We start from the raw sequence: 143,798 nt of genomic DNA on the forward strand, positions 1-143,798 counted from the left end.
AATATTGAACAAGGAGTCAGAAAGGTGTCTCAAGAACAATTAATGCCATTATACAAATCATTCCGCCAAGCACACAAAAGGAGGTTTGAATGTTCCTGGGAATGGTTGGATATTGTAGGCAGTGGATCCCAAGTTTTTCACTGATAGCCAAGCCATTGCAAAAGCTTACACACAAAGACGTGTCAGATCCTGTTGATGAGTTTGAGAAGTATCCGAGACAGAACAACAGGACTGCCCCCTCATGAAATAATTATAGGGAGGGCTATGAGATAGCCTACAGTCCCAGCAAATCAGCTTGAGAACATATCTGATGATTTAGTGCTGCACTATTGTAAAGGATTAGCTGACGTAATGCGTTCTGTGTCTCACCAGGTTGCAGAAATCGCCATTACTGTCCAACAGGAGCAATCACACAACGTGTGCCCAGGTGATTGGGTGCTTGTAAAAAAACACGTTTGAAAGACCTGTTTGGAACCTCATTGGCGTGGGCCATACCAAGTGATTCTTGTGACAACAACTGCAGTAAAATATGGTGGTCTACCTAATTGGGTGCATGCAGCACACACTTGTCGAGCCCCATGTCCACTTGAAAGTACAGAGTTGTTTGAAGGTGAACAAAGACAGCTTGAACAGACTGGGAATCAAGTAAAGTGGGCGTCAGCTACTGGGTCTTGTAACACTGTTGAAAATGAAAAAGAGTTAATCCCTGAAGAAGCTGAGCAAAGTAATGAGGCAAATATAACAGACAGTGTACCAGAAAAACAAGTGCCAAAAGGGGACCATTGGCCTGGAAGACCTGAACAGTTGATAGATACTTTGGTGAAAAGAATCTCAAATACTGTAGTAGAAGTCTCCAGTCAATTTTAACAAAGTGATACAGACAGAGAAGAAATTGCAGTACGCAGAACAAAAAGAGCACGAATGCCAAGCAAAAAGTACGCAGCACCTGAATGGAGATATTTGGCTGCCACTAGTGACTGGGAAAGAGAATTCATTGCGTTTTTGTTTCAAAGACAACTCATCATATGAGCCACCCTAAACGATCTGTCCATGAAAAAAGAGGGTGCTAAAAAAAAAAAAAGAGAGAGGAGGTTGAAGAAATAATGTTGTGACAAGACGCTGGAAAAGTGGTTGTTTGAATAAGTAAACTTTGCTAATCTAGTCTAATTGATATCTTTTTCAAAGAAAATGAATTGTTCCAAGGCTGACAATCCAAATAAGTTTGTTTCGTCTAGACAAAGGTGTTCAAGTATTTGTTTTACATGTATTTTTGTTTCAATACTTGTTTTGTTAGCGTCTATATTAATTGTGTCTCTTTTTGTTTATCCTGTTGAGTTTAATAATGGATATGCGAGCACAACTACTGAATTAACAAAAGTCCTTGGAGAAGATATAAATATTTAAAAAACTAACAGGAAATAATTTACACTAAGATAAATCAATTAATGTTTTTTCGTTAAATGTTTTTACTAAACGCTTGTATGAGTATGTTTATACTATGGATAAGATAAATTGTTATGTGTGTGCAATTACCAACGTCTGTGTCTGAAGGGGTGACTTATCATCATCGTCTTTTAACATATGGAATATCTTGTAGTGTAATAACCAGTTTATTCTATGGTAAGAAGCAGTTTCAATATTACTATTAAAAATTAGGACTTCGGGCCCAATTCCGATCTCATCCGGAAGGGCTCCGAATCTGTTTCAGGTTTGCCGAATTCGATCCACAGCCCTTGTTTCCGACCAACTCGTTCCCAGTCCCGAATGACCAAGTACGATGCCTGGAAACCGCTAGGGCTGACCGAAACGGTTCCGAAAGGCATTCGGACAGGATGAGCCTTGGCGTTTCAGCACAAGCAATGAAATTCGTTTTATTTATTTATTTATTTACATTACTCCGGTCGGCCGTGAGCCGAAGTTTACTACCCCCAACCCTGCATTTTCCCCCGCCCCATCAGCCCCGCGGCACTCCCTCCACGAGCCGCTACTGCATCCTTCATCCCAGGTCATCAGATTGGGCCCCTGCCCCGGCAGATGCGGAATACCTCCACTCCAGTCAGACTAAGAAAGAATTTGATATGGAGGTACGCATTAGATTGAGAGCTCGGTAAGGCTTGACGACATGTCGCAGGTCAGTCTGATGGGCAGAGTGAGCTTGTTTATTCACAATTGGATGCTATTGACACATGATGCTTGGGTCTTGGAGACAGTCCATGGTTTCAAATTAGAGTTTTATCAAATTCTGTTTCAGGACAAGGTCCCAGCTCAACTGTCTTTTTCCCATCATGACGCAGTATTTATTGATTCAGAGATAAAGGAGCTGCTTCAGGAAGGAGCTGCTGCTAGCTGCAATCCCCACCCTAACGACTTCTGCAGCAACATATTCTTAGTGCAAAAAAGGGAGGGGGAAACAAGTTAGTCCTAAATTTGAGAGATTTCAATCACTGGCTTGTCTACAGGCACTTCAAGATGGAGAGTATCTATTGGAAAGTGCCCCTTGTTGCATGGTTGCCTCCTAACATTTTGCCAGAAACCTGGTGCTAACTTGAGTGAGTGTGTGTGCTGGGACCCTGCTTACCAGACCCCAGCACCTGTGTTCTTTCCCAAACTGTACCTTTGTTTCCACAATTGGCAAACCTCTGGACCACATGTAAGTGCTTTGTAAAAGGTACCCTTGGTACCAATGGCCATGCGACCAGACTGGGCCTCTGAGGGATGCAGCATGTATTATGCCACCCTCAGAGACCCCTCACCTTAACACCCACATACTGCCATTGCAGGCTGCGTGTTTGGTGCAGACCAAACTGAAGAGTCGACATGACACACATCCCTGTGTGCCATGCTCACCAACACTGCTGTGTGGCATGGGTAATTTACCGCTCTACCATGCCTCACAGCCCTAAAGCAGGGTGCAGCATACCATAGGTGAGAGCATAGCTGCATGAGCAATATGCCCCTACAGAGTCTGTGCCATTCACAAGACATTGTAAGTGCGGTGAAGCCATTTTGAGTGCTTGGGCTGGGAGTTTGTCAACACAAACTCCACAACTCCATGATGGCTTTACTTTGTATCAAACTTCTCAGTGTAATAAACTCACACTGATGCCAGTGATGGATTTATTATAAAATGCACTAAGAGGGCATCTTAGAGATGCCCCCTGAAAAACGACTGACTCCTAGTGTTTTGGTTGACTGGTCCCTGCCGGTCAGCCATCACCAGACTGGTTTCTGACCTCATGCGGGTGAGAGCCTTTGTGCTCTCGGAGGTCATAAACAAAGTCTGCTCTGGGTGGAGGTGCTTCTCACTTCCCCCTAGCAGGAACAGCAACACTTGGCGGTGAGCCTCAAAGTCTATCACCTTGTGTTATGCTGATTTGGGCAGCTCCAACTAGTGGAGATGCATGCCCCCCTGTCCTTACCCCAATATTTGGTGGTAGGACAGGTAGGAGTGTCTACCTCTCCGTGGTATAGCCCTAGGGTCGCCAAGAGCTGAGGTGAACCCCTCTCTTGAAAATTCTCCATCTTGCATTGGAGAATTAGGCCCAATAGGAACAGGGATGTGCCCCTCTCCCCAAAGGGAGAGGGCACCCAAAGGATGTAGTCACCCTAGGGGAGAGTAGCCATTAGCTACCGGCCCGACCTCAGGAACGCTCTTAAATTTACTATTTCAGGGCTCCCCTGAACCTTGGTCCCCCTTCGACCCATGAAAAAGAAGGACCAAAGAGTCATGCAGCAGTGGAGAAGAAGACAACGACTGACTTGTCCCCAGCGCTACTGGCCTGTCTCCTCCTCCAGCAACCCAGCGCCAAGAAACCGCCATGGCCGGCAGCCAGCAACCTGTGCTGTCTTCAACAAAGACTCTTGTCTCCCACGGACACCGAATTTGTCCAGCAAGAAACCAACTAAAGGACTCCTGATCTAGGCAAATCCGCAACACGTGCACCACTCTGCACCCAACGTCTACGGGCCAAGTCCAGGTAGCTCACCTACTCAGTGAAGTCTCCCCGCTGATCCTGACCTGGGATCCAGTGTTGGACGACTTCTCCTGACCTCCCCCTCAACGCCTGCAGCCTCAACCTGAAGGGTCTCACTGACTGCGACTGGATCTGGTGAAAAGAAACCTGATGCCAAAAAACACTCCTCCACCCGCAGCCCCCAGGCCTAGGAGTGGCTAACCAATGGTGTCCCGGCATCCCCTCACTATCCAACTTACCTCTCCAGTCATGGGATTCCTTTGACCATCCTCCCGAATAGAGCCTGCAGCTGTTTTATTCAATCAACTATCTCCATTGGTTTCACCAGGCCCCCAATGCTTCCTTTGCACTCTTCACCCGGCCGGCTCTGTGCCTCTGGTGGTGCAGTTTCCATGCTATTTGGTGGCCCCTCCAGTGCTGTTCTTAACCCCCAGGGCCTGTGTCCCTGAACTGCAGGTACTTACCTGTAAACGGTGCCTCTTCGAGGTGCCCCAGCCTTAGTAGAATAACAGTGGGCCCAGTGTCCTCTGCACCCTGCCATCCCATTGCCGCTGGTGGTGCAGTACCATCCTTGGTCTGACCCTTGCCCAGTGTTGACTAGAACCCTTGGAGACTGAAACTCAAAACTGCTTACTTACCTGTAAGTTACTCACCTGCATTTGCTCCCATATGGTTGCATTGGTCTCTCACTGTATTGTACTAATTATGATCCTGAATACAATGTATCTTGTTCTGTACTTTCCATGCACATGTAAGGTATTGTTTGACGCTATACAAACCTCTTCTAGTAATCTGAAAGTATTGCATAAAAGTCTATTTACCTGTAACAGAGTCTAGTGAGTCCACAAAGGTATGGTAGAGGATAAAGTAGATAATACCTTACTCTCAATTTAGTGGTAACTGGGCTGAACAGTTAGGCTTATTAGAGGGTAATGTGAATGCATTTGGTGTACATACTCCTACAAGGCAGGAACACACACTCAATGACTAACTCCTGGCCAATGTTTGTAAAAATATTACTTTAGTCACTTTTATTTCTAGGAACACATGTTAAGTAATTGCAAAAATGAAAAGCTGCATCTGTATATGGTAGACCTGAGTCTAATTTCTCCCCAGGAATTGGGAAATAAGGCAGACCACTGGGTCAAGGCTATGGTGATGAAAACTTTCACTGGGGTGACCAAAAGAAAGGGGTTGGAAAACATCCCCAGGGAAAAGGGGGTGATCCCCCTAAGATAAAAACCAAGCGTCTTCTAAAGACCCCCAAAAACCTCCTCGGGAGGGTGGGCCCCAGAAGTCTTCCCAGCCCTGTAGTGGGTACATGGGTAACAATTTGTATCCCCTAAAGGCCTGTTGTCACACCTATGAGAAGGTTGGACACCTAACTGGAGATTCTGTCTGTCCGTACAAAAAAGCCCCTAGTCCACTTCCAGTTTTCACTGGTGTGGCAAATCTCTAGATGGGATCAGCAGTGTGCCCAGAGTATAAATCAGGGTTCACACTGAAGCTGTTCAAGTCTCTGGAGGGGAGGGAGAGTTGGTCACTTAAGCTGTCTGGCCCCCTAACATAAAAAAAGTACCTACAGTACCCCTTTGTTAATTGGACTAGAATAGAAGCCCTGAGGGATACAGGGGCCAGTGTCACTATGGTGAAAGATACACTGGTTTCCCCAGGACAATACCTGACTGGAAGAACCTATCCAGTCACCGACGCTGACAGTGTCACTACAGACTATTCCATGGCTATGGTGACATTAGACTGGAGGGGGGTTACTGGCCTGAAACAGGTTGTGGTCTCTCCAAAGCATCCAGCTGCCTGTCAGCCTGGAAATGACCTGGAGACCTCAGCATGGGCTGAAGCAGTGTGTGTAAAAACCAGGGCACATAGTCGAGCACAGGGTGAACAAGAAGTGTTGAAGCCTGAAAAGATAGTCCAAGCTTCCAAGAGGAAAGGTAAGAAGACTGGCTGATCAGCTTCTGAACAGCAAAAAGTTCAGGACCCTCTACTCGGGGAGAGGACTTGTCAACCCAAGGGGGAACTGAGCCCATGGAACCTAGACCTTATCAGGTTGAGCTCCTGGGCCTAGGGGTTCCCTCTTGGGTAAAGAAGTGCCTTGGACAGCAGGTCTGTCCCGCTCTTGAGAGACTGTGACAGCAAGATGCTGCGCAGGAAAAGGGTGAAGTCAGTGGCTCCCAAAGAACCTATTGGGAGGAGGGAATCCTGTATATTGAGGCTACAAACCTCAAACCCGGTACCACTAGGAGAGTGGTAGTGTCTCAGTTGTAAAGAGAGTTCCTACTCACATTGGCACATGACATCCCACCCAGCTGGGCATCTGGGCCAAACTAAAACTTGGGAAAGACTTGTCAGCCATTTCTACTGGCCCCAGATGTCCCTGAAAGTAAAGGAGTTTGTCAGCTCCTGTGTCACCTGTCAAGTCAGTGACAAAACAGGTAGACACCCAAAGCCCCCTTTAGTTCTACTACCAGTGGTTGGGGTTCCCTTTGAAAGGGTTGGTATGGACATAGTGGGTCCACTTGAGCCACTAATCGCATCAGGAAACAAATGTGTACTGATAGTAGGGGGTCATGCTACCAGGTATCCTGAGGCAATTCCCTTTAGAACTACTACAGTCCCTGCGCTTGCCAAAGCCCTCATTGGTATCTTTATCAGGGTAGGGTTTCCTAAGGAGGTGGTGTCAGACAGAGGTACCAACTTCATGTCTACATACCTGAAAGACATGTGGGATGAGTGTGGAGTGCACTACAAATTCACTACAACTTACCACCCACAAATCAATGGACTTATTGAAAGATTCAACAAGACATTGAAAGGCATGAACATGGGACTCCCTCAAAAATTATAAAGGAGTTGGGATGTTCTCTTGTCAAGCCTGCTTTTCGCTTAGAGGGAGGTGCCACAGAAGGGAGTAGGGTTTCCCCCTTTGAACTGCTGTTTGGGCATCCTGTGAGGGGACAACTTGCTCTAGTAAAAGAAGGTGGGAGAGGCATCTTCATTAACCTAAACAAGTTGTTGTGAACTTGTGAACTATGACCCAAGCCTACTTTCCAGGATGGCAGAGTACATGGAAAATGCATTCAAGAACCTTGAGGCCAGCCAACAGCTCCAGAAGTTGTGGTATGACCAAAACGCTGCACTGCTGGTGTTCCAACCAGGGCAGCAGGTGTGGAGTTTGGGTCCTGTGGCACCAAGAGCCCTCCAGGACAAGTGGAGTGGCCTTTATCCTATCCTTCAGAAGAAAGTGAGGTCACCTATTTGGTAGACCTGGGCACTAGCAGGCACCCCAAGAGGGTGATCCATGTAAACCACCCACATCTTTTCTCTGACAGGGCTGATGTGTCCATGCTTTTGGTCACTGATGAGTATCAGGATACAGAGAGTGAACCAAGAAGATGCCAAAGAAAGTGAACTGCACCGTTAGTTGTCAAAAGGCTTTTGACACCCTGAAAGAGGCATGTGCTCAGCACTTATTTTCAAAGCTCTGGACCTAGCCCATAGAGTATTTACTCCAGAGGGAGTCTCAACTTCCATTACTAGAAGGACTAAGTCGTTTACTAGGAATATTGATTATCTAACTTTTCCTTTTAATACGTTGTGCATTGTCAAGTGCCACAAAGTGTATGAGGACTGTACCATGTTATTAAAGGTTGATCCGAAGGGACAATTTTTAATTTAGGAGATGAGGATTATCCTTCTCTATTTTGGATAAACTATAGGATTAGCATGTATTTGCAATTAATGTTTACATGCTGAGTTATCACACTATTCTGAGAAAACTGATGCTAGTGTACATTAACCCATATGTTTTAATAATGGGGATTAAAGATATTACAATTTATCTGTTTATATTGTAGGATCAGACCAGATGCAAGAGTGAGGGCGTTCACGCTAGAGGTTTAAGATAATTTGCACTACAGGCAGATGTTTGTGGTTACGTTATCTGTCGGACGAGTTTTGCTGTGGGCGAGGCACTATAGGACCAGCAAAGAAGAAGTTCAGTTACTCGATTATGAAATATCTGATGGGCTGACAGTTTGTAAAGAAGAAAGTTGTCATATCTAGTTAGTTCTGCTTTCAATAACCTGTCACTCACATTTATTTGAAGAGTTTTGTATAGTGCTGGCTAGACCTGGAGGTATCAAAGCGCTTTACATGAGAACAAGTTGCACAAAGTTACATCAGTTACCATAGCATAAAATGAAAACATATATGAGTTAACTGGAGCATGAGAGAGGATGGGGGGTGAGGGTTCGAGAGGAGGGGTGTAGGAAAAAACAAACAAGGTCAGGTAGGGCTGGAAAGGGGAGTCTGCCACAGGATCACAGAGGGAGAAGGCGGGGGAGGGAAAGGAAACACAGCGGAGAGACGAGGAAAAACAATGTCCAATGTCCGACTGGGTAGGTGACGGCTAAGGGGGTGAAACCAAAGTCAATCTCCTCTATAGCTGCCAAAACAGCTCCATTGGGGATCGGCCATGTTGCCAAAGCACCGCGGTCTTTAAAACATAGAAGGTTTCCACCAGACGGCATTGTCATAGATCCATCAGCCGCACCAGTCCCGGTGTTATTGGGGAACGCCGCCCGCCTCTCCTCAGCTGGTCGAAGCTCACTCAGCACAAGGAGTATGCAGACTCCGGTTCCCATTTCAGGGATATGGCAAAAACTTTGCAGGCTAGACTAATAAGAAACTGGTAGTGTTGATGAAATAGTCCCCCAGATTGGAGTAATAGAGAAGTGAATTACCCGATTTCAATATTACCGCATTATCAGACGGCCATAACCCTGATTGAAAGTGCTAAGATCAGAGTTGTTATGTTGTGTGGACCACCCCATTGTGGAGCCACACAGGAGGGGGGATACACACTAGACCCCTGTGCATGTAAGTTTATTGTAACACCCGACCCGGAAGAAGAACAGTAAATAAAAGGGGCTTAGCGCCGGAAGCCCGGGTCTTTGGCCACAACACCAGCACGTGTGTGCGAGTGTTCATTTACATAGCTGCTGTACCACACGCTCATGACCTCGCGTGCTGCCACCTACCACAGAACGCAACAACTGGCGACGAGTGTGTCCGTCGATGGGTGAACCCCCGCGACTTGTGCTGTTCCCGGTGCCTCGTCTCCTCTTTCGGCGGAGCGCTGATCTGCGTTCGCTGGTGGCGGCTGCTATGCGGCGACGGCTGTGTCTTCCGGAGTCCCGCTGAGTCTGCGGTGACGTCCTGTATCTCCGCCTGCTGCTGGTAAGCGAAGTTGGTGTTTCCCCTGCACCGGCCTGCTACGCGCACTTGGGGAAAGGCGCGCATGCGCTGAAATCGTCAGCGCGTGCGATAAAAATCACCGCTGGGTGTCTCCCGACCTGCGGACCTGCTGCCTGCATTCCTCTGCCGGGGTGATAGCATCCCTGGTAGCGCTCCAAGCGCAGAAGCACTCCCAGCTGCTGTTGGGGTTTTGGACATTAAGTTTCTCCCCCAGCCCACGTGCAACCTGGCCCTCCCTGCAGCATAGCTGTGTGGCATGTTTTCCTAGGGGAGCCGGCACCAGTTTCTGCCATATGGTCATGTGGTTGCTCTATCATCACCGTTACCCCCCTGGCACTTGCAGTCTGGCAAAAGATTAACAGCACACAGTGGTTTCTGAACACAAAGTGTCTGCTGGGCTGTTTGCAGGGTTAGCCCATAGTGCAAGTCTTCCTGGATCTCTGGCTGGTGGTTTCTGTTTCTTTGGTATTCTGGATTGACGCTACTGCCAAACTCCACTGTACTGTATCACACCAGCTCATCACGGTTCACGCCATCACCTGCGCCTGTTGTGTTCGAGCGGACGCCTGTGGGAGCGGTCTGGCCTCTGTCGCGCAAGCAGTCTCCGGTCTTCTTTTCTTCTGCCAGTGTCTAGGATGGCGACTGTGCCCCCGGTTGAGGCTTTTGTGGTGGATGGACCGCCGTCGGCACAGGTGGCCAAATGGAAGTAATGGTTGGAACGTCTCGAGAACTATTTCGCCGCGGTGGGCCTCAAACCAGAAAGACAGCGCCCCATGCTCCTACATCTGGGCGGTCCTGCGATCCACAGGCTGGGGAAATCGGTGGTGGAAGCCGGTCCTCCTCACACCTATGCCACGCTCAAAGTCGCTTTAACTGCGCACTTCGAACCTCTGGCTAACCCAGACTACGAACGGTTTCTTCTGCGACAAGCGCGACAACTGCCAGAGGAATCAGTGGATACATTCTACGCTCGTCTGAAGGAATTGGCGAGCACATGCACTTTGCCGGATACAGATGACAAAATAAGGGCGCAATTCATCCAGGGGTGTTCATCCGCAAAGCTGAGGGAAACCGTACTTGAAACGCCTGGAATCTCCATGGCTGATATCCTCACCATGGGCCAATCCAAGGAACTGTCAAAGGTGCGTGCGGCGCACATGGAGGCGGCCTTCAACGACAAGTGAAAACGGAACCGGTTAATGCGGTGGTGGCCGAACCGTCAAAAAGACCGACTACAAAAAAAACGGAACGTGGTAAACCGTCACCAGGGGCGGCTCTAGGCTCATGGTGGCCCTGTGCAGGGAGCGCAGGTAGGGGGCCCCGGAAGAGGGGGTCCGGACGGGGCGGAGCTCAGGAAGGTGTTTTAATAAAACATCCAGAAAAGGCGTTAGATGACCAGTAACATGGTAACAGAAAAACAACGTTTACTTTTTGAGTGCTCATCACTTGGATACTTTGTTTTAGAATCTGGGTCTCTGGAGGGACCCCTTTCAACAAGAAAAACACGTTGCGCGTCCGTAAGAGAGTTCGGCCACAAAGTAGGATCCCTCCAATCACATAAATCATATTCAGAACACGGGTCTGTAACATGGTCTTGCTCTTTGGCTTCCTTTTCAATACCAGCATCATCCGTCTGTAAACTCTGAACCTCCTTCAGAATGCCAGATGTTGATGGACCGATGAATGATGTTTCAGTTTCTCTGTCTGAGGGTCTTTTGTAATAATCCTCATCCTGAGTTGGTAATTGCTGCATGTTTGTATCAATTTCAGAGTCACCTTGTTCATTTTCATTGGTCTGCTCATGAGTATCATTCTGCTCATGGATATCATCATTTTTTTGTTCTTCTTTATGGTCGTCAGCGCCTGTTTTACCTAGTGCATCAGCAGTACTCTGGCCAGAGGATTCTCCATCTTTAGGTTTCCCTTGGGTGATAAAGTTCAGGATTGCTCCTTCCTGTGACACTACGAAAGCCTGCTGAGCCACCTTTCTCTTTCGTTTCGAATAACCAGATTTGTGTACTCGAATTCTCTTCATTTTGCTTGCAATGCAGCGGGCGAGGCTAGCAGTGGGTAGGGAAAAAAAGAAGACAATCAGCAGTGGCGGCTGCTGAAAGATTTTGATGTGTCATTTTTATTTTCTTGCAAAAACAACAGTTGATGGACAGAATGCAGAACAATGTCATACATTCACCCCAGTACAGAGATCTGGGCCTAAATCCATCGTTTTTTTGCTCACCTCACCACCCCAGTTCAGACATGGCCATATGCAAATCAGCCTTGACCCTGTGCCTCATGGGAACAGTCCAGCCCGAACTGCCAAGCCATGTCTTCCCTGGACTACACAATGAAGGACCAGCATACCTTAATGAACGAGTGAATTTCCACCAACCTACCAGGAAAATATGTTCCAGAACCATCTCCCTAGCAGCCACCCAATGCAGCCGCTGATAAAACAGTGGAGGCCGCTACTTCTCCCACCTGGCAGTGAAGACCTGAAAACCCTCCCCCTGCACCTCAGAGCCTCACCATCGCTCCAGCAGTTCAGGAAGGACCACAAGACCTCGCTGTTCAACCAACAAGCAGCATGATCCAGCAGCATGAATCCCACACCGCCTCGAGACCCTTATGTGTGAAGCAGCTGAGCTTTACAAACCCTGACTGATTGATAGTAATTACCCTTCCCACTACATGTATGACACATTATGAGGACTAGCCACATATGGAAGGTTTATTTGAAGAGTGTTATAAAACTATAGGGTAGATCATGTGACTTGGCATACAAGGTCTGTTTTATCAGTCCACTGAGAACAGTAGAGCCTGGAGAATAGTTCATGATCTATTTGGGAAGTGACCTTAGCAGGAAGAGAGTAAGCTACCTTGAAATCATGGCACACAGAGACCTGTCTCAGTACGTCACTAACTGAACCTGAAGACAGCCTACAGGTAACCAAAGACTCGTCCACTTTACCACATTGTCAAAAGACAAAATACAATATATTTAATTAAGGTTTCTTGTATAGTGCCATATTCCAGCAACCAGTTCTGCTCGCTTTACAGAGCACCTATTAAACAAGGATTAATTACAGTGAGTCCTAAGGCTATGAAAAGGCACTAGAGGTTCACTGAAGCAAAATGAATGTGCAAGGAACATCCAGTCAGGAGACAACTTTCAAGCAGACGTACGAATCACTAGCACAGCGTACCAACGACCCCATGGGCCGTGGCATAAGCAAGGAAAATGGCCCCTTTGGCTGCTGCTCAGGAAGTAGAATATAGCAATTATCAGGGTTCAATGGGCCCCTGAGGGTTTTGGGTCTCAGTACCACTGTACTTGCTGAACCAATGGTAACTATGCCCCTAGTATGGACAGAGAAGGCTGCTTCACCAATTGCAAACTGAGGACTAGTTAAACTAGTTTTCTCTGCTAGTCACATGACAAGCACTGGAATGTAATTAAAGAAATGATCAAGAAGCCAGTCTCCTACCAAGGTCTCTGCAAAAGGGCATTAGATTGAGTTAACACGGGTAGGCACTGCCATCCTATTCCAGGCGTCCATCCATAGGTGCTTGCATTTCATGTCTGCCTCAACACCATATAAACAGACATATCCAAATGCCAAGTACATTCGAACACTCGATGTTTTAAAAGATTTGTGCAGGCAGATCCACTCATTAGATCACAAGTATCAGCTTCATACTCTGTTTTCATGATTGTTGATAAGTAATTGTAATCATTTTAATGAATCCTTAACATTACGTCTAACACCTCGTACCCTGCTCTCCTCTTCCCCCCAATACGACCGTGCCTCCCAAGTTACACCTCCAAAAGTCACCATGCCTCCCCTCAGCCACAAGTAAACACCGCCCCTGCACTCCTGACTCACATTTCCCTCAACATACAGCGCCGATCTGTACCACTCCCTACCCCTGGCGCACAGTGACCACCTCTCCGACCCGCGCCCTCTCAGAGATGAATCGTGAGAGAGAGGCTCTCTCTCACGATTCATCATGCCCTCCCTTCCCATGACCACCAGAATACCTCCAGCTCGCCACCTCACATGGCTTACCTCCACCCAGACCCAAAGCACACACCATCTACAATAACATCCTCACCCAACCTTCCCCACGCCCCCGGCTCCTCACCCCCACGGGCTGGGATACATTCCTATGCCTGATCTGCCCTCCTCCCCAGGGCTCCCCACACCCTCGTCCAAGGGCTCACCTTCCCTCGGATTCACTCTGCAGAGGCACACGCTGACCTCCTCACTCCCCCTCCCCATGCCCTGACCCTCGGGCTGCTCACCTCGCAGCTGGCACCAAAGGTTGCACACTGGCATGCTATCCTCTGCAAGGCGGCCTTTCTTGCCCAGGGTCTCTAGGCGCGCCGGTGCATGGCCTCGGCCGGTCTCGGTGCTGCTCGCTGCACGCCGGGCACGGGTGCTGCCACCCCTCCTGCTGCCAGTGATGCATGGTGCTTCTGTAACCCCTTCGCTGCAGGACTCGCGGGCACTGCGCATGCGCGCGCATGCGAGCCTCCGGAGGTGCCAGATCTGGACTATTAAAACAAGCTCGATTCTCCTGGAAAAAAAGTTCTAATCAAGCACAAGACCTACCAGAAGAGCCCGAAACAAGGCCGAGCCCACACAAAGACGAGACTGGGTTAGAAAGATAAAAGAGTATAAGAACAACCATTCAGCGTGCATCACATTAGATTTAGCACGCCTCAGTCGTTCATGCGCCAAATCCCTGCCAGGGGCCGCCACGAATATGTATTGTATCCGATTCCTCATGGTGGCCCCTGGGGTTTGGTGGCCCTGTGCAGGTGCACAGCTTGCACATGCCTAAGGCCGCCCCTGCCCTGACTGATTGATAGTAATTACCCTTCCCACTACATGGATGACACATTATGAGGACTAGCTACATATGGAAGGTTTATTTGAAGAGTGTTATAAAAGTATAGGGTAGATCATGTGACTTGGCATACAAGGTCTGTTTTATCAGTCCACTGAGAACAGTAGAGCCTGGAGAATAGTTCATGATCTATTTGGGAAGTGACCTTAGCAGGAAGAGAGTAAGCTACCTTGAAATCATGGCACACAGAGACCTGTCTCAGTACGTCACTAACTGAACCTGAAGACAGCCTACAGGTAACCAAAGACTCGTCCACTTTACCACATTGTCAAAAGACAAAATACAATATATTTAATTAAGGTTTCTTGTATAGTGCCATATTCCAGCAACCAGTTCTGCTCGCTTTACAGAGCACCTATTAAACAAGGATTAATTACAGTGAGTCCTAAGGCTATGAAAATGCACTAGAGGTTCACTGAAGCAAAATGAATGTGCAAGGAACATCCAGTCAGGAGACAACTTTCAAGCAGACGTACGAATCACTAGCACAGCGTACCAACGACCCCATGGGCCGTGGCATAAGCAAGGAAAATGGCCCCTTTGGCTGCTGCTCAGGAAGTAGAATATAGCAATTATCAGGGTTCAATGGGCCCCTGAGGGTTTTGGGTCTCAGTACCACTGTACTTGCTGAACCAATGGTAACTATGCCCCTAGTATGGACAGAGAAGGCTGCTTCACCAATTGCAAACTGAGGACTAGTTAAACTAGTTTTCTCTGCTAGTCACATGACAAGCACTGGAATGTAACTAAAGAAATGATCAAGAAGCCAGTCTCCTACCAAGGTCTCTGCAAAAGGGCATTAGATTGAGTTAACATGGGTAGGCACTGCCATCCTATTCCAGGCGTCCATCCATAGGTGCTTGAATTTCATGTCTGCCTCAACACCATATAAACAGACATATCCAAATGCCAAGTACATTCGAACACTCGATGTTTTAAAAGATTTGTGCAGGCAGATCCACTCATTAGATCACAAGTATCAGCTTCATACTCTGTTTTCATGATTGTTGATAAGTAATTGTAATCATTTTAATGAATCCTTAACATTACGTCTAACACCTCGTACCCTGCTCTCCTCTTCCCCCCAATACGACCGTGCCTCCCAAGTTACACCTCCAAAAGTCACCATGCCTCCCCTCAGCCACAAGTAAACACCGCCCCTGCACTCCTGACTCACATTTCCCTCAACATACAGCGCCGATCTGTACCACTCCCTACCCCTGGAGCACAGTGACCACCTCTCCGACCCGCGCCCTCTCAGAGATGAATCGTGAGAGAGAGGCTCTCTCTCACGATTCATCATGCCCTCCCTTCCCATGACCACCAGAATACCTCCAGCTCGCCACCTCACATGGCTTACCTCCACCCAGACCCAAAGCACACACCATCTACAATAACATCCTCACCCAACCTTCCCCACGCCCCCGGCTCCTCACCCCCACGGGCTGGGATACATTCCTATGCCTGATCTGCCCTCCTCCCCAGGGCTCCCCACACCCTCGTCCAATGGCTCACCTTCCCTCGGATTCACTCTGCAGTGGCACACGCTGACCTCCTCACTCCCCCTCCCCATGCCCTGAACCTCGGGCTGCTCACCTCGCAGCTGGCACCAAAGGTTGCACACTGGCATGCTATCCTCTGCAAGGCGGCCTTTCTTGCCCAGGGTCTCTAGGCGCGCCGGTGCATGGCCTCGGCCGGTCTCGGTGCTGCTCGCTGCACGCCGGGCACGGGTGCTGCCACCCCTCCTGCCGCCAGTGATGCATGGTGCTTCTGTAACCCCTTCGCTGCAGGACTCGCGGGCACTGCGCATGCGCGCGCATGCGAGCCTCCGGAGGTGCCAGATCTGGACTATTAAAACAAGCTCGATTCTCCTGGAAAAAAAGTTCTAAACAAGCACAAGACCTACCAGAAGAGCCCGAAACAAGGCCGACCCCACACAAAGACGAGACTGGGTTAGAAAGGAAAAGAGTATAAGAACAACCATTCAGCGTGCATCACATTAGATTTAGCACGCCTCAGTCGTTCATGCGGCAAATCCCTGCCAGGGGCCGCCACGAATATGTATTGTATCCGATTCCTCATGGTGGCCCCTGGGGTTTGGTGGCCCTGTGCAGGTGCACAGCTTGCACATGCCTAAGGCCGCCCCTGCCGTCACCTACAACTCGTTCCTGCTACATGTGTGGAAGCACATCCCCTCATCAAGGGCCATGCCCTGCTCAAGGGAAAAGATGTACGGCATGCCGCCGGCTAAACCATCTGGCGAAAGTGTGCCGCTCGGCTGGACGTCAACGACAACAGGGTCGACAGATCAATGCTGTGGACTCCCCACAGGTGGAGGAGGAGGACGACATGGATGATGATGATGCAGAAGGGGCGGTCCAAGTCATCCATGATCTGCAGCCCAACGGATGTCCAAGGCGGAGACTTCCGAAATGCAATATCAAGATTGCAGGGCATCCGACCCCGGCACTCATCTACACGGGGCGTCAATAAACATAATGGCCCAGTCCACGCTAAAGACAATCCCAATACAGCCAACCCTGAGGCCAACGACCATACAAGTGTTTGCTTATGGCTCCACCACGCCCCTCACGGTGGTAGGTGTCTTCACCACCGACATTTCCCATGGATCACACTCTCTTCGCACCAAGGTCTACATCACCCAGGAAGGGTCTGGAATGCTCCTAGGTTGTCGTACAGCGGAACATCTACAGCTGGTGGTCTTCGCTTTCGCTGTGCACTTGGAAGATGTAGAGTCCCTGGTGGAGGAGTTTCACTCATTATTTGATGGCATAGGGTGTCTTAAGGACCACATGGTACGACTCCATGTAGATCAATCGATACAGCCGGTTGCTCTCAAGCATCGGAGAGCAGCGTTCCACCTGAGGCCAAAGGTTGAGGAGGAGCTGAGGAAGCTGGAAGCTGCCGATATCATTGAGCGAGTAGAAGGTCCTACTCCATGGGTGTCTCCCATTGTGATAGCTCGGAAGCCAAAACAACCAGGCGAGGTCAGGATCTGCGTGGACATGCGCCTGCCCAATCATACCATAAAAAGAGAACGTCATCTAACACCCACGGTCGATGACATTGTCGCGGAAGTCAGTGGGTCACGCTGGTTTTCGAAGATGGATCTACGGGCGGGTTATCATCAACTCCTGTTAGATCCTGAGTCAAGAGCTATAACAACATTCTCCACCAATGTGGGCCTGCGCCGCTACAAACGTCTTAGCTTTGAGGTGTCCAGCGCGGCGGACGTTTTTCAAGACACCATCAGAGGAGTACTGTCTGGTCTCAGAGGGGTCAAAAAATGTCAGCGATTACAGCTTGGTACACGCACCCACCCTGGAGGAGCACATGGTTCGTCTTCGATGCGTCTTCCAGAGGTTACAAGACAGCGGTCTCACTCTACATTGCGAGAAATGCGAGTTTCTCAAAACGGAAGTAGCCTTCTTCGGATATCATTCCTCGCAACAAGGCGTTTCACCCGATCCAATGAAAGTCAGCGACATCCAGACCGCTCCAGCCCCAACCACAGTGACTGGTGTAAGAAGCTTCCTGGGCATGGTCACGTACTGTGGCCATTTCATCCGAAATCTAACAGGTCTAACCGCACCACTGCGAGAACTCACAAAGAACACCGCCACGTGGGAATGGGGTCCCGCGCAGGAAAAGGTGTTTCTGGACACCAAACACGCACTCTCAGCGGAGACTACGCTAGCATATTTTGATCCGGCCCGTGAATCAGAACTATCTGTGGATGCAAGCCCCATAGGACTGGGAGCTGTGCTGTCGCAGAAGCAACCGGACGGGGAGTGGGCCCCAGTAGCTTATGCTAGCAGGGCTTTGACCAACAAGGAGCAAAGATACTCCCATATTGAAAAAGAGGCGATAGCAATCCATTGGGAGTGTCGCCATTTCCATCTATACCTATATGGGCAACCCTTCACGGTCCATACAGACCACAAGCCATTGATTCCCCTCTTCATGGGCGTCTCGTCAAAACCTCCACCAAGGATCGCGAAATGGATCCTGAAACTTCAGGAATACCAGTTCAAAGTACTCTATCGCCCAGGGACACAAAACCCGCAGACTTTTTATCTAGACATGCCCGGCCAGTAACTCAAGAAGAGGAGAGTGAAGCGCAGGAGACTGAGGAGTACGTCAGACTTGTGGTGGAGCGATCTCGACCCCTCCCGATACGACTGAACGACATCATCGAGGCAACCAGGCAGGACGACTGCTGGGGGCTGGCAATTTCAGCGGTAGGGTCAGGAAGGTGGCATTTACTTAGTGAAAACTTGGCATACAAAACTGAAGAAGCCCAAACGGCGCTCAAGGCTCTCCACAATGCCCGCTCCGAGCTGGCCATATCCCCGGAAGGGTGTCTGATGAGAGTTACTCGTTTGGTCATCCCCAGGTCACTGCAACAGCGAGTAGTGGACTTGGCTCACATTGCTCACCAAGGAGTGGTAAAAACCAAATCACGTCTGCGTAGCAGGGTATGGTTTCCTGATCTGGACAATGTCGTGGAGAGGACTGTCCGATCATGCCCTCTCTGTCAGGCGGTTGGTCCAGCCGAACCACCTGCCCCAATTGTGACAGAAGACATACCCCCTCACCCTTGGCACAGGGCGAGCGCCGATTTTGGGAGCCTACCGGATGGCAGACACATGCTGGTTGTCATCGACGATTTTTCCTAATACCCCGAGGTTGCAGTGCTAGAGTCAATGACAGCAAGCCACACAATACCTTGTCTCGAAAAGATAATGGCCACCCATGGTTTGATCAAGGAACTACGCACAGACAATGGCCCCCCATTTTTCAGCCACGAATGCACTGAATACCTCCAGTCAAGAGGTGTTTGACACCAGAAGATTACACCCCGGTGGCCTCAGGCAAATGGGGAAGCTGAGCGTTTTATACGCACGCTAAACAAAGTCCTGAGAATAGCTGTGGCCCAAGAAAAAACATGGAATGTGCCTTATACACGTTTGTGAGAGAATATAGACTAACACCCCACTCGACGACCATGGTCAGCCCTGGGTCTCTATGCAACCAACGACTAATGGAGGACGTTTTTCCTCAGGTGACACCATCGTCTGCCCTACGTGATCAAGTTTCTGAACGACTTCGGAAGCGGCGCACCAAGAATGAGCAGGTCTCCCAACGGCGACATGCCAAGAGTCGGTCGTTGACAGCAGGCGACCTGGTGTTGGTGAAAAATCGACATCCACAAGGAAAGTTCTCACTCCCGTTCGAACTCGATCCATGGTTGGTCCAGATAGTAAAAGGGACAATGGTTACTGCAAAAAGGGGAGATGAGACGATTACCAGGAACATTTCACATTTCAAGAAGTATCAATGTCCAATGCCACCAAGTGTAGTGACATAGGAGGCAGGTGATGGCGATTTTATCAGTGAGAATCATGCCGAGGACGACCGGCTGCAAAATGGGCCGGACGCATCCCCACCTGGTGCACCTGCTGACCTCCCGCCAGGGACAGTCGGAGCTGGAGACCGCAGAGATGGCGATGTACGTCGAGGAGGACGAAGATGTCACCTCCGGGCCAATCCTGCGGTGTCGTCTCGACTGAGAGGTTTTGTTATGGACTAATGTGTTAGTTTCTCGAAAATGGGCTAAATGTCTCTCTCTATGTCTCTCTCTCTCTCTCTCTATCTCTCTCTTTCTCTCTCTCTCTCTCTTTTTGTCTCCATCAGTTTCGCCCGATCAGTTTTCATTTTGGTGTTTTCTTTATTTTGCATATTTTATGATAAAGGAGAAATGTTATGTTGTGTGGACCACACCATTGTGGAGCCACACAGGAGGGGGGATACACACTAGACCCCTGTGCATGTAAGTTTATGGTAACACCCGACCCGGAAGAAGAACAGTAAATTAAAGGGGCTTAGTGCCGGAAGCCCGGGTCTTTGGCCACAACACCAGAGCGTGTGTGCAAGTGGTCATTTACATAGCTTCTGCACCGCACGCTCATGACCTCGCGTGCTGACACCTACCACAGAACGCAACAAGAGTCACGGGCGCTATTTTAGGGACAGGCACTACTCTCATAATGATCACCGTGGAGAAGAAATCAGTCATTACAATGAAGCGCACCTTATTATCAGCAGTTCTCGCATCCGCAATAGTTAGTGACAGTCATGAAACAGTTACAGACGATTATATAATTCATGAAATACTCCAGGTTTTAAAACACAGGCGCTATATTAAGGACAGGCTCAGCACTTGTGATAAAGCGCGGTTTGGAGAGAATGGCTTAGCAATAGTTCACTCCTTATAAATAACAGTCACCGCATTAGAAATACTTGCTCAGGTTATAAGATTCCATTGAGCAGCCCCGCAGGGGAAGGTGAAGAGCTCCCTGAACTTCTTATATGGTCGCAGGGGCGGCTCTAGGCTCATGGTGGCCCTGTGCAGGGAGCGCAGGTAGGGGGCCCCGGAAGAGGGGGTCCGGGCGGGGCGGAGCTCAGGAAGGTGTTTTAATAAAACGTCCAGAAAAGGCGTTAGATGACCAGTAACATGGTAACAGAAAAACGTTTACTTTTTGAGTGCTCATCACTTGGATACTTTGTTTTAGAATCTAGGTCTCTGGAGGGACCCCTTTCAACAAGAAAAACACGTTGCGCGTCCGTAAGAGAGTTCGGCCACAAAGTAGGATCCCTCCAATCACATAAATCATATTCAGAACACGGGTCTGTAACATGGTCTTGCTCTTTGGCTTCCTTTTCAATACCAGCATCATCCGTCTGTAAACTCTGAACCTCCTTCAGAATGCCATATGTTGATGGACCGATGAATGATGTTTCAGTTTCTCTGTCTGAGGGTCTTTTGTAATAATCCTCATCCTGAGTTGGTAATTGCTGCATGTTTGTATCAATTTCAGAGTCACCTTGTTCATTTTCGTTGGTCTGCTCATGAGTATCATTCTGCTCATGGATATCATCATTTTTTTGTTCTTCTTTATGGTCGTCAGCGCCTGTTTTACCTAGTGCATCAGCAGTACTCTGGCCAGAGGATTCTCCATCTTTAGGTTTCCCTTGGGTGATAAAGTTCAGGATTGCTCCTTCCTGTGACACTACGAAAGCCTGCTGAGCCACCTTTCTCTTTCGTTTCGAATAACCAGATTTGTGTACTCGAATTCTCTTCATTTTGCTTGCAATGCAGCGTGCGAGGCTAGCAGTGGGTAGGGAAAAAAAGAAGACAATCAGCAGTGGCGGCTGCTGAAAGATTTTGATGTGTCATTTTTATTTTCTTGCAAAAACAACAGTTGATGGACAGAATGCAGAACAATGTCATACATTCACCCCAGTACAGAGATCTGGCCCTAAATCCATCGTTTTTTTGCTCACCACACCACCCCAGTTCAGACATGGCCATATGCAAATCAGCCTGGACCCTGTGCCTCATGGGAACAGTCCAGTCCGAACTGCCAAGCCATGTCTTCCCTGGACTACCCAATGAAGGACCAGCATACCTTAATGAACGAGTGAATTTCCACCAACCTACCAGGAAAATATGTTCCAGAACCATCTCCCTAGCAGCCACCCAATGCAGCCGCTGATAAAACAGTGGAGGCCGCTACTTCTCCCACCTGGCAGTGAAGACCTGAAAACCCTCCCCCTGCACCTCAGAGCCTCACCATCGCTCCAGCAGTTCAGGAAGGACCACAAGACCTCGCTGTTCAACCAACAAGCAGCATGATCCAGCAGCATGAATCCCACACCGCCTCGAGACCCTTATGTGTGAAGCAGCTGAGCTTTACAAACCCTGACCAGGGGTGGCTCTAGGCTCATGGTGGCCCTGTGCAGGGAGCGCAGGTAGGGGGCCCCGGAAGAGGGGGTCCGGACGGGGCGGAGCTCAGGAAGGTGTTTTAATAAAACATCCAGAAAAGGCGTTAGATGACCAGTAACATGGTAACAGAAAAACAACGTTTACTTTTTGAGTGCTCATCACTTGGATACTTTGTTTTAGAATCTGGGTCTCTGGAGGGACCCCTTTCAACAAGAAAAACACGTTGCGCGTCCGTAAGAGAGTTCGGCCACAAAGTAGGATCCCTCCAATCACATAAATCATATTCAGAACACGGGTCTGTAACATGGTCTTGCTCTTTGGCTTCCTTTTCAATACCAGCATCATCCGTCTGTAAACTCTGAACCTCCTTCAGAATGCCAGATGTTGATGGACCGATGAATGATGTTTCAGTTTCTCTGTCTGAGGGTCTTTTGTAATAATCCTCATCCTGAGTTGGTAATTGCTGCATGTTTGTATCAATTTCAGAGTCACCTTGTTCATTTTCATTGGTCTGCTCATGAGTATCATTCTGCTCATGGATATCATCATTTTTTTGTTCTTCTTTATGGTCGTCAGCGCCTGTTTTACCTAGTGCATCAGCAGTACTCTGGCCAGAGGATTCTCCATCTTTAGGTTTCCCTTGGGTGATAAAGTTCAGGATTGCTCCTTCCTGTGACACTACGAAAGCCTGCTGAGCCACCTTTCTCTTTCGTTTCAAATAACCAGATTTGTGTACTCGAATTCTCTTCATTTTGCTTGCAATGCAGCGGGCGAGGCTAGCAGTGGGTAGGGAAAAAAAGAAGACAATCAGCAGTGGCGGCTGCTGAAAGATTTTGATGTGTCATTTTTATTTTCTTGCAAAAACAACAGTTGATGGACAGAATGCAGAACAATGTCATACATTCACCCCAGTACAGAGATCTGGGCCTAAATCCATCGTTTTTTTGCTCACCTCACCACCCCAGTTCAGACATGGCCATATGCAAATCAGCCTTGACCCTGTGCCTCATGGGAACAGTCCAGCCCGAACTGCCAAGCCATGTCTTCCCTGGACTACACAATGAAGGACCAGCATACCTTAATGAACGAGTGAATTTCCACCAACCTACCAGGAAAATATGTTCCAGAACCATCTCCCTAGCAGCCACCCAATGCAGCCGCTGATAAAACAGTGGAGGCCGCTACTTCTCCCACCTGGCAGTGAAGACCTGAAAACCCTCCCCCTGCACCTCAGAGCCTCACCATCGCTCCAGCAGTTCAGGAAGGACCACAAGACCTCGCTGTTCAACCAACAAGCAGCATGATCCAGCAGCATGAATCCCACACCGCCTCGAGACCCTTATGTGTGAAGCAGCTGAGCTTTACAAACCCTGACTGATTGATAGTAATTACCCTTCCCACTACATGTATGACACATTATGAGGACTAGCCACATATGGAAGGTTTATTTGAAGAGTGTTATAAAACTATAGGGTAGATCATGTGACTTGGCATACAAGGTCTGTTTTATCAGTCCACTGAGAACAGTAGAGCCTGGAGAATAGTTCATGATCTATTTGGGAAGTGACCTTAGCAGGAAGAGAGTAAGCTACCTTGAAATCATGGCACACAGAGACCTGTCTCAGTACGTCACTAACTGAACCTGAAGACAGCCTACAGGTAACCAAAGACTCGTCCACTTTACCACATTGTCAAAAGACAAAATACAATATATTTAATTAAGGTTTCTTGTATAGTGCCATATTCCAGCAACCAGTTCTGCTCGCTTTACAGAGCACCTATTAAACAAGGATTAATTACAGTGAGTCCTAAGGCTATGAAAAGGCACTAGAGGTTCACTGAAGCAAAATGAATGTGCAAGGAACATCCAGTCAGGAGACAACTTTCAAGCAGACGTACGAATCACTAGCACAGCGTACCAACGACCCCATGGGCCGTGGCATAAGCAAGGAAAATGGCCCCTTTGGCTGCTGCTCAGGAAGTAGAATATAGCAATTATCAGGGTTCAATGGGCCCCTGAGGGTTTTGGGTCTCAGTACCACTGTACTTGCTGAACCAATGGTAACTATGCCCCTAGTATGGACAGAGAAGGCTGCTTCACCAATTGCAAACTGAGGACTAGTTAAACTAGTTTTCTCTGCTAGTCACATGACAAGCACTGGAATGTAACTAAAGAAATGATCAAGAAGCCAGTCTCCTACCAAGGTCTCTGCAAAAGGGCATTAGATTGAGTTAACATGGGTAGGCACTGCCATCCTATTCCAGGCGTCCATCCATAGGTGCTTGAATTTCATGTCTGCCTCAACACCATATAAACAGACATATCCAAATGCCAAGTACATTCGAACACTCGATGTTTTAAAAGATTTGTGCAGGCAGATCCACTCATTAGATCACAAGTATCAGCTTCATACTCTGTTTTCATGATTGTTGATAAGTAATTGTAATCATTTTAATGAATCCTTAACATTACGTCTAACACCTCGTACCCTGCTCTCCTCTTCCCCCCAATACGACCGTGCCTCCCAAGTTACACCTCCAAAAGTCACCATGCCTCCCCTCAGCCACAAGTAAACACCGCCCCTGCACTCCTGACTCACATTTCCCTCAACATACAGCGCCGATCTGTACCACTCCCTACCCCTGGAGCACAGTGACCACCTCTCCGACCCGCGCCCTCTCAGAGATGAATCGTGAGAGAGAGGCTCTCTCTCACGATTCATCATGCCCTCCCTTCCCATGACCACCAGAATACCTCCAGCTCGCCACCTCACATGGCTTACCTCCACCCAGACCCAAAGCACACACCATCTACAATAACATCCTCACCCAACCTTCCCCACGCCCCCGGCTCCTCACCCCCACGGGCTGGGATACATTCCTATGCCTGATCTGCCCTCCTCCCCAGGGCTCCCCACACCCTCGTCCAATGGCTCACCTTCCCTCGGATTCACTCTGCAGTGGCACACGCTGACCTCCTCACTCCCCCTCCCCATGCCCTGAACCTCGGGCTGCTCACCTCGCAGCTGGCACCAAAGGTTGCACACTGGCATGCTATCCTCTGCAAGGCGGCCTTTCTTGCCCAGGGTCTCTAGGCGCGCCGGTGCATGGCCTCGGCCGGTCTCGGTGCTGCTCGCTGCACGCCGGGCACGGGTGCTGCCACCCCTCCTGCCGCCAGTGATGCATGGTGCTTCTGTAACCCCTTCGCTGCAGGACTCGCGGGCACTGCGCATGCGCGCGCATGCGAGCCTCCGGAGGTGCCAGATCTGGACTATTAAAACAAGCTCGATTCTCCTGGAAAAAAAGTTCTAAACAAGCACAAGACCTACCAGAAGAGCCCGAAACAAGGCCGACCCCACACAAAGACGAGACTGGGTTAGAAAGGAAAAGAGTATAAGAACAACCATTCAGCGTGCATCACATTAGATTTAGCACGCCTCAGTCGTTCATGCGGCAAATCCCTGCCAGGGGCCGCCACGAATATGTATTGTATCCGATTCCTCATGGTGGCCCCTGGGGTTTGGTGGCCCTGTGCAGGTGCACAGCTTGCACATGCCTAAGGCCGCCCCTGCCAGAATGGACGCCTTCGCACATAAAATGGATGTGCATGACGAACGCATTACGGAGGCAGAGAGGCGAATATCTGATCATGATGACACTGCCGTCGCACATTCCACGCAGCTTTCAAGAATGGACGATGTCTTAAAAGTTATCGCTGCGATGAATGAGGAGTTAGAAGCCCGCAGCCGCCGCAACAACATTCGTGTGGTGGGTGTGCCGGAGTCCACCAACACGGGGCGCATGGAAGAGTATGTGGAAAAGATCCTCCTTGCATCTGTTGGGCCGGAGGCGTTCTCTAAGCAGTTCATTGTCGAGAGAGCGCACCGCTCTCTTGGACCACGGCCCAAACCCGGTGCCCCACCGCGGCCCATCATTGCGTGGCTCTTAAATTATCGAGATCGGGATGCGGCGTTGCGAGCTGCGCGCACGAACCAGACGCTCTCCTGTGATGGTGTCCGCTTCACCGTCTATCCGGACTTCACGCCTGTCGTTCAGGACCAACGGCGTAAATTCTTAGAGGTCAAGAAGAAGCTGCGTGCCCTGCAAATTGATTATGCGTTGCTATATCCGGCAAAACTGAGAGTCACCCACCAAGCTAAGCAACACTTCTTTACAAATCCGCAACAAGTGGAGGATTTTTTGAAGGGTCTAAAGACTAAGCGGGCTGAGCGCCACGTTGGGGAAGAGGAAGAGCTCGAGGATGGACACTAATCACTGGGACACGGCTTCCTGATGCGAGGACTCCGAGTTATGGCGCTGCGGCACTGTTGTTCATGCGGGAACCCACCAGGTGGACACATGGCGGTGATGGCGCCAGACTAAACGAACACATCATAAGTCGGATATAGGACAGTGGTTGGTAATGTACTCCAGGCACCACCCCCCCCTTTTTTCTTTCCTCCCTTAAATGTGGTGGGAGATGGGAGATGGAGGGTGGATACGGGCGCGCTCTGGAGGACTCCTGTGGGGTGTACCCCAGCGACTATGTTGACAATGCTGCTTTTGTTGAGCTGGATGTTGGGCATTCTGGGAGGGGGGTGGGGAAGGGGTACTGGCAAGTTGGGGATGCTTCAGTGGGTGGGGGGAGGGATGGGTGTTGTTACGAGGACTATGTTCTTCACTGTTACCTCCTTAATTTCCGGGGCCACTGTACCCGGGCAGGTAGATGTGCGTTGCTCGAGACTTATGTTGGGGGAACTGTTAGTTGTTGCTTACTGCGTCTGCGCTTGGATGAGGAGGATCATCGGTGGGGAGAGATGAGAGGGGGCAGGATCTAGGCCCAACCCGGGCCGCGTCTCTGGCCTTCTGGGGTTGGGAGATATGCCTGGAGGTGGCCCCGGGGGTAGTGGGCGCGGCCCCCTCTACTGAGCTGGATAGCGCTGCTCGTCTGTCTGTGCCAAGCGGATCTGCTGCTGAGATGATCATACGAAACAAGTTGGGGACGTTATGGTTGGGGGGGGGGGGAATGAGACGATTTAAAAATGTTTTTATGAAGTTGGGCGCGACTGCTACTACAGAGATGCTACTATCAGATTCTGTGAGACTGTATGTTGGAGAGGCGTGGGGAGGATTTCTTTTGATGCATGTCGTGCACGCCATTCACCACGTTAGTTCTGACAGGCATGTTTCTAAGGCGGAAGGACACACAGCACGTGGCTATTGTAGTGTATGGGTAGCACAGGTGTCGGGCATGAACACTCCGGTGAAAGATTTGGCAACTTCCTTGCTGTTGTACTGGGCCCCTTTCCACTTTCGCCATGGCTAGGGTAGACACTGATTTAAATATAATGACCTGGAATGTTAGAGGCCTGGGAGACCCGCGAAAAAGGAGACAGATCCTCTCTTATCTTGACCGCCATGCCATACACATAGCCTTTCTCCAGGAGACTCATTTTAGGCCGCAGGCTACTCACGCTTTTGCCACCAGGTGGGCAAAATATACAGTGTTTTCTTCCTACTCTTCATACTCTAGAGGAGTGGCAATACTGGTTAAAAACGGGACCCCCTTCGTTTTGGCCGGCACTCAGAGCGACGCCCGAGGACGGTATTGTTTGATGTGGGGTAGGCTAGGACATGTGGCAGTAACCCTGGTCTGCTGCTATGGCCCCAACATAGACGACCCGCATTTCTTTACAGAGCTCACTGCGGCCATCATAGGCGTGGGTCCGCAGCGCCTCATCTGGGGAGGGGATTTTAATACTACGCTAGATCCAACTAGGGACAGGTCGCACCCGGCCCCACACCACTATACCAAGGCCCAGGCGAACTTGCTAGAGACTATAACCGAGCATAACTTGATCGACACGTGGAGATCCCTCCATGCTGTGGATCGGGAGGGCACACATTTCACGGCGCAAGCACGATCCTGGGCCCGGCTTGTCTATGTTCTTATATCTCCTCACTTTTATACGGTGCTTGATCGCGCGCACCATCTCCCAAGAACGTACTCTGACCATTCGCCTGTATGTATCACACTACGGGCCGCGGACTTGGGCCCCCCCTTGACCGCCTGGCGCTTGTAGCCCACGATGCTGATCGATACGGTGTTTCAGGAGGAATTACGGGAAGAATGTCTGGATTTCTTTAAGCGCAACAAAGACTCCGTTAACGATGTAGAAACAATATGGGATGCATTTAAGGTGACTTTGAGGGGCATATGCATTGCCAAGGGGTCCGGTGTACTGAAGAGTATACTATCACGCTTGCGAACGCTGGAGACTGATCTTCGGGCGCTTGAGACATCATTGGCAAGCAACCCTAGCGACGGTACACTGGCGTGTATCCGCGAAAAAGTGACGGAATACTCTATCGAGGCAGCTAGGGAGGCGAAGTATAGGGGGAAGCACTGGATTGCCCGCCGCTATGGCGAGGGCGAACGGCCCGGGAAGGCCTTAGCGGCGACTATACGATTGACGCGGCCTCCTAACACTATCTTGGAAATTGAGGACATTGACGGCACAGTATATAGGGATACCGCGCAAATTCTTAATGCGTTCGTTACGCACTATCGGCAATTGTATACGTCGACTAGGTCCGGAGATCTCCAATTGCAAGACTACCTGGAGGAGGTGTCCCTTGGATGGCTCAGTGATGCGCATAGAGCATTTCTTAGCTCTCCTTTTGAGTTAGACGAGGTACGCGAGGCTATTATGCAAATGCGTTCAGGCAAGGCCACGGGCCTAGATGGCATACCGATAGAGTTCTATAAGACCTACATTGATTTTATGGCGCCGGTCCACCATGAGGTTTATGAGGATGCCCTTGAGGTGGGCCATCTGCCACCTTCCATGCGCATGGCCCTCATTACGTCCCTCCTTAAACCAGGGAAAGATGCAGATAGATGTGACTCTTATCGGCCTCTTTCATTGCTTAACTGCGATGTAAAAATACTTGCAAAGTTGATTGCTACCCGTATTAATCTGCTACTCCCTAACCTGATATTGCCCGACCAGGCTGGGTTTGTGCCCGGCAGGGCGACGTCCCACAACCTGTGCACTTTCTTCTCGATCCTCAACTCGGTACATGAGGACCTGCTAATGGCTGCTGTCTTCCTCGACGCCTCGAAAGCCTTTGATTCGTTAGAATGGGATTATGTATTTCAGGTGCTGGAACGAATGGGTTTTCCAGGCATTTTTATCTCTTGGATTAGACTGCTGTATACCAATCCTTGTGCCAAGGCGCTGATAAATGGCAAACTTTCCGCGGCGTTTCCCATCACCAGAGGCACTAGACAGGGTTGCCCCCTGTCGCCCCTACTTTTCGCGATAGCCATGGAGCCCCTTGCAGCCAAGTTACGCCAGCATCATAAAGACAAGGCGCTGAGATGTTTTCAGAGGCAGATATTGATATCTATGTATGCAGACGACATTACTTTGTATATACGGGACCCCCGGGATAACCTTGGGCCGATACTTAGGGAATTCATTCGATTTGGCATGCTCTCCGGCATTCAGATCAACTGGAGCAAATCCCGGGTTTTCCCTCTCACGACCTCTACTGTACGGTTTGACTTGGAGTACCCTCTTGCCTGGTGCGAAGGGGACTTTAAGTATTTAGGCATCCACATAGAAAGAGACAAGGAGGAACTAATACGGGCCAATTATGGCACAACGATGACTCGCATTACTGATTGCATAACTAGGTGGATTACGCTTCCCCTGTCAATGGCTGGACGTACGTCATTGATTAAAATGGTTATACTGCCTCAACTACTGTACCTATTCTTGAACATCCCCTTTTGCCCAGGTAGTTTCTTCTTTCGACGGCTACGATCGGAGCTCATTCGACTGGCTTGGGGCGGGAAGACACCCCGTCTAAAGTGGGAGGTCCTCACTAGGCCATATCATCAAGGCGGGTTTGGCGTCCCTGATTTTGAGTTGTACTTTCAGGCAGCGCAGGCACACTATGCCTATTTCTGGATACGGCAGCCTCGATATATGCCCCAACTAGCGGCTGAGCACTGGCTGGCGCAACCGGTCCCTATAGAAGGAGCCTTGTACACCCCAATGCGTGGGAAAGACATAGCGCCTACGACCGTGACGAGTACGGTGACTGCGTGGAATCGAATAGTGGACAAATTAGGGATGGCCATGCTGTACGCACCGCTTTTGCCCCTTGTTTACCATCCCAACATGCCGCTGTTGCAGGAAGCAGGGTTTCGGAAATTAGTACATAATATCCGCGTCACGACATGGGGGGACTTGTATCATGCTGGTAGATTCCGTTCTATGGAGCACCTATACGAGGCTATCCAACCCACTCCCCTTGACGTCTTTCTGTATCTTAGGCTCCGACAAGGGATTAGGGCACTAACGCCTGACTTTCCGCAGGAGCCACCGGAGGTGACACCACTACAGCGTATCCTCCATGATGAGACGCCCGTCAAGTTAGTCTCTAAACTTTATGGGTCAGTCCGCTCGCTTGTGGATGCTCCGCCGCTTGCGGCCCGGGCTAGATGGGACCTAGAATTGCAAGACCCACTGACGGACAAGCAATGGGAATTCTGCCTTCAGCAGACGGAGCGGATTTCCTCTAGTAGTCGGTTTAGAATAATACATTATAAGTACATCCACAGACTATATTACACTCCTGCCCGGCTGTACAAATATCGACTCCGTGAGGATGACAGATGCGACAGATGCCATGCGCCTGGGGCAGATTTTCTCCACCTGGCATGGGACTGTGCGGCGGTGCGCCAATATTGGGACCAAGTGTTCACAGCACTTTCGGAGATGATTAATTCAGTGGTGGAGCCCTCCCCGGTCCTTGCTCTCCTGGGATACGTAGAGCCCATACAAGCTGCACACCGCAAATTCCGTGCACTTGCCTTCTTACTTGCGAAAAGACGAGTTGCCTGTCGGTGGGGCAGAGGACGGGCCCCTAAATTTAAAGATTGGATGCGAGATCTTACTTACTGTCAAGAACAAATTAATACATATTCTGAACTCTTGCCAACTGCATCGCGACCGGCAGATGTTTGGGCTCCGCTGCACTGCTACCTGTTGAGGGGGGGTGCTCCTGGGGACGGTGGGTCGCCCTTATAACCAGGACCTAGAATTTCCTTTATGAAGTACTGATCCTTTATTTAGAGGAGAGTTGGCCATGGAGTGGGGCGCCAGGGCCGATGCGTGACGGGGAATTTCGCCCTTGCGAGCAGGGCATGCCGGACACCTGTTGTTGAGCCTTGGGGGGCCGGGTGGGGTGCTCCTCCGGGGACGAGGTGTAAAGCGGTAAGCGCTATAGTACTATTGGAATTAATGTCTAATCCTGCTAAGCTGACAGACTCGTGCTGTTCATGCCAGATATGTGTTATTTATTTCTCTGCCTTCTCTGGTATTGCTTCTGACTGTACTGTGTACCCATTGCTGCATCTTGGCTTATTGCTGTGTATACGCTCAAATAATTTCAAAATAAAAGTTTAAAAAAAAATAAAATATATATATATATTTAAACTGCCATGTCGACCTGACAAGTGAACCCACTTGCCAGGCCCTAACCTTCCCTTTTTCTGCATGTAAGGCACCCCTAAGGTAGGAGCCCCAGTAGGAAGGCCCTGTAACACTCAGGTTGCACCAGGCTCAGGAACCTTGGGCTCCCTACACATGAGACCATTCACCCAATAAATCAGGTGATCACCAGAGATGTCGCCAGCTGCCTGGGCCATGGTCTGCTGTTGTAGGATCATATAGGAAGGACATTCCCTCTGTACATTGCAGAATTTCTCCGTGGTGGGACCCCCTTCCTTCTGGTGGTTAGCCAGCTCAGGTAGGTTCCTCAGAGCAGCAACATACTCCTCTGTAGGCTATGGGGCATCCCCTTCAGGTTCAGCCTCCTCCCAAACCATGGGAGGTTCACAAGCGGGTTTCCCACGCCTTTTGCCTTTTTCCTTTTTAGCAGGCACCTGGGCCATTCTTCCAGGCTCCAGATCCTCCTGACTAGCCTCTCGGGCATCCGGAGGCCAAGTGGTCAGGCACACCCACTTAGACAACCCTAACATCTCCAAGTGGGACCTGAGCTCCACCTCTTTCCAGATGGAGTGCTCTAGGTCATTGCCAAGTAGACAATCCACAGGCATGGGTGGGCTCACAGCTTCATGGAACCTGAGAACACCCATACTCAAGGGAACCAGAGCCCCTGACTATTGATGGTGACTCATCACCTGTATTTCCGAGTGTTACTAGGCATGTGAGTTATCTGCATGTTCTCTCCATCACCCAGGGGCACTAGGGACACTGGGGTAACCTCTACACTGTCCCCCCTACCCTGGACAATCTCCTCCCCAAGCGCTACACTGGTGGGGCTGTGCCTGCTTGGGACACTTGGCATCCCCCTTGAAATGCCCTTCCTGTTGGCACTCATTGCACTTGGCGGGTGCCTTTCTTGAAGACTTACTGTCATGGAACCATCTCTTCTTTTTCTTACTTGGGGGTGGGAGTCATGACCCGTGGAACTAGTTTGGGGCCCTTTAGAGAACTCCTTATTTTTATGTTAGTCCTCCCCTCCTTCTTCTGATTGGGACCCTGCCTGCCCTCAGATACCTTCTTATTGACCTTCTTATTGACCCTGGTGCTGAACCAGCGATCTGGCTCTTTAGCAAGCTCCATGGGGTAGTGAGTTTACTATCAATCAAGTGTTGGTGCAGCTCTGGAAAACAATTACTGAACATGTGCTCTCTTGCAAACAGATCATACAGCCAATTGTAATCATTCACCTCACTGCCCTTTACCCAACCATTTAGTGCCTTGCAAAAGGAATCCACAAAATCCACCCAGGACTCCTAGGGCACCTTATGGTTGTCCCTGAATCTCCACCCATACTTGTCTGGGGTAAGGCCATATTTCCTGACAATAGTACTGTCTGATTGATTCGAGGAGTGCATGGGGAGTGACAGGGTGATTGCTGGACTGCATGGGTACTACCTGGGGAATTGAAGGACAGAATGTGTAGTTTGTAGGTGATTAGAGGACTGCATGGGTAGTGCACAGGGGATTGTAGCAGTGCATGTCTTAGTGTCAGGGTCATTACATGAGTACATGGGTACTGACTGGATGATGAGACTACTGCAAGGAAAGTGCATGGTGAATTTATAAGTGCTTGGGAATTGGCGGAGTGATTGAATGAGTACATAATACTGGCTATAACAAAACAAGACAAGAAAATACCTTAAGACAACAATCCACTGAATGTGCATTAAACATTCAAATTCACAGAGAAGTCTATAATCATTCATGTGTAGAAGTATGGATGAATGTAGGGTCAGTGATTCCCCCTTATGTCCATGTTGTTCATGTTGTGGAACTTGAGTCACAGGGTGCAAAATTACCGATTGCGCTCTGGGTGGCGCCGATACTACAACCGAGACACACCCATTTGTTACTTCCTTGTCCAGCCCAGAATGGAACCACGCCCAGAGCCCCGGGGTCATTGTTCACACCCCTATGCAGGCCAGCCCACTCCGCTTAAGCTTACAGGGGGGGAACGACAAAGCTACATGTCCCAGGTCTTCCCTGTAGTGATCTGCTGATCACAGGTATAGTTGTCAGCATGCCACAGGCACTCCCTCATGGCTGGTTTACACCCACACCACAGCCATCCAGCACTGGTGTCACAGGACATGTGCCCCTGCCAAAAAAAGGGCCGGGTGCACGTGCTCGAGGCCATTTCCACTCCCTATCTGGGTGTGTCTGCGTGGGTATTATTTATGCATGAGGGCCTAGGGACCTACCACATCACATTCCCTACTGCCAGAGGTGACATGATGGCGTCCGCACCACGATATTGAATCATACAGGGCCCATGACTTGAGGTGCACAGAGCTGGTGGCTGCCGAGGCACTTTGGCTGACACGGGCCTCCCGCCATGTGGCGATGACTTGACATGCACAGAGTTGGTGGCAGCCGAGGCACTTTGGCCGACACTGGCCTCCCGCCATGTGGTGATGACTTGAGGTGCACAGAGTTGGTGGCAGCCGGGGCATTTTGGCCGACACGGGCCTCCCGCCACGTGGCGATGACTTGAGTTGCACTGAGTTAGTGGCACCAGAGCTGAGCAGGTGTGCAGCCTACGGTGATGCGTAGGCCTCGATATGCCATCCTGGCAATCTAGACCCAATTTGAATTGTGAGCTCAGCTGGACCGCGTGTACACCAAAGGCAGCAGGGTGTACAGACATGACTCCTCGGCACGGTGCAGTAGGATGCGCTGGGGGCCTGTGCCGCGGAATCCAGCGACGGCTGAGGAGGTTGCTACGACACGTGGTGGGCCCTCTTGGAGACATGCCGGTGGCGGCAGGTGAGCATTGAGGTCTGCGTGCACAGGGTCGGGCAGTCATCGCTGGGCAGCGGACCGGTCTGGGGACCAGTGCTGGGGTGCTTGTGGAAGATGTAGGAATCATGCACACTGCCTGGGAAGTTTGCAACGGCATTTGTGTACAGGCCACGGTGGTTCAGTTTTGCCTGCACATTGTTGGAATGCGTGTAGTTTCTGTTGCGGTGATTGTGTGCAGTGTCGGCAGGGGGCACAAGTAGTACATGTGTGCAGTCAATTGCCCCCAACACGTGCGGGAAGCCTGCTATGGCGTGGTTACCTTGCTTGGTCTCCAGCTGTTCCTGCGCAGTGTGGGTGAAGTGAAGCTGCAGGGGTATCAAGCTGATACGAACCGTGATGCTTATAGATATGATAAATCCTGCATAATGAGACCGTAACAGAAGTTCGTGTGGTGATAACCTTCCTTTTCTTTCCTACGAAGGTTACAACCACACAAACTTCTGTTACGCTCTTTTTGTGCAGGATTGATCATACCTGTAAGCATTCCGGTTTGTCCAAGTGCAATAAATTGTACCAGATTACGTTTGTGACCATACGAATGCTTGACCTTTGTCAAGATTTATCCAACAGGTTTCTGAATACAGACTTTCGGAATATGGAATTGTATTGGGATTTCCAGGACGATCTGCAGTTATTTGGATCCACAAGTTGCCCTGATAATGTTCCCCGTTGGGAATGGCACTCGTTGTTTGATGTTTTCGTGTTGTTAATTTATGTTTTTGTAATAAAGTACTGTTTTCCACTACTGTTGACTACTGAACTTCATAACCTGGCGCACACCCATTTCAGAAACCACATTCTTGGATCTTGAGAACAGAGGCGCAAGGCAACGGCTGGGGTTAGGGTTGGTTTCGCAGGAATTCTACGAATTGGGAAGAGCGGGTGGTGCAGATACAGAGGCCCGCTGTTGGTTTTGTGGATATGCATCCAAGACATGTATGAGGAAGTTTAATAGGGCTGGCTGTGAGACTTCTCCGACTCTGGCAGTTGTTGGTTGGAAGGTGCCAGAGACGAACAGGTGCAGCACAGCCAGCAGCTTTGTCTGCAGAGGGATGTTGGTTGTCCACTGTGTTGGTACCGTCAGCCTGTGGGCTATGTGGCAGTGTGCACCAACTTGAGAATGAGACGATAATTCTTTCGCCACTTTGGCTGCGCTAAAGTGCAGATAACTCGGCGATAAGTCCCCACTGTTGGGTTATAGGGTGGCTCTAAAACGAGCCCATGTGCTTATTAGGAGTTTGTTGTAGCTACATGTGAATCACAAGAAAAGAGTTAAAAAAAGGTGAAAAAACAAGAAAAGTGGGCAGGGTACAAACACCCTGACCCCCTAGGCCTGCTCAGGGGATCCCACAAAGACCGCTAGGGTCAAAAACATCATTTGAGTTTTTTTTTTAAGCGGCTGGGTGCACGAATCCGGACGGAAAAAACCAAAAAACGATGGGGCGTATTCTCAATGACTTATCGCCGAGTTATCGGCACTTTAGCGCAGCAAAAGTAGCGAAAGAATTATCTTCCCATTCTCAACCTGGTGCAAACTGCCGATATCGCCAGTTTTCCAGCGATAGCTTCCAAAAAAACCATCACCACGGATGATGTGCAGAGTAGGCGTTCCCGTCCAAAAAACACGAAAAAACACCACTTCCCGATATTTTCAATGACTAGCTAAATCTGCAATGCGATCCAAAAACAGGCAATAAGACACGTTAGCAGTAGGAATTTAACACCTGCCTTTTACAGGTGTAAAGCAGGACGACTACCGACAGTATGAAAAGGAGCTCAGCCCAGAGCCACATCTGAAGAGCTACCGATCATGCAGCTGCGACACCCAACAGGGCCACAACACCCACCTCCACCACCCCCAAGACCCCCCCGACTACCACCGAGGTAGCGCAGAACAGGACAGCGGACGTTCTGAAAATGGCATGGCCCCTCAGCCACACAATAGCTGAATGTTGGGAGAGGTGGGAACCAAGTATGTGTGAAGGAGGCAAGTCACCCATGAATAAGAATGCACACAATGCCAATTGTAGCGGTGATGTGCTGGACAGACCTCACTATGCAGAGCACAGACCTCTCCATGTAGACATATACTGCTGGTGCTTGTAGTGTTGTGGACAGTGGACGCAACCATGTTACCTCAGGCAGTGGGGAAGATCTCGGTCATGTAGCTGTGTCATCCCCCCTGTAACTGTAAGCGGAGTGGGCTGGTCCGACGTACGCCACTCCAGCGTAAGAGTGTGAATAAATAGGCCGGGCTCTAGGTGTGGTTCACTTCCGGGAAGGCCAACGAGTCTGCTGGGGTGGCGGCCCTCACAGACATTGCTACCAGTGCAGCCCGCCGCGACCATGCATTCATCGCAGACTGCGCACCCACTGAGAGCCATAGGTGCCACTAACTCAGTGCAGCTCAAGTTACCGCCATGTGACCTTATTGAAGCAGAATTCATTAGGCAAAAGACATTGCTCCCAGTGTGGCCCACCCGGATCACGCATCATCGCTGGCTGCGCACATGATGAGTGTTTCAGGTGCCACTAACTGTGCTGCTCAAGTCAATGCCATGTAGCTGTGGGCCCTTGCTGACTGCTGCCTCCAGCCTACACTGCGGACAGCAGGGCTCACAATTCAGATCGAGTCGCGATTGCAGATGACGCAGTTCAGTAGGCAACAGACATTGCTACCAGTACGGGCCGCCTGGACCACGCATCATTGCTGGCTGCGCACACGCTGAGTGCTTCAGGTGCCACTAACTCAGTGCACCACAAGTCACCGCCACTGGGCCTTATTGAGGCAGAATTAATTAGGCAAAAGACATTGCTCCCAGTGCGTCCCACCCAGATCACGCATCATCGCTGGCTGCGCACACGCTGAGTGCTTCAGGTGCCATTAACTGTGCAGCTCAAGTCAATGCCACATGGCTGTGGGCCCTTGCTGACCGCTGCCTCCAGCCTACACTGTGGTCAGCAGGGCTCACAATTCAAATTCAGTCTTGATTAATTAATTTCAGAGTCCAGTAGGCAACAGACATTGCCTCCAGTGCGGCCCGCCCGGACCACGCATCATTGCTGGCTGCGCACACGATGAGTGCTTCAGGTGCCACTAACAGTGCAGCTCAAGTCAACGCCACGTAGCTTTGGGCCCTTGCTGACCGCTGCCTCCAGCCTACACTGCAGACAGCAGGGCTAACAATTCAGATCGAGTCGTGATTGCAGATGACGCAGTCCAGTAGGCAACAGACATTGCTACCAGTGCGGGCTGCACGGACTTCGCATCATCGCTTGCTGCACACACGCTGAGTACTTCAGGTGCTACTAACTCAGTGCACCACAAGTAACCGCCACGTGACCTTGTTGAGGCAGAATTTACTAGGCAAAAGACATTGCTCCCAGTGCGGCCCGCCCGAACCACGCATCATCGCTGGCTGCGCATATGCTGAAAGCTTCAGGTGCCACTAACTGTGCAGCTCAAGTCAACGCCACGTGGATGTGGGCCCTTGCTGACCTATGCTTTTTTCAGTGAATTTCTAAGGTTTTTTAAATGCTAATTTCTAACAACAAGATTATACTCAGAAGATCCAATATTTCGACAATGTATTCCATACATATTTCATCTTTTGTTCCATAAGCCTACACTGCGGTCAGCAATGCTCACAATTCAAATTCAGTCTTGATTCATTAATTGTAGAGTCCAGTAGGCAACAGACATTGCATCCAGTGCGGCCCGCTCGGACGACGCATCATCACTGGCTGCACACACACTGAATACTTCAGGTGCCACTAATTCTGTGCAGCTCAAGTCAACGCCACGTAGTTGTGGGCCCTTGCTGACCGCTGCCTCTGACCTGTTGAAGAACCGGGGTCTAACCCAGCGGCGTCAGGGACACGCCTAAGATCTTCGAGTTCACCTGTCTTGGTATACAGAGACACGGAATACTTCTGGATGGCATCAGAGACCAAGTTTATTAGACGTCTCCTTTTATACCAAATATTCACATTATAAATGTACACCCACTGCACAAAATTCTAGCTAATAAAGTACATTTTCAAACAAAGTGTCACATAACAAAAACTCAATTTACAGTATCCCAACCCAAAAGTTAATTATTAGGAATGTCCCAAATTCAATCTCCACAAGCCGGTCAAACCTATAATTGAAAGCATAACCCATGTAATAAAGAAACATAAAAAAAGAAACGGTAACAGATGCTGAACAAGATAAGGCATGTGCAAGGAAACTAAAAGTTAACGATGTCCTGAACATTGATTGGCAATCTCAGACAAAGATCGATCAGGGAAATTGGCTTTGCGGGGTCAGTTTCAGGTGCAGAGGTCTGTTTCTTACAGTTCATTTCAGAGTCAAAAAGAAACCTAGTTAATGTATACATGAACTAAGAAGGCCAGGCCACTTTATTCGCCAGGCTACCTTCACAGGCCTACGTGAGGGCAACACAAAATGGTGGCACAGAACAAAATGGAGTCAGACTCGAGAATTACAGAACCTCAGACCCTCCTTTTGCCATTACGTTGGTTACATTTGCCCGGAGGGGCGGCTCTTCAAGGCACGCTTGCGCAGTTTGCTAGCGCGTTTTATTTTCTACTTACTGTTTTTATTAAGTGTGTTTTTCGATGTCTCTCTATCTCTGCTGTTAGACAGGAGTTCCCCCTTACTCCATATAAAACTGGTGAATCACCGCTCTTTTAGCGGGTCCGGGCTCCCGGGTGGTTTGGCATAGTAGCGCTCCGACTTTGAGCGCCATTTTGGGATGGGCAGTGGCGCTCTGGCAGCGCCATCTTTAGCGTCCTTGTGGGGCAGGTAGGACCTCATCTGGAGGACCTATTTAAGGCGGTCCTCGTGTGTGCTCGCCCTCTTTGGTTACATTTGCCCGGAGGGGCGGCTCTTCAAGGCACGCTCGCGCAGTTTGCTAGCGCGTTTTATTTTCTACTTACTGTTTTTATTAAGTGTGTTTTTCGATGTCTCTCTATCTCTGCTGTTAGACAGGAGTTCCCCCTTACTCCATATAAAACTGGTGAATCACCGCTCTTTTAGCGGGTCCGGGCTCCCGGGTGGTTTGGCATAGTAGCGCTCCGACTTTGAGCGCCATTTTGGGATGGGCAGTGGCGCTCTGGCAGCGCCATCTTTAGCGTCCTTGTGGGGCAGGTAGGACCTCATCTGGAGGACCTATTTAAGGCGGTCCTCGTGTGTGCTCGCCCTCTTTGGTTACATTTGCCCGGAGGGGCGGCTCTTCAAGGCACGCTCGCGCAGTTTGCTAGCGCGTTTTATTTTCTACTTACTGTTTTTATTAAGTGTGTTTTTCGATGTCTCTCTATCTCTGCTGTTAGACAGGAGTTCCCCCTTACTCCATATAAAACTGGTGAATCACCGCTCTTTTAGCGGGTCCGGGCTCCCGGGTGGTTTGGCATAGTAGCGCTCCGACTTTGAGCGCCATTTTGGGATGGGCAGTGGGTGCTCTGGCAGCGCCATCTTTAGCGTCCTTGTGGGGCAGGTAGGACCTCATCTGGAGGACCTATTTAAACCACTCCTCTTAGCGCAGCGGGATCGCGCAGCGGGGTTGCCAGAGTCCTGCCCGTCTGCGTCCGTCAGCGTCTCGGAGGCGGCGGAGCGGCGACAGTGCCTGGCTGTAATTCTGTAATTCTCCTCTTTGGGTAAAATGGTTTGCTACACTGCTAGGGAACTACGTGCTTTGCAAAGCACTTCTTGTGCTTGCCGCTCCGTGTTCCCGGGCCGTTACAGGGGTAAACGGTTGTGCCCTGGCTGCGGTTGGTCGCCTGGTTATGCCCCGGTCGCTCCATTTCGGAGAGACGAGGTTTGTGTTAAACACCTCTGCTTGATGCTTAATACGAGATCGGTAGGTAAGCACGCCTTGGAGATCTTTGATCTCCTTGTCAGAGAAAATCCACTTTGTCTCCTGCTGACAGAAACTTGGTTGGGGGAGACGTCTAATCCGGACATCATGGCGGCATTTCCTTCAGATTATAAAATCTTTCGTCAAGATAGAGTGAAAGGCAGGGGAGGAGGGGTGGCGGTAGTAGTGAAAAAGTCAGCTACCTGCTCTATTTCTTCTTTGGATACCATTGCAGGAGCCGAATCCCTTGCCTTCACTATCAGATTGACCCCGCATCAAGCCTTGAAAGGGCTGTTGGTATATAGATCTCCCGGACCAGTGGGCTCTTTTTTTGACGATCTTCAGGGGGCCATATCTGGCATGGCTTTGAGTGCGCAGCACTGTCTTCTGGCGGGATATTTTAATTTTCATATGGATGCCGGCGATGATCCGGATGTGAAAAAACTGCTTGACGTTACGGCCCCTCTTGGTCTTGTCCCTTTTTTGGTTGGTTCCACACACGACAAGGGACATACTTTAGATCAGGTTTTTTCCTCGGTTCCTCTCGTCGACGTTGAGCTCCTTCCGGTGCTTTGGACTGACCACAGGCTGGTCAGATTCTGTGTATTGGGTAGTGAAAAGTTACCCAACAGTGCCCCTAGACAGCATGGCGCTGTGCGAAGGGCTCTGCATAGAGTCACGCCTGAGTTGCTGGCCCAGGCTGCTATGGACCATCCTTGCCCTCTTTCAGGGGATTTAGAGCAGGATGTGGAGTCCTTGCAGGGGTGGCTGTTGGAGAGGTTGAATGATCTGGCCCCCGTAATGGCCCCTCGGGAAAGGGCTAAGAGGGTTTCAGCTCCGTGGTTCACTGAGGCATTGTGTGCCACCCGTGCCCAGTGTAAGGTGGCTGAGAGGGCATGGCGCCTCCACTATGATCCGGAGGTCAGATTGGCTTGTAGGACAATGATCAAATCCTATCATCAGGATATTCTCCGGGAGAAAAGGGAATATCTGGCTAGGAGGATTGAGGCTGCCTCTAACTCTTGTAAAGAGATCTTTACTGTGGTGAGGGAGTTCACGGCGCCCAGATCCAACGTGTCCCACAGTGTTCCATCGGAGCTTTGGGTTTGTGATCTTGCTAAATTTTTCACGGATAAGATAAAGTCTATCCAGGAGGTCCGCGAAAGTGAGTTCTAGTCCGAAGGCCGGATTATCTTCCCCGTCCATGCAGGGTGCGGTTCTTGCTGAGTTTCCATCTGTCTCTGCCGATGTTTCCCTAGCTCTTCTGGCTAATTTTAAATCGGGCTCGCCATTGGATTCTTGTCCAGCCAAATTTTTGGCCAAGATGGCGTCCGTGGTTAACCCATTGGTCAATTCTTTGGTGAATCTGTCCTTGAGGGAGGGGAGGGTCCCGTTGCCCTGGAAAAGGGCTATGGTGATCCCCCTCCTCAAAAAGCCTGGGTTGGACTCTGAGGTTTTGGCCAACTATAGGCCGATTTCCCTTCTGCCGGCCTTGGCCAAGATCACGGAGAAGCATGTACATGGCGTTCTCTCTAGCTTTCTCGAATCCAATGACTTGTTTCACCCATCGCAGTCCGGCTTTCGCCCTAACTTAAGCACGGAGACGGCACTTCTGGAAGTGTCTGAGATCATCAGGGAGACACTGGATTCTGGAGGAAGGGCCATGCTTGTCATGCTGGATCTGTCGGCGGCCTTTGACACCGTCCCCCATGAGGTGCTCCTCTCCAGACTCTACGACATCGGTCTGAGGGGGTCGGTGTTCAAGTGGTTTACATCTTTTCTCGAGGGCCGCCGGCAAACGGTCTGGGCCTCTCCGAGCTCCGCCGAGATGCCGCCATTGGGAGTCGGTGTTTCACAGGGTTCTGTGTTGAGCCCGACTCTGTTCAACATCTTTATGACACCTCTGGCGGCACTGGTGGAGTCCTTTAGGGCCCAGTTCGTATCCTACGCGAATGATACTCAACTGCTCTTCACGTGTGGGAAAGATCAGGATTTTGATGGAGAGAACATCCGGGGTTGCCTGGAGATGGTCTTTAGCTGGTTCCAGCGTAACAGCCTTAAAGCAAACTCCAATAAATCGGAGGTGCTGTTCTTCAGCTGCTCTCTGGACCCCGATTGGTAGGCCTGGTGGCCATTAGGTATGTGTCCCCCCGCCCAGGCATCGCTTGTGGCAAAAAATCTGGGAGTGAAGGTTGACAATAATCTGTCGCTGAGATCACATATTCTTGGCCTGGTGGGCACCTGCTTTGGCATACTCAAGATGCTCCGGAAGTTCCTGCCTCTGCTTACAGAAGAGCATAGAAAGATCACTGTGCAAGCCTTAATAGGCTCCAGACTGGACTATGCGAACGTCCTCTATGTAGGTCTTCCGGAGTATCTTGTTCAGCGGCTGCAGGTTGTGCAGAACTCCGCGGCCCGTGCTATTTTTGGTCTCCATAGGCGTGCAAGAGCTTCGGTTCTGGTGCGATCGCTTCATTGGTTGCCCATCCGGAAGCGGATTATGTTTAAAGCACTGACCTTGGCGCATAAAGCGCTATTTGGCGCCGGAGCAAAGTACCTACAACGGAGACTGGCTTTCTACCGCCCAGCTAGATCTCTGCGGTCGGAATCTTTGTTCCTGGCTGTGGTTCCCCGAGTGAGGAAGGCTCGCACTGGGGGACGCTCTTTTAGTTTGAGGGCCCCTCAGTTGTGGAACTCCTTGCCTTTGGACCTACGGTCCTCCTCTACTCTCCTTCTGTTTAGGAAGAGCCTTAAGACTTGGCTTTTTAACCTTTAGGACGTTTCTTTTCTTTTGTTCGTTGTCTGTTTTATGATGTTATGTCTTATCGAGCTGCCCCGATAAAGCGCCGGGACACTCCTCTGGAGTAGCCGTGCGCTATAGAAATAAAGTTTTAACATAACATAACATAACATAACGTAGGCAATAACCTAAGACTCATGTTAATCTGAATCTAGGTCTATGTCGATATTCATTAGGTCATCAAGGTGTTGCTGTAGCATCATCTTATTATTCTCTACTTCTCTCGGGACAGGTCTCCGAACACACATAGTAGCACAAAGACTACAAATGGCGGGACCACACTGGATGCAAAGACAACAAGAGAAAAGGATGGTTAAAACCATACCAAGTAATGTCAAAATCTTCCATCCCCATTTGGACAGCAGTTCCCAAAACCATCCTGTCAATGACCAGTCTCCTTCGTCTACATGGATAGACTCAGAGATTTTATACAGCCTAGAGATGGCTTGGTACACTGTAGGGGCATTATCTGGTATGTAAACACAGCAACTGGATCCAATCAATTTACATACTCCTCCTCGATCTGCAAGTATGATGTCTAATAACATATGGTTCTGCAAAGTCATAAGATGGTCCGCTTGAAGCTCAGCTGTAACATTACTAAGAGCACCTGCTGTCTCATTAATAGTAGCTTCAACAACGCGGACAAGCTTTCGAATATGCCTACTATTGATCATAGTACGGGATTCCGCTTTGGGAACCGTGTGAAGAGGTAGTCCAGTCAGCGATAGATCCTGGATCACTTAAGAAGTCACTTCCTTGTCAGATGACATTGCGGATTTCATTGTGCGTTGTTGATTTTGGCAGTCCCGGTACATGCCTTGGACCGTTAATGTTTGGTGTTTGAGTTGTTCAGTCTATCGATGGAGACATTCCAACGCATTAATATGATGGAATAACTGAGATATTGATGTGGTTCCAGGAAATTTTCTCTTATATACCCTAGTCCTGATGAGGCCCCCAAGCAAGTTGGGCTGAAATGCGTCGACTTTTTGATTACAAAGAGCCCCGGATGAATTTGAATTATTGTCTAAATAAGACATATGTAGCACTAAGAAACTTTGTTTAGAGGTGTAATTTTCAATACCTCTCAGTACTACACAATGGGGCGACTTTGACCAATGGAATGTTCACGACAGAAGTGTCTACATCCATTATTTTCTTTAGGGCAATAAGGATTAGATTGAATTGTCTTTGAAAATTGTTTTTGCTTTTTTTATGTTTTGAGTAATACATTCATGTTCATTGTTGAATTATGTGTGTGCGAATCTTTATCTAAATATTGATAAAGGAAAATTATCTAATGACACTGTGTTCAGACAATGATATTAATACCAGATGATTTATTCATATATTTAATTAATTTACCGTGAAGGATAATTTGTGGTTTCCTTCATTCTGTGAAAGAATTATTATTTGATTGGTTCCTTCGCATCATCTTGTTTCTTGATTATACTATTGATCATAGGACCCCAAAAGGGCAAGAAGCCCTTGAAAAAATCTCCTACTTCATGTGCTGCGGTATCTTCCTTATTGAAGACACCTCTACCATATCTCGTTCTATGATAGTCTGAAGCAGTAGTGTATGTAGGGGGAAGTAGAAACACCACATAACACGTTCCTGAAAAATCAGGTGGCAACCATGTGTAGGCTCTGTCATGACAAACAAAATATGTGCCTTTAGCTGGCACAAACGGTGGAGAAGTCCGAGATGAATAGACATAGGTTTGAGCACACACACTCTTACCTAGCTGAGCTTTCGGGTTCCGACCATTACCTTGAAAACAAAAGTGGCCTCGGTGGGGTACAATCCAAATAGGGGGAGACCTTTTTCATCTCTCCTTCTCTGTCAAACTGGTACTATATCCAGTCACGTTCCAACCAACGTAAGCCTGCACCTCATCCTTAGGGATAGCATTATATGCATCAATATCTCGGATCATAGCTACTATTCCCCTTATTAAGGCACTATTGCCCGAGTTATCTTTAAGGGAACGTAAGGGGCGTATCTCATTTGCATAGATAAACATGGTCTGAAAAGCCCATACAGACCCATTAAAAGAAAAAGGCAAAAGCAAATATGGCATACCTTTATCTGTCGTATGAGGCATAAGACCACAAACCCAACAATTAGTGGTATTTACTACTAACTGATGCTGATGCAACAACTGTATAAACGAGTTGTTGACAAATTCTGATCTCCTTGTCTGTTCATGTTCAGGCAACGTATAAAACTGGTACAAAGAAACAGTAGTGAAAGAAAGCATAGGTTGGGAGGTGGGTGCAGATGTCTGTTGTGTAGCATAGACAGTCCAACCCACACAAGCTAATGTGATACTTAAAAACATCAAAAAGCACAATATTATAAAACATTTTCTATGTATCAATGTACAAAATCTTATCTTAAGATCTATTCTCTCAACATATCTTTCAGTTACAACAGACTCCATCCTCTAACGTGCTGCTCGCTGCAATTTTCCTTCTTCACTCAAGTGTGCGTCCAGGCGTCCTAGACATCCCTAGAACCGCAGACCTTTCGTCAATACGCGGGCCACCCCTTAAGTTCTTATACCGCGACCCTGCAGCTGAACCCGGATGGTGGTTCGAAAAAGAAAAAGAAAAATAGTCTCTTGTCTGAAAGAGTGTAATTCACAAAAAAATTCAAATTTTATTTGTCCTTTTTAGACCTTAAGTTGTAGCATTCTTTACCAGGCACAGTTTGATCCTGAAAGAGTGTCTCTGGGTGCGTAGTATCAAGTCTCAAACACGGCGGCCCAGCTTCTTGCAAGACTTTATCATCCGCACGTTCTGACTGAGTCCATTCCAGATGTGCATCGCTAAAAGGTACAAATCTCGGAACCCTTTCACTCTCGGAATCGACAACACCTTCCCGGACCCACTTATCGTACGGTAAGGGCAAAGGTATCTTCTTACAATTGGTACCATGTACCCAGTTTTTCTTGCCGAACACCTTAATAGCAGTCCGAGTTGATAACAGGACTTGGTATGGACCGGTCCATCTTGGTTCCAAGTTCTTTGACCTCTGGAAATTCTTGGTTAGAACCCAGTCACCAGGTTGAATCGTGTGGCCTGCGTCTACAGAAACTGAAGGCAAAGTGTCATGGACCTGTTGGTGAAGAACACGCAATTTAGCAGTCAAATCATGTAAGTAGTCAACCAACATAGGGTACTCGATATCACTGTACTTCTTAGGCCTCGGCACACCCCAGACATTCGCCGGGTGTCCAAAAACAATCTCGTATGGGCTAAGTCCCACGCGAGAATGTACTGTCGTTCTCGTGGACAAAAGTGCCAATGGTAAGGCATCGGGCCATGTAAGACCAGAGCTCGCTTGCACCTTGGCCAACTTCAGCTTCAGAGTGCCATTATAGCACTCGACCAGGCCTGCTGACTGGGGGTGATTCGCAGCGTGAAATTTCTGTTTAATACCCAGACCCGCACATACTTTCTTCATAATCTGACCCACGAATTCACTTCCATTATCACTCCATACCATCCTCGGCAAGCCATATCTGGGAAACAATTCTTTGAGCAAAACCTTGGCTGTGGACAAGGCAGTATTATCCTTTAGGGGGTAGGCCTCTATCCATCTGGAAAAGGCACAAACAACCACAAGGACATACTTCAAGTTATTGCATCTTTCCATATGAATATAGTCTATCTGCAGCACCTCAAACGGATACGTTGGAGGAGCAAAATGACCCGCTGGAGTTGGGGTTCCCTTTCCAGGATTATGCATCAAGCAAATCATGCAGTGTTTAACCAAATTCTCAGCACACTTAGGAATTCCACCATTCTGCCATACCGGAGCCAACAACTTACTTATCCCTTTTGAACTAATGTGAGCCAACCCATGAGCCATAGTAACCACCGGAAGCACATATGCATCCGGCAACAACCATCGCTGGTGCTCTGACAACTCAACCCAACAGCCTGTTGAATCCAACATTCCCGTACTCTCTCTCCACATACTCAATTCTTTCTCAGTAGCTTCTGCCTGAATCATCTTCACACTTTCTGTTGTATCTTCACACATTCCTCTCGTTTCTTCAACCACACCTTTCTCAACCAAATCATAGATAATCGCTAAAAGAGCTCTTTCGCCATCACTGGAAATTTTGTACTGGGGAATGCGAGGTAATTTAGCATTCAACTTAAGGGTAACAACGTAGGGTGGAATCTGCAAGAGACAAACATCATTGGGACCTGTAGCCCAAAGTGTATCAGGGAGAGAACGCAGTTCCAGTGGAAGGCGATCCTTAGACAGATACATCGGGGAAATCACTTTCTTACCCACCGTAAAATGTACTCCCGAAGGAGAACAATGTAATGTCGCATGCAATCTTTTCAACAAGTCCAAACCCAACAGATTCTCGCCACAGCCCGTCGTTAGAATAAGGGGAGCCTCCAATTCACAGGGACCAATAGAAAGGGGCAAAGGACAAGAAACCGGATTACGAACTGGGGCGCCAGAAAATCCTACTGAAACATTGGCCAAGCCAGACAAAGGTGCGCCGGGGAGTTTAGAGTGCATGATAGAACTCTTTGCTGCACCAGTATCCAAAAGAAAAGGTTCTGCCACACCTGATGTAATCACTTCAACATAAGGGCCACTCTGGTCTACTGGAACTGACACTACTCCCTCCCTTTGTCCATGGCTGTCCTAACTATCATTTAAACCAGCACTCTCACTTCCAACATAATAATCATCAGTGTAGTACTGAGCGGACTGGACGGTCGGAACATTCTGTTGGTCAAATTAATTCATAGAATTCTGAGGGGAAAAGGAACGTTCATTCTGGGGAAACGTACCACGTCCCCTACCCCTAGGTACTTGCTGGAAACCACCACGACCTCTCAGACCAGACATACCATTCGCACGCTGTAGCAAGATCGGGCAACTATTCTTGAAGTGACCTTCTTCTTTACAATAAGCACACTGTTAGACCTGGCATCTTTGGCGTGGTTACCCCTGACTTTTTGCCTCTACCTCCTGTATTTTTTGATGCTATGCTGGATTTCGTTTTTGCTGGTTTAGATGCTTTGGGCACTTTGCCACTGCTGATCAGTGTCAAAGTGCAAGTGCTCCCTTGGTAAATTATTGTGTTGATTGGTTATCCATGATTGGGATATTTGTTTCACCTGTTAGCCCCTAGTAAAGTGCACTGCGTGTGCCAGGGCTGGTGATTCAAATGCTACTAGTGGGCTGCAGCACTGATTGTGCCACCCACAGGAGTAGCGCTAAAATGATGTCTTAGGCCTGCTTGCAGTGCCTATGTGCAGTCCAGGACTGCCAGGTCGACCTGGCCAGTGCACCCACTGACCAGGCCTTATCCTTCCCTTTCTGTACATGTCAGGCATCCCTATGGTGGCCCTAGGTACCCCCCTGGGCTGGGTGCAGTGTATCTGAAAGGTAGGGCATGTACTGAGGTGTGTAACATGCCCTGGTAGTGAATTACAGCCATTTTCGTTTTTCACTGCTGAGAGGCTATCTTGCCCATAGGATAGAATGGGGAAGGCTGTTTACATGCCTATCTTCCCATAAGGGCAAGATAGAAAATCCAAGTTTGGTATCTCTGTGTTCAGAATTTAATTATACATCTTTTTAGCAAGATGGTTTTTAAATTCACTGTGTGAGAATAGCACTTTTTAGAAAGTAGCTATTCTCCTGTTTAACCTTCCTGTGTGCCTGTGTGCTGGTTGGCTGACTGGTGTCAGGTGATGTGCTAGGTGGCTCCAGGAGCCTGGATGAGTCAGCAGCAGGGTGAATAGGGAGATCTGCTTTAGATGGGTGGGAGGAGTAGTCCCTGGGTCTGAATAGGGCTGCCCCTGACAAACACAAAGCTGGCTCCACCCCCTGCTGGCCAGGCTGAGGACTCTGCCTCTGCTGGCACAAAGAAGGCTCCACCTCCTGCTGAGCGTCTAACGACCCTGCCCCTCACTCTGAAAGGAACCAGGTGCTCCAGAGCAGAGCACACCCAGGAACCGGTTTGAGCAGGGGAATCCCCCCACTGGAACAAAGAGAGACAAAGACTTGGAGGGGTATAAGAAGAGGACCCCAGACACCTAAAACTTTAGATCACTTTGGAACTAAGAAGAAACCTCTGCCAAGGAGAAAGCTGGAAGAAACTGAAGAGGAGAAGACTGCCTGCTTGCTGTTTTGCTTTGCTGCCAAGGAGAGGGGAAGGACTTTGCTGTGTCCCCTTCTTTTGATTCTGATCTCCAAGGGCCTGAGAAGAGCTGGCTCCCTGTTAAGAAGTCCCAGGAACAAAAGGACTTCACCACCAGCTCCCCTGGAACTCTGCTGAGAGAGTTCTGACCTGCCTTGGAGTGCTTGCCCAGTCTTGGGGCTTCAGGAGGTCGTTTTGCTGTGTTGAGGGAGCTGGGAAGCAGAAGCGTGAACAAGAAGTGACTGGTACCCAGCGCATCATCCGATTGCGTGTCGCAAGACGAGAGTGCGTGGAAAATTTCATCGCGGCACCATCGCAACACGCAGGGTCTCCGCATCGCCGAGTGCGTCGAGCATCGTCCCGAAGCGTGAAGCTTCCTGCCATTGCGAGGGTTGTCGCAGAACCAGTTTGCGGGCCGCACCACTGCCGGTGCGTGAAAAGTCTCCAATCGCTGCGTGCGTCGACGCAGAGTCCCGTTCCGTGGCGCATCGAGAGTTGCGGCGCCGGAAGGCAACGCTGCGCCACGCATCGCACCACATCGAAGAGTGTCGCATCGAACCTGTGCGTGAAGCTTCCCCCTAAGAAACCTACGCAACGAAAGCCAAAGGTATCGCATCCTCCCCCTACAGATCGGAGCCGGCGCATCCACCTCTGCTGCATGAAGCAGGGCTGCTGCAAAGCCTCCCCAGGATCTCAGGAGCATCGCATCGCCTTTGCCATCTTCCTTGTTATAGCTTTTGGGAACCTTATCGCAACTACAGGTACTGTTGGGCACGAGAGTGTCGCATTTTGTGCATTGAGAGTCGCACTGTGCAGGACACTGATTTTGACATCCTGGAGTACTTTCTGCAAACTCTTGAACTATCCTTAAAGTAACCTTTTTGAATTATATGTTGGTTTGTCTGTAATATTTGGTCTTGTGGAGTTTTTAGTAAAGATACATTATTTTTCTAAAACTGGTGTGGAGTAAATCTGTGGTGTTTTCACTGTGTTACTGTGAGTGTTGGTACAAATACTTTACACATTGCCTTTGATAGCCTGGACTGCTCAGGCCAAGCTACCTAGAGGGTGAGCAGGGGTTATCTTAACAGTGTATCCCCCTTTCCCTGACTAGAAGCAAGGGTCCCTACTTGGACAGTGGTACCTACCCTGCCAACTAGAGACCCCCAGATCTAACACACACTGATTAGGGCCTAGCGGGAGTCGCGAAGCAAAAGACTCAGGCTTCTGCAACAGTTTCTGAAACTGTGGGGGTTGCTGAAACTGGGAAGGTTGCTGAATCTGACGCTGATTAGGGCGAGGCGGATAAGCCTGCTGCAGAAGAACTTTCGTTTTTAATTCCCTAGTCTTCTTCTCTACTTTATCCTTCTCATCTTTATCTCTATTCTCATAGTATTGTGCAGTAGCCAATATCTGAGCCGAAGAAGAAACAGCCCATGAACTCCCAGAGTCCTTTAACTTATTAGAAAGTTCAGTAAATTAAAAACAAACTTATCTACAAACAACCTCTGACCACCTTCTGTACTCATATCCTGACCACTATCATCAAAGAATGTTTCCTCAAACCTAGTGAAGAAATCAGACACACTCTTGTCTTTCTTTGTTTGCATGCTGCTAACTTGTCCCAATTCACCCGCAGAGGAGGCATCATAGTTTTCAATAAATAAATAATCCTACCAGGTAGTTCTGCAACTAAGGGTTCAGGTTTGGCACCTCCTACCTGCTGACCATCTGCAGCAGTAATATTAACCCACGTATCACCTAACTCTGGCGCGTGATCCTCGTGACGGATCTTCGCCCACAAGGGTTGAGGAACTACATTACCCATCAACATATCTATGTCAGCTAAATTCATAACACACGCATCAACTGTCTGAGACAACTTCTTATAATAACCAGCAGGATTTTTACGGGGGTCAGGCAAAGTCTGCTTAAGAGCCAGGACCTCAGCTCTCTTCCAAGGGACATGCACCCACACTCGCTGAAAATGAGCCGGTGCAGCCGCAATACCATGAGCGGCATCAGCCACAACTGCCTCTCTCCATACAGGGGGAACCTCTGTCATAGGATACTGCTTCACTTTTCTCCTAATAGAAGGGTCAGGTTCGAACAATAACTGAGGTGGAAGTCTAGACCTAAAAGTGAGTAGTGTCTCTACCGCTTCCTCAACATCGGAACCCACTATCGTCCCTTTAGCAAATTCAGAACATTAAGCAATTCCAGTGGAATTGAACCCAACTCATTATCTTCCCACTCCTGACGAAGGAAGGTACACATGACATCAAAAACATACCTTTCTTTTGGTGCCTCCCACTGTAGGAAGATATCCATAACCACTTGTCGACTGTTCTTGGAGGTATTCGAAACCCATCTACGAGCAAGGAGATCTAACACTGCCCGCTCTTCGGGACCAGGGAGCCTACTACGTCTCTGCTTACGTTCAGAAACAGGGGTCATATTCAGTGACCCAAAGAAAGGAGACAAAAGACTAGTGACAGTCTCAGTCATTCGTTGCCAAGCAGAAGGAGAAGAAGTTGACATAAGGACAGGAGACAAAGTGTTTTGAGGTGACAGAGACGTAGGGACAGAAATAAGAGAAGTCGAAGATAAAGGAGTGTAAGGCAAAGGAGTTTGAGGCAAGGCTGGTGGCAAGGCTGGCGGCCCTGGAGGGGGCTGCGCCGGGGGAGGAAGAACCACCTGTGAAGCAACGGGTGGCTGAACAACAACAGGGGGTTGAACGACAACAAGAGGTGCAACAACTGGAGGTAACGGAGGTGCAGTAGCACCCTGCACATAAGGGGGTGGTAATCTCAGTAAATGTGACATCAAAGGACCCTTTTCAGGGTCTATAGTCACATTTGAAAGGGAAGGTGGCAAAGCCGGGTAACATTTGTCAATGGCCATGCAATGTTGTCTATCTAACACTTCAATCGCACGATCTTCTTCATCTTCCTTAAACTGCCTAGCAGCTTGATTTACCGATATATTCCTTTCCTTCCTATCTCTCTTAGCTTGCTTAATTTCTCGCTGTTTGGCTTCCTTACGCCAAAGGCGGAAAGAGTCAAACATCGCCGGCCGGGCTTTCTTCTTAAATAGCGCAACTTCTAGGTTATCTAAAACATCTGATTCAAAACTACCATGTTGGGGCCATCGTAAAACACCATATTTCCTTGTATAACGGACCCATGCTTCATTAAAGGTAATGGGACCTACACCATGCCTTGAATAGAGCTCATAAGTTGGAGTTCCAACCAGAGGTATCGGACACGAGTCCTCCAATCGGGAATCCCTATTACAACTACAACAAAACCATTTCCTAAATTTGCTAAAACCAGGCATCTTTTAGCTCACTAGTCTTGCTTCAAACTTCAAGGGGTTATCAAAAAATGATACACCCACAAATATACGAACCCCCCGGCTTCGACTATTGCAATGGCCGAATCAAAACCAAGAAACAAAACAAAGTCGTGGGAGCGACCCACTTATACTTAACCAAAATGTCTGTCACGCCACCAGAAGACCGTCTAACGTCTCGCCTTACAAATCATCACAAGAAGGTCCAAGACAGGGCGACAGTCAGGGCAGCAGTCCTTCACAGCCGTCGGAAAGGGGAAGCCTCGCAGAAAAAAACCTTCCGTCCACGTCGACATGCAGGGGTCGATGAAGTGGCGGCCGTCCTCCAGAATTTCCTCACGGGGCTCCTAACAATCTTCGGGCTTGGACCAGTACCGCTGAAGTCGCCCCACGTTGGGCGCCAGTTGAAGAACCGAGGTTTAACCCAGCGGCGTCAGGGACACGCCTAAGATTTTTGAGTTCACCTGTCTTGGTATACAGAGACACGGAATACTTCTGGATGGCATCAGAGACCAAGTTTATTAGCTGCAGCTAGTAACAGTGATCCTAGAAATACATCACGGTGTAAATTCTCAGGAGACTGCTCATTTTACTAAGGCGAGACGTCTCCTTTTATACCCAATATTCACATTATAAATGTACACCCACTGCACAAAATTCTAGCCAATAAAGTACATTTTCAAACAAAGTGTCACATAACAAAAACTCAATTTACAGTATCCCAACCCAAAAGTTAATTATTAGGAATGTCCCAAATTCAATCTCCACAAGCCGGACAAACCTATAATTGAAAGCATAACCCATGTAATGAAGAAACATAAAAAAAGAAACGGTAACAGATGCTGAACAAGATAAGGCATGTGCAAGGAAACTAAAAGTTAACGATGTCCTGAACATTGATTGGCAATCTCAGACAAAGATCGATCAGGGAAATTGGCTTTGCGGGTTCAGTTTCAGGTGTAGAGGTCAGTTTCTTACAGTTCATTTCAGAGTCAAAAAGAAACCTAGTTAATGTATACATGAACTAAGAAGACCAGGCCACTTTATTTGCCAGGCTACCTTCACAGGCCTACGTGAGGGCAACACAAAATGGTGGCACAGAACAAAATGGAGTCAGACTCGAGAATTACAGAACCTCACTACACTGCGGTCAGCAGGTCTCACACATATCCAATCCAATCCTGACCTACACGCTGGCTGCGCACAAGCTGATCTCTTCAGGTGCCACTGACTCTGTGCAGCATAACTCATGGACCCTTTACAATTGACTTTCGTTCTGTAGACACCGGACACAACAATGTCACCTCAGGCAGCAGGAATATCCTGAAGGGACATTAACAATTTCTTCACATGAGCACGCTCATCTCTGGTGCCCCTACCTCAGTGCACCACAAGTCATGGACTCTTTATGATAGAATCTATTGTGTATGATTTCAGATCTGGTGCCCCTACCTCAGTGCCACACATCATGGACCCTTTACGATAGAATCTTTTGTATGTGATTTCAGATCTGGTGCCCCTACCTTCGTGCACCACAAGTCATGGATCCTTTATGATTGAGTCTCTGTGTGTGATCCGACGATCACTGTTGTTGTTGTTTCCAGCATCAACCATTCCCTGAGGGCTGGCTTACACTCACCCCACATGCATCCAGCACAGGCATTACTGGACATGTGATCCTGGTAATAAAAAGGAGCCAGGCGCACGTGCACGTACCAGTTCCACTATCTATCTAACTGTGTCCGTGTGTTCATCATGTATGCATGATGGCCCGGGCCCTACCACATTACATTGTGCTGTGGACAGCAGACGCAACCATGTTACCTCTGGCAGTGGGGAAGACCTCGGTTATGTAGCTTTGTTGTCCCCCCATGTAGGCGTAAGCAGAGTGGGCAGAGGCGGCGTACGCCAGTACAGCGTAGGGGTGTGCAGAATTTGCCCAGGGCTCTGGCCGTGGTTCAGTTCTGGACTCAAGGAAGTAACTAATGCACGTGTCTGTGTTTTAGTGCCCGCCCACCTTCAATGGCCAACATCAGTGCGTCGTTGTCAGGCTTGTGGACATGCGCAGAAAAGCATGACAATGATGTGCCGTAGGAGTGCAAGTGGTGCAACCACTCAGCGCACACAAGTAAATAGGCTCGGAAGGAGGGAGGAGCAGCTATGAGGCAACGTAACACACAGTGATGCTGCACATTTGCCACATGCAAGACATGTCAAACATGAATCCCAAAGTCGCACACATCCCACCCCACCACCAACAAGCCGCATCACATTGCCTGGATGCAAGCAGATGACAAACTAACATTAGGGTTGAAAGCTCCTTTGTCTGAACTATCAGGCGGGAGCACATCTATTGGTTACACATAATAACCCTTAGCAACTGACTTCTACCCCATTCTGCTTAATGCCAGTTTCCTTAGTAACAGTTCATGGAACATTCAACTAAACTGACAGGTCACAAGTTCACCATATTTTCAAGTTCACCACACAATGTTGCAAATACAACCAGCAGGTGTGGTTGACTTTGCAAAATATGACCTTATCCTTTCTACTGTACCTTTCAAACATTTTTTCACTAACCAATAAGAAACCTGTTTTTTAAAGAAAGTAAAATGTACCCTATTTTTGAATGTACAAAATTCTTAAACAGCCAATCAATCCTCTACTTTCTTAAAAACAGCATCTTGTCCACCATTTTAGATACCTCTCATTCTACCAACTGACTACTTCAGCTACAGACATCTTTACATTACTTCCAGTAATCCATTCAAGATGCTTTCAGTGTGGATTGTTGGGCACAGCTATATTTTCTGGTGGAAAAGGTATGTTGAACGCAGAGGTTTTGATAAAGACCTAGCTTTGCAAATTGTAGACATTAAATGGATTGGACAGAAAGGATTAAAGTGGCATCAATTGATGCCTTTGGTTAAAACCTTTTTGCATCTCCAACCCCCTGACCTCATGATTGTGCACTGTGGTGGCAATGACCTAGGCACATTGACTGGGGTAGGTCTGGATATGCTAATGAAGGACACCTTTGCAGAGCTGATGTTGCTTTTCCCCCAAACTGTCTTTGTATACTCTAACATATGCCAAAGACAGAAATGGAAGTGGTCCAATCAATTTTGTCCTCAGATTGAGAAAGCTAGAAAAAATGTCAATAAAGCTGTTTCTGCTTACCTCAGAGACCATAGGATGGTCTCCATCTATAACAACAATCTATATTTCCATATTGATGGCATCTACAGAAGAGATGGAGTACACTTCACTGATCAAGGCAACAGAGTGTTTCTCAACAACCTGAAGCTCTGCATCCGCACTTACATGTAGCTACAAAAATCTCCCAATGAAAACAAGGGCTATTTTTAGAGCCACCCAATAACCCAACATATAACCAAGCTTTAAAAAAAAAAGTAATTATTTTTGCTTGGAGCCATGCACCCATCGCGTTCACACTAGGGGGCCATACTGAGCGCCGTGCTTGGGTCGCGACTTCAAACTTTGGCAAAAAAAAGTCTACTTCCATTAATTTATATTCGCCCCGGGAACCCCATCCCCCGGGGCATGGCCAATCCTTTTATATTTTTTTTTTAAAGGAGGGGGACCGCGTGGTCCCTCTACTGGGTCATTGTTGGCAACGGGAACCCATCCCCTGGGACATGGCCACTCATTGAGGACTGTGGAGGGAGCCCCAATGCCCCCTCTGTCCCGCTGGCTCCCCACCTCCTGTGGGAGACGGTATTGCTTTTGAGCAAGGGGAGCGAGCTGCTGACATGCAATTCCCCTTGCCCAAAAGCAATCCTGCTTTGCTTCTTTGAAGCGAGAGCAGATTTCCCTGCTCTCGCTTCAATGAAGCAAAGCAGAGTTTGCTATGACAGGGCAGGAGCCGTGCTCCCGCCCTGCCATAGCAAACAGGAATGTCCCAGGGGTGGGCACCACGGGACACAGCAGGAGCCGGTCCTGGGGGGTGGCAGTCTCCAGGGCCACTATGGGCTCCAGGGCTTGGGGGTCCATAACAGACCCCCGAATTTCAATTTTAAGTGCCCTGGGGAGGTCGTGGTCCCCGAGGCGTGTGGGGAGGGGCTCTTTCCCCCACACACATAATTTTTATTTTAAAACCGAGCCCCGGGGAGGTGGTAGTCTCCGGGGCTGTGGGGGGGACCGCGTTCCCCCGCCGTTTATTATCAAAGCCCCGGGGAGGTGGTGGTCCCCGAGTCAGTGTGTGGAGTTTGGGACACCCCACACATTTCTTTTGTTTCAGCGGTGGCGGTCCCCAGATCTGCGGGCAACACCCTCGGGCCCCAGCAAATTATTTGCTGAGTGCCCCTGCAGCAGGAGGCGTGCACCCAGCGCGACTTCGAAATATTTTTTAAAAAATAGGGGATTCCTGGGGGTCCTTCAGCAACCCCCTGAGCAGGCCTAGGGGGTCAGGGTGTTCCTACCATGCCCCCTATTCTTGTTTTTCATCCTTTGGTCCGTCTGCACTTATCATTCCCACACATACTTTGAGATTTTCCTCTAGGTTTCATGAGAGCCGATCTGCTCTCTGTTCCTCTGTCTTTTCTATAAGACCCTTTTGAGGATACAATCCACCCATTACCCCTCTATGATCAAGAGAGCAATTGGTAGGTTGGATGGATACCCAAATGATGATAATGATCACGTTGGTGAGTGATGGGAATCCAATCACTGGCAAGGGTCTCTTCACTCTATAATCATCTATACTTTTCTGTGGTACAACTCTCTATCACATAGGTGTCCAGCTCCCTTTTTTCTCAAGTAGGCAGCTGGTATATTAGACCCCGGATTATTTGTTTGTTTTTGCCAACAGTTTCTACCAGGAAGTGTTGGCAGCCATCTTGTGACTCGGTTGAACCAAGTCACAAGGAAAAAGGTTGAAAAACAATTAAAAAACAAGAAAAGGTGGCAGGGTACAAATACCCTGATCCCCTAGGCCTGCTCAGGGGGCCCACAGGGATCCTCAGTGCCCAAAAAAGCATTAAAAAAAATATTTATTAGGCGGGAGTCGCGTAGGGTCCGCGAATCCCACCGAAAATGGAAAACAAAAACGAAACACGGTCCCCCGCGCTTCGTTTAATTAGGCCCCCGGGTGGGTCAAGTCCCAGGGGAAATTATGTAAATAGATGCAGGGGGCCGAGCGGGCCCCGCAGCCCTAGGGACTGTATCCTTTTTTGGTAAAAAGCACTTTTAGTAACTTTTGAATTAACTTACATGAAGTAACGAAGATGGCTGCCTGAATCTGCTGCTCCGCATGACCGAGCGCCCCTGTGGCTTGCCTAGACGATCCCCTGAGGGACTACTGGGGTTGTACCTCCCTCGTTTCATCACGTTAGCCTGGAGCTGTCACATGATCGGCCCCCTTCCTCGCTGTCCTGTTCCAGCCGAGAACGAGGTCAGGCAAGGTAAAATATCTGCCACGAATGTCAATAGCCCTTAACACTAATGCAGGATCACCACAAGCCGTAGAGCGTACTAACTTAAGACTTTGGGATTCAGGTACCCAGGATGTTTACCCAAGGGCACCTAATTGATCATGATTAATGGTGTATTACCTGTTGTGCCACGAAGGTCAGGCAGCCCGTCTACAGGCAAGATGGCCTCCAACATGGATATTGTTATTTGGCTAGTCGATATCTGAGGAAAGCGTGCCTTATACTCACATGCTCCTTCCCTCTCACGCCTCCTTGAATCGGCACTGTTGCATCTTCTCTCAAGGCCTATAACCTGTTTACAGCTGCCGCGATCTTGAAGTCAGGTGATGGACCTTGGAAAAACTGCACTTCTCTGTTTGGCCATGGTTGGGCCATCTATAGATAAGCACCAGAGGCTGCAAAGCCAATCGACTGCTCTCAGGATACCAGCAGTCTTTGCTTGTTCTTAACCCCTTCACTGCTCGTCCTTTCCACCCCTGCGCTATGCCTTTTTTTGGCTTTGGGGTAGTTCGCGCTTAGGCCCCTGTAACCTTTTGACCACATAAGGTATCCACGCCAAATTTGCATCCTTTTCTTCCAATACCATAGGAATTTTAAAGATACCCAGGGTTTGTTCATTCCCCTGAAAGGGACCCAGAAATTAGCAAAATACAGCTACATTTTGTTTCTTTTTGGAAATAATGGGGAAAAGTGCTGCAGAGAAAGCGTCTGTTTTTCCCCTGCAAATGATATCAACAAAGAGTTTGTGGTGCTGAACTCACCATCTTCCTAGCTTTCAGGGACTGACAGACGTTTGTCTGAAAACCAAAATATTTTTACACAGTTTTGGCATTTTACTGGGACATAGCCTATTGTTGCTATTTTTTGTGCTTTCAACCTCCTTCCAGCTAATGGTAGAAATGAGTATGAAAGCAATAATGGATCCTGGAAAGCTATACATTTCAGAAAAGTAGACAGATTGCTGAATTCAGCAAGGGGTCATTTGTGTAGATCCTTCAAAGTTTTTTTATAGAAGCTAACAACTGAAAATTGGAAAAATTGAAAATGTGTTGAAAAAAACAGCCACTTGTGCCAACAATTTCTTATAAGTATGACAGGTTTTTTAAAGCAATATACCGTTACATCTGCTGAACCCTTCTGGTTCTGGGGATTCACCAAGAATCCGAGAAACCCAGAGCCAATAACTGAGCAGCGTCTTGCAATGTTTTTTTATTGTGTACCGGGTATATAGCAATTCATTTGGAAAAATAAAAATTTGAATTTGAAATGGGTAGACTGGTAATACCATTGAGAATACGACACTCTTGAAACGGAATCGGGTAGACTGAAAATACAACTGGAATTACGACACCTTTTGAAATCGTGTATTTTCACTCTTCGTACGACGGGCTTACAATAAGCTCACCAGTCGCTGTTTTTGAGCTGACATTTTGGATTCTCCTTGATCAACGAGCTAATCTTTACGAGCAAATTCCTAACTTTCAGAACATATTTGGATCCGGAAGTTATATACGCATCATGTACAGTCAGTGATGAAAAATGGTCGGTTAACAACGCGACTATCAAATTAACTTTGAGAGCCTTGAGGAAGTCACTGGATGTGATGAAACACGTGCTGGCTGTTCTCGTGCATGCTGATAAGGACTGATTTGTGTCACTATATTTGAAAGAATGTCTTTCTATCTGTACTTGCTTTAGAACTGTGGTACTTACAGTCCTGTCCGAAATTGTCATATAATTGGTTTTCAAAATACTTGTACAAATTAAATGAAAGCAATTTTGTATGAACACATCTCTGTTGTTTTCCTATGATATACTGGACCCTTGTCCTTTTGATACTAACTTATCAAGGTCATATATTTGGAATTTAAATGTTTAGAATGCAGGGGTATCTCTTGTCATATCTTACCTCACAGTGATTCTTGCTGGTCCCTGTGTGTCTTTGTACTCAAGATAGTAGGGTACTATTTACCCTTAGTGGCACCGCTAGGTTTTTTCCTGTTGCTGGATACATTTGGAGAGTTTTATGTACTTGGTAGCCCAGTTTATATGTATAATAATTGTTGTGCAACCCCTGTATACACCACTACCGTTTTTTGTATTATAAAAATCTATAGGTTTGCTAGGTTTCTTTAGGTGCCGGCTGAGCTAGGGTCCGAAATCCACAGCTAGGCACATTGCAAAAAAAGGGTCAGTTTTCACTGGAAAGATGTGATGTGCCCATGTTGCGTTTTCTGTGTTGTCCTCATTCACCTCAGAAAAGAAAGAAAAAACAAAGAAAGGTGTCCATTGTTTCTGCCCTTCTTTTCGTGAGAGATACTGACCATTAATGGGCATACTACAATAGGCACCCGCCTTTCTGCGGCTTTCTCTCTCACACGGTGTAAACACCGGAACTGATTGTGATTTTCAAATTCTGACCAGACCCTATAGCAGTCGAAGAGTTTATTTGTCGGTGTAATCATTGGACATTTTTTAAGATCCTGTTTAAACATTTAAAAAAAAAGAGACTTTATAGCAACCCTTCTGTTCTCTCCAACCATAGCTGTAATAAGTTCCAGAAGGCTTTCTTCTTTGACTTTTTTCCGGATAGGTCCATCCTAGACATATATATGAGGGACCCAACCATTCTGTATACTGTGGTGGTATATTGCTCACCCATTTTCGACATCTCTCTCTCCTGGATAGCAACATTGCATAAAACAACATATCTCTCACACTACTCGTATATTCATCAGCAACACCAAAGATAACCTTTATATGCTGACCCAAAATACCTGACATTGTCGTTTCCACTCTATTCCAGAAATCGCTGATTGCGGGAAATTGATAGAACATATGCATGTCCGTGGCTTTTTCAAGCCCGCATTTAGCACAGCTGGTTCGGCTTCGTTTCCCCATCTTAGATAACTTCTCGGGTAATATATACGCCCTATTTAGTGATAAAGGTAGTTCCTTCTTAAAAAAGCAGGTTTGACTATGTGGAAAAGTGTACGCATAGATACTTGCCAAATATTCTGCAGCTTCTCTCTCGGCAAGTAATTCCCCACAGTTCCTCGGCCAAAGTGAATTCTCCGTCCATGCTGTCCTGTAGGTGCCAATACCATAGTGCTACTTCCTTATTTCCTGGTGGTTTAGTTATCAGTTGATCTTCTAGAGTATTGCCCGTACCCACTGTCAATTTTCTACTTTTCTCCCAGCTTTTTTGTTGCAAATATTTGAACTTAGAAGGAGTCCCCGCCATCAGCTCATTTAAATTGTGCCAAGGTAATAGTTTACCTTCTCTTGTCAAGTCTCCCCAGATTTTAATGTCAGCGACTTTGATTGGTATTGCCAACGGATAAGGTGAGATGGTCCTACCTTTTTACAGTGTTAGAGGGATACAACTTGGGAGACAATTTTTGTAGCGCGATAAGGTTAAAATATAAAGAACTGGTTGCAAGGGTCCTGGTAAATGGAAGATTATCGTCACCCTTTAAAATTTACAGTTGTACAAGACAGGGCTGTCCCCTCTACCCCCTTTTGTTTAACTTTTATATGGAGCCTTTTGCTTTTAAAATCGGGCATACAACTGACATTCCACCTTTTCATCAGACAGACTGGGTTAGGAAAGTCGCGCTATATGCGGACGATCTTATGGTTTACTCATCTGATTTGGATATTGCTTTACCAACAATTTTAAGTCTAGCAACAGAATTTGGAGAAGTGTTGGGGTACTCAGTGAATGAAAATAAGACAGAAATGATGTTATGGAATTATGCAGGAAGTAATGCCTTAATTAAAAAGGAGATACAATATCTAGGCATCAGGATATTTCAGGACATTAGTGTAATCGCAGAGAATAATTTAAGGAGGGTGTTTAAAGAAGTTGTTAAACTAAGAGTTGGGTACATCTCCCATTAATCATCTTAGGTAGAGTTAGTTTGGTTAAGATGGCTATCCTACCAAAAATCACTTTCATATTTGATTCCATACCTCTTCATTTCGATAAAATGACTATACAAAAAATTCAACAGGCTATAAACTCATTTATCTGGGCTAACAAAGGGGTTAGAATCTCATGGAAAAAACTGCGGAAGAGGAGGGAGAAGGGAGGCCTAACCCTGCCAGACATCCAATACTATGTATGGGCTTTTCAATTAAAATTCCAGAATGCTTACAAAGATACCAGATGGATCCATGATAGGTCTAATATATACAGCAATGTTAAAGGAATGCCAAATAGACTCAAACTGTTTTCTCTTCAAATTTGGGGACCCCAAATGTTTTAAGAAGATCAAACTGAAGGTGCTACAGCCAATGGCAAGAATGTGGTACCAAATCAGATGCCTCATGAAATTGGATTATTATTCCTACTTTGCTCCAATCTGGGAGTCACCAGGAACCCCAGAGTGTCTCATGGACAGGTTGGAATACCAATCATGTTGCATTTTGGGCCAGTTCCTGTTGCTGGCACTAGGTCTACCCACACAAGTGTGGTACCATTTTTATTGTTTCGGGAGTCTTGGGAGAATGCTTGGTTAGTGGAAGTTTGTTGCTCCCCTTAGATTCCAGTACTTTCCATCACAGAAATGTCAGGAAAATGTGTTTTTTTAACTAAGTTTGAGATTTGCAAGGGATTCTGGGTAACAGAACCTGGTGAGTTGGTGTCTAGTTTTAAAAAATATACAGGTTTACTATGTTTCCCTATGTGCTGGCTGCGCTAGAACCCAAAATCCACAGGTAGGCACATTGTGAAAAAAAGTCAGTGCCTAGTGGGCTTTCTGCCACCCTGGGGAGGGGGGATTCAGGGCCTATTGGCCCGATATGCCCCCAAGTCGGGCAGAAAGACTGTGGCAATTTTTTTGGGGTGGTGGGGGTATTGGGATGCCCATTCTGGGCAGCCCCCACCCCAAGTTCAAAAAAGCCTGCACAATTGCTGGCACCTAGTGGGCTCTCTGCCCCCCCCCGATCAGGGGCTACTACCCCAACTGCCTCCTGGGGGGGCAGAAAGGCTGTGGCATCTTTTTTAAGGGGGGTTGGGGCCATTCTGCCCAGCCCCAACCCCGAACTTTAGGAAAAAAATCCCTGGTGCCCAGTGGGCTTTCTGCCCCCCTGGGGGACAGATCAGGGGCTATTGCCCCTATCTGCCTCCTGGGGGGGCAGATAGTCTATTACCTTCTTTGTGGGATACGGTGAGGGCATTGGCATGCCCATTCTGGGCAGCCCTCACCCCTGGCCAATAAAAAAATAATCCCTCGGGGCTAGGGTACTTTCTGCCCCCCCCGGGGGCAGATTGGGGGCTACTGCCCTCAAATGTCCTCCAGGGGGGCAGAAAGACTGGCTATGGCAACATTTAATGGGGGGATCAAAGGCCCTTGCCCAAGGGGCTGCTCCCCCCTCCATGGTGACTAGTGAATGGATCCCGGCTTAGGGATCACCCTCCTGGGGTGATCCCCGAGCAGGGATCCACTAGAGAAGGGTACCATTAGAAAGGGGAGAGTCTCCCCTTTCCAACGATACCCCTCCCAAGTGTTTCAGTGCTCGTGGGGCTGAGCTAGCCCCATGAGCACCGAAACAATGAAACTACATTTCAGTTTTATTTTCAATGCAATAACATCAGCGTGCCAGGAGTGCGATCGTCATTGCACTGGAAATAAAAGAACAGCCTCAGGAGGTTGGGAAGCTCTTCATCACCTCCTGAGGCCAACAAAAAAAAGAAAATCCCTCTGCTGTCTGCAGCAGAGGGATTTAGTGCCCCTGTACTCATGACGGAACGGTTCCGTCATGAGCACAGGAGCACTGGTGCTCATAATGGAATCATTCCGTCATGCGCACCGAAAGGGTTAACTGGGTGAAACATATGTCCCAACGGCCGCCAGCTTGGAACCAGGTAGTCACCTTAAGAGTGACTGCAATTCTCTGTCCACACACTGCTGAGCAGACACCTGCCTTCCTTTTGAAACATCATTCCCTGACTGAGGGCCTCAAAGCTTTTCTACGGCCTACTCTGCCAGAGACTGAGCCAGAGGCGGCTGGGAAAAAAGAAGCCATCAACTAGAACCAAGGCTACGCCTAGTCCATAACTCCTGCTTTAAACACCTGACTCTTAGGACACTATGTCCACATTCCCAAGGCACCTTCCCCTGGGCAACTACGAAGACTTCATTCCCCTCAACTACCAAGGTCTTCATATAGTTGACTTCTGGATCCTAATCCTAGTATCATCTACCTCTCTTCCTAAGTCTATCAAATGAGGTCTCCTGTGCTTCGCAAGACTGTGGTGACCTTGTAATGACCATCTTTACCTTAGCTTTGTTGCTTAGGTCAATACAAGTAACTTCCCAACTGGAATCAGCCTTCAACATAACAACGACACCAGTTGCCACCAGCTCTCTCCCATCACCCCTTTCCAGATCTGGCACCAATGCTTTCAAGATCAAATACCCCCCAAGTCTTTCCAAACACACATTGAAAAAAATGAAACACGGGTCTTTGAGAGACTTCCCCGAAACTCTCTTCACAGACCAATACTGCTGCCAACCCAAAGGTTCCCTCAAAACTGACCTCCTCCTCTTCACGCACAACACCGACCATCAGGCCTTCCTACGATCCTCCACAATCCCCCTCTCTGTCCACCCATAACACTTACCACCCACTCTCCCCCCCTTCCGGTCCACCTAGACAACATCTGGCACCCCGGACTCTCCTATAATCTGTTATGCCCCCCATAACCCATTGCTCACCGCTAACACCAGACCCTGAACATCCCTCCCACAGACCATCTCCGTACCATTCCTCTCCAACCTTCCACAAACCATTATCTCCCACTCTGGTTGCCGCCGCCACCATTCTTTAATCCCCAGAGTCGCCCCATATGTCTCCCCCTTCTGCCCTACCTTTTTCGCTCCCTGCCCTAACATCTCCCAACTCCAGACACCAACAACCAGAACCTCCCACCACCTGCACCTCAACCCCTCAGAGACTGTTCATCAGAATCCATCACAGACCTCCCACAATTACTGAACATAACTGGCCTCTGTTCAACAAGCTCCTTTCAACGTTCTCACACTTCTCTCGAAGAATGAACATCCTCACTTCGGCTCTATTCCAGCTTAGAGACTCTCTGTCTTGTTGTCCCTCCTAACCGCATCACCCCTTCCGGACACTCTCCCCACATCCTTCCAGCATACCGAGAGACAGCCACCTACCAAATGGACACAACTACCCCTAGACAACTATGACCTACTCCATCTCCTAAAGAGTTACGCAGCCTCTAATTCCGCTACCCCCTCATCCTATCTTCCCGTAGGGGGCTTCCCGATTTCCACCATCATCTCTGACCACATTCAAACACACACACCATCTCAGTGCACGCTCATCCCCTCTTAACTTGATACAAATCCCAACTACCCTTCCGGGACAGCCAAGTCATAAAGACAACAGCTACTCCCTGGCTGCATATTACACAATTGTCAATCTGCAGTCAAATACTGTCCAGAGATATCAGACTTGATCCTGCCCCATGATCTTGACATCCTGATGCTCATGGAAACAAACGTGTCTCAATGTCTCATCTAACCACTCTCTAGACCTTCTTCTTCCTCCCAAGTGCTCCATTTTGCGTCGCGACCGGGGAGATAGAAATGGTGGAGGTCTCGCACTCATTCACTGAAACTCTTTGACATGCCAACCCCTTCCAAATGACTCACCTTCAGTCTTTCAAATGCATGTTGGTGGAACTGTCCACATCCACTACCACCAACCTCAGATTGAATGTGATTTACCACCCACCAGGTTAAAACAACACTTCATTGAGGAATGCATGGATTTGTTCACCTCTCAACTTATCTTCACTAACAATATCTTTCTTAGAAACTTCAACATCCACTTGGGAGGTGTAGGAAACCTTTCTCAATGCCAAAGATCTCCAACAACACTGTCATAAGCCTACACACAACAAAGGCACCATTCTGGATCTGTTAATCTCCAATTTCCCCTACCTAAAGACATATGACCCCATCCCAGTTGACTGGTCTGATCACATGCAGATCCCAATCTCTCTAACCGGCTCTTATACCAAAACATATGGACAACCCAAGAAAGAGAAAATATGGTTCTGAGACACATCCAACTTTGACACAGAAGCCATGGCCAGCATTGCCGTTCCCACCCTAATTTCAATTACACCTCATATTGACCTAAACGAGGCCACTGATAAGTACAACTTCTGAACGAAATCCCTTATGAACAAATGTGCACCACTGAAGTGCAAATTATCCAGACCAAAACCCTCTATGCCCTGGTTCTCAAAAGAGCTTTATGATGAATGACAGCTTATCAGAAAATGCAAGAAAGATTGGAGACAAGCACAATCTCACCTGAGTATGACTAAGCTTCGCACAGCGAGAAAACAGTACAAAGTTTAAATCTTCAGACTCAAATCCTCCCTTATCAGAGCCCTCGTGAATTCTGCAAAGAAGAGATCGAAGCGCCTGTTCAAGGTCAATGCACAGTCTAAAAACCCCTCCATCACTTTGGTTCCTAAGTCATCCGTGGCGCGTTGCAACAACTTTGTGGATAGTTGAGTCTCTACCATGCAAAGCACTACAACGATGGTCATCTTTCTCTCCAATCTCCGAGCAGGACCTACAATGAACTATCTCCAAAGTAAAACCCTCAAACGGTCATCATGATGCCATTCCAGGCTCAATCAGCAAATCTCTTGCCACACACCTACTCCCCATATGGACCACTATGGTCAATTCCTCTCTCAAACAGGGTCGTTTCCCTCAATGACTAAAATTTCAAGGTTAGCATTCGCAGTGGGATTTATCGGGCCAGGCTGTCGAGGAAGGAGGATATACGGCGAATTTAGTATTTAAAAGGTGAGACGCTTTCTAAAACACGGGATTGTCGATTGCCGGACATCGGGCTAAGTTACAAGTATAGTAAAAAGGGCTATTGTATTTTTATTTTGAATACAGATGGGACGCTATTGATAAATAACAAGATACTTGGAATTAGAAATTGGATATTCTTGGACCATAGTTCTAAAATAGTGGACTCATGGAGGTGAGTGAATTAAGAGTAGAATAATCAACTAATATAGTATATGGCTGGCTAGTGACTGAAAGGGTTGTCTCCTAGCACTCTACAGGTGCTTTGAATTTAACATTGAAAATTTGAGAAGACTGAACATTAATTGAAGAGACTGACTAGGGACATCTTATCGTGAATAAAAGGTGAGAGGATTGTCTCAGGAGGGGGTGGTGAATGAAGGCAGGAGATATAGGCATTTTACAGAACATTCACAATAACTTGTTTTTTCACAGATAGAGGCACTTCGTTTTTGTAAAGAAAATTATGATTATGTATGGTGGAACATCAGAAGTAGCTTCAATTTAGGTGAGTTAATTAAGGAAGTGAACCAGGAGCATTGAAATTTAAGTAATATGGGCAGATTAAAATTTTGCCTCGTTTGTACATAATAGGTACCAGTGAAATATTCAATAGATGGGATAACATTGAAGAATGAAGGGATGAAGCACATAATATAAATTCATCAGATTAAAGACTCAAGGTGAGATCATATAAGGAATATGATTAAACAGGGTAACATGTTTTGTGTGGAAAACAGGCAGTCCATTTCCCATTAACCTTATGGAAAGCTTTGTATTCACAGAGAGCGGTACAGTTGGATCTATGAGCGGGAATAGAAATTAGGAACAGGAGGATACACCGACAAAGATATTACACATATATATTCCATCCTTTTAAGGACGAATCAATTTTTGAAGGTACGAAGTTGGAATAGTAATTCAAAGGTATATTTAGGGTTAAGAAGAAGTATTAAATGTGTTTTGATAAAGTTGTTCTCAGAAATTTGTTGGAATGTAGATTATGATTTGTATTTTTCCCACCTTTTTGTTGGTTTGTCAAGGACTAATTGTGAAGTAGATTGTTATATAGGCAGGTACTCGAATGTAAAAATCAGTTTATAGTTTGGTATATAGGCAGGCTTCCGTTTCACCAAACACTGGTATTTATAGTTTTTGGTGGAAATGTAGAAAACTAGAGATTAATTAAGCACTTGTCGAAGTAAGGCATCGCAGTACAGAATTTCTTATCATGTTTCTTTTCTTTACAGCCCTGATGATGTCCCAAGAGGGACGAAACGCGTAGGCTGTGGAGTGTACATTTAATAATATATTCTGTGAATGTCTTCTTGAAGAACTATTTTTGAATGAAAAGAAGATGAAAAAGTAAATGTCAACGTATATCAATAAAAGACTGGATACAGTAAAAAAGGAAGCTTGCATTGGATCTGGATTATTTATGGACTTCAAAATTTAATTGTTAATATTGTGATCACATTGGCGCTCCTTCTCTATGGTGGTTTATATTGTATTTTCTGTGGCTTAACGGTGGGCCACGAGGAACTGAGCGCAGGAAGGCTTAATTGAAAACGGTTCAGAATTATAAAATATCTCACTGTGCACACGGGTCTTTCCCTCATCGTTAGAAAGGTATTGAAGTATTTTCACGAACCCCTACATAGAATAAAGAGGAAGAAGGGGGAAAAGAAAAACATATATATCATAGTGAATTAAAAGCACTGCACTTTATTGATAACACTCGGTGTACCCGAATTCAAGTATGGTCAGGAGTGAGTTTTGAGTGGAAACCGGGTATTGGGTTATAGAATTAAGATCAGATCAGTTTTATCGGAAACAGAAAGGAAAGCACTTTATGGGAGTTAAATGCACAGCACTTTATCACGTAGTAGTATTTTGAAATTCGCTCTTCCACATGGACTGTTACCTCAGGATAAGAAGCAATAATGAACATAATATGGAAGGAATAGGAGACCTTAATTTTATAAATTAGAATAATATGTACAATGATGAAATCTATATCGTGATCAAATATATGATGGAATGGGCAGTGCTGATGCATTTTATTTTTATCTAGTGCTGGGTAGGGGTAAACGCACTTTAGGGGTAGTCATTTGCACAATATTCTATTGATATTATATATGTTTCTCCGAATCAAGTAACTAATTTAATGGAGCATCCCAATCAGTTATTTCAGTAATATAGATCACAAGCAATTTATGGATAAGAGTGAAATTTGAGTTGAAGTACTTTAATAAGGTACGGAATAATTTTTGTCATGATTGAGATCTTTTGCATAGGGAGATACGAAGTAAAGCACTTTATGGTGCCGGAATGCACAGCCCTTTAGTAATAGCTCTTTATCTAGTCTGAATTTTGTAATTAACATGTTTTAAAATGTCTGCTCACTAATGGATGAAACTGCAAAACGCTGGATCTACTTTTTAATATAAGAAGATGTATTTGATTTTACAAGCTATAAATAGTTATGTTTAATAGAGAAACTGATTTTCTGACGATGTAATAGCTCTTGTTATGATTCTGCTCAATAAAAAATGTTAAAACAAAAAATAAAAACCTATATGAGCAGAGTTTCTGGATTATGGAGGTTCTGTAGCCTGTGGTTGTGAAATGAAAGACAGTTTTTTTTAATTGTTCATTCCCTTTTTGCTCTCTCAGAAAATTATTTTCAGTGAAATGTCTTTCAATCCTCTCCATTATCTTCGTAAATGTGAAATAATGGTTAAGTAATAGTGCACATTATCACACTTACTGCATCACTTCCATCAGATCCTTTAGTTATAGGTTTAGGAGTGCGGATAAGTGTGGGAGAAGCATTGCAAAGGATTGTGAAAAACTATGAAGGTATAATGGTAAATCAGATCGCTCCCTTTACATAGCCTTGTCTGAGCCCCTCTGATAACGCCTACCTCTAGACATCTGTTCTGTACTTACAAATGCGAAAGTGTGCTCGCTTGCAGAAGTTTTGGAATGATAGGGGATACATTTTCATGCAAACCTGGGATATTTCAGATTTTTTAAAACTATTAGAGTTTTCATGCAGAGATTTTCCACCATGTACATGTGTAAAGCACACTAGTGCATGGACAACATTTGAAAAATTGGGTTTTAAAACTATTGCACTGACACGTATCCATGATTGCTAGGAATCTGTCCCACCCCAAAATCAGGAACCCCAAAACAGACCACTTTGATTCCCGCCCCCAAAATACCTTTGAAGGGATTACATTAAAGCGTATAGTTCAGTTTCTGCAGCAGTTTAGGATACAATGGCATTTTCAACTGTTCAGACATGTCCTATTTACGCTTAGGATAGTCACTTAAATAGATACTGAAATGAAAAATAAATATTAGCCACATCTCCATTTGCAAAATGCCATGCTATTTGAGACGGTGGCATTATGATGCAGAACACGTCCTACATGGAATTTGGAAACAGTTTAGGATTGCATTTCTGTTCGTAGATTGTAAAGGCGGTTTCGGCTGGGAGTTACAGGCATCAACTGCATTAGGAGAAGGAAACTGAAAAAAACATTTGGAAGGTGATAACGATGCAGTAAACAACTTGGTGTTGCTGAGAAATTGCAAGGATGCGACCTTTTTTTTTTAGAGCAATTCCACCAATGTATTTGCTAAGCTTCATCAACGTTAGAACCCTTGAAGTGCCTCTAATTGTTTATGTACCACTTAGATTCCATTGACTGAAAATCCAGACGTCAACTACAGAATTTTCCAGGGAAAACAGAATATTTATTTATAACACTATGCTCATTTGTATCCTAAAATGCCCTGTTCCTCGGGTTCGAATACCTTAGTACAGTGCTTTAAATGGGGAAAAATAAGTGCAGGTACTCATTAAAATAGAGGTGTGACAAGTGGGCGGAGCTAGGGGCGGGGCTAAGGGCAAAATAACATCATACATAGAGACTTCTGTACCAGTTGCAGCACATATTAAAACACATGAGAAATGTATTTATGTCAAAAAACACAGATCAACTCATAACAAAATGAAAGTCATGATGGCAATTTCTCCCGAATGGTCGCTGCGCACCTGATTGACAGTGCAGGGTCTGTCTAGAGACCCTGCCCTGTTAATCACAGTGTGACACAAACCCTCTCACCCCCTGCGGTTTGGGGACAATGAAATGGGTGCTGCTGGAATCTTCACCAGCAACTCTGTAAAAGGATACTTCAACCAAGTTAAGTACAAGCTCCTCGGAGGCAGAGCGGCTTCTGCCCTGCACTGGAGCAAAGAAACCGAGACTGCGGTGCATCAGGGTACCGGTACTCTCTCTGGCTACAGAGAAGTGCCGATACTGAGGGCAAAAAAATTCGGAAGTGCCGGTACTCAGTACCGGTGAGTACCGGCCCATTTAAAGCACTGCCTTAGTAAGAACAGAAGACAAGAAGTGTTTGGCAGAACAGGAATAGTTTTGTTTGATTAAATAATGAGGATGGGAGAACAGATACAGGCTTGTGAACTGTCTCAATTTACATTGGGTTCGCGTGAGTCTTTTTTACATTTTTTACATAAAGCCATAAATGCATCCAGAATTCCATGTAAGGAGAGGAATGATGGTTGCAGCCTTAGAGTCGTACATTAATGGTCAAACGTTACAACAGAATACGACCTCCGACCCTCGGTCTAGGTCCACTTTCTCCCCGCAGCTCCACTGTGCTGTCTCTCGCCTCCAGACCCCGACCTCCTCCTTGGGAGATTCGAAGCTGCTGCCCGCTCCTGCGCCTGCTGCCTGCTCCAACTGGGACCAGACTGCCTGCAACCACCGTAACCTTTTCTCAGCCTTAATTTTTCCCTGTTGTGCCACTGTTATTGTGCCCATCTGTGTCTTGCTCTAATTCCACCACTGTTTTTATTTCCTTGTGCCTGCCTGTTCCTTCTGCCTTTCGCCACTGCTGCCCCTGCAGCCCCTCCCCCCCCCGGAATTTCCCCCTGGAATTCCCCCGCTCCCACCTCCCAGCCTCTCCTCCCTCCCACCTCCCCTACTTAATGGCAGCTGCTGTGGGGTCACACAGCGGGCGTGCCGCCAGCGAGCCAAAGGCAAGCCCGTCCGCGACCCGACCCCAGCCTGCGCCAGGAACCCCGGATCTCCCACTACCCATCGCTACAACACCACCACCCTCCTCGCACTCAACCCTGGAAGACTTAGAGAATGCCAACAGGCCTCGCCGAACATAACCCACGGCCAGTTCTCCTGCCTCCACTGCCACCAGACCCTCACCGTCACCCCGGCCTCCAAGACCGCCAAGGCCAGCACCGGCGACACCCTAAAATGCATCCTCCTCAACGTACACTCCATACACAAACACATGGAAATTTGGAAACTACTCAACTCTCTCTCGCCCGACATCGCCTTCTTCATGGAGACCTGGACCAATGCATCCTACGCCCCCGACATCATCACCGCCATCCCAGACGGATACAAGATCCAGAGGAAAGACCGCCCCAACCACCCAGGAGGGGACCTCGCCATCACCCATAATAGCACCCTCCGCCTCACCACCTCCAGCGAAACCTTCCCCTCCAACGAACACCTGCACTTCCAGATTCAGACCACCCCCAAAGCCACACTCCGAGGAACCCTCGTCTACAGACACCCCGGTCCACAAACACCCTTTGCCACCACCATCACCGACTTCATCGCACCCCACGCCATCACCTCAACAAACTCCATACTCATTGGAAACCTGAACTTCCACCTCGACAACCCCAGCTACCCCAACTCCACTATCCTGCGTGACAACCTCTCCAGCATCGGACTTAAACAACTCGTCAACACACCGACCCACAGAGCAAGACACACCTTCGACCCCATCTTTGCGGCAGGAAACAGCGTCCAATTCAGCCACACAACACAGTTGCCATGGACCGACCACCACTGTGTACACTTTGCCATCAACAAACCCAAGGCACCCAAACCAGCCCCATGCCCACCACAAAGGAACTGGAGCAAGGTTACCAATGAGCAACTTAACTCCACCCTCAACCGAGACAACCACACCTACACAAACGACGCAGCCAGAGAACTCCTCACTTGGATCTCCAACTGCGCAGATGAGCCGACCTGCTACACAACCCCGACAGACAAAGCCCCAGGAAAGCCACCTGGTTCACCACCGCTCTCCAAGAAGCCATACGCACCTGCAGATGTCTGGAGAAGAACTGGAGAAACACCAAGACAACAGAAAACCACACCACCTACAAGGACGCCATGACGGACTACCACAACCAGATCAGAGCCACCAAGAGGAACTTCATCCACAACAAAATCCTGGCCAACTCCACCAACTCCAAGGAACTTTTCAGTGTCATTCGAAAATTCACCAACCCACGCAGCGAAGCCACAGACATCACCGCATCCCAAGACCTCTGCGACAAGCTTGAAACCTATTTCCACCTCAAGACCAAAAACCTCTATGACAACTTCATCGATCATCCACAGGCACCACAGTCGGCCCCCTGCCCCCCAGAAACACCAGCCAGTCCACCATCTCCAACTGGACACCGATCACGGCTGAAGACACTGCCTCGACCTTGAAAAGCATCCGCTCTGGGCCCCCACCGACCTCTGACCCCTCATATCTACCTCAGAGCCGTGGCCGCCATTGCACCTGAACTACAATGCACCATCAACACCACCTTCAAAACATGCACCTTCCCAGATGACTGGAAGCGTTCAGAAGTCAGACCCCTGCTCAAGAAGCCCACAGCTGACCTCACCGACCTCAAGAACTATCATTCCATATCGCTCCTCCCCTTCGCAGCCAAAGTTGCAGAGAAAGTCGTCAACAGGAAGCTGGCACGATTTATTGAAGAGAATGCCGTCCTTGACCCGTCCCAATCCGGACTCCGAAGCAACCACAGCACAGAGACCGCTCTACTTGCCGCCACAGATGACATCCGCACCCTCCTGGACCAAGGCCACTCCGCAGCCCTCATCCTCCTCGACCTATCAGCAGCCTTCGACACCGTCTCCCACCACACACTAGTCGCCAGACTACACGACGCAGGCATACAAGGAACAGCCCTGGACTGGATCCGATCATTCCTCATCGGAAGAAGCCAAAGGATAAGCCATGCTTCCTCTCCCACCCCACGAAAGTCACCTGCGGAGTCCCACAGGGTTCATCACTGATCCCCACCCTCTTCAACATCTACATGTGCCCCCTCGCAGCCATTGTCCGACAACACGGCTTCAACATCGTATCCTACTCCGACGACATCCAGCTCATCCTCTCCCTCACCAAACACCCCATCACTGCCAAACTCAACTTCCAGAAAGGAATGCAAGACGTTGCAGTCTGGATGACCAACAGCTGCCTGAAGCTCAATGCCGAGAAGACAGAACTCCCCGTCCATGGTACCACCCCTTCTGCATTGGACAGCACCTGGTGGCCGACCGCCCTCGGAAGCACACCTACCACCTCAGACCACGGCAAGAACCACGGCATCGTACTCGACTCATCACTCACCATGAACCGACAGGTTAACGCTGTCACCTCCTGCTGCTTCAACACCCTCCGCATCCTCCGCAAGACCTTCAAATGGATCCCCACGTCAAGGAAGACAGTCACCCACGCACTCATCACCAGCAGACCGGACTATGGAAATGCACTCTACGCCGGCATCAACAAGTCCCTACTCTGCAAACTCCAGACAATACAGAACACCGCTGCCAGACTCGTCCTCGGCATCCCCCCACACAAACACATCAGCCAACACCTACAAAGTCTCCACTGGCTCCCCGTGCAGAATAGAGTCACTACAAATGCCTACACAACAACGGACACAAATACCTCAATGACAGAATCAACTTCCACGTATCCAAAAGAAACCTCCGATCTTCCGACCTCGCATTGGTCGAAACCCCGCGCTTCCACAGAGCCAGAGCAGGCGGAAGATCCTTCTCTCACATTGCAGTCAAGACCTGAAACGAGCTACCGGCAGACATCAGACACACCCCCTCCCTGAACACCTTCAGGAAGACCCTCAAGACCTGGCTCTTCGGCTAAACAGATCTGAGGATCCCCCCCAGGGCCTTGAGACCCTCACGGGTGAGAAGCGCGCTTACAATTCCCTGATTGATTGATTGATAAAGGTGGGTCTCGACCCTGCGTGGACAAAGTGTGGGCAGTGTTTATTGTGTCCAGATGTCTAGTCACTACGTGTGCTAGGTGCTGATTGACTATGTGTTCCTAACTCATGTGGCATCTGACTCTATAGTGTATTTCAAAGCGCGCGTACCCCCTCGGGACATGTGTGCCTTACTCGGGGCAATCTCCCCAGACCATTGTGATGTTGCTGCTGTGTAATTGATCGAGTTTCCTGCCTGCATGTTTGCCTACCAACTACGCACCATCCCACCTGTGACCCATCAATCAATGATCCCGGACCTAGATTGCAAGGCCTGCCTGACTACCAGTGGCGGCTCCTCCATAGGGGCGTGGGGGCGTCGCCCCACTACTTTCCTCACAGTGCGAGAAGCAGAAACATAAAATGGTAAAACTACCATTTTATGTTTCTGCTACTCGCATTGCGAGAAAGCAGAAGTGCCTGGTTGGGGGCAGGCGGGTGGGTGGTCCTGCTCGAGGGCAGGGGGGAGTGGCTTACCCACTGTTGTGGGTACTGACTGTTTGGTCGGCCCCAGGGCCGACCAACCTAGTCATGCGCACTCTCTCTTTTTCTCTATGTAGGCTACATGCAGCCTACATAGAGAAAATGGCCTTCCAACAGGCGCCCGGCTGGGGCGCTCTCGGCTGCGCCGCACCAACGAGGAGCACGTGGGACCCGGCTGCACGCACCATTACACCGGCCAGGAGCGGAGGCGGCGCGGTACCCGGTGGTAAGGTACGTAATGTTTTTTTAAATTATTTGTATTCCCCACCCGCGAACACCCGCCCTCCCTCCGGCGAGCATGCCGGCCGCGGCTGTGTCTATTGAGTTTTGGGCGTTTATGCTTCTCTCGTTACTTTGCCGTGAGGTAGTAGGTAGTTTGCGGGGGGGGGGGGGGGGGGGGTATGGATGGCATGGAACTCTAATTCTGGTGACTGTGAACTTTTCGTTAGGTCCTGTGATGACGGAGTGTGACACCAAGGCTAATGGGCACCTCTGGAGAGGATGTGGGTGCAGGGTATAGGGTACAGCTGCCCTCCCATCGAGCACTCGGGTTCCTGTATGAGCTACCCTCATACAATAGCTGGGCAGTGTGCGTGTGCAAACGTCGAGAAGCTCTACCTCAGCCCTCATGCAACACGCTGGACCAAATATGTGTGTGCGCACCCATGTACGTGGCTGGATGGGCACTGTGTGTGGGAGTGGGGCAGCATCTATGGGGCTATGGACACTCACGCTCGTGACTGTGCAGGGCACTGAGTGTGTGCGAGTCCAGAGACACAGTCATTGCTGCCCTGGGCACTCATACACGGGAGGCCCTCACAGGTACACAGGGATAAACATGTGTGTGTTCGGGATACACCTGGTTGCTCTTAGACGCAGCAGTGTGGGTCTGAAGGGACTCCGTTGTACTATCCTGGGCAAACATACCGTGGTTTGGCAGTGTTTGTGTGTGATTGTGCAGGACCATATGTGTGTGCAGTGCAACGACAGAGCTTCCTTCATACACAGGGATGGATTTTGCCTGCAGGGCACGCCTGTCCTGCTCATGGAAAGTACAGTAGTGCAGTGTGACGCACTGACTTCCCTAGTTTAAATTGTGAAAACCGTACTTGTTATTTTTTTAATTATTTGATTCCAAGAGTGCTCTGCATTTCCGGTGTTGGCATTTTGAGTTCACCAGCAATTCCAGTTATTTTCATTTGCCCTACTTCTCAAATATTTTCCTAACCTATTTACTTTCCAATTACATGAAATGCCCACGCAAAAAAATATAGCAATGAGATGTCCAAGATAACACACACACTGAAGCTTGGTCAGGCAGTGCACTTCTTGACTCAAGTGATTTCTTTCGAGGCATAAATTACTTTTAACTGGTGCTGAGGTACTGAAAAAAAATCTGGCCTCGCTATGTGAGTATTGAGAAAAAGCCCGAAGTATGGCCCTCGCAGTTCTACCAGTCGCAAGGTCAGCAAACCCACCCCTCACACCGCGGCTTTTATTAGAAATTTCCTCGATTATATTTTCTCCTAAATGCATGCATCGAAGCCAAACTTAAACAAAGACTGACGAAAATCAGTTATGCTGTGTTATTGTTGGGCATGGCTTTGGTAATCTAGAAATACATGGCTACTCCTCTCCCAAAATCTAGGACGGGGGTGCTTAATTTGAAACGTACCAATGAAGGAGTGTAATGACAAAAAAAAGAAACTGTCCGATTCCTGTCCGCACCCTCTTGAAAATAGTATCTTTTCAGAGTCGAAATTCCTTGATATAAGACATATGTTTGATGCAATGGATGCCATGCAAAAAAGATGTGTACAAATATTTAGAAAATGTATTGTGAAATTAGAAAATAGTGTGGATTACATGAATAATAACACAAAGTATACTTTACAAGCAGAGGCATCAGGAAATCTAAACATGACTGTCACATACAAAGACAGAAGAATTTACCTTAAAGGAGCATTTGAACTTGAATAGCTCGGGAGAATAAACCATCTGCCATCATCCATCCATTAAATGGCACAGCCTGCAGCATTCAGCGGCCAGATATCATGACATCCAATAGGCAAGTGGACCCTTTAGCATGCTGCCAGACAGTTAGTAGGACATTAAGTAGCTAATGTGCCCCTTTCTCTGAGGGCTGGCTCATGCGGGTGGAGCAGAATAAACATTTTGAAAGCTGACATAAAATGAACAAAGTCAATAGCTGATATCCGGCATTATCCAGGGAACAATAAACCAGTTACACAACCCCAAAGCCTATTTCCCGAGCCTGCGCGTCTTAAGAGTTTGATATTTTTTTCCAGTTGGCAATTTCTTAAAAGATAAGAAATTCAGTCGTATTGCTTTATTAACCTTCCTGCTTCCTCAAATTTGCTTGAAAATGCACCGTTTGCCCACTCTTTTTTTTAAAAAAAACCCATAGATTGTTAGGGCTCGCTCTCTCGCCGCAGTGCTTTACAACAATAATGTTACTCCTCACCACTTTCGAATGTCACCAGCTGCCACTGCTGACTACATACTTGTGTGTCGAGGTAGATGTGGAGTTTAGGATGTTTTTTTTTAAAGAAGGACGATAATGATTTTTTGTTGACAAACACATCAATATCCATATTAACAGCCTCATTACCCTAATGTCTGTCCGCCTCTTTATAGTTAAATACTAATTGAGAAGTGCCCCTGCCCCAGACAGGTCACGCCACTAAATACAGATAGAAATTCTGTATTTTTTTAGTTTCCAATTATGCCTACCAGAATCCTGTATAAGACCCCTCACCAGGGCCAGCTTTATGGCAGTGTAACCGGTGCAGCCGCAACTAGTCCTGTCCTAGGGGAAGTGGGCTGTGTTTAAAATAACTTATGAGTTTTAAAGCACATGCTTCAGAGTTCCTGGTGTTTCTGACAGTTTTCTAGATATATCAAGATAACTCTGGTGGTTAATGTTCCTGCTAGGGAGAGATCGGGGGTTTGTCAAATTGCAGTTTTGACCCATCATAAATTAGCACAGAGGGTTAATATGCCTGCTGCAAAAATCAAGTACCGTGCAGATTTCAGAACTGAGTGCAATTAAACGATGAAAAGCACTATAAAAAATGAAATGTATTTCAAAGAGGGGCTATGAAGTGATGAGGGGCACTGTTGGAATGTGGTAGTGAAGGTATTTGGGGAGAAGGAGGTCGGGCTGGGGGCTCCAAAAAAAAAGATTGCTGCACCGGGCACCACCAGCACTAAAGCCAGCCCTACCCCTCACCATGACTTCCTGCTCTCTCCTTTACCTGGACGGACGCACCTGGTGTAAAGGTAAGATGCTTACTGTTTAAGCAATTGGCTTTAGTGGGCAGCTGTTTGAGGTGCTGCGTCCCGGTCTGCTCTTCCAATCCAGGTACTGTAGCTGGGGTGGGAAATAAGCTGGGTGAGTGCGGCTTTTGCAGAACCGCAAGCAAGGAGGGTGCACAGAGGAGAAATATGTGCAAGGAATCCAGTTGCAGGAAATGTTAAGACATGTCAGAAGGTTTTCCTCAGAAAGGGGTCGTGCAAGATGTCTTTTTTGTCCACTATAGTGCCCCTTCTACAGATGATTTGCCTTTCCATGATGTGGTGAATAACGTGGTCCTGAAGGAATGGAAGAACATAGATGAATGCAGGTTTCCCGTTTTTCTATCACAAAGGTATCCTTTCAAGAATTTTGAAAAGGACTTTCCACAAGTGCGAATAGTAAATTTGATACACATCAGTATGGCTTTGCCCTCCCTAGCTTCCAAAGAGTAAACCTTACTGGATGCTGTGGATAGGAAGGTGGAAGAACATGACAAGATCTTATGCAGTGTGTAATTTTCCCTTTTGTGACTAAGGCCCTTTTGAAGGCTTTTCAATTGCTTTTTGACTGACTGCCTGCATGAAGGGAATATTCCTACATGGATTTTAGGGAACATTGAACTTATTTCCCAGTTCCTCTCTAATGTTTCGTTTGGTATGTTATTGTTATCAGCCTCAGGAGGTGGGGCAATAGCAGAAAGAAGGCTTTTGTGGTTGAAGCATTGGAAATTGGACCCTTCACAAAGAGTGCTAATTCATAAGTAGCCATTTCTGGTGATAAACTGTTTGATTCTCAGTTAAATGATCTGTATCATAAATTGGTGAAAGAAGAAAGATGTTACAACTTTTCAGACTCATTTCTGTAAAGAAACTGTTTCTTCATAAGAAGATGATGGAGGGAGCTCACGAGGACAACGTCCTTTTCCGGGCTAAGCCTGGGTCGTGAAGCCATGATTTGGAGAAATCCTGCGCAGAAATCCCTCTCACCCAGCAACAGAACCCAAAATCCTGCCTATCAGTTGACCACACTGTCAAAAACAAGTGAAGGACTGATGAGTTCTATGGTCGGGGAAACCTTTCTTAAATTGAAATCAGGACGGACGCCCTCATTCCTGCTTTCACTCAACCCACACCTTCTGCAACTTACCGCAGCAGCTTGCTGGACCCGCTGCGCGGGTCCCGCTTCGCGGGTGAAGTCAGCGGGTGTTACCAGCGGGTGTCATCAGCGCCTCAGGACCTGTTGGGGCCAGGATCGTGAGGGGGGCCTTTGGAGTTGAGCAGGGCTGCGAGCTGTGTCGCAGGGACTCCATCACCCAGGAGTCCCTGCTTGACTGACCCACAACACCTGGGCCGCTCTCCCTGCTTGACACGCCCCCCGGCAGCAAACTTCAAAAAGCACCACTGAAGGCATAGCTTTGGGAAACCTTTCTTAAATTGAACTTTGCTGAAATCAGGACGGACGCCCTCATTCCTGCTTTCACTCAACCCACACCTTCGGCAACTTACCGCAGCAGCTTGCTGGACCCGCTGCGCGGGTCCCGCTTCGCGGGTGAAGTCAGCAGGTGTTACCAGCGTGTGTCATCAGCGCCTCGAGACCTGTTGGGGCCAGGATCGTGAGGGGGGGCCTTTGGAGTTGAGCAGGGCTGCGAGCTGTGTCGCAGGGACTTCATCACCCAGGAGTCCCTGCTTGACTGACCCACAACACCTTGGCCGCTCTCCCTGCTTGACACGCCCCCTAACCTTCTCAGTATTTAGTTGGCCCACTGAACCGCAGCGCGGGAGCGCACGGGAGCGCCCGGGGAAAGGGCGGGCCGTCTGAGGACGAACGAGGACGGGCCGGGCTCACCCTCTTTCTTCTTGAGCCTTGAAGTATTAATTTTTAACTGCTGTGTTTAATCCTTTTATAAAGTAGTCCCATGATGGCCTTATGCTCTAGAAAAGGTAGGCAGGTTACTATGAAAACGAGTAATGTTAAAGCAACTGGAACCCTGGATGATTTTATAATTCGGGCAACTGGGATTTTGGAAAAAGAAATCGCATTTACTGAAAAGCGATTATCATTAGACCTGGTATCTGGGAAACGTTCCTCATTAGGACGTATTGGTTCTATAACTACGCCTGAACAAAGTATTGTAATTGACCCTGTTGTCAGCTTAAATCCCCCTACTAATCCTGTTTCTGTTTCTCAACTCCAATTGGATTGTGGAACGTCGCACTCCTTGTGTATATGGTAGATGCTGTTGGATTTATTTAGGGTGCCTGGTAAATGACCTCCTGAGCCAGGAGGTCAAAACTATAAATGTAAATGCGTTGTCTCCCGTAGGAGTAACGTCCTTTACTCAGCACTCCGTTGTTGTCAAAATTCAAATAATGGTAATCCAGTTAATAATGCTTTCTTTGACAAGTTGTTTTTTTAATTCGAATTGTTCACAATTCGAATTAAAAAACAACTTGTCAAAGAAAGCATTATTAACTGGATTACCATTATTTGAATTTTGACAACAACAGAGTGCTGAGTAAAGGACGTTACTCCTACGGGAGACAACGCATTTACATTTATCTGTTTCTCAACTAACATGTTCTAACGACCTGGTTGATGATTTAATTGCAGACTGTATATCATCAAGTACTGCTAGTAAGGATAGTACTCAAAACTGTAATTTGAGTCTTATAGTGCCCATATCAGCACAACCTCAGGTTTTAGAATCCGATTCTGTAGTAATTGAAACTACAAAAACTAGTAAACGGAAAAGAGGAGGGGGTCATAATGGGGGTAGTAGAGCTAAAATATCTAAAATCAATGCTCTCCGAGTTGTGGCCAAGCCTGCGAAACAAAGGGGAACTTCATCCGGGGATGTTATACCCATAAACCATTCTTGTTCAAATGATGAACTGCTTCTTAACATTGAAAAGCTGGTTAAAACTCTTTTGATGCCTTTATTGGAAAAAAAACCCAAATAATACATTTGAAATTGGACCAATTAGAACACCTTATATCAGTTAACACGCACTCCCTTGACACATTGGCTAAGAATAGCAAGGCCATTGAGATTTCGGAGTATAAATTTACTGCTATAAAGAAAGTGGGTCCAAAAAAGCCATTAGGGGTGTTACAAATGGCTACAATTGCTGATCCTGCTAAAGCAGTTTCACAAATAGCTTCAAAGAATACCACTTTGATAGATGGTGGTCAGGAAAAGCCTGCAGCAGTTGCTGCACCTGCACCAAAGCCATCGGTACCTAAGCAGGTGGTTACTACCAGGCCTAAGGTAACATCACAACAGGGTCCTACAAATCAGGGGGAAAAAGCTGACCTAAAGCGGACAGTCTGTGTAAATCTACCTCCTGACTCCGGCCCTTTTACAGCAATTGTGACGGGAGTGCCAGGGGTCAGACCTAATCAAATGGAATCAAATAGGGATCTTAAAAAAAAAGTAATTTTTTGGCTCAATAAAAACAGACCACTTCCCCCTGCCTCTAGGACAGAAATATTAAATGTTAGAAGGGTCCCTTGGGTGGGTCCAAGTGATAAAGACCTGGAGGGGGATTGCATTCTTATAAATTTTAGGGATAATTGGGTTAAGGACTTTATTTGTCGTGAACCTAGGTTTGGTAGATTGGGGGATATACAATGTATAGGTTTAGAATATTTTTACCCCAATCTAAAGCATGTTACTTTCCATCCACCCCAGAAGTACCCTAGAATGCGACTCCAGGGTGAGGAATATCTTGGGTGGATACCAAATAATATTCCTCTGAGAAACCGTTTTGACCCATTGATGGGGATGGAGGGGATAGACTGACTACCAACTAGCCCAAAACCCGTTAAGCTATGTGGTGAAATGGGCAGTCCTCTAGTGGAACATAACAGTGAAAGATTGAGGGGTAATGCCAATAAGGTGGCATCAATTTGTATTGCACCGAGTGTAAATTCTGTTGAGGCAGAGGTTTGTGATATTGTAAACAGTGTGTCAGATTTGCCTGCCCCCAGGTTTGATATGGCCACGTATATAGATCAACCAGGTGATTCACCAAGGAAAACAGGGTTTCGGTTGATTTCGTGGAACATTGCAGGTTTCTCTAGGAGGTTACAGGATGAGGCTTGGCTGGATTATGTTGCAAGCCATGATATCATGTGCCTCCAAGAGACATGGAGTAGAACTGACCAGGATTTTGACGGATTCCAATCATTTAACGTATTAGCTGTGCCATCACAGGCAGGCAGAGCTAAAGGTGGGATAATGACCGCTATTACTCTCAAATGGAATAATTTAATAACATCTAAGATAGTAGATACTCCCTGGTATCAATTAATTTTGCTAGAATCTGTTTCCCGTGCCCCTGCTGCTGATTAATTGGTATTACAATGTTTTTGATAACCATGACACAGCTGTAATTGTGAGTTTGCAGGAGGCTATATCCAAGGTGCGTAGTGATCTACCCTTGTTATTTACTATATGGGTTGGCGATTTCAATTGTACCCTGTGTAAATTTGGTGGGTCAAATGTGTGTGGTTTGCTGGACCTAAATGAGCACCCTATCCAGCATTTTAAGCATACACCTCAGGGTGATGCGTTAAATAATATTATTGTAATTAATGACTTATGTATAATGGAATCATGTGTTGCCCCAAATTTACTTCCCATACCAACCTTTCAGGGTGCTAGTGGATCTATGAGTGTTATTGATTTTATTATTGTGTCCAGTAGCTATTTACATTTTATTGATAAATTTGAGACGCATGCAAATCCGGCAAGCGATCATAATCCTTTGATCTTAACTTTGTGCCCCCCCGTTGCAACAAGGCATCCAATCTGGGACCAACCTGTAAGATATAATAGGAATAAGGTGTTACCATGAAGTGGGAGAAAGTAGATGTAATTGGGCTGGAGACGGAGATTTTAAGTGCTAATAGTTCTGTAATTAAGTCTTGTCTGTCACCAACCACAGACCCTGAAAATGTAATTATGAATTTCGAAATTCTGTGTGGGAATGTGGCAGAGCATCTTAAAAAACCAATGGTTAATAGACAGTCCAATGGCTTTAAATGGTTTGATGCTGTGTGTTCTGCAACCCAAAAATCACTAAAAAGGGCTTTGCAACAAAAACCAAGGAATAAGGAGCTGGTAAGAACTGCGAGAAGCGCATATAGAGAGACAATTAGAAAACGGAAGCTGGATTTAAAAACCTTAGCTTGGGACGACCTAGAAAAAGCCTCAGAGTTAAAAGACAGTAGGCTTTTTTGGGAAGTGGTAAATCGTCCCTTATTTTCTAGTGATGGTAAGGAAAATATGGTGATGCAGATAACGGGTGAGACATGGGAAGCCCACTTTGGGAACATTTTTAATCCTAAATTAGTATCCCTCTTAGGCTTGCAGGATGATACAAAGGATGTGGACTTCCCGCTTACAGCTTCCTTGCTTAGCTCGTCGCTTAGTCTTCGGGAAGTTGAAGATGCCCTGAGGAAAGGCGTACCACTAAAAGCCCCTGGCCCTGATGCGGTGCCGTTGGTTCTTTTCAAACATAATACTGTCGTATGGGCCCCTCTGCTATTGAATGTATTCAAAGCAGCTATTGTCGGTCGCATTCCCCTATCCTGGAAGGAGGCAGTGGTGGTGCCTATTTTCAAAAAGGGTGACAAGTGCGACCCACGATGCTATCGCCCAATATCATTAATTGATGCATCATGCAAACTATTGGGAAGGATAATTTTGGCCAGATTGGAGACGTGGGCAGACTCCGTGGGCCTAATTGTGAACTCTCAATATGGGTTCAGGAGAGGAAAGGGAACAACCGAACAGTGTCTAAATCTGGCACTAATTATGGGTAAGTACATGAAGGCCAGGGGTCTTTCTATCCACCTGGCCTTCATGGATTTATCCAGTGCCTTTGACACTGTCTGTAGGAACATACTATGGCGGATGATGGAGGACATGGGTTTTGAAGAACCTTTGGTTACCCTGCTCCGCAGACTACATGCGGCTACAACTGTGACAATAAGATTCGGGCCAGGGGGGGAAAAAACTAAATCTATCCCCTCAATTGAGGGTGTACGACAAGGCTGTATATTAGCGCCTTTTCTGTTTTTAGTTTATACTAATGGCCTGGAAAAGTTCTTGTTGGAACATTGTTTGGATTTCCCGAAGGTGAACGGCAAGAAGATACCTATGTTATTTTATGCCGATGATACGGTATTAATGACCCTTACAGCGAATAGTATGCAGACTTGTCTGGAAGCATTTAATAACTTTATGCTGGACCTGGACCTAAAGGTAAACTTTTCAAAATCTTTTGCAATGGTCTGTGGCCCTAAAGGGACAAAAACCCGTAAGTTCATGGTAACTAATCTTACCATTGACAAAGTTGATAATTTCAATTACTTGGGAAATTTATTTAACAACAGACTGAGCTGGGTCCCTTTGATGAAGGCGCGTGTGCAATGTACCAGTAGATCTATAGAGGGTTTATTTTGTAGTAAATTAAGACAAAAATCAGTCCCACATTTAAAAACCTTGTATAGAGCAAAATGCCTATCTGTGGCCACCTACGGGGCAGGGGTCTGGGGGATAGAAAGCCCAGCCATGATCCAGGTCATGGAAAATAAATTCTTAAAACGTTTATTGTCAATTCCATCAGGTTCATCTAACAGTTTTTGCCACACTGAGATGGGAATGGAATATGTGACTGACATCATCCGCGTTTCCCCTTTATTATTATGGGGTAAAATATGGTTATCGGAAGACCTTCAGCTCTCCAAAGATATCCTGAAGGACTGCAAAAACCTTGAACATGCAATGCAGATCCCATGGCTTTCATATGTTAGTAATACTTTGCATAGAATTGGTTTGGGTCACTTTTATGATAACCCCGAAAAAATGCAGGGGGACATAAAAACTCTGATTAAAACAAGTTATCGTAAAAGTTTAAGTATGTTACACTCAGACCAGCCAACAAATTGTTTGGGTAAATTGCAGTATCAATTTTATTTAACATTTACTACTAATGTGCAATGGCGCTTTTACCTAACAAGGTTTGGATTAAACACTCTTCATTTTCTTTTTGCCTTTCCAAAACAAGGGGGTTGGTGCGAGAGGCTGCCCCCTTGTTTTTGCGATAACAAAACTAGTCAAAGTACTATTCATGTTGTCCTTTTTTGTTCTCTTTATAAGGAACCAAGAATTAGGTTTATTAAGCCTATTCTAAAAGGGCGACAACCATGTAATTATAAAGAGGGTTATGACTATTTGTTATCGCTATCATCTTCTGGAATATGTTGTGCCATGTTAAGTTTTATACGACTGTCTCTCCAGATTAGGAAACGGTATTGTTAGTTTGTTTAAAGACCTTCTTGCTGCCAGTGCAATAAGCACTAAAAAATCAATGTCATATGTTGGTCCAACTGGTTATATAGTATGCTAATAATCTCTGTTATAGGGCGACTAATATGGTTTCGCATTGTAGGTTTCCATTCTTTCTGATAAATGATATGTTAAATTTGTATAAACTTTGTTTTAGTAACAATATGTTTTTAAATTAAGGTCTGTATACTTTTATGATTCTATCTTTTTTTAATCGAATAAAGTTCATGAATCGAATCGACTACGGTGGAAGGTGAATAAAATACCTTTTTCCTCACTGTCAAAAACAAGTGAAGGACTGATGAGTTCTATGGTCGGAAATAGGTATGTGATAGAGTTCAGTCCTTGTCATTCAGAACCTTGGGCGATGCAACCTCCATTACTAAAGTCTGAACACAGAAGTGATGCCACATTGTCAGTGATAAAGGAGTTACTGGACAAAAGAACAATAATTCCAGTCCAAGAGTCAGAGTGGAATCAAGGATTCTACTCAGTTCCTTCTCTGGTACTGAAAACAAATTGGAAATATCAGCAGCTGCTAGATCTAAAGACATTGAACAAGCATGTACAGTACATTTCAATCAAAATGCTCACCTTGCAAACAGTTGTCCCTTTGTTTTAAAACGAAGACTTATAGATCACTTTGGATCCACAGAATGCATGCTTTCATGTACTAATACATCAGCACAGTCAGAGGTACCTACGATTCAGGATGGAGAATCAGCACTTATTGTTCAATGCTGTCGGGTTTAGGGTCTTTCTTACCAGTCTCGGGGCGTTGGGATGGTACCCAGCTTCGGTTCTTGTAAGTCCTGGTTTTGCTGAGATAGGGGCAACCCCTTCCGGTAGCCACGGTGCTGCTGACAATGAAAGCCTAAGCAGCCAGTGCCCTCTAGAAGGAGTCCCGAGAGGAAAACCCCGGTGGGCAAAAACCTCTGATGTTGATGATGAGACTCCAGGAATGAACGAGAAGACAAGAGGCCAGAAAACACTGGAAGACCAGGAACCCAAAAAGGAACCAGGAGAAGACTGGAAGACAAGCTGGAGCAGAAGGCGCAAGGGGAAAATAAGCACCAACGGAAGGAAGGAATCACCAAAAGAGGAGCCAATGAACCAACAGGAGCGAGGACACACCAGCAGGAGCCAACAGGAGCGAGGACACACCAGCAGGAACAAGGAGTGTTGCAACGCAAGGAAGGAAAGGCTCTGATCCCTTAAATACAGAAAAACAGGAAGTGACATACAGGAACAGGAAATGACAAAACAGGAACAGAAAGTGACAAAACAGGAAGGAAAGGTGTCGCTATCTTGGATAGGGTAAAGAGTGAAGTGCATTACAGAAAGATCGCCATGTTAGGAGGGTAAGTAACCTCCCCTATTGCCTTCTAGAGCAAGGTGAAGAGGAGAGCAACCAGGGGCGGCTCTAGGCTCATGGTGGCCCTGTGCAGGGAGCGCAGGTAGGGGGCCCCGGAAGAGGGGGTCCGGGCGGGGCGGAGCTCAGGAAGGTGTTTTAATAAAACATCCAGAAAAGGCGTTAGATGACCAGTAACATGGTAACAGAAAAACAACGTTTACTTTTTGAGTGCTCATCACTTGGATACTTTGTTTTAGAATCTGGGTCTCTGGAGGGACCCCTTTCAACAAGAAAAACACGTTGCGCGTCCGTAAGAGAGTTCGGCCACAAAGTAGGATCCCTCCAATCACATAAATCATATTCAGAACACGGGTCTGTAACATGGTCTTGCTCTTTGGCTTCCTTTTCAATACCAGCATCATCCGTCTGTAAACTCCGAACCTCCTTCAGAATGCCAGATGTTGATGGACCGATGAATGATGTTTCAGTTTCTCTGTCTGAGGGTCTTTTGTAATAATCCTCATCCTGAGTTGGTAATTGCTGCATGTTTGTATCAATTTCAGAGTCACCTTGTTCATTTTCATTGGTCTGCTCATGAGTATCATTCTGCTCATGGATATCATCATTTTTTTGTTCTTCTTTATGGTCGTCAGCGCCTGTTTTACCTAGTGCATCAGCAGTACTCTGGCCAGAGGATTCTCCATCTTTAGGTTTCCCTTGGGTGATAAAGTTCAGGATTGCTCCTTCCTGTGACACTACGAAAGCCTGCTGAGCCACCTTTCTCTTTCGTTTCAAATAACCAGATTTGTGTACTCGAATTCTCTTCATTTTGCTTGCAATGCAGCGGGCGAGGCTAGCAGTGGGTAGGGAAAAAAAGAAGACAATCAGCAGTGGCGGCTGCTGAAAGATTTTGATGTGTCATTTTTATTTTCTTGCAAAAACAACAGTTGATGGACAGAATGCAGAACAATGTCATACATTCACCCCAGTACAGAGATCTGGGCCTAAATCCATCGTTTTTTTGCTCACCACACCACCCCAGTTCAGACATGGCCATATGCAAATCAGCCTTGACCCTGTGCCTCATGGGAACAGTCCAGCCCGAACTGCCAAGCCATGTCTTCCCTGGACTACACAATGAAGGACCAGCATACCTTAATGAACGAGTGAATTTCCACCAACCTACCAGGAAAATATGTTCCAGAACCATCTCCCTAGCAGCCACCCAATGCAGCCGCTGATAAAACAGTGGAGGCCGCTACTTCTCCCACCTGGCAGTGAAGACCTGAAAACCCTCCCCCTGCACCTCAGAGCCTCACCATCGCTCCAGCAGTTCAGGAAGGACCACAAGACCTCGCTGTTCAACCAACAAGCAGCATGATCCAGCAGCATGAATCCCACACCGCCTCGAGACCCTTATGTGTGAAGCAGCTGAGCTTTACAAACCCTGACTGATTGATAGTAATTACCCTTCCCACTACATGTATGACACATTATGAGGACTAGCCACATATGGAAGGTTTATTTGAAGAGTGTTATAAAACTATAGGGTAGATCATGTGACTTGGCATACAAGGTCTGTTTTATCAGTCCACTGAGAACAGTAGAGCCTGGAGAATAGTTCATGATCTATTTGGGAAGTGACCTTAGCAGGAAGAGAGTAAGCTACCTTGAAATCATGGCACACAGAGACCTGTCTCAGTACGTCACTAACTGAACCTGAAGACAGCCTACAGGTAACCAAAGACTCGTCCACTTTACCACATTGTCAAAAGACAAAATACAATATATTTAATTAAGGTTTCTTGTATAGTGCCATATTCCAGCAACCAGTTCTGCTCGCTTTACAGAGCACCTATTAAACAAGGATTAATTACAGTGAGTCCTAAGGCTATGAAAAGGCACTAGAGGTTCACTGAAGCAAAATGAATGTGCAAGGAACATCCAGTCAGGAGACAACTTTCAAGCAGACGTACGAATCACTAGCACAGCGTACCAACGACCCCATGGGCCGTGGCATAAGCAAGGAAAATGGCCCCTTTGGCTGCTGCTCAGGAAGTAGAATATAGCAATTATCAGGGTTCAATGGGCCCCTGAGGGTTTTGGGTCTCAGTACCACTGTACTTGCTGAACCAATGGTAACTATGCCCCTAGTATGGACAGAGAAGGCTGCTTCACCAATTGCAAACTGAGGACTAGTTAAACTAGTTTTCTCTGCTAGTCACATGACAAGCACTGGAATGTAATTAAAGAAATGATCAAGAAGCCAGTCTCCTACCAAGGTCTCTGCAAAAGGGCATTAGATTGAGTTAACATGGGTAGGCACTGCCATCCTATTCCAGGCGTCCATCCATAGGTGCTTGCATTTCATGTCTGCCTCAACACCATATAAACAGACATATCCAAATGCCAAGTACATTCGAACACTCGATGTTTTAAAAGATTTGTGCAGGCAGATCCACTCATTAGATCACAAGTATCAGCTTCATACTCTGTTTTCATGATTGTTGATAAGTAATTGTAATCATTTTAATGAATCCTTAACATTACGTCTAACACCTCGTACCCTGCTCTCCACATTTCCCTCAACATACAGCGCCGATCTGTACCACTCCCTACCCCTGGCGCACAGTGACCACCTCTCTGACCCGCGCCCTCTCAGAGATGAATCGTGAGAGAGAGGCTCTCTCTCACGATTCATCATGCCCTCCCTTCCCATGACCACCAGAATACCTCCAGCTCGCCACCTCACATGGCTTACCTCCACCCAGACCCAAAGCACACACCATCTACAATAACATCCTCACCCAACCTTCCCCACGCCCCCGGCTCCTCACCCCCACGGGCTGGGATACATTCCTATGCCTGATCTGCCCTCCTCCCCAGGGCTCCCCACACCCTCGTCCAATGGCTCACCTTCCCTCGGATTCACTCTGCAGAGGCACACGCTGACCTCCTCACTCCCCCTCCCCATGCCCTGACCCTCGGGCTGCTCACCTCGCAGCTGGCACCAAAGGTTGCACACTGGCATGCTATCCTCTGCAAGGCGGCCTTTCTTGCCCAGGGTCTCTAGGCGCGCCGGTGCATGGCCTCGGCCGGTCTCGGTGCTGCTCGCTGCACGCCGGGCACGGGTGCTGCCACCCCTCCTGCTGCCAGTGATGCATGGTGCTTCTGTAACCCCTTCGCTGCAGGACTCGCGGGCACTGCGCATGCGCGCGCATGCGAGCCTCCGGAGGTGCCAGATCTGGACTATTAAAACAAGCTCGATTCTCCTGGAAAAAAAGTTCTAATCAAGCACAAGACCTACCAGAAGAGCCCGAAACAAGGCCGAGCCCACACAAAGACGAGACTGGGTTAGAAAGATAAAAGAGTATAAGAACAACCATTCAGCGTGCATCACATTAGATTTAGCACGCCTCAGTCGTTCATGCGCCAAATCCCTGCCAGGGGCCGCCACGAATATGTATTGTATCCGATTCCTCATGGTGGCCCCTGGGGTTTGGTGGCCCTGTGCAGGTGCACAGCTTGCACATGCCTAAGGCCGCCCCTGGAGCAACAATATGGCCCCCCAGGAAGGGGGATCAACAGACGCCCACACCAGGTGAGTGTAATGTCCCAAGGTGCCTCGGGAAGCAGATGGGCCGCCATGCCAGTATGCGGCGTGCCCGAAAACCAACAGGCGTCGCAGGTGCTTTCCGTTATGCCGTTGAAATGGCCACAGCGAGCCGCGATGCTGTACCGCGGTGCCCCCGAAGAGGAGGGAGGGGCACCGCAGGCTGCACCACGACCAGCGAAGAGGAAACAGGTAGCGCTGTGAGTTGGCCCACGGTGTAACAAAGGTTCTTGCAGTCGTACTGTCGGCATCACAGAGAGTCTTCAGGAAGATACTAGCTCTGTTAGTGGCAGTCTTGCAGTTGGAAGGTGCTCAGTCATATATTTCGATATCTTCATGACTGGCTAAAATCTGCTTCTTCTTTCTTTAAGACCGAGATGATGGGCATGACAGTGTATCAAGCCTTAGAATCGCTTGGGTTTTTGATAAATCTACAAAAGTCTTAACTTTAACTGGCATAGCAGCGGTGTTTAAATGGATCCATTTCCAACATTCAGGGGGGGCATATGTTTCTAACGGAGCAGAGATTACTGAAGTTACAATACCACTTGTCACATCTTTTAGTTCTACCCAGTGTTTCAGCTCACCTGATTAACTATGCAGGGTTTAATGAAATCTAAAATAGCAGTTGTGCTGTGGGTTTATCATCTAAATGCTATAGTCAATCGTCATCTGTTGGATCATTGGTCTCCTGCGTCTCAATATTTTTAACAGATAGTTCTTGTTTCGGCAGAGATAATTCATGATCACTAATGTTGACTGGTTCCAGAAAATCTAAAAAGGGTGTGCCCGTGCAATATTTGAAGAAATAAGGGTACCCCTGAAAAAATTCCTAAATCAGGGTGCATCTACAATTGCAAGCAAAGCAATTTAGGAACATTGATTATAGTATGGTGGACCTAAGAAGCATACAAAATAATGTGTACATATACTGCTAGGTACAAAAATATATTTTTTATTGTTTATTATTTATGTTTTATATATAAAGATTCATGCTATATTCACATATCTTTATGATTCAAGAACATCAAAACAAATGTTAGAAGTGATGATAGCCTCTATGTTTAACAAATCTTTAGACATAGGATTTCATAGATTTTATCAAAAAGCATGATCAATTTTGCTAAACATGAGGAACATCTTTAGACATAATTTAAATTCTAGCTTCAATCTCTGTTTAGTTTTTAGGAAACAATATATTCATATATGCATGGCTCTGTAATTGTTGAATCCTACGCGCGTTTCGGCTTGGAGCCTTCATCAGGACGCCATGTGTATATATATCTCATGTAACCTTTTTTAGCATGTTCAGGACTTGCGACTTTAGGATGGTAGCAAGGTTGTAGTTTATCAAGGATGCTTAGATTAATTTCCGAATCAGAAGAAAGCTATACCAATTATATGTGACAGTGGGTGTGATTTGGTCCCTTGATGTTTGTTCTGACCAATTTTGCTATGCTTCCTCAGATATTGAGCAGCAATGTGTTCCCCTCTGACATCTGATTACGAAAAATATATGATGTTGTACGGTCGCGATCAACCGCTATTTAAGTTATGGCAACCGAATATGATGAAATGTTACCCCAAAGCAAGTCTGGACTTCATGAATTAATGACGGAGGGCAATAGCTGGGTAGTAACAGGATGAAAGTCGCCAAAAAAAGAAGAAGCCGAATATAGGCGGACGGAGAGTCCAGACGTGCTTTGGGGTAACATTTCATCATATCCGGTTGCCACAACTTAAATAGCGGTTGATCGCGACCGTACAACATCATATATTTTTCGTAATCAGATGTCAGAGGGGAACACATTGCTGCTCAATATCTGAGGAAGCATAGCAAAATTGGTCAGAACAAACATCAAGGGACCAAATCACACCCACTGCCACATATAATTGGCATACCTCCCTTCTGATTCGGAAATTAATCTAAGCATCCTTGATAAACCACAACCCTGCTCCCATCCTAAAGTCGCAAGTCCTGAACATGCTAAAAAAGGTTACATGAGATATATATACACATGGCGTCCCGAGGAAGGCTCCAAGCCGAAACGCGCGTAGGATTCAACAATTACAGAGCCATGCATATATGACTATATTGTTTACTAAAAACTAAACAGAGATTGAAGCTAGAATTTAAATGATGTCTAAAGATGTTCTTCATGTTTAGCAAAATTGATCATGCTTTTTGATAAAATATATGAAATCCTATGTCTAAAGATTTGTTAAACATAGAGGCTATCATCACTTCTAACATTTTTTTTGATGTTCTTAAATCATAAAGATATGTGAATATAGCATGCAATCTTTATATATAAAACATAAATAATAAATAATAATAAAATATATGTTTGTACCTAGCAGTATATGTACACATTATTTTGTATGCTTCTTAGGTCCACCATACTATAATCAATGTTCCTAAATTGCTTTGCTTGCAATTGTGCCCATGCAATATCAATGGATGGATGTCTGTGGGTCTGGAGGGCAACTCTGGAGATGAAGAACATTTGGCACAGTAAGATAGATTGCAAACTTCCAACTGAAAGGAGGTGGCAGCGATCTGACATGCTCTTAGGAACTGTACCCAATTCATAGTGAGCAAACCAGTTCTCAACAGAACTGACAATCAAGTGGTGAGGACCTACATAATTCATCACAGGGAAGTAAAATGTAAACCTGTGTACCACCTTTCCCAATCCATGTATACATGGGCAGAAACACATCTTACATCCCTGTGTTTTCTGAGACCATATTAATTCGGACATGCTGAGCCGCAATATACCTTCCTCTGTAGCCCTTCACATCAGCCAGCATGTGTCTCAGGTGGTGTAGAGGACTTCAGCCAACCTTGGTTAGACCTATTTGCTTCCAAGTTGAATGCCATTCTTCCTCACATTTTTTCAGAGATGTGATGCCAGGCAACCTACGGGAAGGGGGGTGCTCTGACAGTACCCTGGCCAGTAGGGTTGATGTATGCTTTTCCACCAGTTCCACTCTTCCTGAACGTTCTGCAGACGGTTCAGGAGGAGAAGGTTTGTGTAATTCTGAGAGTACCTTTATGTTCAAGGAGGCAGTAGTTTCCGATACTAGGGTTGCTACTAGGAATACTTTTTCTTCCAAACCATAACATATAAAATTAATCTTTCGGGACAGCCGGGCAAATAACCAACTATCACAAAGTTGCACACCCATTAATATGCATAAAAAGTTTATGTTTTATTAATATAGTACAAACATGATTTATCAATATGCAAGAAATCTTTTCGTAACAATCATAATCTCAAGTCATTACTCATTAGTTTCATGCGTTCTAACACTGTTCATAGTCAGATTCTGTAAGAAAGTGGCTCTGTATATACTGTTCCCAAATAGGTACAGTGTGCACAGAGTCCACAGTCCCCAGAGGTTTGGCAGATGCTAAAGTTAGATATAACCTTACTCTCTAAAGTGGTAGCTTGGTCGAGCAGTAAGGCAGTATCAGAGGACAGTGTAAAGCATGTGTTGTACACACTCAGTCAGCAAATGGTCTCACACACTCAAGAACTGAACTCTAGGCCAAGGGTCTGTATATAAAAAATATATAGCTGTCTTATTTTAAAACCAACAATAGGTATCAAAATATACTTTCTCAGAATGAGATGCTTCAGATAAATGTTTTGAATAGGCAATAGACTTTTGAACACAGTAGTTACAGTTGTTGCAATAGGCAACACAATTATACATTGAGCTCAATGGGAATTTCTTAGTAAATGCAATTAATTCCTTTTTGGATTACTTTTCTTACCACAGGACTGGGTCCTAGATTCAGTCCTGGGACAGTTCCTGGAACCAGGTGAGTCAATCAATCAATCAATCAAGCATTTGTATAGCGTGCTACTCACCCGGAGGGTCTCAAGGCGCTTGGGGGAGGGGGGTCCGCTACTGCTCGAACAACCAGGTCTTGAGTTGCTTAAGGAGGGCACAGTCACTCTAACGCAGGCAGACACAATGCAGCAGCGGTCAGTGGTCACACAGGGGGCTGCGTGGCGGTGAGGAGAGCGACCTGCCTGGTAAACAGGGTCAGAGGTCGCAGAGTAAAAACGTTTTGCTTACAGGTATGATTTTTAAGGAATATTATTGTATTTTAAAAGCTGACACTTAGAAACTTTTTCACATTGAATCACCAATGTTATCCTATGGGAGGAAATTCACCTAGCAGGTAAGTAGGGTTATCGTTACTTTTTCTAACTCAGTGTTGGATCCTGGATCCGGCACTGGGGCATCTCCTGTAAACAGTTGAAAGAAATCGCTTTTGTTATACAGGCGATTTTTAAGGTATATTTGTAAGTTTCAGAAATCGACACAAGAATTTCTGGTGAAAACCAGGCAATATTATCCTATGGAGGAAAATCAAGTTAGCGGTAAGTACAGATGTAATTGCTTTTCAGGGTCAGTGCTGGGCACCAAAATCCAGCACTGGGCCCTCTCCTGATAACAGGTGAGTAATTTCGTTTTCGTTATTCGGCTGATTTTAGGTGAATATTTTAAAGTTTCAAAACTCGACACTGAGAAGAATTTCCAAGTGAAACCAGACAATGTTAGCCTATGGAAGAAAAGTGAGTTATCGGCTTTTGGGGAAGTACTCGACTGGCAGAGTTAAGGTTCTTGGCATAGACTCAGGGGTCTCCCAGGGTCAGGTAGGTACACTCAGCGGCACAGGGGCAGCCGGGTGCAGAGTGAGTTAGTCCCAATGTTATCCTATGCCGGGCAGGGGGCCTTTGGTTGGTGGCTGCTGGCAAGCAGGCCACGCGGCTGTGGGAGCTGGGTTCCTGGACACTTGCTCAGGGCAAGTGGGGAAGTAGATTAGGATAGAGGTTGCACTCCCAGGGGCACTCGGGCGGCTGGGTGCAGGGTGCTTTTGAGCCATCGGGCGCTCAATGGATTTCAATGGAGAAGCTCAGTGACGAACAAAGTCTGCAAGCTCGGGGACGAAGATTCTTCAGGTGCGACCACCACTTCGAGAGGTAAGTTGGGAAGTTGGAGGATAGGTAGGCACCCAGGAGTTGGGCACAGGGGGCCGGATGGTGCCGGGTGCAGGGGTGCCTTCTGGCATTGGGAAATCTTACCCTCTGCTTGTCAGGATTGGAGGGGTCCCTGGTTCTGAGGCTGCAGGCGTCTTCAGGAGCGTCGAGGTGGGTCCTTGGGTGCTGGATTCTCGGTCACAGTCGCCGGGGGGACGTCCTCGTGGTCTTTGTCCACTCCGGCACAGGCCAGGTTTGGCGGGTGTAGAGTGTGCAGGAGTCGCGGTTCCTGGTTGGCACCAGGGGCTTGTTACTTGCTTTGAGCAGAACCACTGCTCGTGGGAGTCCCAGTCTTTGTAGAGTCACAAGGCAGTCAGGTCCTCCGGGGTTTTTGAGGTTGCTGACCACTGGAGACGCCGGGTTTTAGCAGGAGCAGGTTCGAGGGTCGACAGACCTGTAGGGCTGGGGCCAAATCAGTTGGTGTCTTCCTCTTGTTAACAGCTGCACAGCAGGTCTTCTTGTTTCTTGATCTTCTTGCTTGTTTCGTATTCAGGATCTGAGGAAGGAAGGGTCAGGGTGCCCCTAAATACTAAATTTAGGGGCGTTACAGGTAGGTAAAGGGCAGGGACCAATGGGTCCCTTCCCTGGGGTGGGTACACCCCCTATCCTGCCACTCTCCTGTGGGAGGGGGGCAGTGACCTAATCCTGATTGGGCAGGGCTCCCCATCATCAAGATGGTGAGAGCCCGGAGATGTGCTTCACCTCGCCTCCCCCATCTGAGTGGTGGGGTTGGCAGAGGCTGGCACACCTCCTTTCCTCCCTTGGGGTTTCCCGCCAGTCTTCCCGCCAGACTGGGGGTCAGAACCGGTGGGGGCCAGTTGCTGAGTACAGCAAATGGCCTGGAGAAGCTCACAAAGGCGGCATGCCCATCCTGGGGGAGGAGACCTAGCACCTCGCCCAGGATGTGCATTGTTGCAGGCCCAGGAGAGCGGATGGCTCTCTACCCAGGGGTCCAGCAACATGTCTGCTGTGTGGCAGCCTAGGCAGCCCCTCAGACAAGACAATGGATTGTAGGTTAGGTTCAGGGGGCAACTCTAAGTTGCCCTCTGGCGTGCATTGTACATTAAATCCCACACTGGCATCAGTGCGGGTTTAATGTGCTGAGAAGTTTGATTCCAAACTTCAGTGTTGCCATCATGGTGCTGTGGAGTTCGTGTTGACGACCTCCCAGCACTATATACTCTTAATGGCAGCACTGCACTTACAGTGCCCAGGAATGGACCTGGGTACTGTAGGGGCACAGGTCTCATGCACCTGTACCCCCACCACTGGCATAGGGCACCCAGCTAGAGGGGTGACTGAGGTATGCCAGGGTACCATTTACCAGGGGCTGACATGTGGCCAGAGATGCCAATTGGGTTTTGGCTGTTAGGCAGTTTTAGGGAAGGAACACAGGCCCTGGGCACCTGATTGGCAGGAGCCCAGGGCACACCAAGTCAAAGAGCATCAGTAGTCTGGTAACAAAAAAACAGCAAAAGGGGCGGGGGGTGGTTACTGCTATAGAAACCCACATTCTCACAGATTCTACAGCTGAATTCAAAATATTACTTTTTACAGAGTTTCTACTTCATTTTTTGAGGAGGAGTATTTTACACAAACGTTCTATATATAATGTAAACGTAAAATAAAAGCTGAGTTTTTATCTGTATCTAGCATTGACAGCACTACCTGTACGGGGGCATGCCCTTCCCAATTAGTTTTTTATTTATAAATCAACTTTATTCATTTTATAGCAGAAGGTAAATAAAGACAACACAAAAAGCATCCAACGTCTACATCATCTTATGCATATCTATCAGTGTCACTTTAATATACACCACACTGGTAGCTTGTCAGCTCATAGTATTCCCACCTCAATTAGTAATGTACTGTGATAGGAAGGATTTGGACTATGGAATGAATTTTACCAGTAAGTAATATGTTCACTACTTTATGTGCGAATTTCAAACTGGTGGTTGGTTACTTTTAAGAGGTAAACCAAAAAGTATAGGAAACTACTAGAAAGTAATGCACTTTTTGGTTTATTTGAATACACAGTATGTTTGCGTAGGTGAGTTTGCCTTCCCAAGTAAGTGTCAAGTGGACTTAAAATGTAACTCTTTGACATATCCTGACTTGAGTACAGTTAGTAGTTTCTGGATTAGTTGAACATAGAGCACTTAAGGTGGTGAACTAATCCCTACCTTCATCTCTTACTTTCTTCAAGTATTACAGCAGGTGGCCACATATGTTCTTCATGATATACGGGCCTCCCTCTTGTCAAACGTAGCACTCCTCTCCTACTGAGAACAAATGGTACCAAATGTCAGATGTCTCAGCTTCTTTCCGTGTAATAATGTCTTCTTCTTCTTCTTTAAATCTTTATTTCGATTCGATGAATCATAAAAGAAAACATACAAGTACATTTGAATCACACAGATTATCTTAAAGAAAGAAATCGTTCATAAATAAAAAATACACTATAAACTGGGGAGAATACAATTACAAAAAGTGAATTGGAACATAGTCCTAGCCAAGGATAGACAGTTTACATTTCATTTTGTCAGGTGAATTCTTCTGATATACCATATTGCTGCTAAGTACTTGCTAATAGCAAAAACGGTAGAAGGAGATAAATCACTTTTCAGCAGCCTATATGCATCTAAATGTCGTCTAAATCCCCAGCTCCTACAAATGGGAACAATCCATTTCTTCCTAGATTTAGTGTACATAGGGCAGAAAAACATTAAGTGAATGTCGTCCTCCAGCTCACTAGAGCATGAAGGACAATTTTTTGCGGTAGGCGGGTGCCACCTACTGGTGAGTGCTCTAACTGGTAGTGCGTTATATCGCCATTGTAAAAATAGTTTTCTCAGGGCGACAGGATTAATGTCATTCAGGACGGTTTCCAATGTATAGTGATCCTTAGTGATTAAAAATGTAGCAGTCATTGATCCCAAGTTCTCAGTTGCAAGGGTTGCCGAGAGCTTAGAATTGTGGTAAAGAGCAACAAGTTCTTTGCGGGGTATGGTCGCACAGGTCTCTAAGGGTTTTGTCCAATGGGTCTGTAAACCCAGCTTAGCAAGTTCATTTTTGACATAATTCAGCCATGGGATTTTACCCAGGGCTGGATGAAGATAGAGTTCCAAAAGTTCAGATCGATAACTCAAAAGTTCAGGGGTTGTCCAGAGACGCCTCCAAAAAGTTAAAGGCTTTACTCCGAGTTCCTCCCTTATCGGTCTTAGTCCCATATCGAGCCTAAGGGGAAGTAGCGGCGTACTAGATGGAAGGGCAGACAGGTTCCGTAAGAACTTGTTCTCCGTAGCGACAATCTCAGGGGCGCAATCGATGCCCCAGAGTTCGCCGCCATAAATTAAAGCCCCACGAGCCTGCATTTTATAAATTTCTAGAGGCGGACCAATCGGATGGGTCATAGATTGGTTCCATAGTTTCAGGATTCCCCCTACCCTTTGATTTAACTTTAAATTTGATTTGATCTGATGATGAGACCAGGTCATTTTCTCATTTAATGTTAGACCCAAATACTCGAAAGTGTGGACTCTTTCTAAGCTGGTTCCATTTATGGTAGGATTAGGTCGGAGGGACCTAGGGGGGTTGAAGATCATAAATTTAGTTTTAGCCGTATTGATCTCCAACCCCCGATCACTACAAAAGGATACAAAACCATCCAAGACACGTTGTAGCCCCATAGGGGTCTTGGCAAGAAGCAACGTATCATCGGCAAACATAATGGCCGATATGCCAGTACCCGCAAGACGTGGAGCATCTCTATTGGGTACGTCATTTAAGTGAGAAATGAGACCATTTACATAAAGGCAAAACAGGGTGGGCGCCAGGACACACCCCTGCCTTACCCCCCTTTCAACAGGAAAACTAGCTGAAAGGCTGCCACCTCTCCCACATCTTACCCTCGCATAATTGTTAGTATGGAGACGCACCAGTATGTGCAAGAGAGGCCCAGGAAGGCCTAAATCTTGTAGCACGGACCATAATTTTATGCGGGGAACTAGGTCGAAGGCCGCGCGGAGATCGACAAAAACTGTATAGAGGGACCCCCCCTCTATCTTGACTGTTTTCCAATAGAGCATGCACAGCCTAAAGATCTGGTCGTTGTGGAAACGCTCTTTCGGAAGCCAGCTTGGTAGTTGCTCAAAATCTCAGATGACTCAACCCAATCCATAATACGGTTCAGGATCAGCCTCGAGAAAAGTTTTTGTGCAACATCTATCAAGCTAATGTCTTCACTTTATGTTATGTGAATTGGTTCTTGGTATAGCGCAACAACTTCTCCCCGTAGGGGACATCTCGATGTTGTGCTTGCTATATGGATGAAAGAATGGCATCTAAATAGAACATCCTTCTAATTAGAACAACCAGGTTTTTAGATATTTTTTTAAACCAGCAAAACTGAAGCATGTCCGGATAAATAGAGGGAGACTGTTCCAATGGAACAGGCGAGGTAACAGAAAGCCCGGCCACCATATTTTGACATGCGTATACACCAGGGGCATAAAAGAAGTTGATTTTTGGTTCTTAGGTTCCTGTCTGGGAGGTACAAAGTACGTCTGTCCTATAGATATTTTGGACCTGAACCTGACAAGGATTTGTCGGTCAGGGCAAGCAATTTGAACAGTGCTTAGAACTCTGAGTGTGGGGTCTGACGGTGTCCTTGGAGACAAGTTGTTGACCATGCGGGCAGCGGTGTTTTGGACCACCTACATTTTAGATAAAAGGGATTCATTTGAAGCGACGATTAGGGCATTGCCATATTCCAGAATACTGATGATTAATGCCTGTTGTTCTGCTCCGTGAAAGGGCTGGATCAAGTACAGCCGGCCTCGAGTCATCTAACCAGTGGAGCTGGGCTTTCCCAAACAGAAGGACCTGTGTTTTCCCCCATTTAATAGGAAACAGTTAAGGGACATCCAGATGGCGATTTTTCTCATGCACTTTAGTCTGAAATGTTGTTCTACAGCTTATGACATTAAGGTATACCTAAAACTTTAAATATTTTCATCTAAAAATCGTCCATTTAAGGGCAGGAGTCCTTCTCCTTTCAGAACAGGAAGCTGGAAGACGTTTCTCATCAGAGAAAATGTTTTCCTTGTGTTTGCAAAGGGGCTTCATTCTCCCTAATAGCAGACCGGGATTCACCCTTTTCTCCACTGTACCCCTTCTTTCTCCCTTTTGAGAAGGCATGATTCAGTATTTGATTTTCACAGCAGTTTGTCAAAAATAGCGAAACGTTCATGACAGAAATACCACCAAAATAATTGTTTTATCTGGCGACTCAACTAAATGAATAGCAATCACAAAAAGGCCAACCCCGTCTATCCTTGTGGGTTTGGGTACTCAAATCAAAACAGTTAATGATGCCAACAAGGGATATACTTATCAAGAACGTTTTAGAGAATTTCCTCACATTCAGTGATGCTTATCTTTTGCATCCGAAGCATGAAAACCAAAAAGCCCCTATGAAGATTAAAGAGAGCAATGTCTGAAATGTGAAGTGAAAAAAATTGCCTTTTGTTTTCCATATGAATGATGAAGTCCTGAGGATGATCTCAGGCATGAAAACATTGAGAGACCGAAATGTCGACATGTTTCCCACCTTTCTTGTTGAGAAGATTGATTAGAGTCAGTTTGTAATGCTCCCCAGACATACAGCCTCAAGATACTTGGAGAAAATGGGCATACATTGGCGTCCGAATAAGAACACCAGTCGAACTTGTGTAACGGATTTTTCAGTATCGATGTATTTGAAACTCTTCTTTGTATAACCCCTCAATATGGCTTCATTAAGTGTTTCAACTAAATGAATGGCAAGTCATATACATTTTAAAACTCTTTGTTTTGTTTTCTTTCTCTTCTCGCTTTCAGTTTTTTTAGGTTAAGCCTAGGCAGCGCACATGAACTGTCTGCAAGACCTGATATAATTTGTATATGTAGTGTAACCCGCTGCTGCTCGTCATTGGTGACTCCTATGTTGTTCTTGTTTACTCGCTCCTTCATTGGTTGGTGCTCCCCAAACATCACTTCTGTTTTATGGCAAAGAGTACCGGCCAACTACAGTTTACTTACGCTACAAGCTGTTTAGGGCTTTTGTTTAGGGACTGCTTCTTTTTATTTGGTGCTAGGGATGTTATATCATCATGGCACCTAGCACGGCACCCGCTTCCATGTTTCTATTTGTATAACCATGGCCGCCATGTGCATAAATTTAATATGCATGAGCGCCGCGCTTCATGTTGTAGCATGGTACCCGCTTTCATCATTACTTAATAAAATCATGAAACCCAGGCCTCTAAGAGTGGTCCTGCCACCTATCCTTTCTTGCATGTTAATGCAGCAGCCTAGAGCCAGTAGCACGCTGACCGTCTTGGGAGCCGGAGCCAGCGGCCCAAGGAGCAAAGCAAAAACGGAAGGCTCACCTGCCAGGACCCCACCGATAACCATAGCCTAGGAACACCGACAGATGTAGGAGTGCAGCTCCGGGCATAGGTGCAGTACGGGTGTAGGAGCAAAGGTACTGCAAAACAGAGTGCAGGCACCAGCTAATTCATGAGGCTTACATTGTGGCCAGGTGCCGCACCACACTACCTTTACACTGTCAGGCAAGCTGCCTATCGGTTCATGGAGGCGCAATGTAAGGCTGAGTGTATCTCCCCGCTGGACACCATGAAGAAGGGGAGGTGGTTACTTTCTGCAGTTATCAGCTATAGTAAATAATCCTCCTCCAATCCTGGACTCTTGCTAGCACATGTTTTTATGCTTGTTTTATTTTAATATCACCTGCTTTCAGGTTTTCTTTTGTCTTACCATGCGCATAAATTTAATATGCATGGGCTCCGCACTTCATTTTGAAGCACAGTGCCCACTTGCACGTTTTTATAATTATTGTGGGCGGATGACCATATAAATCCCTTGAGAAGACTGCAAGAAGCAGCTTCTGGAAGGAGTCCGCACCAACATCCGTTATTGCCTGAGCACTTTCAAACATAAGACTCCTCCCCAAAAAGCCTCATGTCCGTCTCTGAATGTATTGTCAGAACTGCAGTTTTTGGGCCATTCGCGATTCCCCTAAACCACATTGTTGGTCGGGTCTTTATTATAGGGAAGGCATTTGTGAACATCTGTTTGAAAGAAATACAGATACACAATGTTTGATGGCTTTTGGGATACACAGAACACCTTTTCAATTGTGCTGTTTGTAGTTTTATATGTAGTGTCCGTGTTGGAAGGCAATACTTTATTTCTCCTGAAACTTTTAGCATGCGTGCTAATTTCCCTTCCAATCACTGTCCTCCTCACACTGTCCGAGTCATTCATTTAACATTGATGCCACCTCTGAAGAATAGCGAATGTTAGCATTCACACCTTGAACCTCTCCTATCATGCACAAAGAAGGGCACTTGTCTTTTGTCTATCTTTGAAAACAAAGAAACATTCTTCCCATAAAATACCGTTTAAGGGATGTGGCTGTGTTTTGTGTCCATTACTGATGGCCTGTCAGTCTTCAAGCCAGAAAACTGACAAGTAGTTGCGTTGTGTTCAGTGTCTTTCAGCTCATTCCCATTTTTGTCAACAATACTCTGATTAATTAAGAGTTCCTGTAACATCTCGTTACTGTCTTCATCTTCCAAGTCACAAGATTGTGGGCTGTTAAGCTGCACAACTCCCAGGTCAGAATACAGACTTGCAAACACCTCTTTTTTTGGAATATGTCGAATTTCCGGGGAAACTGAATTTTTTAGCAACATTTTTTCTTCTACAAAACAAATCTTTTCAAGTTCATCACATGAGCCATTCTGTCGCTCGCAATTGTTTATTTTGCCAGAATTGTGCTTTTTGTCTTCATGTTTAGATTTTCCCCTTTTCCTAAGAGACCCATTTTTCATTGTGGAGGTGATGGAGCGGGTAAAACAAAAAATGTGTATACCCCACCATTCTGCATGTTCATACTAATTAGAATAATCAATTAATTATAATAAGTATTAATGTGTTTGTTTGCTATCTAATCAACCCTACTAATGTATGAATTACATGTGGGATTTGCATTTGCATGGCTAAAATTATTTGTAAACTAATATACGTATGCATACTAACACTAGAAAAATAGAATATTACATGGTATATGTTGCCTTTGGGATGTAATTGTAAGTTGCACCAGATGACATCATTGGGTGAGTATAAACGCTTTAAATGTCGCCAATATGCTAGATAAGCACACACACATATGGGAATTAATGAGGGTTAAACATTTTATTCGTTATTTCCATGTTTTAATTACTTTTTGTGTTTTGCTTAAGTTGACCAATTTGGCCTATGATAAAATGGCCGACCTACGGACTCGACGAAACAGCTACCATTCCACGAGGTTTCCGACTAAGTTCGCATGCTCCAGGCTCCTGAACAAGTGGCCTCAAGATGACCCACACAGCCTGTACCACTGACAAGGTCATGACTGGACTACTGCCAAGAGCTTTAACAATGGACAATTTCCATAAACCGGATGGATCATGTCTGACAGTGTGACATCATAGACTTTGGGAAACCGAAACGGACGATCTTAACCATCCAATCAGAAGTGCCTAAAACTGACTTTTGCTACATTTTGTCATTAATTTCATTATAAAAGAAGGTAGACGAGTGAGTTAGCTATTCACTCTTTCCTGTTTCCTGACGTTATGCTGACGGAGAGGACGGTGACACTGCAGGACAGCTGATTCCCTGAATCTTTGACAGACTACATTGCTGCCCATTTTCCTGATGAACTGAGGACTCTTAGACTGATGGGCATTGATTGATGCATACACGCTTATGGTCTAGACCCAATCTTTGGGACTGTAGTGTGCTGCATGACGAATTGACTGACTTAAGAGGACGACTAATAGCCAGATTAGGTAACTATGATGTTCTGTGAATTGAATAAAATTCTTACTAAAAATGTTGCATTTATTAGATAAAAATATTATTGATTAACAAGCAAATGTGTTGGGGTTTTTATTATCATCTGAATCTAAATGAAAAAGATTAGAATCACTTTTCCAAATTCAACTAAATTGATCCATCGAGTAAGTGGAAGGAATATCTTGAGATTCAGAATCAAGATGTGCTGGATTAAGGATATTTAGTGTATGTTTATGTAAATAGAATTTCATTAGATTATAAGATATTCTTTTCACAACAGCGTTTGGAACATCTATCTCTCCTGTAAGAGCAGAACAAATGAGTGTGTGTGTGAGTGTTGGTGTTATGGGCCCCACCAATGAACGTATTGAGTGAAAGCGTTAGTATGGTATCTGGTATGTGACAAAGGGAGGATAGGAAATTCCACGCTGGAGCAGAGGCGCCACTTCTGAGCCATGAGCTTGGGTGCAGGGCCGCAAGAAAGCGCTGTCCATTGAACTCGTGGAGGAGCCAGAAGGAGATGTCCCTGGAGAAGACAAACAGGACATGCTGTTCCTCAAGCAAACATTTAGTCTCAAAGGGGCAGGTGACAAAAGCTCATTCACAAGGTTCTATGCTTCCTCAACTTGCCAGATGCCGCATCCCTTATTTACATCAATGCCCAATGTCAAACTGCGGGCAACAAGTTTTTGCCCCTCCACTGAGCTGTTTAAGTTGCCCACTTGTGTGAGAAAATACTGCATCACAGCTAGTTTTCTGGCAGCACTGTCATACGACCCACTGTTCATAGAGGCACAATGTAAGGCTGAGTGCATCTCCCTTGTGCGGTCTCCCCGCCAGACGCCATGGAGAGGGAGAGGCGGTTACTGTCCACAATTAGCAGCCATGGCTGATAATCCTCTCCAATCCTGTGACCTTGTGAGTGCATGTGTGTTTATCCTTGTTTTATTTTAATATCACCCCTTACTTTATTGCTTTACAGTTCTTTTATTTTTCTCCATCTTAAGCCAACCAAATCACTATTCTCTTTAGACAATAGCACTACCATGTATATTTGTTGTCCCCTGCCCATGGGGCCTTTGCTTTCATATATCTGTCCACCTTACCTAAAAGGATCCCTCCTTTTGCATACCTGTTCCTCTAAGTCCATAGGTTTCACTGCACTTGTCAATGGGATGCCTGCTCTTGTTTCTATCTTCGCTACCTATCAGATCCCTGCCCTTCAACATCTGCCTTCCTGTGCTCAAACGATGACTGCGCTGGTATATATGATTAAGGCTGCTCATGGGATCACTGCAGTCATTTATCTGCCCTCCACAATCAGCAGCATTGCAGCACTTGTAAATTTGTTCTCCACTCTCTGTGGGATCACTGCACTTGTGTATTTGTCCTCCTGGGTCCAACGGATCATTGTGCGTGCTTGTCTGTCCTTGTCTTTCATAAAAAGTCTGTTATTGGACCTATAGTAGAAATACATATAAAGTTAATGCCAAAAACCACTGACATTCCCCAATTATAGTGGGCAGCATCAGTGAACAAAGAATTACTTCCAGGCCTACTTCAGTGAAAAGAACCATAAGGGTAGTTGGTGATAATAACTATAGCTGGTGAATATCAGTACATGGGTGTGGAATTCGTATTGCTCAACAATCAAGAAAACACATGTTTCTTTTTCCTCACTGAAGGAAACCACCCCCCACAGCACAAAACCTTTGGCTTCTACTTTACAGTACCACAGTATGGATTGGTCAAATAGGATTGTTTCCCAATAAAACAAAACTTGTGTCCCTATCCATAGGTTAAACTTGAATATATGATTTATTAATGCAAAGGCTTTCCTTTTGGAGAGGGTGTTCTAAGTAAATTATTTGACCTCCTCTCGCATTTTTACGCTAATATAGTCATAGCTGTAGTGTACAGTTCCTGTAAAAGCTTATAGTGTAGTATCACATGCACTTTTTCATTAAATAAGCAGTCAACTGCAAACCAGAAAATATAAATAAAAAACATATTTTATAACGGAACTAACTTTCACTTTTACAAATGCAAGACCTATTGCATTGCAAATGCTTGTTAATTTTGACCCTGTTGTCAACATTTGTCCAATACTTTTAATACACTGTTCTCATATTTTTTAGTGCGTGCTTGCAGAATGCATTGCTCACACTCAGAAGTGTCGGCTAACATAACAGCAAGCATACCTCTGACTGGGGATACTCAAAATATGGCGGCCCAACATGCGTTTATTTGTCGCCATTTATATAGAGAATAAACAATAAGGGATCCTTCAAAACAAATTCTTCTGGAAGCATTTGTTGTATTTTCAAAGACGGTCCCATATTCCCTATTCCTTTAGTGAGATAATGTTGCAGCACAACTGTAACAAAATTGTTAAAGCTCCACTATGCACGTCTCACCTCAATGGGACGTCATGTCTGTCAGGAAGCAAAGGGGAGAGGATGTGGTCCGTCGGCTGCGTTGCCGCCTCTGGTGCAGGAAACCAGCGTTCGAGCCTCGAGGTCGCGTCCACATCCTGTGATTCTGGGCAAATCACTTAATCTCCCCGTGCCTGAATGTGTTATGTAAATACGGTGCTCATGTACAGCGCTCCAATACCTTCGGGTCGAGTTCACGCTATATAAAATATGCAAAAAAATTAGGGCTGCACGCTACATTTTACAACACAGCAGCTCTTGAACCTGTCGCCTTGCATCCCGCCATCCAGACTTCCATCACCTTGTCAACCATTAGCAAGACCCAGCTCTCCTTGCAGGGGCGGCCTTAGGCATGTGCAAGCTGTGCACCTGCACAGGGCCACCAAACCCCAGGGGCCACCACGAGGAATCGGATACAATACATATTCGTGGCGGCCCCTGGCAGGGATTTGGCGCATGAACAACTGAGGCGTGCTAAATCTAATGTGATGCACGCTGAATGGTTGTTCTTATACTCTTTTCCTTTCTAACCCAGTCTCGTCTTTGTGTGGGGTTGGCCTTGTTTCGGGCTCTTCTGGTAGGTCTTGTGCTTGTTTAGAACTTATTTTCCAGGAGAATCGAGCTTGTTTTAATAGTCCAGATCTGGCACCTCCAGAGGCTCGCATGCGCGCGCATTCGCAGTGCCCGCGAGTCCTGCAGCGAAGGGGTTACAGAAGCACCATGCATCACTGGCGGCAGGAGGGGTGGCAGCACCCGTGCCCGGCGTGCAGCGAGCAGCACCGAGACCGGCCGAGGCCATGCACCGGCGCGCTTAGAGACCCTGGGCAAGAAAGGCCGCCTTGCAGAGGATAGCATGCCAGTGTGCAACCTTTGGTGCCAGCTGCGAGGTGAGCAGCCCGAGGGTCAGGGCATGGGGAGGGGGAGTGAGGAGGTCAGCGTGTGCCACTGCAGAGTGAACCCGAGGGAAGGTGAGCCATTGGACGAGGGTGTGGGGAGCCCTGGGGAGGAGGGCAGATCAGGCATAGGAATCTATCCCAGCCCGTGGGGGTGAGGAGCCGGGGGCGTGGGGAAGGTTGGGTGAGGATGTTATTGTAGATGGTGTGTGCTTTGGATCTGGGTGGAGGTAAGCCATGTGAGGTGGCGAGCTGGAGGTATTCTGGTGGTCATGGGAAGGGAGGGCATGATGAATCGTGAGAGAGAGCCTCTCTCTCACGATTCATCTCTGAGAGGGCGCGGGTCGGAGAGGTGGTCACTGTGCGCCAGGGGTAGGGAGTGGTACAGATCGGCGCTGTATGTTGAGGGAAATGTGAGTCAGGAGTGCAGGGGCGGTGTTTACTTGTGGCTGAGGGGAGGCATGGTGACTTTTGGAGGTGTAACTTGGGAGGCACGGTCGTATTGGGGGGAAGAGGAGAGCAGGGTACGAGGTGTTAGACGTAATGTTAAGGATTCATTAAAATGATTACAATTACTTATCAACAATCATGAAAACAGAGTATGAAGCTGATACTTGTGATCTAATGAGTGGATCTGCCTGCACAAATCTTTTAAAACATCGAGTGTTCGAATGTACTTGGCATTTGGATATGTCTGTTTATATGGTGTTGAGGCAGACATGAAATGCAAGCACCTATGGATGGACGCCTGGAATAGGATGGCAGTGCCTACCCATGTTAACTCAATCTAATGCCCTTTTGCAGAGACCTTGGTAGGAGACTGGCTTCTTGATCATTTCTTTAATTACATTCCAGTGCTTGTCATGTGACTAGCAGAGAAAACTAGTTTAACTAGTCCTCAGTTTGCAATTGGTGAAGCAGCCTTCTCTGTCCATACTAGGGGCATAGTTACCATTGGTTCAGCAAGTACAGTGGTACTGAGACCCAAAACCCTCAGGGGCCCATTGAACCCTGATAATTGCTATATTCTACTTCCTGAGCAGCAGCCAAAGGGGCCATTTTCCTTACTTATGCCACGGCCCATGGGGTCGTTGGTACGCTGTGCTAGTGATTCGTACGTCTGCTTGAAAGTTGTCTCCTGACTGGATGTTCCTTGCACATTAATTTTGCTTCAGTGAACCTCTAGTGCCTTTTCATAGCCTTAGGACTCACTGTAATTAATCCTTGTTTAATAGGTGCTCTGCAAAGCGAGCAGAACTGGTTGCTGGAATATGGCACTATACAAGAAACCTTAATTAAATATATTGTATTTTGTCTTTTGACAATGTGGTAAAGTGGACGAGTCTTTGGTTACCTGTAGGCTGTCTTCAGGATCAGTTAGTGACGTACTGAGACAGGTCTCTGTGTGCCATGATTTCAAGGTAGCTTACTCTCTTCCTTCTAAGGTCACTTCCCAAATAGATCATGAACTATTCTCCAGGCTCTACTGTTCTCAGTGGACTGATAAAACAGACCTTGTATGCCAAGTCACATGATCTACCCTATAGTTTTATAACAGTCTTCAAATAAACCTTCCATATGTGGCTAGTCCTCATAATGTGTCATACATGTAGTGGGAAGGGTAATTACTATCAATCAGTCAGGGTTTGTAAAGCTCAGCTGCTTCACACATAAGGGTCTCGAGGCGGTGTGGGATTCATGCTGCTGGATCATGCTGCTTGTTGGTTGAACAGCGAGGTCTTGTGGTCCTTCCTGAACTGCTGGAGCGATGGTGAGGCTCTGAGGTGCAGGGGGAGGGTTTTCAGGTCTTCACTGCCAGGTGGGAGAAGTAGCGGCCTCCACTGTTTTATCAGCGGCTGCATTGGGTGGCTGCTAGGGAGATGGTTCTGGAACATATTTTCCTGGTAGGTTGGTGGAAATTCACTCGTTCATTAAGGTATGCTGGTCCTTCATTGTGTAGTCCAGGGAAGACATGGCTTGGCAGTTCGGGCTGGACTGTTCCCATGAGGCACAGGGTCAAGGCTGATTTGCATATGGCCATGTCTGAACTGGGGTGGTGTGGTGAGCAAAACAACGATGGATTTAGGCCCAGATCTCTGTACTGGGGTGAATGTATGACATTGTTCTGCATTCTGTCCATCAACTGTTGTTTTTGCAAGAAAATAAAAATGACACATCAAAATCTTTCAGCAGCCGCCACTGCTGATTGTCTTCTTTTTTTCCCTACCCACTGCTAGCCTCGCCCGCTGCATTGCAAGCAAAATGAAGAGAATTCGAGTACACAAATCTGGTTATTCGAAACGAAAGAGAAAGGTGGCTCAGCAGGCTTTCGTAGTGTCACAGGAAGGAGCAATCCTGAACTTTATCACCCAAGGGAAACCTAAAGATGGAGAATCCTCTGGCCAGAGTACTGCTGATGCACTAGGTAAAACAGGCGCTGACGACCATAAAGAAGAACAAAAAAATGATGATATCCATGAGCAGAATGATACTCATGAGCAGACCAAAGAAAATGAACAAGGTGACTCTGAAATTGATACAAACATGCAGCAATTACCAATTCAGGATGAGGATTATTACAAAAGACCCTCAGACAGAGAAACTGAAACATCATTCATCGGTCCATCAACAACTGGCATTCTGAAGGAGGTTCAGAGTTTACAGATGGATGATGCTGGTATTGAAAAGTAAGCCAAAGAGCAAGACCATGTTACAGACCCGTGTTCTGAATATGATTTATGTGATTGGAGGGATCCTACTTTGTGGCCGAACTCTCTTACGGACGCGCAACGTGTTTTTCTTGTTGAAAGGGGTCCCTCCAGAGACCCAGATTATAAAACAAAGTATCCAAGTGATGAGCACTCAAAAAGTAAACGTCGTTTTTCTGTTACCATGTTACTGGTCATCTAACGCCTTTTCTGGACGTTTTATTAAAACACCTTCCTGAGCTCCGCCCCGCCCGGACTCCCTCTTCCGGGGCCCCCTACCTGCGCCTTCTGCACAGGGCCACCATGAGCCTAGAGCCGCCCCTGCTCCTTGCTGGCAAACGAACTTGATTACCCGCCAACTGCGTCTCCTGTCGGTTAAACCCACAGTTGACATAGATGGAATTGGACCTTCGCGCCGACTACACTCCACTCCAGCAGCCTGGACCGAAGGCGGCAGCCCGCCACCTTCACACAGGATTTTATCACTGTCACAATATATCTGGCAGTGATGAAGACGGATTTACCTTAAAGTCTGTAATCCGAAAACTGGAGCTTCTGTGGCTACGGAGGCAAGCAGCAAACATCACTCAAAATTAAATGTAACAGTGGCGGTTCCTTGCTTTGGGTGAAGGGGCTCCACCCACACTGTCTTAACAATCACAGGCACATTTCATAATTACTGTTGTAATGATTACAAAAGTCATTTTAAAACTTTGTTCAACCTGGTTTGCTCTTGCTCTCTGAGGCTCGGGTCATGGGTTCGCCAGCCAGGCATTTTTTACAGACATACGCGTAAGTGCGCATGTGGTGGCCACCTTTGCAGCTATGTTGGGTTAAGCCAGGGCTTACCGTGTTCCCGCACTGACCTGCCGATCTCCATGCCCTCCTGGACACGCCCATTATAACGCACTGCAAGCGTCTCTTTTAAAGGTAGCCCTGGGCGATGGGTGTTTCAGGCCTGTCCTGCCTGGGGCTAAGTGTCAATCACTGAGGGCTTGGGTAAAAGAGGCTGCCTGTGCACGAGGAAGGAGGGCGTATCAGGCCTTCACCATGTGACCTGGCGTCATCAGAAGTGCTAATGATTCTGGGAAGTCAGGTGACGTGCAATAAACAGCTGCATTTCGCATGCCTTAGCTCTTCATGCACAGTATATCTGTTTACTTTGACTTTCGCCTTGTTTGGATTACTGGAGCTCCAGAACCACGACCGTGCTTCCTTTTAATTGTAAATCGCCTCTCCTTTCTTGACGACTTTCCCCAGTGTAGTGTCCGGCTGGACACGTTCTAGTGTTTGCCTAGTGCTAACCCACACCTTACACCCAGCCACAACAGGCGTCACCGGTCAGGTGACCCTGTTAATAAAAGGGGCCGGGCGCACGTGCCCTGGGCCAGTTCCAGTATACCACTACCCGTGTCTGTGTGGTCATTTATTCCAATATGTGGGCCTAGGGCCCGCCAACATTACATTGGCGACAAGGGGGCTGTGCCTGTGAGTGCAGCAGCGTAGCAGTTTGGGAAAAGGGGGAGAGTGTTACCCGTGTCTAGGGCACCCCCTGCGAGGAGGCACCGGACGCACTGATAGCCCGCGGGGCATGTAAAGAGCCCCAGGGCAGAAGTAGGTGTTCGGGAGTCCATCCCACACCTGACGTGCCTGCATTACATGCATCCCCTGTGAGGAGGCACCAGACGTGCCCGATAGCCCACGGGGCATGTGAAGAGCCCCGGGGGTGAAAGAGCCGAGTGGGAGCCCAACCTGCACCGAAGAGTCTGCTGTAGCGCCATCCGGCACGAAGTAAACCCCACGATGGCAGACGAAGAAGTGGGAGGTCGGACTGCAGTAACGCCAGGCGCCGCCGCAGACTGCCGTGAGGCCGAGTGATGCCTGACCAGTAGGGGGCAGCAGGTGAGCCGCTATGGGGTGAGAAAAGGGAGCCATGACATGCCTCCGCCACTGGCCGGCTAAGGCCCCATCTGAAGCGGGAGCTCACCCCGCATATGGGGAGAAAAGGGAACACTGTCCCGTAGCAAAACTACAAAGCTTCAATGCAGAGACCCCTGCCCCACCCCGCGCAGTGCATGAACTGAGTGGGGGGTGATAGTGACTGGAGCCGAAGCCTGTGTGCTGCACCCTCTCTCCCTGCCAGCCGGAACAGAAAATAAACGTCTTACCGGGAGATGGGAGGGGGAGGTGCTGTCTAGCATGAAAGGACCACGGCGGTGTGAAGGCATCGAGAGCAGCTGTAGGCACCAGTGCCCCGCCCACAGGAAGAATGTGTCGGTGGCCAGCGAGCACACAGAGACCCGGCTGCGCCTGCATGAGGCTCGTGTCCAGCGCAGCCTGGCAGAACGAGACTGCAAGAGAGCAGCAAGAATGGCCGCGAGTGCATAGGGGCAATGAAACGAGGCATCAGTGGCACCAGAGGACGGCAGCGGCAATTTACTGCTCCACACTCCGACCCCGAGAGGCACTGTAGGGAAAGTGAGTCCACACCAGCGCGCAGTCCAACCTCACCGCAGCAGTGCCCTCCTGCCTCTTCAGCACCTTCCTGCACCATGCCTGCGTGAGCCACAAGACCTCCAACACCAAAAGACAACCAAGCAGCCCGCAGCACAGGCGAAGTGCCGGGCCTCCGGGGAACTGCCTGCAGCGCCACCTAGTGGCCATTACAATTCCCGCACTGAGAAACAAAAGACAAGTGACATGTGAGACCGCGATGCCCATGACACTGTCTCACCTACCTGCTGACATCTCTGCAACCATCCGCCTGCAAGTAGAAGCGGCACACTCCAGAGGTCCCGAGACAGCCTGCCTGCAAGAGCTGAAGACTGGAAAACATGCGGCTGCACTGCCACCTAGTGACCACTGGTAGTCACTGTACCAGCTTAAAGGACACTGCCAGCAGCACCGTGAAGACTACCCCATCACAAAAGAAAGTTACTTGGCACACAAGTCGGCCCCCCACACGTGGCCTATAAAAGAAAACATGCCCCCTCCAACCCTGATCATGAGAACAGCCTGAGAGGGCCACCCAGGTATCAAGGCGAGACAGTCGCAGGAAAATGCTGCCCTGCTCAACCCTCGCACCAGCACAGCACAACACTGCCTGCTAGTGAAGGAAGCAGCCAGGGTCTAAGTGCTGACCAAAGACTCACAGGGCATTCCTAGCTCTGTACGATCTGTCTCAGCCCCACGAAGTCAAAAGCTGCCTCAGCCAGGCTTAGGCAGTGCCACAGAAAAGAAAAAGGAAGTAGAGACTGGCCAACAGAGTGCCACCCAACTCCTGTTGTCTGTTTTGTTCGTTTGAAGGGGAGAAGGACCAGGAACCCTTCAGACAGCCACCAAGCACCAAGATAAACCCAAGCAGGAAATATAACAGTTACCAGCCCACAATGGGCGCAAGAAAGACATGCGCTGAACATGCAACCCCCAGTGGCTGTCTTACGCCACCGCAAGCGAGAAGAGCGTGCCACCTATCCCAGTGATGAAGAGCCACCACTGCCAGCCAGGAGAGAGAGACGTCTCCACAGAGAAGTGCACTGCTGCTGAAGATGGAAGGGAGATCCTTTACATCACCATGCCAGCGAAACCTTGCAGTGGGCAGAAGACAGCACAGAGTGTCCTCCCACATACTGCCTCAAGCCGGAGTTGCCAGTGGCCCCAGATAGGCAAGAGGAGAGTCGCACACCCCAGGTGGCAAGCCGCCACCACGATGCACGTTCTGACGTCAGGCGACATGTGCCCGAATGCCACAGTTGCACAGCCAGCATGGAGCACGTCACTCGAAGTGACCAACTCCACCACATGTGCCCGAAGGGAGGCAGGATCAAGTGCCACGATGGCGCAGCCTCGAGGCGCAAGCACGACGCCCTCGAGTGAAAAGAAGAGGAGGGGATAGTGCCCGTGCAAGGCCCCCAAAAGAAAGAAGCAAGTCCTACTGACAGGACAGACCTGCCACAGGTCCGCAGAAGAGTGAAGACCGTCCCAAGAACTTGACGCGACTAGTGAGGTGTCCATGTGGCGCAAACATGAGACATGTGGCAGGACGCCACATCCAAGTGAGGACCTGGTCAGAAGGAGGAGAAGAGAGTGGCAGGACACCACTCCGTGAAGGAAGGAAGAACAGTGGCACAACGCCACAGGGCATACAACCACCACAGGTGCGCAGGAGAAAAAGGAGCAGAGCGACAGGACAGAGGACTCATACCACAACAAGATGAGTGCACCCAGAGACACCAGACAGCCGTCAAGCCGGACTGACGTCCCTGGAGACAGCCCAACGGGAGAACCAAATGTAAGACGCAGCCAGCGCGAACCGCATCTCTGTTACAGACACTCCTGAGGCGGAAGCCGGGAGGTACCATCGCCGTTTTTAAAGCACTGTAATGGAAAATCTGTTTTAAAATTACCTGTTGTTGCACATTTCCTCGAGCACTCCCCCCTCCTTAGAGCTGCTCTCATTCACCGCGCAGCCGATCTGAACGCTGCCGCGGGCCTGTCAACAATTTGCCGCCATCAATCAGGGAAGTGAGGCCACGCCCACCGCCCTGAGGCCACGCCCCCTGCAGACTATATAAGACGCGCTACTTCACAAACCCGCATTAGCCTGTTACAGACACTCCTGAGGCGGAAGCCGGGAGGTACCATCGCCGTTTTTAAAGCACTGTAATGGAAAATCTGTTTTAAAATTACCTGTTGTTGCACATTTCCTCGAGCACTCCCCCCTCCTTAGAGCTGCTCTCATTCACCGCGCAGCCGATCTGAACGCTGCCGCGGGCCTGTCAACAATTTGCCGCCATCAATCAGGGAAGGGAGGCCACGCCCACCGCCCTGAGGCCACGCCCCTTCCACTGTCCTCAAAAGGATGTGCCTCAGCCAGACGCGCAGCGAACGCGCGCTGCGGGCGTGCCGCCAGCGCGCCGAAGGCGCGCCAAAGGTTAGCCCGTCCGCGCCAGTATGAGCCCAGGGCCCAGCCTCCCTGTTTCTCTCGTTTGTTCCCTCATTACCTATTCATCAGACACTCTTCGGAAACTGGCAACAAGCACCCCGGCCCTCTGTCTTCACTCAATTTCTCCTGATGAGCATCACAATAAATGCAATCACTGTGTATACAAACTCACTCCGCAGTCACTCCCCAAAAAGAGAACAATCAAAATGGCTCTGCTTAACTGCAGTTCACTCCCCAAGCACAGCACCGAAATAAATCTACTAATTCTGAACAACGACATTGAAGTGCTGTTCCTCACGGAAACATGGATAAATTCCGCATCCGACCCAGACATAGTCCAAGCCCTTCCTCAGGGCTATAACATTAAACATCTGGACAGACCGCAAGGATCAGGAGGCGGATTAGCAATAATCACAAAAGCTCACCTCACCTGCCAGCTTAAGGGCAGTCCAGTCCTTAACTGTGAAAACGCTCATTTTTCCCTACATCTCTCCCCGGAAAAAACTTTGTCGGGTTTACTCATATACCGACCCCCGGGGCCACTTGGACAGTTCCCGAACTCTCTGGTAGAGACTGCCACCTCCCTGGCCTGTTCATCTTCCAACTTTACAGTGCTAGGAGACCTTAACATCCACTTCGATGACCCAGGGAACAAAATAGCGGGAGACCTCAAAGAAGATCTCTCAGCACACAGCCTCTCCCTGAAAAATCTCCTGCCCACTCATAATAAGGGCCACCTTTTGGACCCTATCTTTTCAAATATTCAAGAACTCTCCACATCCTCTCCTCTACCCATCCCCTGGACAGACCACCCCCTTATCCTCCTCAAAATCCCAATCGCCAGTCAAATCAGCCCCAGCCTTCCACTTCAAGCGCCTTTGCGCCCGTGGAACAAACTAAACACGGATGCCTGGACTCACCAGCTCACAGCCTCTACCCCTACCTTGAATCCGGACCCCTCACTAGCAGACATCCAATTCATGACTGGATTGAATCGTCTCTAGACGCGGTTCTCCCCGTCAAACAACTCCCTAGTAAGAGGAATTCTTACAAATCCCCCTGGTTCACTTCGGAACTACGAGATCTCCGAAAAAAATGCAAAAAACTGGAACGTCGCTGGAGAAAAGATTGGTACCTTAACAACAAAGAAACCTATAAATCGGCCATGAAGCAATATAAAACCCTCATCAAAAACACACAAGCCTCGTATTACGAAGGAAAAATCATTGCTGCCTCCAACTCCTCCAGGGAGACTTACCGCATAGTAAAAAGTCTCATGAAAGTCCCTGAACCGCAGCCGGCCGCCGATCCCACCGGTGCCAGGTGTACCCAACTCGCCGAGTTTTTCTCAGCCAAAATTTTAAAAATCATCTGGACCTTCCCCAATACCTATCCCCCAACTAACCTCCCAGCTGGGTCCATCGACCCAGACGCACCAACTCTGAAAGCTTTCCTCCCCGTCACCATCGAAAGGCTGTTGGACACTCTCAATCGTGTGAAGAGTGGCTCCCCGGATGACCCAGCCCCAATGAGCAAACTCAAACTAGTAGCCCCCACCATTTCCCCCCATCTCATGAGGCTGATAAATGCCTCTCTCTCCAGCGGGATAGTTCCGGCCAGCTGGAAAAGCGCGACAGTGCGTGCACTCATTAAGAAACCTCACTTATACCCCTTGGACCCTTCTAACTTTAGACCCATCTCCCTCCTCCCAGGCATCAGCAAAGTGGCAGAGAGAATTGTGAATGAACAGCTCTCAACATTCCTAGAGACTAACAACCTCCTTCGCCACTCGCAGACAGGGTTCAGACCTGGAAAGGGAACTGACACCGCCCTTCTGGCCGTAACAGAGGAGACAAGGTCCATTCTGGATGCAGGAGGATCAGTGGCAGTGATCCTCCTGGACCTGAGTGCCGCCTTCGACACAGTGGACCATACCATCCTTTTCCACCGTCTCCGAAAAACGGGCATTTCGGAGACCGCCTTGGCATGGCTAAAATCATTCTTGGAACACAGGACCTTCCAAGTGGCCGACAGCCACGGACGGTCACTCTAAATCTCTCCCCCTGTACTGTGGAGTCCCTCAGGGCTCCTCCCTGAGCCCCACACTTTTTAATGTCTACATGGCCTCTTTGGACGACATCGCCTCTCCATTCGGCATAAAGGTGGTCATGTACGCCGACGACACACAACTAGTCGTCTCCATCAACCAGGCCGATCAATCAATGGAGAACTTAGTCTCCTGCCTGCACAATATATCTATATGGATGGGAGACTCCAGGCTCAAACTCAACGGAGAGAAATCCGAAATCATGCTTCTAGGCGACCCAAACAAACTCCCCAAAACCCTTGCCTGGCCAGCTAGCATGGGCACCCCCCCCCCCCCCCACACCAAAACAAGAAATCAAGAGCCTAGGCTTCTGGCTAGACCAGGACCTCAGTTTCAGAGCCCAAGTGAGAAAGACAGCCGGCACCTGCTTTGGACTCATGCGAGCAGCTCGTAAGATCCTTCCGCTTATCCCCCCCAGTCTAGGAAAATTCTGATTCAGGGCCTCATCATATCAAGATTAGATTACGGAAACGCCCTATACCTAGGCGCACCTGTAGCTGTCATAAAAAAACTTCAGCACACCCAGAACGCTGCAGCAAGATTACTGACGGGAACGAAATCTAGATGCTCAGCCAAACCCTCCCTTAAGGCGCTTCACTGGCTTCCCATCCAAGAACGCATCTCCTTCAAAGCCTTGTGCATCTCCCATAAAATCTTACAAGGCAAAGGCCCACCAATATTGAGACCTCTCATCATGCCGCACAAATCTACCCGACAGCTCAGGTCGGACACCCTGTTTCTGGCGAGCGTCCCTAGAATAAGGAAAGCTCGCACTGGCGGCCGCCGCTTTTCTTATAACGCTCCAAAGCTATGGAACAGCCTCCCCCTTAACATACGCAAAGAAAACAATTTACTATCATTCCGCAGACTGCTGAAAACCTGGTTGTTCCCCCAATAATCCATCCCTAGGAGTACTGTCAAGCTGTTACGTTAGCGCTGGGACGCCCGAGGGTAGCTATGCGCTCTAGAAATCTTTAATCAAATCAAATCAAATCTCTCTCCAACGCTTCCCAGTGCGACCGTCCGGTCCCGAAGCCCGACCGACGTCCCAGGAGACAGTCCAATGTGAGAACCAAATGTAAGCCGAAGCCAGCGCAAACCGTGTCTCTCTCCAATGCTTCCCAGCGCGACAGTCCAGTCACACGCATCGGCAGTCCAAGTTGGACGGCATCCCTGCTCCTCTTCGCAGACGCCATGGGTGAAGAACAGCCTGAGCAAGACGAAGACACGGGCTGCAAAGTCCCTCTAGCACTTCTCAATCCAAAAGGTCACCCAAGACCATAGATTGCTGCCTGTTTGCCCAACTGAAGGAAAATCACTGTTTTGTCATCGTAATCCAGGTGCATCATCACCAAGGAGCATCGCACCACCAGAGTGGATCCCCACACTCCAGACAACCGGAGTTCAATTAGGCAAGCCACCCAGGAGCCTTCTGTGTGCCCAAGTCAACCTGAAGCATGACGAAGTACAGCATACCCGACCATTGGAATATCCACCCTTGGGGTTACACAAGACTTGGCCGTGGCCCTGTTGGAAGTTCCGCAGCGACCCCTCAGCGTGGCCTACGCTAAGGCCCGCACAGCCCACGCGGTCACGTGGTAATCCAGCGGCAAGGGCCTCGACGGAGTTCCTGTGAGAGGGGAATCCGTATAGGAGATATGCATCGGCAGCAGCTCCACAACAGGCACGGGAAGCATGGAGGTCACAGTCGAAGACTGGTCACCCGAAGACCATCGGAGGAAGGCTCAGAACCTGAGTCCTGACGGCGAGAACATCTAGACGGAGACACCACCCTCTGCGGCTACATGAGCAACTTGGCTGCGAGTCCTGTTGGCAGTTCCTCAGCAACGCCTTCACGTCACTTAATCAAAGCCCGCACAGTCCACACGGTCCCATGGCAGCCAAGCAGGAAGGCCCTCCAGGAGGCCCCAGTGAGAGAGGAGTCCAGGCGAGAGAGGCAAGTCTGAAGTTGCTCCGCTGTCAGGAGCAAGGAAGACCATCAAGCACGTCTCCTCCAAGGAAAGGCCTCACACACCGAGATCATCCCCAACAGTTGCAGGTTTCTCGTCCACCGGAACCTGAGCGCCTGCGAGATCTCTAGAGTGGACTTCACCACCACTCCAGATGCACCAATACTTGAACTTTGTAAATAGACTCCAACACCGCAAGACAAGGCCGTTCTGAAATACATCGCCAAGGCGGACAAAATCATCCAGACCCTGCGGTCCAAAGCTCCAGCGCTGCCTGGCTGACGGCCTGAAGAGACTGATTTGGTGCTGTGTATTGTTTATTTGTTTTCCTACAGGTTGGACTTTTGTTTGTTTCTTTTCATTAAAGTTTGGGAGGGATGTAGTGTCCGGCTGGACACGTTCTAGTGTTTGCCTAGTGCCAATCCACACCTTACACCCACCCACCACAGGCGTCACCGGTCAGGTGACCCTGTTAATAAAAGGGGCCGGGCGCACGTGCCCTGGGCCAGTTCCAGAATACCACTACCCATGTCTGTGTGGTCATTTATTCCAATATGTGGGCCTAGGGCCCGCCAACATTCGAACCAGGTCTTCAGTCTCCTCCATTGTGAGAAGTTGGCCTGGTATATGCTGCTCACTAATTCTAGTGATCACCTTGTACCATGCCAAACAACCCTTATGGTGGTGGTTGAAGTCAACCTTGATAGACCAGCTATCCTAGTGGTAGCGTGGACAGTGCAGTCTGCAGGCTAAACTCTTGAGGGCATGTGAAGCCAGCTGTTTTACCATGTGTAACCTCCTTGAATACCAAATGAAAGGACACCACACAGATATATATTCAAAATATATATGTATTTATTTACTAAAAGTATCCCCTATACTCTTTATGAGCACAGAAGCACATTCGTTTAAAACAAGGCAGTGTTTAAATATATAAAAGTTGCACAATTATGGATGGGCCAGGTGGCCAGCTAAACCATATACTAAAATAGTGGTATAAGAACCACGAATAGAAAGGAAGGAAGGGCTAGGGCCTTGGGAATCGCTGGGATGACAAAGACCTAACTGAACTTAGTGACCAGGAGGCCCACAGGATGCGTGTGCAGTGTTAAAAGTTACACGCATGCACCTATTGATTTCAATGGGTGCGTAAAAGTCACAAAGTTAAAGGAAAAGGAGTCTTCCGGATGGACCAGAACCTAACAACTTGAAACCTAGACACTAGAGATGTTTCTCTACCCAGGAGCACCGGAGTGCCAGCGTTACCTCACCCAGAGGAAGCGGGTGCATAGGGGTCAAAGTGCGTCGGGTTTCATCGTGCAGGTCTATGGAGCCTGAGGATGAAGATGCTGCAGGCGGCCAGGCAGGAAGAGTTCCGGTGGATCCAAGGATGGATCTGAAGAGTAGACGACCTGCAAGCAGAGGGGACAATGTTCAAAGTCACTAGCCAGTGACCGGCGTGGCACCAGGAAGGAACCAGGCGATGTCGGGTGCCAACAGGTGAAGAAAGGAAGCTTGTCTCCGCAGCCATGTGAAAGTGAAGAGGTCAACGACGTCCAGGAGTCACTCACGAGCTGTCCCCCAAAGGCTCTAGCTGATGGCGGTGTCGGCTTCTTGATCGGAGCAAACAGGCCTTGGCTAATGCAAGCCACGCAGGAATCGAGGAAAGCTTGGTGCTCTGGCCAGCAAAATCAGAGGGGCTGCTCCTTTTCACAGGAGCAAGGGCCAGTCTGGAGCAATCAGACCAGCAGTGTTAGCTGTAGTTTTCGTCGCTAAGATGGCCACTAGCCAACGGGCCAGTAACCGGGATGACGCGTCGAGTGGCAAAAAGCAAAAGGGCCCCACGCAGATCTCGTGGATGCTGGAGGGCTGGTCTTTGGTGCAAATGCTGCTCGGTGTTGGGGCTTGTCAGGACCCAAAGCACAGCATTGAGGATGCCTCAGGTGCTGCGCAGTCAGCTTGTCATGGACGTTCCAAGATGGCCGGTCCCACGTCTCTCGGTGCCTCCACGGGTCTCTTCTTTGCAGGGACTGTGGATCTGGCTCAGAGATGTCTGAGAGTCTGGGTCTTGTCAGGCTCTGGGCTCGGTCTCCGGTGGGAGGCGGCGGCAAAGCAGTCGTTGAGTTGCTGGATGGTGCCTGTATTCACAGGGTGGTCACTCCTTGGCCACAAGGGAGATTCTCTTCAGTCTTCTGTGCAGCAGAACGTCGAAGTCCAGTAGTTCTTCTTATTAAAGTCGAGTTTCAGGATGATCTGAAGTCTTGGGACACAGCTCCTACTCTTATTCCAAATCTAGGGGCCGGATTACCTGTTAGGTCCCTCCTCTGGGTGGGACCAGGAAGGGTGGCGGTTACACCCCCTTTCCTTTGTCCAGTTTCGCGCCAGGACTGGGGCTGGAGAGTCCCAGCTCCGGTTTGAACTGGCATATGCACAGGGACACCTTATGTGCCCCAGGCATGTCTCAATCTATTCAGCCCTCCCTAACCCACTACACAAAATCTTGTCTGGGGTGGTGCAAGCACCACCCCTGACAGGAAACCCTTTGTCCACACCTCCCAAGCTGGAAGGACTCCCAGCAGCAGGAGGGCAGACTTGTGTCTGTGGTGGCAGCATCCATTTTATGATGCTGAGGCTCTGTCTAACCTTACCCGGGTTTCAGGTTAGGTACATGTTGTGTCCCTCTAGAAGGGTGGGATGCTACCCCGTCGCCAGAATTGGCGAGGGGGTAGTATTCCAAATCGTATGACACCTTACTCGACATGTTTTGATAAAGCCAAACCAGAGTTAGCATTTGACCGCGAGGTACATAATGCCCTTAAGTGTATATGGTATGGCAATATCATGAAACAGCTAAAGGACGTTGTTCCGAAAGCTGCAGACAGGCTCAGCTTATGCCAGAGCACCATCTCACATGAAACCAAGCACTCTGCCTCCAGGATTGTTAATGCCTGCCATAGGAGTGGCTGATAGGTTACCATGTGTCCATATATGTTAGATATAGATATACTATATCTAAGTAAAAGGTGGTTACACCAACTTACCCCAGCTGAGTGATCAGCCAGTTGTGTCAAATAGTGAGGCCAGGCCAGGGGTGGCATAATACATGCTGCAGCCCCTGGTAGGCCTTGGATACACCTATGCCCTGGGTACCTGGGGTACACTGTACAGGGTCCAATAAGGTGAACCAGTTCCAATTGGTAATGCACCTAGCGTGCATTGGCATTAATTTAGGGAGAGAGCAGCAGGGCTGTGGGTCTGATTAGCAGGCCCACAGCCACACTAAGTCATAAAACCAGTGAAGCAAAAGCAACAATTTGGGGTGACCATAGGATAGCAGACCCTACTCTCCTACACAACCCCCCCCCCCCAAACGCAGGGACATTAGACTAACCTTGACCAGTTGTGTCTTCATGTTCTAAGTGGAAGTACCGGGAGAGACTATCTGCATTACCATGGTCAGTCCCTGGGCGGGGCTCCACTGTAAAGTCCATCCCCTGTAGGGAAATGGACCACCTGAGTAGTTTGTGGTTTTCACTCTTCATCTGATTTAGCCATAAGAGGGGCTTATGGTCGGTCTGAATCTTGAAGTGAGTTCCAAACAAATATGGTCTCAACTTCTTCAGGGCCCACACCACAGCAAAGGCCTCCCTCTCAATAGCTGACCAATGTTTCTCTCTAGGGGTCAGCCTTCTGCTAATAAAAGCAATGGGCTGGTCTTGACCATCTACATTAAGTTGTGAAAGCACAGCTCCCACCCCCAACTCAGAAGCATCTGTTTGGACAATAAACTCTTTGGAGTAGTCAGGACTCTTCAGGATAGGTGCAGAGCACATGGCCTTCTTCAGGCCATCAAATGCCTTTTGACAGTTTACTGTCCACTGAACCTTTTTGGGCATCTTCTTGGATGTCAGATCATTAAGAGGAGTCACTATGGACCCATAGTTCTTAACAAACTTCCTGTAGTACCCAGTCAGGCCCAAGAAAGCTCTGACCTGAGTCTGGGTAGTTGGAGGGGACCAGTCCTTGATGGTCTGGATCTTACTCTCCAGTGGTTGAACCTGGCCTCCACCTACAAGTTGGCCTAAGTATACAACTTTACTCTGCCCTATCTGGCACTTAGTAGCCTTGATAGTGAGGCCTGCCTTTTGCAGGGCCTCTAGTACTTTTGTCAGGTGGATCAGGTGATCCTCCCAGGTGGAGCTAAAGACAGCAATATCATCTAGATATGCTGCACAGAAGTCATCCAACCTAGTGAGGACTTGGTTCACCAACCTTTGAAAAGTGGCAGGTGCATTCTTCAGACCAAAGGGCATCACCACAAATTGGTAATGACCTCCTGGGGTTGAGAATGCTGTTTTGGCCTTAGACTCCTCAGCTAACCTGATTTGCCAATAGCCAGCTGTCAAATCAAATGTGCTCAAAAACTTGCCAGAAGCCAGTCTATCTATGAGCTCATCTGCCCTTGGAATTGGGTGTGCATCTGTCCTGGTGACAGCATTGAGTCCTCTGTAATCCACACAGAACCTCATTTCTCTCTTTCCATCTTGTGTGTGAGGTTTGGGGACCAGAACCACTGGGCTAGCCCAGGGGCTCTCTGAAGGCTCAATGACACCTAACTCCAGCATTTTCTGCACCTCAGTCTTTATACAGTCCCTGACATGGTCAGGTTGCCTGTAAATCTTGCTTTTCACAGGAAGACTGTCACCAGTGTCCACCACATGGGTACACCAGTTAGTCTGACTAGGTGTCAAGGAGAACATATGTCTATATGACTGTCAAACTTGTCTGCAGTCATTTTGCTGATGTTCAGTGAGGCTGCCACCTAAGGCCACACCATCAACTGAGCCATCTTCAGGGTTCTGAGACAACAGGTCTGGGAGAGGGTCACTCTCTTCCTCCTGCCCCTCATCTGTAGCCATGAGCAAGCCCATGTCTGCCCTGTCAACATATGCCTTGAGTCTGTTGACATGGAGCACCCTGTGGGGGCTCCTGGGAGTTCCTAGGTCCACCAAGTAGGTAACCTCTCCCTTCTTTTAAACAATTGTATGGGGTCCAACCATTTGTCTTGGAGTGCTGCTGGGGCCACTGGCTCTAACACCCATACCTTCTGTCCTGGCTGGTACTCAGTCAAAACAGCCGTTTGATCATGCCAAGCTTTCTGTAATTCTTGGCTTGCCTCCAGGTTTTTAGATGCCTTCTCCATGTACTCAGCCATCCGGGAGCGGAGACTAAGTACATAGTCAACTATGTCTTGCTTAGGCTTTTTGAGAGGTAACTCCCATCCTTCCCTCACCAGACATAGGGGTCCTCTTACAGGGTGCCCAAATAACAATTCAAAGGGGCTGTAGCCAACTCCTTTTTGTGGGACCTCTCTGTAATCAAACAGAAGGCAGGGTAGAAGGATGTCCCATCTTCGCCTGAGTTTTTTAGGTAATCCTTTGATCATACCCTTTAGGGTCTTGTTGAATCTCTCAACAAGCCCATTGCATTGTGGATGGTAAGGAGTGGTGAACTTGTAGTTGACACCACATTCCTTCCACATAGCTGTCAAGTATCCTGACATGAAGTTGGCACCTCTGTCAGATACTACCTCCTTAGGAAACCCCACTCTGGAGAAAACTCCAAGTAAGGCCCTGGCCACAACAGGAGCTGTTGTGGTCCTAAGGGGAATTGCCTCTGGATACCTGGTGGCATGATCCACTACCACCAGTATAAATCTGTGCCCAGATGCAGTGGGGGAATCCATGGGACCCACAATATCAATCCCCACTCTTTCAAAGGGAACCCCCACCACAGGTAGTGGTATTAGGGGGGCCTTTGTTGTGCCACCTGATTTGCCACTGGCTTGGCAGGTTACACAGGAGCAACAAAACTCCTTGGTATCTTCATTCATGTGAGGCCAGTGAAAGTGAGGGACAAGCCTGTCCCAAGTCTTGTTCTGGCCTAAGTGTCCTGCTAGAGGAATATCATGGGCCAAGGTAAGAAGGAAGCCCCTAAATTGCAGAGGTATAACCAACCTCCTGGTTGCACCAGGTTTTGGGTCTCCAGCCTCTGAATAAAGGAGCCCATCATCCCAATATACTTTATGGGTACCTTGAGCATTCCCAGCAGCCTCAGCAGCAGCCTGCTGTCTGAGGGGTTCAAGGGAAGAACAGTCTAACTGAGACTGCCTTAAGTCAGCCCTAGAAGGTCCCCCTGCCCCCAGAAACTTAACCTGGTCAGCTTCAAGCTCTTCAGGGACAGTTCCTTCAGGGGTCTCAAAATCAGTTTCCTGAGAAGACTGATCTTCACTTTCAGGCAGGAGGGAAGGCACAGCCATGACCCTTCTGTTCCTCTTCTTGGTAGGTGCTTGGTCCATTGTTCCAGGCTCCAAGACCTGAGGTTCAGTGAGGCACTTTTTGGCCTGTGACCTGGTCACAGCAAGGACATGTGATGAAATCCCTAACATCTCTGCATGAGTCCTGTACTGCACTTCTGACCATAGAGAGGATTCTAGGTCATTGCCCAACAGACATTCAACTGGGAGGTCTGCACTTACCACAACCTTTTTGAGACCAGTTGCCCCTCCCCAGGAGAAATTAACAATTGCCACACTATGTGTAGTAGAGACATTGCTGGCGTTGGTCACTAGGTAATTATCACCTATTATTATCTGTCCAGGGTCCACAAAGCCAGGTGTCACCATGGTGACACTGGCACAAGTGTCCCTGTATGCTTGAGACACTTTATTGTTTATTAGAGGTGTCTGTCTGTACTTGCCTGGATTACTAGGACTCACAGTAGTGGACAAATCCATGTCCACTTCACAAATCAGAACAGCCTGTGTAGGAGTTCTGACTAGGCCAGAATCTCCTTCAGTACCCAAGGTTAACCCCACTACTCCCTTAGCCTGAGGACCAACACTACCAACTGTACTAGGGGGTGCAGGTGCCTTAGGGGCTGCAGTGATGGGGGCTCCAGTTTTCTTACAATCACTGGTCCAGTAAGAGGTGTTTTTACAGACATTACACCATGGCTTTTTCTGACCTTCTTTCTTCTTCTTCTTGGAAGTTTGGGACCCACCCTCATTATTCTGTTGGGGGCCTGGTGAAGACTTCTGGTCTTTGGGTTTCTGTTCCCCACCCTTTTGGTCTGCCTTCTTCTGGTCACCACCCTGGTTCTGGTTCTTTTGCTTAACCCTGGTTCTAACCCATTTGTCTGCCTTCTTTCCCAATTCTTGGGGAGAGGTCAGATCTGAGTCAATCAGGTGTTGATGCAACTGCTGGTTCTGACAATTATTTAAGATTTGCTCTCTCATAATTAGATTATAGAACCCTGTGTAATCTGCAACCTTACTTCCCAGCAACCAGCCCTCCAGAGCCTTAGTGGCACACTCAACAAATTCAGACCAGTCCTGAGTCTGTGTCTTCTGGGTGTCTCTGAACATTAACCTGTACTGTTCAGTGGTTAAGCCTAACCCATCAATCAGAACACTCTTCAGGACCAGGTAGTTTCTAGCATCCTCATCACTAACTGTGAGGAGCTTGTCCTTGCCTCTACCTTCAAAGGAGAGCCACAAGATTGCTGCCCACTGCTCCTGAGGGACCTGCTGTACTCTGCAGGCCCTCTCAAGGGCAGTTATCCACTTGTGGATGTCATCCCCAGTTTTGTAGGGGGGCACAATCTTACTCAGGTTTCTATTGTCATAGGACCTGTCTTTATCCTTAGGGATATTGCTGCCACCAGTGGAATCTAATCCACTCTCTCTAGACTGTCTTGCTCTAGCAAGTTTCTCCTTAGCTAAGGCAACTTCTAGTTCTTGCCTTTGAATCCTAAGTTCAGCCTCTCTCATCTTGGCTTCATGCTCTCTTCTCTGAGGGGAAGTCATCCTCCTCTGAGCAGGGGCATTGGGGCCTTTAGAGCCAGTGGAATGGTCAGATCCACTCGAACTGGATCTTCTATCCCTCTGTCTCTGCTTAAGCCTGCTTGGGGGTCTGTAGGAGGTATCCCATTTCCAGTCCCATGTAAGCTTAAGTTAGCCTGGCTACTTTTCCTGACTGGCACCTGGCTATTTCTATCATCATCTGAATCTGTCTCCTCCTCATCTACATCATCTCCCTCTGGAGTCATAGGGGCATTAGTATTATCATCTTCAGATGGGTGACCTCCATCTCCAGACCCTGTAGGTACTGATTCAGGGGCACTTAGAGTATCAGAGTAATCTAATAGCTCTAGGAGTTGGGCTATAGTAGGGTTTTGACCCTGCGTAAGACCTCTGGTGTTACACAGCTGTCTTAACTCCTGATAGTTTAACATAGAATATTTGGATGGTGCCTTTTGAGGGTCACTCTCAACAACTGGGAGCCCAGTGGCTCCTGCTGCTCCAGCCATTCTCTTAGTGAGGTGGATGTGTTGCAATCTACCTACACTGGTGTTTTCCTACTGTACCTTTTCTAGTTAGTTGTAGTCAGGGTGTGCTACTCCCTTCGCTCTACAACAACTAAGTTCAGTAGAACTTATGTATACTAGTCTTGTTTTTATATGTACCTAAAGGTACCTGTATGATCTTTCAAATGATATTTTCAAAGACTACAATTGGTAAAACACAGCAAGCTCAAATCCCAACCGCTGCTCACCAATGTAAGAAGTTGGCCTGGTATATGCTGCTCACTAATTCTAGTGATCACCTTGTACCATGCCAAACAACCCTTATGGTGGTGGTTGAAGTCAACCTTGATAGACCAGCTATCCTAGTGGTAGCGTGGACAGTGCAGTCTGCAGGCTAAACTCTTGAGGACATGTGAAGCCAGCTGTTTTACCATATGTAACCTCCGTGAATACCAAATGAAAGGACACCACACAGATATATATAATAATAATAATAATAATAAAGCGTTTTATAAAGCGCATGGCTGCACAACTGTGTATCCCCGCGCTGATTGCTGACAAAAACTCCTTACAGCTCACCGAGACAGAGAGACAGGGAAATGTTAATAAGGGAAGAGATGAGTTTTTAGTTTAGCTCTAAAGAGGATTTCTGATGGTTCCATTCTCAGATGAACTGGCAGGGCATTCCAATGCTTTGCTCCAAGAAAACTAAAGGAGCGACCGCCTAGTCTTGCTCTATTGATCCGGGGAAGTTTGAATTGTGACATACCCGAGGATCTGAGGTTTCTGGTAGGGCGGTGGATAGTAAGAAGATTTCTCAAATAAGTGGGTCCTTTATTGTGTGCAATTCTGTGGGCATAGCAGAGAGCCTTAAATCTGATTCTTTCTCTAACTGGAAGCCAGTGAAGCTTGGATAAGGTTGCTGTAGCGGATGTTCTTTTTGGTAAACCTAGTACCATGCGGGCGGCCGCATTTTGAATGCATTGAAGCTGGTGCAGTTGTTTTTGGTTTGCACCTAAAAGGAGAACGTTTCCATAATCCAGGTGGGGCGTTATCAATGCATGCACTAACGTTTTCCTTGCTTCCATGGGAACAAGATCAATAGTCTTACGCAGGATTTTTAACGTACCCATACATTTGCCAATTGTTTTATTGACTTGTGTTCTTCCCGACAAATCCGAGTCAATCATTATTCCTAGGTTTTTGACCATTTCGACTGGGTGAGGACAATCGCCCAGTGTAGTAGGCCACCAAGCCTGGGACCATATGGAGGTTTTTTTCCCTACCACTAGCACCTCCGTTTTGTCGCCATTCAAACGGAGGCAGTTATTATCCATCCAGGAGGCGACCGCTGCCATACAGCTAGAAAAATTGGTGGCAAATTTTTCGCTGTCTGGGGTGAGTTTGAACATGAGCTGGGTGTCGTCAGCATAACTGACAATGCCCACCCCAAAATTCTCTACGACTCGAGCTAGGGGTTCCATATAGATGTTGAACAGGGTAGGGCTCAAACTAGAGCCCTGTGGGACCCCATAGCTGATGTCGCGAGAAGATGACTTGAAGGGTGGGCAGTGTATTTGGAAAGATCTTTTGGAGAGAAAAGATTTAAACCAGGCAAGGGCATGATCCCTTACTCCAATGTCTGATAGTCGGGACAACAGGGTGTCATGAAGCACAGTGTCGAAAGCTGCACTTAAGTCAAGCATGACAAGTGCAGCTGTCTCCCCCTCATCTACCATCTTGCGAATGCACTCCGTGGAGTAAAGAACCGCGGACTCCGTGGAGTATCCAGGTCTAAAACCAGATTGTGTCGGATGAAGTATGTTTCCTTCTTCTAGAAAAGTCATCAGTTGTTTATTGACTATTTTTTCTATAATCTTAGCGCATTGTGGCAAGAGGGAGATGGGTCTAAGATTTTGATATTGAGTAACCGGAATGTTTGGTTTTTTTTTGAGAGGGATGACTTGTGCTGTCTTCCATGCTTCTGGGACGTAGCATTCTTGAAAGGACAAAGTGATCAAGTGTCTGATATGATCAATAAGACCGTTGTTCATAATGTCTTTAATTTTACCTAAAGGGCACACATCGTTAGGGGATCCTGAGTGGATACTAATGATAATGCTGATCAACTTTTCTTTGTCAGGAGTGATAAAACGTGTGAGCGTGGTTTTTTGGATAGGGAGTGGTTCTTTCCCTTCTATGACATGGTTTGAAAAAGTGGCATGTATTTTCTCGACTTTATTGACAAAGAAGTCAGCTATCTGATCGCATATGTCATCAGAATATGTGTCCTGCATATCTAGGGTAGTGGTGTTTGTAAGTTCCTTATAAATGCTAAAAAGTTCTTTCATGGGGTTAGTTGCCTCTTCAATTCTTGTCTGGTAAAAGGAACTTTTCTCCTCTCTAACCATTTTCTGGTATGATTTTAACTCTAGTTTATATAGTTCCTTAAGCTCGGGAGAGTAATTTTTCCTCCACTTGCGTTCTGTCACTTTACAGTGTATTTTCGCAAGTTTTAATTTTTCTGTATACCAGGGTTCAGATTTGGTTCTTCTAACGGGGGGTTTAGACGTCCACGGTGCAATAGTATCGAGTGCCTTGCTCAGCCATGTTTCATAATTCTTCCAGGTATCTTGTAAGGAGAGTCCTATTGGCGGGGTGTGTTTCTGTAATTCACTGATCATACGTTCCGGGGTGTAGTTTTTCCAGTTTCGTCGTTTAGTGAACAGGGGTTTATTGGGGGCTAGCTTACTCTTGTTAATGGGAATATAAAAGGTGATCAGGTGGTGGTCAGACCATATGATAGGTGTAGGGGGGAGCATTTCAATGTCCTCCCAGGTAGAAAAGACTGGGTCAAGAAGATGTCCCTGTTGATGCGTGGGGGAGTTTGATAGCAGTGTTACTCCTATCGCCTGTAAAGCAGTTCTAAGTATTTGGGCTTCTTTAGCATTATTATCTTCCAGATGAAGATTCAGATCACCTAAAATCATGAAGTTATGATGTTTTATCGCTAATTGAGTAGCTGATTCTATAAGCTGGTTACAGAAAGAAGTAGCGTTTCCAGGGGGACGATATATAAGAAGGCCGGTAATGGTCATCAATGAGGTCATTTTTATTGAGAAGGTCCCACATTCGCTATGGGTATTAGCAGTGTCAGTAAGTGTGCATTGTAATTCCTTTTTGCAAATTAATGCAATTCCACCTCCACGTAGTTTAGGTCTGTCGATTCTTAAAAGGCTATAACTCAAAGGTATCGCCTCTACGATGTCAGGGGCTGAAGAATCGTCTAACCATGTTTCTGTGAGAAACAGCACATCATAATCTTGTGATTGTAGTATCTCTCGCAATTCCGTCTTGTGTTTTACCATCGATCTACAATTTAGCAGCAACATTTTAAGTTTGGGTGTAGGGGCCTTATATAGAGGAGCCTTGCTGAAGGAGTAGTTACATATGTGACAGTGTTGTGGGATACAGTTGGGGTCAATGGCATGTAAACAAAGTTTGTTGGCGGTCCTACCCAAATTGTGCAGAGTCGCGCTAGAGTAGCAGAATCTCAGCTGGTCCACTCTCTTAGCAGAGCCTATATCGATGGTAGAGGAGCTAGAGTGTCCTGCCCCGCGCCCCGGTCGTTCGCGGACGGGCGCAGACGGGCTTGCCTTAGGCGCGCCTTCGGCGCGCCATCGTCGCGCCCGCTGCGCTCGTCCGCTGCGCTTCCGGTGGGGACACATGCTATATAGCAGAGGGGTCCTGAGGGGGCGTGGCTACGGAGGTGGGCGTGGCCTAGCGACCGGCCAATCCCGTCGTTTCAGCAGGGAAAATTGAGCCTACGTCAGCAAGCACTCTGCTGAGTAGGTGAAGGTTAAAAATGCGGCGCAAAGTAAAGGAAACCAAGACAATTTAAACCCAAAAGTTTTAAAATGGGCTGTCAGTGCCCTGCTCCCGGCTGTGCCTCAAGAGCTGTATGTGGTGCAAGCAAACGCAGCGCTCGAGAACAGCGTGCGTTTATGTCGGAGGGGGCGTGGCTACGGAGGTGGGCGTGGCCTAGCGACCGGCCAATCCCGTCGTTTCAGCAGGGAAAATTGAGCCTACATCAGCAAGCACTCTGCTGAGTAGGTGAAGGTTAAAAATGCGGCGCAAAGTAAAGGAAACCAAGACAATTTAAACCCAAAAGTTTTAAAATGGGCTGTCAGTGCCCTGCTCCCGGCTGTGCCTCAAGAGCTGTATGTGGTGCAAGCAAACGCAGCGCTCGAGAACAGCGTGCGTTTATGTCGGAGGGGGCGTGGCTACGGAGGTGGGCGTGGCCTAGCGACCGGCCAATCCCGTCGTTTCAGCAGGGAAAATTGAGCCTACGTCAGCAAGCACTCTGCTGAGTAGGTGAAGGTTAAAAATGCGGCGCAAAGTAAAGGAAACCAAGACAATTTAAACCCAAAAGTTTTAAAATGGGCTGTCAGTGCCCTGCTCCCGGCTGTGCCTCAAGAGCTGTATGTGGTGCAAGCAAACGCAGCGCTCGAGAACAGCGTGCGTTTATGTCGGAGGGGGCGTGGCTACGGAGGTGGGCGTGGCCTAGCGACCGGCCAATCCCGTCGTTTCAGCAGGGAAAATTGAGCCTACGTCAGCAAGCACTCTGCTGAGTAGGTGAAGGTTAAAAAATGCGGCGCAAAGTAAAGGAAACCAAGACAATTTAAACCCAAAAGTTTTAAAATGGGCTGTCATATATGTATTTATTTACTAAAAGTATATCCTATACTCTTTATGAGCACAGAAGCACATTCGTTTAAAACAAGGCAGTGTTTAAATATATAAAAGTTGCACAATTATGGATGGGCCAGGTGGCCAGCTAAACCATATACTAAAATAGTGGTATAAGAACCACGAATAGAAAGGAAGGAAGGCCTAGGGCCTTGGGAATCGCTGGGACGACAAGGAGCTAACTGTAGTTAGTGACCAGGAGGCCCACAGGATGCGTGTGCAGGCTAAAAGTTACACGCGTGCACCTATTGATTTCAATGGGTGCGTAAAAGTCACAAAGTTAAAGGAAAAGGAGTCTTCCGGATGGACCAGAACCTAACAACTTGAAACCTAGACACTAGAGATGTTTCTCTACCCAGGATCACCGGAGTGCCAGCGTTACCTCACCCACAGGAAGCGGGTGCATAGGGGTCAAAGTGCGTCAGGTTTCGTCGTGCAGGTCTATGGAGCCTGAGGATGAAGATGCTGCAGGCGGCCAGGCAGGAAGAGTTCCGGTGGATCCAAGGATGGATCTGAAGAGTAGACGACCTGCAAGCAGAGGGGACAATGTTCAAAGTCACTAGCCAGTGACCAGCGTGGCACCAGGAAGGAACCAGGCGATGTCGGGTGCCAACAGGTGAAGAAAGGAAGATTGTCTCCGCAGCCACGTGAAAGTGAAGAGGTCGACGATGTCCAGGAGTCACTCACAGGCTGTCCCCCAAAGGCTCTAGCTGATGGCGGTGTCGGCTTCTTGATCGGAGCAAACAGGCCTTGGCTAATGCAAGCCACGCAGCAATCAAGGAAAGCTTGGTGCTCTGGCCAGCAAGGTTAGAGGGGCTGCTCCTTTTCACAGGAGAAAGGGCCAGTCTGGAGCAACCAGACCAGCAGTGTTAGTTGTAGTTTTCGTCGCCAAGATGGCCACTAGCCAACGGGCCAGTAACCGGGATGACGCATCAAGTGGCAAAAAGCAAAAGGGCCCCACGCAAATCTCGTGGATGCTGGAGGGCTGGTCTTTGGTGCAAATGCTGCTCGGTATTGGGGCTTCTCAGGGCCCAAAGCACAGCAGTGAGGATGCCTCAGGTGCTGCGCAGTCAGCTCGTCGTGGACGTTCCAAGATGGCCAGTCCCACGTCTCTCGGTGCCTCCACGGGTCTCTTCTTTGCAGGGACTGTGGATCTGGCTCAGAGATGTCTGGGAGTCTGGGTCTTGTTGGGCTCTGGGCTCGGTCTCCGGCGGGAGGCGGCGGCAAAGCAGTCATTGAGTTGCTGGATGGTGCCTGTATTCACAGGGTGGTCACTCCTTGGCCACAAGGGAGATTCTCTTCAGTCTTCTGTGCAGCAGAACGTCGAAGTCCAGTAGTTCTTCTTATTAAAGTCGAGTTTCAGGATGATCTGAAGTCTTGGGACACAGCTCCTACTCTTATTCCAAATCTAGGGGCCGTATTACCTGCTAGGTCCCTCCTCTGGGTGGGTCCAGGAAGGGGGGCAGTTACACCCCCTTTCCTTTGTCCAGTTTCGCGCCAGGACTGGGGCTGGAGAGCCCCAGCTCCGGTTTGAACTGGCATATGCACAGGGACACCTTGTGTGCCCCAGGCATGTCTCAATCTATTCAGCCCTCCCTAACCCACTACACAAAATCCTGTCTGGGGTGGTGCAAGCACCTCCCCTGACAGGAAACCCTTTGTCCACACCTCCCAAGCTGGAAGGACTCCCAGCAGCAGGAGGGCAGACTTGTGTCTGTGGTGGCAGCATCCATTTTGTGATGCTGAGGCTCTGTCTAACTTTACCCGGGTTTCAGGTTAGGTACATGTCGTGTCCCTCTAGAAGGGTGGAATGCTACCCCCGTCGCCAGAATTGGCGAGGGGGTAGTATTCCAAATCGTATGACACCTTACTCGACATGTTTTGATAAAGCTAAACCAGAGTTAGCATTTGACCGCGAGGTACATAATGCACTTAAGAGTATATGGTATGGCAATATCATGAAACAGCTAAAGGACGTTGTTCCGAAAGCTGCAGACAGGCTCAGCTTATGCCAGAGCACCATCTCACATGAAACCAAGCACTCTGCCTCCAGGATTGTTAAGGCCTGCCATAGGAGTGGCTGATAGGTCACCATGTGTCCATATATGTTAGATATAGATATACTATATCTAAGTAAGAGGTGATTACACCAACTTACCCCAGCTGAGTGATCAGCCAGTTGTGTTAAATAGTGAGGCCAGGCCAGGGGTGGCATAATACATGCTGCAGCCCCTGGTAGGCCTTGGATACACCTATGCCCTGGGTACCTGGGGTACACTGTTACCGGGTCCAATAAGGTGAACCAGTTCCAATTGGTAATTCACCTAGTGTGCATTGGCATTAGTTTAGGGAGAGAGCAGCAGGGCTGTGGGTGTGATTAGCAGGCCCACAGCCACACTAAGTCATAAAACCAGTGAAGCAAAAGCAAAAATTTGGGGTGACCATAGGATAGCAGACCCTACTCTCCTACATCCATCACCTATGGTACCTCCAGCAGAGGCCGTAGCATAACGTATAGAAGCAAAATGAATTGGTTAAAATAACTATAGTAGCTTTGTCAGCGCGAAAAACAGACATTTTACCTGGTGAAGAGCGGTGTCTGTCTGCGGTGTCGGTGCACTGTGTTAGCTGCATCTCTATGGCGACACGTTAACCAACACTCTGACCAACAAACTGCTGGGTGATCTACACACACCCTGATTCTGTGAAAGGGGATGTTTATTTCCATTTGCTTTTTCAGAAGACACAGTTTCTTTCAGAATACATGTGTCAGTTTTGCACACCTGGAGAATCTGTCATCCTGTAAATTTCACCTTCTGGCAATAAAAACTGCAGAACGATCCCCAACCAAAAGCTGGTGGTAGTGAGCTACGTGCTCTAGGGTGTAGGTTGCTGTACTGTAGCAGATACAGTCCTTGGCACCAACATTCAGAGTTCTGAAGGAACCTCTACACCACATTTCGACTGATTGATAATGTCAAACCTGGGAGAATGGAGGAATGCTTAGGGCATGTATGGCACCCCTAGCACGCCAGGGTACCAGCTGACTGTAGCAAAAGGGCAACAGACACGGTTCTGCCCGCCTCCTAAAATGATGGCCAGGGTGGGCTCTGTCCAAGACCTCTATTAGTATGCTGGGTAGAAAGCCACAAGAACACTTAAAAGTACCATGTTAAAGTTTGAAATAGCCCACTATTGGAAGGTAAAGCTCAGTTGGTGTGATCTCCTGCTGTAGAGATCTGGGCACAACTTGTAGCTCAGACTTAACTAACACTCAGAAAGACTCCGGATTTTCTTTATAGTAACAAATCACACTTTTAAAGTAGATATGCAAAATTACGTTTTCAGTTTACATAGAACATTGACAGATATGACAGGTGTACTAACTGTTACTGTGCATTGGACCACCTCTAGGTCTCTGGGTGAGTTCAGGTTGTATGGCCTCTCTGCTGAGCACTAGGGGCAATGGTCACATACATGCCAATAGAAATTACCATTTGATGAGAAAGTATAAAGAAAGTATACACAGCAGTTAAAATATTGACAGCTGTGAAGGAAAAGAAAATGCAGTTTTCACAGGTGAGGAGACTGAGTGGGTGCCTAGGGCAGAGCATGAGAGTGAGTAATGGGGGGTGGGTGAAAATAACCATGAGATATTGAAAATGAGTGAGGTGAGTGATGGGGAGTGAGTGAGTGAGAATGAGTGTGTATGAGACTAAGAGTCTAGAATAGTTTGGGCTAGCGTGCTTCACACACTCAAATTCAGTGCATGTATTACACTCACCAGTTTCAAAGATCACCAGCCGCCACTGCTTCAGATGCCTGGATGAACTCCGGCCAGGCAGGGCTGCACACCCCGCCGCCCTCGAGCCACTTACAATGAAATGCCCGGGACAGGAGGGAAGATGAGAGAAAGACGCAGAGATGTCACAGACACTTCCATTTCCTGCAGCACAGCTTTGTGTCTGCTGTGCTGCAGGAAGCAATGCTTTTAGGCCTTAAATTCGACATATTTTCCATTGTTTGCTTCATAGCCTCATCCTCATGGAAGCCACTCACGGCAGCGCGTGCCGCTGTGGAACCTGACTTCACCGTCATCCCCCCCAACTACCAGAAGCGTGGCACGACTTGGCAGCACTATATGATGGTTGCCACATCCAAGACCATCATTCATCTATTACATGTTCCCTAATTCGTTCACCTCCCATGAAGTACTATCATTTTGTAATTTACAATTTATAAATCAACATGCCTTTCATTAGAGGCCCAATGGAGTCTCAAAATTGAAGACAACATTTTTTCCTTAGTGTAGTCGTATTTTAGCAGCCTGGTTTCTACTCTTTCTTCTCGCCTCCTATAGCCCGGTTTACCACACTAAGTCCCAGCAGGGCTGAAGAAATTAAAGGAATCCAAATTGATCCCTTTTGTGGGTCTCTCATTCATTTTGGGGAATAGACTCCTCTTCTTCAACCCTTCCATTTGGTTTATTTTCCTTCTTGCATTGTAACCCTCTCATTCTTTTATAAAAATCTCCCTTTAATTCTTCTAGCTGTATTGCTTCATATTTTCTTTTCTTACCCCTTTCATTCACTTTATATTTCTTTCTTCCTTTACAACGCTTGCGCCAACACATTATTGCTAAGACTAATAGGATTAGTCCCATTATGGGTAGTATTATATGACCTAGAATACCTATTCCTAAATTAGAAAACCAAATACCTATGTTGGAAAAACTATTTGCAAATTTATTCCATACACTTTCAACTTCCAGTGGTTTCAACTCTTCTTCCAATTTCGTAATATTTTTAATATATTTTCCAATTTCAACACTTTTATCTGGAATATACGTGCAACAATGTTGCATCAATAATTTACAGACTCCACCCTCTTTTGCCAATAATATGTCAAGGGCAAGTCGATTTTGCATAACCATAGACCTGACCGCAACTAATTCAGTGCTGATAAGTAGAAATCCTCCAGCAGTGTCAGTAGTTAAACGATCAACTACTGTAGACAACTGACAAATTTTCTGTGAATTCAGAAGAACTCTCACTGAAGGTATCAATGCACCAAAAATGTCACCTACAATCTCTGAAAAACTAGCTCTTTTTTATACGTGTTAGTCCATTTGCGTCTACATTGTTTCCAGTGAGTCTTTTTACATGATAAACCTTAGGGAATACTATTCTGAAATAGCAACTCCCAGACCAATGGTCTGGTAGCCTAAAGTAGGCTTTATTGCCACACACATAATACATTCCAGGAAATATTGGATCAGTTCCTCCTTTTAGTCCCCATCCTCCAATTATTAAGAAATTACGTTCGCATTCACTGGAACCAATAAACACATAGTTATATTCTGTTTTTAACCTATGGAGACAGATTTTCCCTTTCTTTTCAAAATCTAGAGACATGGCAGCATGAGTTTTGTCACTTGCAAAATACTCTTCTTCCTCAGCCCATTTCGGTATCTGAGGTTTAGGTTCAGAGGCTCTTCGTTGGAAATCATGTCTTCTTTGTTCTACTAAACTCAAAAATATTTTCTCTTCTTCATGCAATTTACAGGTTAAATTGTTATTATGTGCTTCAGCTATATCTATTGTTTTCATGATTAAGAAATATTCACCCATAAATTCTAAGTCTTTCGTACTAAGAACAGGGTTCATGCTTTTTCGCATAGGAACCTCAGAAAAAATCACAACTATGTTAATATTGCAATTTTCCAGTTTTATAAAATAAACTTGCTAAAACACTACAGGATATACCATAGGTTAAGGGTAAATGATTTTAAGTCACTCCCTCTGCTACAGATGCAGGTAATTTCATGCAAACATAACAATCACTAACTTCCATAGTTTCTACATATTGTACTAATAAGTTTGTGAAAACATTTAAGTCAGTGCCATTTTTATTCATAGTGTGATGTAAATCTGACTCATCTGGTGCTTCTAATTCTACTCTATCTCCTTTGATAGTAGCTAACTTTTCATGTGTGTTAGTGGTATTCTGTACACTTTTGACCATTAAATAAGGTATGGCCACGGCTAATATCAACCATGTTATGAGTATAAGAAATATACTACATATACACATTCTGCAACATTTCTTAACCCCTTCAGTGCCCATGACGAGCTGGACTCGTCATGGGCTGCGGTGGCGCTGTGCCCATGACGAGTCCAGCTCGTCATAGACCCCGCCCGCTAATGCAACGGCCGGCACTGGGCGGGGAAAGGGGCGGGCACTGAAGGGGTTAAAACAATTCGGTTTTCCAGCAGCTCTATTGTCAGTCATTCTCAAAAAGGGGGGGAAGATTTCTCTTCTTTATTCGAGTGGTTCAAACTTCGTAACAGAGTTACAAAGTGGGAAATTCGTTCAAGGTGGTCTCACTTTGCTCTGAATCAAAAATTTTAATTTCCTCTTCGATTATCTCTAAATTCTCAAAATCTTTGAGAATTACATATGTCCATTCAGGACCTTTGAATTTGTTATTTACAAATTTCACACTGGGGCTTCTTCGTTTTGAACCTACAGCTGCATGCCCAGACCAACTGGATACTTCGTCTACCTGCTCTGGTTCTTCGGGTACTGTCTTGAGGTGATATTTCAATCTTTTGATAACACCTGGCCTATTATCACCTTTTCTAATTCGTTTAGCTTGCACTGCACTTGTACCTTCTTCAGATGTTCTTTTGTTTTCGTTAATTTGTGGCACAACGTGATTATTTCTGTCCTCAGATTCTTTCTCTGTCTGATCATGTGTATGACTTACTGATTTACTACTTCCTTCCTGACTATGTTCTCTTTCACTAGTCTGACCTAGTTCAGGTTCAATTTTTAAAGTCACTTTTTCTGTATCTGCCTGAATTTCTGTAACTTCCCTTATTGGCTCTTGCTCATTTTTCTTTGAATCTTTTTTGTCATTTATTTGTTCACTTGCTTTAGACCAGGGGTACTCACAAACTTTCTGTCGGGGGCCAAAATTACAGTGTGGTTAGTGGCCGAGGGCCGCACTGGTAGGGGTGGAGTCAGTGGGGGCGGGATCAGTGGGGGGCGGAGCTAGAGTAAAAAAAAAACCTTTCAAAATATCTGTCTCCCTCTCTCTCCCTCCCCCTCTCTCCCTCTCCCTCCCTCTCTCCGTCTCTCTCCATCTCTCTCCGTCTCTCTCCGTCTTCCGTCTCCCTCCCTCTCCCTCTGTCCTCCGTCTCCCTCCCTCCTCCGTCTCCCTCCCTCCTCCGTCTCCCTCCCTCCCTCCTCCGTCTCCCTCCCTCCCTCTCCCTCTCCCTCCCTCCCTCTCTCCCTCTCCTTCCCTCTCAGTCTCTCTCCATCTCCCTCCGTCCTCCGTCTCCCTCTGTCTCTCTCTGTCCTCCGTCTCCCTCCCTCCTCCGTCTCCCTCCCTCCCTCTCTCTCCCTCCCCGTCTCTGTCTCCCTCCCTCCCAGTCTCCCTCCCTCCCTCCTCCGTCTCCCTCCCTCCCTCCTCCGCCTCCCTCCCTCCCTCCCTCCCTCTCCTTCCCTCTCCGTCTCTCTCCATCTCCCTCCGTCCTCCGTCTCCCTCCATCCTCTGTCTCCCTCCCTCCCTGTCTCCCTCCCTCTCTCTCTCTCCCTCTCTCTCTCTCCCTCTCTCCCTCCTCCGTCTCCCTCCCTCCTCCATCTACCTCTCTCCTCTGTCTCCCTCCCTCCCTCTCTCCCTCCCTCCCTGTCTCCCTCCCTCCCTGTCTCCCTCCCTCTCTCTCTCTCCCTCTCTCTCTCTCCCTCTCTCCCTCCTCCGTCTCCCTCCCTCCTCCGTCTCCCTCTCTCCTCTGTCTCCCTCCCTCCCTCTCTCCCTCCCTCCCTCTCTCTCTGAAAAAAAATCGGGAGAATGGGCCCTTGAGTCGGGTTACTGTCATGTATGGGCGTTGGAGGTGTGCTGCTGCAGAATTTGACATTTGAAACGCAAAATGCACGTTTTTTCCCCTTACCTTTCAGAAGCATTGAGCGCAGTGGCAGGCAGAGAGAGGGTGATGCAAGTGTTGTGCACTGGCCTGGCAGGTTGCTGGCAGTGCATACAACCCCCCCCCTCCCCGGCGGGCTGAAACAGCTTCCAGGTACACACACAGCCGCCCCATAGTACTTCACAGGTCTTTAAAAGACCATTCGCTTGTTGATGAGGCTTTGTTTTGCTTTTTCACCCTTTCTAGAGCCCCTGCATCGCCACTCTGATTATTGCTGGAAGAATTAGCACTCTACACAATGCAAGCGCTGTCAGCTGAAACCCCCGAGGAATCGGGTTTTTGCTTGCAGGAATCGGGAGGCGGTAGACTAGCCTTGAAATCGGTAGTCTCCCGCCTGAATGGGGAGGGTTGGCGTGTCTGGGTACGATGTCTGCAAGGTCCGCGGGCCGCCAAGAAAGGCTTGCCGGGCCGCTGGCGGCCCGCGGGCCGTACTATGAGTATCCCTGCTTTAGACTCTCTCTGTTCTTCCCCAGTTTCAAGTTCTATAAATTTGGGTTCTTCTGTTTGGGTAATTTGTACCTTCCCTACCTGGTACTGCTGAGGTTTATAATCTAATTTATTTTCTGTTTCTTCAACACTTTCCTTTTTGTCTATCTGGTCCACACTTTTTTCCAGACTAATTTGTCTAGTTTGACTCCTGGTTCTGACAATTATCTCTGGTATGTCTACTACAGGTATCCAATCATCCTGACTGGTGCTTGGTTGTTCTTCGTCAGCTACTTCAGGACACATAACTTGAGATCCTTCAACTGGGCAACCTTCAGCCCCCTCAACCACCTGAGTCAGTTGAGGTTTCTCCTCGTCAGGTGCTGGTACTCTTTTAGTGTGGCTTGCATAAATCCAATTAGGCAAGTCTGCACATTTTACAGCTGTTGTTGTGACTAATATAACCTGAAGTGGCTTCTCCCACCTTGGTGCTAGGCAAGTCTCTCATGTGTGATTCTTCACTACAACCCAGTCACCAGGATTCAGATCATGCACTTGAATCGGCTGCCTGAGGTCTGTGTCCTCTCCAACCTGGTGAGAGATAGAACGCACTTGGTCAGCCAATTCTTTGCAATACTCCAGTACCAAATCATCAGTTATATTCAACAACTTGTGTCCTGGTATGCATGCCTGCCTCATTGCTCTTCCCATGATGATTTCATGGGGACTCAATCCAGTATTTTTGTCTGGAATACTTCTGAGTCCCATCAGAACAAGAGGTAGGGCATCAGGCCAGTCTAGTGGAGTCGATGCACTCACTTTCCCCAACCTTTACTTAATTGTGCCAATCAATTGTTCTACCACTCCAGATGCCTCTGGGCGGTATGCGCAGTGCAACTTCTGTTCAATTTGAAATGCTTCATAAATTATTTCATTATTAAAATGAGACCCTCTATCTGATTCAATAGTTACTGGAAAACCGAACCGAGGAATGAACTCTCTCAATAGGAGTCTGGCTACTGTTAAACTGTCATTTCTCTTGGTGGGGTATGCCTCCACCCATTTTGAAAATAAACATACGATGACAAGTACATATTTTAATCCTCGACAAGCAGGTAACTGAATGAAGTCGATTTGAAGTCTTATGAATGGTCCTTCAGCTTTTCCAATTTTCCCCATGTAGACTACTGTTCTCTAGCCTGGATTCATTTTCTGGCATGTCAAACACCTTTGGCAAAGCCTTTCAGCAACATTTCTAAACCTTGGGTTAAACCAATCCTGCCTGAAAAGTCTAATCATTGCATCTCGGCCTATGTGAGTGTCTCCGTGATACATTCTAGCCATAGGTGCAAGCATGCTGTCTGGCAACACAGGTCTATCGTCTAAGTAGATCCATACACTATCTTCAGTCCTTTGTGTACAACCAATTTTCACCCACTCCTCCTTCTCTTTTGTTTCTGCTTTATACTGTAGATCTTTCACTTCTTTCCATGTTTCTAACCCTGACAATAGCATAAGTTGGCAGCTGTTTTGACAATTTTTCTGTTTACTGCCATTCGGTATCTGGCACAATGTTGGGCGACCTGGTCAGCGTGCCGATTGCCTGCAGTCTCACGGTCATTTCCTGACTGGAGTGCGGCACACTTAACCACTGCCACTTCTTTTGGTAATTGTATTGCTTCAAGCAATTCTTTGACAAATTGTCCATTTTTAATGGGAGACCCTGAAGATGTCAGAAAATCTCGCTGCATTCAAAGCTGGCAAAAGTCATGCACAACCTCGTAACCATACTGACTGTCAGTGTAAATGGTTACTCTCCAATTTTTCCCCTTTTTGCAGGCTTTAATTAAAGCAATCAATTTGGCTATTTGTGCAGACCTGACTCCTGGTAAATAGGATGCTTCGACTATTTTAGCCAATGTAGACACAGCATAAGCAGCACTTAATCCTCCCTCTTCATGGTGCATGCATGAACCATCTACAAAGAATTCATGCTCAGCATCTTTTAATGGCTCATCTTGTATGTCTGGACTTGGTTTTTTACTAAG

The 143,798-nt window shown here is 47.5% G+C and overlaps 1 long non-coding RNA gene across 1 annotated transcript; it reads right to left on the reverse strand.

The window, feature by feature from the left end:
- Positions 1-44,114: 44,114 nt before the first annotated feature.
- On the reverse strand, positions 44,115-120,737 carry LOC146870875 (uncharacterized). Its single transcript, XR_014979792.1, has 3 exons — positions 113,367-120,737; positions 98,436-98,611; positions 44,115-46,146 (listed from the first exon to the last, which is right to left on the reverse strand). It is a non-coding gene; the product is annotated as an uncharacterized LOC146870875 (long non-coding RNA).
- Positions 120,738-143,798: the final 23,061 nt, after the last annotated feature.

Source organism: Triturus cristatus, chromosome 1_1 (assembly GCF_964204655.1).
Source record: "Triturus cristatus chromosome 1_1, aTriCri1.1, whole genome shotgun sequence".
Classification (NCBI taxonomy): domain Eukaryota; kingdom Metazoa; phylum Chordata; class Amphibia; order Caudata; family Salamandridae; genus Triturus; species Triturus cristatus.